This window comes from Cryptomeria japonica, chromosome 3 (genome assembly GCF_030272615.1).
Source record: "Cryptomeria japonica chromosome 3, Sugi_1.0, whole genome shotgun sequence".
Classification (NCBI taxonomy): domain Eukaryota; kingdom Viridiplantae; phylum Streptophyta; class Pinopsida; order Cupressales; family Cupressaceae; genus Cryptomeria; species Cryptomeria japonica.
Genome location: NC_081407.1, coordinates 901,872,179 through 902,016,357, shown reverse-complemented (window position 1 = coordinate 902,016,357; position 144,179 = coordinate 901,872,179). Strand labels below are relative to the sequence as shown.

The window sequence follows — 144,179 nt, the reverse complement described above, 5'->3', positions numbered from 1 at the left end:
GTCCTAGCAATATGTTATAAGTGAGATTTAAATCCAGGACTTGACAGAACACATCCTTTGTAACTGGTCCCACTCTGAGAGGTAAGATGACTATACCCTTGGATGAACGCTCTTCATCATCATATGCCTTAATGGTGATACTGTTTGTAGAATTTACAGCTTTATCAGAATATCCCAATTGTGTGATAGTGCTTAATGTGAAAATGTTTAGACCTGCTCCTCCATCTATCAAGACTCGTTTTATTCGATGTTTGTGTATGAAGGCTTCAATGTGTAAGGGTGCATTATGCGGCTGACTTACAGAGGCGTCATCAGCTTCCGTGAATGTAAGTGAATGTGGAATGGAAAGGTATCCCACCATGGCTTGAAACTGGTCCACGTTTAGATTAGTAGGAACAGCAGTATCTCTCAAGATTTTGTCAAGAATGGCTTTATGTGCGGGAGATATGCGTAATAGTTCAAGGATTGAAATGAGCGCGGGTGTCTTCCCTAGCTGTTCTACAAGGTCATACTCAGGTTTGGTTGATGAAGAAGCGGTGTTCTTAGTTGGAGCACCTTGCAAAGTGAATTTACTTCGGCGAGTTGTAACATGACATTCAGAGGTAGGTTCGGAAGAATATCCAATACCTTTTAAGACAATCTTGGGTCTCTGGGTAGAATTCTCAGACGTTTTGTCCTTGGTGATAATGGTAGAGACATAATTGTCCATCGAGATGTGATTGATAGTTGAATCATAGTTGTAGGATGCTCTGGTATAGTTGGTTTGATCCTCTGTGGCTTTAGCTTTTCCTTTGTCATGTTTTGGGAATGGTTCCTTAAACATCTCATGTTCTTGATTAGACGAATGTCCCTCAATCTCAATGTCACCTCTATCAATGAGATCTTGTATGATGTTCTTCAGTCGATGACAATTTCCTGTCTTATGACCCTTGCTCTTATGAAATTCACAATATTCATCATCATTCCACCAATTTGGTTTGACCTTTGGTTCATATGGCGGGAAATCTGGAATTGTGATCACCTTGTTTACCACTAACTTCTTGAAAACTAACTCAAGTGGTTCTCCCAATGGGGTGTACTTCCTTCATGATCTGGAAGTTGTTTGAGTATTCACCTGATTGTTTGTAGAACTTGATCCAGAAAAAATGAATTTGGGTCGCACTGTGTTGGCATCAACAACACCATCATTGACTGTGTTCTTGTTTTTATTCCAAAATCTTGGCTTGTCTTTTCCTTTATAGTCATCTTTGTTTTCCTTAAATATCTTAATGACTCCTTGTTCAATTAGGACCTTTTTTGTTGCTAAGCCTTTTTCGATAACGTCCTTGAAGGTAGACAAACAAGCTTTCCTTAGATCATAGCCAATGTCTTTGTTAACATTTTGTGTGAACATCTCTACCATTTGTTTTTGTGGAATTTCACAAGAACATCTGCTAGCTAGATTTCTCCATCTTTGTAAGAACGATGCAAAAGATTCTCCCTCTTTTTGCTTGGTGTTGCACAAAGTAGTGACTGATATGTCTGTATCTATGTTGTAGGAGAAATTTTGAATAAATGCCTCTGCTAAGTCACCCCATGACTTAATTCCAGGTGGAAGTTGGGAGAACCATTCCATAGCTTGATCACCTAAGCTTTGTGGGAATAATCTCATCAAATATGTCTCTTCTGCTGCTACCTCAATGCAAGCTGTGAAAAATTGTCTTATGTGTGCCTTAGGATCCCCTTTTCCTCTATACTTATCAAATTTAGGCGTCACAAAGTGTGTAGGAAAAGGAGGCATTGGAATGCTCTTTTCAAATGGATAAGGACATATGTCTCTCATTGTGTATGTTGGCTTTGGTGTATTTATGTCCTCCATTTTCTTTTGTAAGTCCCTGATTTGTTGCTCCAAATTGCTTTTAGGTGGAGATTGACTTCTTGGACCATATCCTATGTTTGAGGTACCCATTGGAGGAGGTGCATGTTGCATATATGGATGATATTGATCATACACATGTTCATATGGAGGAGGTCTATAATGATGCCGCGTATGTGGACCACTTGGTATGGATTCATGTTGAGGAACACCATATCTATTTTGTGCATGTATACCATACTCTACAGGCATGTCATGTTCTATTGTATTGCCCCCAAATTTGACATGAGATTTCCTTGTGTCCAAATTTTGAGCATGCCTTGGAATATCCCATTGCTTTGGTGGTTGATCCTTAGCATTGATATGTGATTGAGCATATTTTTCTCCATAAGACTTCCATAATGGTCTGCGAAGGTGAGTATCATATGTTTGACCATGTGTATGTGGGACTCTGGTTTTTGAAGCAAAGTTGATGGTGATTCAAGTACCATATGTGGTCCTCTACTTCCTCCACTATTAGCTCTCCTTTGATCCATGTTGGAGTGAGGTTGTTGCAAAGGTCTATGTTCCATTATTTGAGACATGTCAAAATCATGAGGTATCTTGGCTCCACTTTGTGCCATCATTAGTAAGAAGTATTGTCTATCCCTCTTCATTATTTCCTCAACCAATCGATTGAAATGGGGATTCATGATGGATTCTTCCACATCTGTTGAATGTACTGAAAAGTTGTCCACATTGTCATTGTGTATAGCATTGTTGTTTATAGTGTCCATGTTCTCAACATTTGGATTGTTTCTATAGACATCCATGTCAGGTAATGTAGTATGATCAGAATTGAAAAAGATCTCATTGTCATACTCATAAGAACTCATGTTTGCGGACTCTTGAGCCTCTTTAGTTTCTCTCCTAGATTTTTGAAGACAGGTTTCAACCATGAACTAGGTATTGACCAAGATGTGAGAGACTAGATGAAAAGTGGAAAGAGTATGGAAGACCAAGAGTTGGATGAAATGTAAATGAATCTGAAGTGTACTTGCAATGTCCAAAGTGTAAGACCAAGTATGTATGTAGTAGAGTAGGTGTGACTTCCAAAGAGAGGATAGTTTCTCTTGATGAGGTAAGTTGACCTTGACTCTAAGTAAAACCAAATGAGACCCAAAGGTAAGAAACCTTGATGAGGGACCACTTAGCAAAGTGTTGTTGTATGTAATGTGTTGACAAAGTATGATGAGGACAAGCAAGTGACCATTTGACTCAAGTTTAGGCAAGTGTGAATGCAATGAGAGATGTAAAGCAATGATGGACTTTGTGAGACCCAAGGATAGGTTGAATGCTAAATGAAACCTTAGAGAGATGACCTAGCAAGCTCAAGATTTCTGAAACTGACTGTATTTGCTTGCTGGACTATAACAGTTTTTCAATTCTGGACATAGACGCGACTGTATACTTCACAGACGCGTTTTCCTTACACAGACGCTACTCTTTTTAACATAGACGCGCTTCTGAGATTTTCTTGTTTATGTTTGTTGGACTGTAACAGTTTTTTCAATTTTGGACACAGACGCGACTGTATACTTCACAGACGCGTTTTCCTTACACAGACATGTTTATATTCAACACAGACATTGTTATAAACATAGACGTTATTCTGCCCTTCACAGACGCGCCTAGACAACACAGACGCGGTTAAAACAGACACAGACGCGTTTCTGTAAAATTTGTGCAATTTTTTCCAATCTGTGAAGTCGTTTTGTTGTGACTCAATCTGACTGTTTGACTGATTTTCGTGACAAGAGGACACAGTGTTGATAAAGACCCAATGTTTGCAAGTGTCTAGACTCAAAATGACTCCAAGAAAAGTGTGTTGTTTGATGTAAAATTGTTTTGCATACACTTGAAGACACAAAAGACACAATGTTTTGCTGTTTGGTTTTGAAAGTTTAACATAAGTCAAGCACAATTCTTATGGCTGGCCAAGACAATAGTTGTTGATCCCACATGGGGTTTTACCCCCGAGGCTATGCTATTCAGAGCGGATACTTAGATGCTTGACCTCACTGGCTCCACCCTCAGCACTCACTTCTCGGGTCAGCCAAGCATCAGTCCCCATGAAAACTCCCCATGGTGAACTTTGTATCTCTACTAAGAACCGTATGTGTGTGGGCCGCTACCAAAGGTCCGACCTCCTGCCCCAACAACTAGAAGGATTTGGGCTTCTAAAACAAAAAGGTGCTAGTAAGGGCATCCGCTCGTGTGGCCATACATGCGACACTTTCAGCTCTGTAAATACAGAAGGCTCCCAGCTGGTAGGGGTTACGCCCTACAAATGATCAAATAAATTTGATCAAACGGGTTTATGGGGAGACAGTGTCGGTATGAACTAATCAGCACACGTTATCCATAGTTTTCACCATGAATAAAGTTGTTTATAGTGGTTCGGAAGAGGTGGGTTTTCCTCGCTACCACTTGGGTCGTTCTCTTCTCACTAGTAGTCCTAATGACCACACGGGAAGATAGGCCCTCTAAAGAATTAAACAAAAAGAGTCTATTGCTCAAGACACAAAAGACAATGATTCAATTTTAGTGCACCAATGGAAGTGTTTGCTAGTCTATGAAAACAAGGCACACAATAAAAATCAAAAAAAACTTGCCAAGGACCTGCAACAAAGAGTTGTTAGTAGTTTGGGTTGTTTGAAATAATCACCCCTTCCTGCAAACACACAAGTTAGGTAAATTTTAAAACCCAAAAGACTTTGTGAAAATAGGGGCCTTCAACCAAACGATTTTGCTTTTAAGACAAGCTGCACCAATTTTGTTAGCTAGATCTAAAAATGTTAGCTCAAAATAAACCAGATCTGAAACCCTAAATGCAAAATCCGAAAACTGAATCACTAAAATTTCAAAATTTTGGAACAGGCAATACACAGACGCATTACCCCCTACGCAGACGCGACTCTGAGACACAAACGCGGTTCTATGAGACACAGACGCGAGTGAAAATCATAGATGCTCTTTCCCAACACAAACGCGGGTAAAAAATGACACAGATGCACTTCTGTAACACAGACGCGCCTCCCTAGAACCTGCAAAATGAAATATTGACAAAACACAGACGCGGATCCAGTTGTCGCAGACGCGCCTGAAAATCAAAAACGCGATCCGAAAGTGCGCAGACGCGAAAATACTGAAAATGCTGCCGAAAATGTCCGATCTGCAACTTCAAAAACACAAGATCTGCAACAAGGAGGTTAAATGCAAAGGGACAAGAGTCCCACCGGGCGTGCCAAAATGTATATGGTGAAAATGGATAACAATAATAACAATATTGAAAGACTAAATGAATTCAACCACAAAACCCTAGCCTAACATTCAACAAAGATCCACCATAACATATGAAGATTACCTAAGACAATGTAAATCACATGAAATCACAAAGATTATACCATCACATGTCCAATAGGGTTTTGATCTTCATTCTTCCTATCTCCATTGATCTTGCTTGATATATTTGCTCTCAAATTTTATATGCACAAGAGCTCAACAAAGAACGGAATGTGGTTGCAAGTAGGATCGTAGTGTAGTCAGTTGCATAAAAGATGATTAGCATGAATGATTAGGATGAATGATTAGGGTTTGATAATGAAGGAAGCATCTCCTTATATAGAAGACACTATATGAAATGGAGGGATAAGATTGAGAGGTGTAAAAGGAGGTCGGCTATGATTAGAGGGTAGGTAAAAGAAATAATAAAATAATGAAAGGGGTAGGTAGTGTATGAATTAAGAGATGAATGACATGTGTCATAGGTAGAAAAGGTTAATGAATTAATTAAATAAATAAAGATATATTTAATTAATAGAAGAAGTGGGATAATTAAATAAATAAGATATTTATTTAATTTAGGAAAATGATAATTTAAATAAATAAATGTATTTATTTAAATGAGAAATAAGGCTAGAAGAGGATAAATGAATTAATTAAATAAATAAGGATTTATTTAATTAATAGAAGAATTAGGCTTAGATAATTAAATAAATAAAATATTTATTTAATTAGACTGGACAATTTTAGGTGTCTACACCTATAATAACAATATTTGAGATGAAAATGAGATGGGATCCTTTGTGCTCCAAAATGGGGGATATTTCTAAGATTTCCAAGGCCAGGGGTAAGGTGGCAGGAATCAAAGGTCAAGATTGAGTCTAAAGATATAAAGGGTCAAATTGGAGGAGGTTGGAGAAGAGGTTGGAGGGAGGGACACTTGTCATCTCTGTGGTGACAAGTGTCAAGGAGCCTTGCTCATAAGAGGGCAAGTGTCCAAGGGGGGAGACATGTGGCCTAAGTGTCATGTGTCTCAAGGGGAGAATATCCAACCCATTGGAGGTTAGGATAAGGAGGTTAGGATGTACAAGGTAGGATAGGGTTAGTTAAACTCAGGATTAGGTGGAATGGGTTAGGTGGTTAGAAGTTAGGAGGCATGTGGGTAATTTGAATTTAAAAATTCAAATAATAGGAAAAGGTTAATTAACTTTCAACAACTCATAAATTGATTTGTTTTAATTAATTAGGGGATTAGAAGAAATGAATTAAATGGGGGAAAATAAATTAATTCAAATTAATCAATCAAAGGGGACTATTGAAATGAACCTATTAAATAATTCCTTAGATTTATTAATAAGCTGATGAATGAGGGAACTTAATCAAATTGCTAATGAATTCAATTAACTTGGGGAGGGGGATTAATTAAATAATTATTTATTTAATTAATTATTTTCAGACCATTTTTTAGGTGTATACAAGAAGTACATTCAAGACACATGAATTAAATGCATTCTTGATTATTCTTTTGAAAGTATACAAGTTCAAAAGCTTTGAGTACAAAATGTAAAATCCAAAAGTTCTCCAGCATCTCCCCTTCTGTAAGAGTCTTCCCCCATTTACAAATGAATTGGCCTTGTATTTATAGGCATTTTGCAATAACTACCTTGATAACCAACTCATAACCACTTTTGGTAACCACTTAATCTAACCACTTTGTGTAACTACTTAGAATAACTTCCTAAATAGCCACTTAGGAAAACCACCTAGTGCAATTACTTAGGATAACTACCTAAGAGAATCAGTTAAAATAACTACCTAACTTAATCACTTAGGATAACTTCCTAAGCCAATGTTTAGAATAACTACCTTTTTGAAGATAAGTTAGGATTTACCTAACTTTTACAAAGCTAAATTCAAAAGGCTAACTTTGATTACAATAAGTGACATAAGTCACTTTTTCAAAAGTGTAACTAACAACTTTTGACTTTGAAGAAGGACCAAATCATTGACATTGTCGAGGAAGTTTTTGATCTCCATCTGCTCCATTTGTCTCTTTAACCATCTCACCATCAGCTCTATGACCAAATAATCTTGAAATTATAGTGTTGTTGGGAATAATAGAAGATTATGCCCACACAACTGCTACAAGTCCAAACAACCTTTTGATAGTATCTTCAATAACTTGGCACTCACATGAAGAATGATGGCAAACAAAAGATTTCCAAACCTATCTCACCAAATCTATCATGTGTAAGTTGCAATCGTATATTTGTGAGATCATAATTATTGACACTTTTTGTGCAGACCACAAGCTTTGTCTATGCTTCAACAATTTAGTATGCATGTTTACCGCGGCCATTCCAGACATAATATCTGACACAAATCTCAACTTTTATCATGTTTTAGTGGACGTCCATACTACATTTCAAACCTTCTACATTAGAACCACATCCCTTGTAGGCATTTTGACAAACAATTCGCTTGTCTTCTCTTTCACTCCATAGTTTAATTGCAACTCGGACACTTGAGGAAAGTATTTTATCCTTTGTGCTTTGGACTTTCTAATTGCAGAGAAAGGTGGCACAATTTGGCTTCGGCCTGCAGATTGCATTTGATTTCTAGTTTCAAGTCTTCATTTTGGGCATATCTTGCAGTCATCATATTCTTTGAGGTGCCATCTTCCTGAGGTACGTTTTCAAGACTTTCACATACCCTGCATTTTACTTTGGATGCACATCCATACCGAGTTCCAAAACTCCTAGTTTTGCACAGGCAAGTAGGATGTGGGCAACAGTTGTGGACTTTGGCTTTATTCTTGCCACTTCTATCCACCTCAAGCTTCTAAACCTTTTCACCAAATTTATTTTGCCTGTGATTATGACATTTCTTTTGTAGAATAGGTAGATAGGTAGTTATAATAACTACTTTCTTGATCAATTGGTTAGTTATAGTAAGTTCCTTCCTCTAGTGATCGGCGACTTTTTCTTCTTTTCAAAAACCTTTGACGTAGACAACACAAACCTACCGACTCCCAACAACTCCTCCTCATTTGGTGGATTGATGATCACCTGCAACTCCTCTGATATTTTGTCCAACTTTCACAACTTGTCGATGTACTAGTTGGAATAACTAATTCTTTACTGAATGAGAATGCATCAACATCTTTCAAAACAATAATGCCTCGAGATTGAATACCTTTGCATCTTTGAAAGCTTGGCCAGCTTGCTAATAAATGAGTGCATTTGGTCTTTTTCCAAAGGAACTAACTCGCCCAAAATTTAAGAGTTCAGTGCATCGACCATTTTGGATATATCGGCATCTTTGTAAATTAAAGCAACTTATAGTTAACAAACAAAATTATTGAAGAGCTTAATGATTCTTTGCGTCATTTTTTTTACTCTTCATCGACATTTGAAAGCACTTGAATCATGCTTTGATGAACGGTTGTATCTTGTCATTCTTGAATTGATAGAAAAAATGATCATTAGAAAAATTGGAACTATAACATAGAACATTATTATGGTTATGAATTCCTTCTTCTAAATGCCTTTACTTGAAATGTCTAGCCGACAACTCTCCGTAGAAAGTCTCTATATATCTTTACAATAAATACATTTTGTATATGTTTATGATAATTATCTTCTATGAGATGACATATCTCCAAGATATTTTGTCAATCAATTTCATTATTTTATTTATGATTTTGGCAAACTATATCACCACTTTGCAAGGTCTTTGTGGTGCAGGAGCACCTAATTTTTAACTAGTTTTGTTGATGCATTTCCAAATTTTGGAGTGATTGATCATATTTAGGATCAATTATTGAATAATGGACTATTGATAGATCCACAATTGTGTTTGGGAGTAATTTGAATGGTGATTGTCACCAAGGTGTTCTTGTTTTCTCAGTTTTGGCCAAGGTACCCTTGTAAGACAAAAATGGCATTATTTTGCATTATAGTGTAAAATGTTTTGTAAGGCCTCATTAGGAATTTGGTCATGTTAATTTTATGTTAGGTAACCATCCTAGGAGGTTTAGAGTGAAGATAAATTCCTAAGTTGCAAAAATGCAAAATGGAGCAAAAGTTGTCATTGTTGCTTGACAACTTTTTGCAACTTTTTGAGCAACTTTTTAAAATTGATCAAATTGGTGGTTAGAAAACCAATGGGAGGTTTCTTATGAGAAAGGAGGCATATAAAATGCTTTTTCCATTATTGTAAATGGGTTGGCAACTTCATGATCATATTTTGAATAAAATTAAAGACAATTTCCAGGTTTTTGCTTAAGTTTTGTAAAGTTGGCTATAGAAGTCTGTACTAGATGATCTAATCCTGGTATTGTCCTTTCATGGTTGTTCACTAGATGTTATTGTGTTTCTTAGGAAGTGATTGTATTCTTTCTTAGTTCAGGTTTAGTGTGTGTTTACAAATTCTTTCCTACTACACTACTCTCGATTGAGCAAGCGTTTAAGACCCTAGACATGGTTCCAACTTGAAATCCCATTGAGTTTGTTCAATGGCCCTTGGGATTCAAGTCATGGAACCTATAAATAATGTACATAATCTTTGGAGTGTCCTGGAGTTTGCTTGGAAACTATATGCCACCATATCCTAGGCGAGCTCTACCATAGCCCGGCTATGGATATGACTGTCATTTTTGTCATTGCTTGCAGGGGAGATAAGAAGTGGATGTGCCAAGTGTTTGGAATGAAATAATTAAGCCTAATGGAGTATCAGTAGGATCAGGAAGGTGTGATAGGGTGTAGAAGACAATAAACGCTAGTGGAGAAGACTAGCAAACCTTAAACCCTCAAAAAGAGCCATTTTGGGGGTTTGTACTTGTATGGTCGTACTAGAAAGCCTAACCCACTAAATTTGAAAGTTTTTCCAAAAGGGTATTCGGATAAATAAAGATCTTAGGTGGTCTTTTGGGAATGTTTTGAGTAATTGCACAAAAATCATGAAGATAGGGCTAATAGGGGCTCTAGGGCTACTAGGCCTAGAAAATAGGAATAAGAGCAAGCGATAGGAAGATGAAGAAGAACCAAGCAAAGAGCCACATGATTGGAATTGAAAAACCTTCTCTACACCCCCTAAAACCCCTGCAAGTGTAAGTTTGAGACTTGGCAACTTGAAGGTTGGATTTGCTCAAGTGAATCCCAGTTATGCTTGTGAGTAACAAGAGCAAACAAACTGATAGGGAATACTCCAAAGGAGTCTAATTAATTGACTTGATATTGGAAAAGAGTAGGGTGTGAATAAGGATGGAAGCCCACTAAACATCTTTTATTTATCTATTTAACAAGGTGCAACTCTTTTGAGAGAGACTCCCCATCAAAGTGGTATAAGAGCGAGTTAAGATTTGGGAAGAAACTGATGAATACTAAGAGGGGGGGTGAATTAGTATACCAAAAAATGTTGAATACAAACTCTTAAATAATTTAACAGATAACCGGTACAACAGATTTACTAATAAACTAGTTAAGATAAATGCAAACCAAATAGCAAATAAAGCATTCACCCACAAGAGTACAATCACCATAACACAAGATGTTTTGACATGGAAACCCAAATGGGAAAAACAACGGTGAGCAGAAACTCACAAGTAACTATCTGCAGAATAGAAACCAGACCGGTTAAGGTCATACAATGTTCTTCACTAGAACAAATCCTGTTAGGAATCTAGATCTTTGTTAGGAGATCAGTCTTGTTAAAGACTACCTTGTGAGAGGATTTCAGATTCACAGTTGTGAACCACCTTATTAGAGGATTTACAAAGGCTTTGTTGGGCCTACCCGGTTAAGGGTTTTAGACTTGTCGAATATATGAGTAATCAACAAGTAAGTGATCTAGATACTATCACAGTATGCTTGGTTAGATCCTTGATAGCTCATTGTTAATGCACATTTCACATTACTTCATTCTTCAATATCTCCACACTCTTTTTCTTCACACAGACTTAATCTTCTCTTCTATGATCGCACATACAAAACCCTCATCAACTACTAAAACCCTAGACATGATGTCCTTATAAAGGAGTCTGATTTCATGTCGGTCCAATAGGATTACATTACAAGTTCCTAGGTTCAGTGCATCTAGACACATTTGGTAACACGGCACAAAATCACCACCAAAGTGTCGGTGGAAGATAACTCATCACAGAAATATCGGTTGGTAACTCATCACAGAGTAATAGCGGTTCATTTTACCCATTACCGATTGTCAAAAATGAAGACTGGAAAAATGTTAACTATCGCTTTGTTCCTTCGTACCGCTTTGGATCTTCAATCAGTTTGTGACTGGTAAACATCTTTTGCAAAACACCAATAGTCTAAAGACTATAATACATAAAACCAGTTGGAACAATTACCGATTGAGCATATCTCATACATAAAGAAAGTGATCACAAATCAAGTGTGTGTCCAGCAATGACAATCACAACATCATCAAAATGCAAACAATCTCCCCCTTTGACATTGATGGCAACACTTAGGAAATTTTTGACATCTAAGTGTTTTAACAACAGAAATATGCCATAATCAAAATTACTCCCCCTAAGCATATACACTATCCCTTTTGCAGAAATTACAATGTATACTACTCCCTTAAAGAAATAACATGAAAGTATACATAACATTCACCAAAATTTTAAATACTACTCCCCCTTTGCCAACAATGACAAAGTACTGCAAAATAACCCTTGTTTCTCATTATCATTAAAATTGAGTAAATGTTTATGATAATAAAGAATGAAACTTGTCAAAAACCGATTTAAAATCTTGCATAAAAGTCTTCATGACTAATGACCATGACTCAAGTAATGAGGTAGCAACCTCACTTTCAGTCTGCATCTGAGATACATGTTCTTCCATGGCATCAATGGTACTCATCTCTTGAGTTATCGTTAAGGCTTCCAGATTGAGAAAGCACTTTTGAAGTATTTGTAGTCTGGGTAATAAGACCAATTGAAGTTCTTGCAAATCTCTGTCTGGTTGCTAATCTCCAATTCTATCCTAGCAGACTGAAGATGATATTGGTGAATTGTTTGCCCATATGTAGTGAAAGAACCATATGGCGTCTTGAATTTTCTTATGTATGCCTGCAAATCTGATTGGAGTTTCTCTTTTTGAGTGAGCACATCATCACAAAATAGATGGGGTTGGCTGATTTCGCTCAACAGGAGTTTTCCCTCATCCATCGTGTCTCTTATACCCTTCTATTGTTTTTGAAGTTGAGACTGGAGCTCATTCAGTTTCTTGACTAAGGCAGTGTTTAGTGCCTTTTGATGCTTCTTATGTGCTTTTGCTTCAGCAACTTCTGCCAGGCATTATACCTGGTCCTCTACAACAGTACATAGATGTTTCAGTTTGGCCAGAGAGGAATCGGTACCAGGGAGGTTAGTACCTGGAATCAAACTGGTGAGGGTGTCAACCGCAGTTTGAATGACATCTTGTTCCTTTTTTCTCCTCAATGTTTCCAATATTTCTTGTGCAAGCTTTATGCTTTGCAACAGCTCTGATCCATCCGCAAATTGGAGGTCGATAGGGCTAGTGATGTCAATCGGTTTGTCTTGACCACCAGTTGCCTTTGGAGTCTCTACTTGTTTGGCTTTCTTTGTTTCCTCCTTCTTTGCGGCTCTTTTCTTTTCTGCTTCTTCTTTCCTTAGTTCTTCCTTCTTCTTATCTTCTTCCTGCTTCTTCTTTTCTTCCTCCTTTTTCTTCTTCTCCTCTTCTTTCCTCTTCTCCTCTTCTTTTCTCTTCTCCTCTTCTTGTTTCTTCTTGTCTTCTACTTTCTTTTTTTCCTCCTCCTTTTTCTCTTCCTCTTTCTTTTTCTCTCCCTCTTTCTTCGCTTTCTCCTTATCAACCTTTGCCTTGTCCAGTTTTTCCTTTTCTGCTTTTTCCTTATCCTGTTTCTCTTTCTCTATTTTTTCCTTATCAACCTTTTCCTTTTCTGCATCTGGAGTGACATCTTCATCATCCAATGCATCAACATCAATAGTGTCCACATGTTCCGTAACTCTTTCTCCTTCACCATCAAATACCTCATTCGATTTGGCTGAGGATAGGTTAGGGTCTTGTTCGGCCTTCTTGTTGGCCTCAGACACTTGATGTAACTAGATAGAAGCTTTCGAATGTAGATGAGTGTCCTTCTCTACATCAGAGGTTTTGCCTTCTAGCAGGCTGACTCTTCTTCTTCTCATGAAGAAGAGACCTTTATGTGTGTCCATTATCTCAAATAATTCAGAATTGGAGGCTTCAGGAAAGTACTGAGCAAATACTTTCTCCCTTATTTCTTGTTCTTTCTTAATGGCAATGCACCATTTATTGTCCAAATAATTATACAAAGAATCGGGTGTCACCGATCTAATTTCAGATGGTGACTGGTCATTATCACATAAATATTTTATCATTTCCTGTTCTACTTCTTCCTTCTCATTATCAGAAAAATCATTAAAATATTCTTGTAAATCATCAAGGACCTTTCTCTTAATATTCCTTAAAGTCCTTTGACAATGTGTCAGAGGCTTGTAAGAAGAGATGTCTATATTTACCGGTGTTGATGATGCAGGTGCAGTTCTGGTAGACTTAGCCTTCTTTCTTGATTGTCAAGTTCTCTTAGGCTGCACTTCCGGTTCGGTATCCTCAGACTCCGATGAGTTGTTTTTGGTCTTCCGCTTTCTCTCAAATACTTTAGCGAGTGCAACTTCCGGTTTCTTCTTGGCAGGTGACCGCTTGGTCACTTTTGGGCTTGCTGAAGTAATCGGTGTCGATACCGATGGCACTGCCTTACCCTTTTTCACTATAGGATTTTCAACCGGTGTCATCCTTTCCAAGTAGGTGTCGGTTCGCTTTTTCTTTGCATCTAGAGGCGAGGCAAGCAAGGTGGAGGCATACCCATCTACCATGTCATACATCACCTCATATCCCATAGGTTCTACTTCTTCCTTTCTGGGCTCTACCGCTTCCATTATACATTCATCTACTTTTATGGTAAAGCAAATGTCCTCTTCATATTTCTTAACAATATCTCCAGAAATCCTCATCCTTTGGCTCATTTTTCGCTTGAATTCATCAAAATATTTATTCAGAACCTCAGGATATCTGGTTCCTACCGCTTGGAGACTTTCCCTAACTTGCTTAGTAACCAGTTGGTCAGAAGACCATTGAATATCACCAACTCCTAGAAAATAGCCTTGGAAGTAGAAAAATAGGCCGGCCAAAAGTTATCTGAACCCGAACCTCAAAGCACTGTCTTGTTTGAAGGACTTTAGGTTCAGTAAAAGTTGCTTCTACAAATAGGTACACAAATCAAATGAGGCATCTTCTTGAATCATTCTATAGGCGGCATTCACTGCAGCAACAGGGACAGAATTTATTCGGCTAGCATAAAATACTCGGTAGCCAATTACCATGCAGGCATACTTGACCAAATCATCTTTGATGGGATTGACAATCATTCCCCGTTGATCGCTCAGAGAACCTGTGAGCTTGGTCATTTCAGTCTTGATGACCTTCCTCAAAGCTGGCACCTCACCAATGTTATAGAAACTGGTGATGGCATGAATTGCTTTTGGTGTTATGTCATGCATCCTCTCGAGATACATTTTGTCGCCATGTACTCTGCTCAGGATGATGCGGATGTGTTCTTCAGTGAACTCTTCAAGAAAATAAACAACATTATGTAGCTTCCTCCTCTCTAGGATGTTGTATTCCAGTTTGATTTTCTTGTCATCCCCACAAAATAGACCTAGTTGGGAATGGATCACTAGGGATCTTAGGTCTTCCAATTTACAGTCAATGTACCTTGAAATATCTTCTTCAACAATGACTCCAACAAGTATTTGGGATAGGGTATTGTATTTCATTTTCCTTTGAATAAATTCAGCTGAGTCCATAGGTACACTAGAACTGGAGTGTGATGCAAAAGCCATGATTAACAAGAATTTCAAGAAATACCTTCAAAATTTCAAAATTTAGGGTTTGCCAATGCAGCTCACACCACACCACTTCGGTTGCTCGATTACCACTTAGTGTTGTTCATCGATAGGTTGAAAATATCTCTGGATTCTTCTGCAAGATTTGAATTCTCTCTGAATCGCAAGTCGAATTTCCTTTTGTCGTTCTACTCTTGAAAATTTCTTCGCTCATAAACTGATAAGTGAAAATGACATTAAGAATCCCTTTTAAATAGATCCTTCACCTACCATAATAAATGCTCCACCGCTAGGGTACAAACCATAATTTTGCCTTTTACCGCTTCAAAAACTTCTACCGATTGATAGGCAACATATACCGGTTTGGGTCTTTACTGATATAAACCGGAGGTTCGAAAAATTTCACCGATTTGTTCCCCCTAAGCTTTTCTAAAGCTTAGTTTGTCGGTTCAGAGACTTCCACACTAGGTGCAAAAACTAGTTCATCTTGTGACACTTCTTCAGGTTTCTTTTTCCATGTTTTATTCCAACATCAATCTTCCCTTCTGGAGTGATCGGTATATCATCCGATAGGTCCTTTCTCATTTTGCAGGTTCTGGCAGTGTGTCCCAATTTGTTGCAATGATAGCATACCATTCCAGGTGTTCTCCATGGTCCATAATTCATACTACCATTCTTCCTTCTGCATGTTGTAGTAGTGTGACCGCTACCATGGCAGACTAAACAAGTTGCTCTCCAACCATTTTCCGCTTGATAGCTACCTGACCTATAGTCATAGGTATTATACCGGTTGGGATTCCGGTTCACGGAGGGTTCCAGAACAGCTCCTTGAGTCTTTGGAGGATATCTCCCAGTGTTGTGCAAAAAAGACTTGCATTTAAATGCTTTATACCTAAACTTGTTGCATGCATAACAGTTTCCATTGAATCTATTGGATCTAGGCTTATTGTTTAGAAAATAAGGAAAGTTATTGTAGGCCTTATTTCTACACACATTAGCAGTATGTCCTTCTTTGAGATAATTAAAGCAAAAAGGTTTAAACTTTTTCTTACCTTTATCATTTAATAATGGTTGCTTCTTTGATGCTACAACTTTTGTTCCAGAGGTCTCACCTTCCTCATAACCGGAGAAACCAAGTCCAGTGGTATTCTTTACTGGTTTTGCTGATTCAAGCTTTTGCTCTAGCTTAACAGTACTCTGATTGAATTTGGCAAGTATTTCCTTTGACTCAGTGAGTTCCTTGGAAATAGCAGCATTGGATTCCTTCAAGGTTGCATTCTCAAAAATAGCCATGTTTAGTTCACCTTGCATTTCTTCTTTTTCCACTTTACTCTCTTGGAGATGAGTGGTAAGGGCACTGATTTGTTGCTTTAGCTTGGAGATCTCATGATCTTTGTCTTTTACCAGATCTTCAGCTTTCCTTCGGTTCTCAAGCTCTTGACACATTTTGATAGTCAGTCCTTCCAATTCCCTTCTTAGGTTGGCATTGGATTCATTCAGTTTTTCAACTTCTTCAACTAGGGCATCCATGTTTGCTTCATCAAAAGAACTATTTTCAGTAAGCTCCATCAGTTTTTCAGCATACTCTCTTCTTTTTGCCAGAGAGGCTTTATACTTGACTTTGAGTTCATCATAGGCTTTCTCAGTCTAAGTGAGATGATGAGTAAGTTCCTTCACAGTGTATTCCCCCATATCTCCTTCCAAGTGGTTAGACTTATAGAAAGGTTGGCTCTGATACCAATTGATGAATACTAAGAGGGGGGGGTGAATTAGTATACCAAAAAATGTTGAATACAAACTCTTAAACAGTTTAACAGATAACCGGTACAATAGATTTACTAATAAACCGGTTAAGATAAATGCAAACCAAATAGAAAATGAAGCATTCACCCACAAGAGAACAATCACCATAACACAAGATGTTTTGACATGGAAACCCAAATGGGAAAAACCACGGTGAGCAGAAACTCACAAGTAACTATCTGCAAAATAGAAACCAGACCGGTTAAGGTCATACAATGTTCTTCACCATAACGGATCCTATTAGGAATATAGGTCTCTATTAGGAGATAAGTCATGTTAAAGACTACCTTGTGAGAGGATTTCAGATTCACAGTTGTGAACCACCTTGTTAGAGGACTTACAAAGGCTTTGCTAGGCCTACCTGGTTAAGGGTTTCAGACTTGTCAAAGATATGAGTAATCAACAAGTAAGTGATCTAGATACTAGCACAGTATGCTTGGTTAGATCCTTGATAGCTCATTGTTAATGCACATTTTGCATTACTTCAGTCATCAATATCTCCACACTCTTTTTCTTCATATAGACTTAATCTTCTCTTCTATGATCGCACATACAAAACCCTCATCAACTACTAAAACCCTAGACATGATGTCCTTATAAAGGAGTCTGATTTCATGTCGGTCAGTTAGGATTACATTACAAGTTCCTAGGTTCACTGCATCTAGACACATTTGGTAACATGACACAAAATCACCGCCAAAGTGTTGGTGGAAGATAACTCATCACAAAAATACCGGTTGGTAACTCATCACAGAGTAATATCTGTTCATTTTACCGATTACCGATTGTCAAAAATGAAGACTGGAAAAATGTTAACTATCGCTTTGTTCCTTCGTACCGCTTGAGATCCTCGAACCACTTGAGGTCTTCATACCGCTTTGGGTCTTCAGTCAGTTTGTGACCAGTAAAAATCTTCTACAAAACACTGATAGTTTAAAGACTATAATACATAAAATTGGTTGGAATAATTACCAGTTGAGCATAACTCATACATAAAGAAAGTGATCACAAAACAAGTATGTGTCCATCAATGACAATTACAACATCATCAAAATGCCAACAAAAACTAGTTGATGTCAAAGACTGAGTCAGTAGGTGAAAATAGCCTCAGAATGGTGACCAATGCAGAGTTAGAAAAAAAGGTAGAAGATCAAGAGGAAGAGAATAGACTCCTGAGGGTAAGATTGCAACAATTGGAGAACAAACTAGGTGAAGTAGAAGACAAGACTAAGAAGGTAACTATCAAGATCAATGAAGAAAAGGGTAAAGAGGTGGTAAAAGAGGATGCCACACCTAAACCAGATCCTAATTTCCCTGAAGAACCTTTCCTTAGAGCCATCAAAGCCTTAGGAGGGAAGTCCCTAGAAGGACTACCACTTTTTGTGGAAAAATGGAACCAGAAGTGGTCATGGAGTGGATTGAAGGGTTGGAGAATCACTTTGAATGTGATGGGATTAGTGAAGCACAAAAGGTGAAGGTAGCCAAATCTAGATTGAGAGGAGTAGTCTTGACTTGGTGTAAGTTCATCCAAGAGGAGAGGCAAAAGGAGGGTACTAACCCAATTTCCACTTGGAAAGGAATGCTAGCCAAGGTGAGAGAAGCCTATATCCCTGAAGACTATGAAATTAAATTACACAAGAGGAGACAAAATTTGAGACAAAGAGAACTAGATGTGAGCAGCTACACTGAAGAATTTCAGAAGTTGTGTATGAGATCTAACATGGTGGAAGATGAAAGCATCAAGGTAGCCAAGTTCTTGAATGGTTTGCGGTGGAATATCCAAGAAGAGTTAAGTTTGTTGTGTCCTAGTACTGTCCTTAAGTGCTATCAATTGGAACTCAAGGTGGAAGAGAAGACTAAAAAGAAGCAAGAGCAAAGCAATAGAGGTAGAGGGGATGAGATGGTAGAGGTCATAAAGGTAGCTATGGTGGAAGAAGTGTAGACCAAATATCCCAAGGGGAATCCAAGATGGTAGAGCATAGTGGGGATTCCAATAGAAAGAGCAGCTATAGAGGAAGAGGATCTAGAAACTCTAGTAGAGGAAGGTCTACTGGATCAGGAAGAGGGTCCTATTTCACCACAATGAAGTGCTACAGTTGCCATCAACTTGGACACTCGGCCTATAGATGTCCTTATAAGTCTTCTTCATCCCAAGGAGGTGAGAGGAGAGTAAATTATATTCAAAAAGATGCAGCAAATGTGAAGACATCAGATGTGAGTTTAGATTCTGAGGTTGGAGAGAATCTCATGATAAGAAGAGTTTTGATCAAAGAACCAGTTAAGGAGGAACCTAGCCAAAGAAGATCCTTTTTTAGGATAAAGTGCAAGATCATGGATAAAGTGTGTAGAGTGGTGGTGGATTCAAGTTCCACTGATAACATAGTGTCTGAAGAAGCAGTAAGCAAACTCAACCTGCAAAGAATCCCACATAGTGATCCTTATAGGGTTACTTGGCTCAACAAGGGGAAGCATGTTTTAGTGAATGAACAAACTTGGGTGGAGCTCACTATAGGAGGCTACAAGAAAAAAATCATGTGTGACATCTTGCCAATGGATGCATGCCACCTACTCCTAGGTAGGCCTTGGTAATTTGATAGGAAAGCAATACACCATGGGGAAAAGAATTCCTATACTTTTCAAAAAGATGGGATTACCTATAAAATTCACTCCATAGGAGATCAAGAAGAGGCCAAATCTAAAGGTTCCAATGTGCTACTAGTTGGTGAGAAGGAGTTCATTAAAACTCTCGAGGAAGGAGAAGGAGTGGGGTTTGCACTTGTAGTGAAACCAAAGGAAGAAAGCAAGGATAAGAAAGTATGCATTCCCAATGAAGTGCATCATATACTAAATCAGTTCAAAGACGTCATAAGTGATGGAACACCTGCAACCTTACCTCATCAATGTGCCATAAGTCACCAAATTGACTGCATACCCGAAGCCTCATTGCCTAATAAGGTGGCTTACAAAATGACATCGGAGCATAATAAAGAGGTAGCTAAATAAATCCAAGAACTTTTGGACAATGGTCTGATAAGGAAGAGCATCAGCCCATGTGCAGTTCCCACCATTTTGGCACCAAAGAAGGGAGGTACTTGGAGACTTTGTACTGATTCAAGAGCCATCAACCGGATTACAATCAGGTATAGGTTTCCCATTCCAAGAATTAAAGATTCGATGGATTATTTAGGAGGTGCTAAGTATTTTACCAAGATAGACCTCAAGAGTGGCTACTACAAAATCAGAATCAAGGAGGGAGATGAATGGAAGACAACATTCAAGACCACAAAAGGACTTTATGAATGGCTTGTTATGCCATTTGGATTCACGGATGCCCCTAGCACATTCATGAGACTCATGAATCAAGTACTCAAAGATTACATTGGTAAATTTGTTGTTTATTTACATGACATCTTGATTTTTAGTAAGTTTAAAGATGAACATCTTAAATATATAGAGATTGTATTGAATAAATTAAGTGATGAGCAACTAACTATCAATTTGGAGAAATGTGAGTTCATGAAACAAGATTTGGTATATCTTGGGTTTGTAATCTCAAGTGGTGATTTGAAGATGGATACTTCAAAGGTGGAAGAAATAAGAAAATAATGAGAGGGTACGTAGTGTAGGAATTAAGAGATGAATGACATGTGTCATGGGTAGAAAAGGTTAATGAATTAATTAAATAAATAAAGATTTATCTAATTTTTTATTTATTTATTTATTTATTATCAAGTGCTTTTGACTGGAGCTATGAACCAATGAGATCACAAGGAGGACCTCATCTCTGAATCGAGGGTCAAGGCATCCTTTTTGAAGCACCCTACACAGCTTGAGAGCACAGCTGTCAATTTCCTAGCCAACGAACGGAGAGTAATCGACCAACCATCATCAGGGGGACCAAGAGCACACTCCAAATTTATCATTCACTCACTCCTCAATGTGCATCAATAGCGAATAACCTCTCCGACCAAGTCAACAGACCGGTGCAGCGAGAGACGAATGGACGGCGGGGGCGGATAACCTCTCCGACCAAGTCAACAGACCGGTGCAGCGAGACAAATGGATGGAGGGGGCAGAGAGGGGCCAAGCCCCATGCTTTGAACTCACGACCTCCACTGGGGGAGGCTCACAACACTACCGTTGCGCTATGGGGTGAACCCCAAAGATTTATCTAATTAATAGAGGAAGTGGGATCAATTAAATAAATAAGATATTTATTTAATTTAGGAAAGGATAATTTAAATAAATAAATATATTTATTTAAATGAGAAATAAGGCTAGAAGAGGATAAATGAATTAATTAAATAAATAAAGATTTATTTAATTAATAGAAGAATTAGGCTAAAATAATTAAATAAATAAAGTATTTATTTAATTAGACTAGATAATTTTAGGTGTCTATATTTTGCCCCTCTTTGAGATAATGCAGCGTGTCGCGTTGTTTCAAAGAAGATAAGATGAACTGATACAAAGTTGCCCCAAGATGGGAATGATATGCCCCCTCGAGAGATTGGATGAAAATAACTGGAAAAGATCGCAGACAATCTCTCGATATGAAAGAAAGGGTAGAATGGACTGACCGGATAGGATAGAGTGACAGAGTCACGGGGTAAAGAAGACTGACACAGGTGACTAGGGGTAGGGTAGTCTATAAGATAGACTACAAGGAAAAACATCCTCATTGTCATCCACACATCCAAGAGATCAAAGTGTAGACAGAGCATAGAGCAGCAATAGTCAGCAGCGATGGCATTGGTGCATAGATAAGATCATGTTCGCCGATTTCAGAGGCCAGCAGATGTAGGAGAGCCGGTGAGTACCACAAAACCTCCTTGTACTTTGGTGCATTAAATGTTGTCATAAATGCATGTTAGGTAGCGAATTTAATGCATTTTAGATATGTCAAGCAGGGGCAAAAAATGTTAAGGCACGTCTATGCTGGTGCCAAGCACGTCTGCGTTGGCTAGGCGCGTTTGTGTTTGTGTCAGGTGCGTCTATGAATGCAAAGGTGTTTGTGTCAGATGTGAGCGTGTCTATGTTGTGCAGGCGCATCTATGCTATATGGGCACGTCTGTGTAGAGAAGAGGCACGTCTAGGTATGTCAGGTGCATATGTGCAGAGCAGACATGTATGTGCAGTATGTAAGCGTGTTTATGTCATAAAGGTGCATTTATGTCTTCTAGGCCAAATCAGCAGTTATGTGATGAACATACGTTGTCGATTGGATAAGTTGCTGAAAGGATACACTCAAGCAGGTCCTTTAGGGAAGACTGGGATAGCAGATAGGGCTAGGATTTACAATTATGTGATAGAACATACGTTGCCTATTAGGAAACTAATCAAGAGGATACACTCAAGCAGAGTCCCTAGGATAGGATAGATCAAGGCACTTTGTGATGAACAGGGAATGCCAAAACATAGTACTTTGTGATGAACAGGGAGTACTAAAAAGAGCAGCACTTTGTGATGAACAAAGAGTGCAAAACACGTAGTACTTTGTGATGAACAGGGAGTACCATTAGGATAAACAACAACACTTTGTGATGAACAGGGAGTACCACTGGGATAAACAGCAACACTTTGTGATGAACAGGGAGTGCCACTATGATTGACATAGTTGATTTGCTTGACTGCAGGAGGACTTACCTAGGCTGGAGTCATGGGAGAGATTCCCATCGACTCGGAGTTTGTGAGTAGAGCTAACAGTTGAGGAGAGAGCAACGGTTCAGGCTATGGGCCTGCGACATATTTTGTATGTGCCTGAGTTTTGGGCGAACATGGGGTTGTTGACTCCGTTGGCTAAGAGATGGCACTCAGAGACTTTTACTTTTCATTTAGCTATGGGTGAGATGACAGTCACCTTGGAGGATGTATATAGGATATTGAGGATACCAATCGATGGGGAGTTAGTACCATACGATCGAGACGGAGACAGGAATGCACTGAGACGAATGTTTCAGGATCCGGGACTGGAGATGAGGGCTAAAAACGTGGCTTGGGATACCATGACATGGACAAGATTAGCACTACCATCAGTACTGGCCAAAGTGATCAGTGTTTTCCTCTATTCGGATAAGGTGACACGAGGATTGGTTGTGGGATGGGAGAGTACCCTGAAGACATTGGTGACAGAGCACACCAAGTTTGCATGGGGATCGTGTATGTTGGCACACTCGTACTATGAGTTACATCAGTTTGTATACCATGGATCAGCGGGATTGGGCTGCAAAGTTACATTGTTGCAAGTGTGGGCATTTGAGCATCTGTCAGTGACATGACCGATTCATTTCAGAGGCAAGCGCCATGGGCGCAGTTTTGTACATCTAGATGATATGATTACATCTCAGCCACAGATTGGGAGATTAGAGTACTAGCGTAGGGTCATTGATGAGCTGGATAGTGTAGTATGGAGGTCGTACCGAGAGTGCAAGGAGTGGGAGGATGATGCAGTGGAGATACCATATGTGTTTAGGAGCAGATATCTGATTGGGCGGATGCCATATGTTCTTGAGAGGCAATTGGTGGATAGGGTGGTAGGCAGTTTGGCAGGATACAACGGATGCCACGGGGTTCCGGGATGTATGCTCGGATAGTGAGAGATCAGGCGCACTTTGGGCCATTGTTATCTTATGATCAGGTAGTGACACAGTTGGTAGAGATGATTCTCTCGCTTTGGGACATGTGGCCAGAGATAGAGAATGCAGGGATGGATGTAGAGTATACTGCATATTGGGCAGAGCATCTGTTTCCATGGCTAATGGATCCAGGGGAGTTGATAGATGGAGATGATATTGGAGATGGTAGAGGTAGAGGCCGACAGAGGAGGCGGGATGTAGTAAGAGAGAGGAGAGTGGCTCCGCAAAGAGAGGGTGGAGAGGAGAGGCAAGATCGGCAAGCTCACATGGTGAGGGGCAGAGGTGGATTGTCTTTACAGGTGCCAGCAGCACAGGTTCCTGGATAGAGACAAGGACAGGGACAGGGACAAGGATAGCCATAGGAGCAGCCACAGGTATAGGGACAGGGTGAGGGGGGAGAGGAGAAGGATGAGCTACTAGATTTGAGGTAGATCTATCAGGGATAGGCATATGAGATCCAGGATCTAGACTTAGAGACAGCGAGGCTCAAGAGACAGCTGAGGGATACTAAGTGGGAGAGGGATCAGACTATCTAGCATTATACCGAGGTAGAGATAGCACTGAGGGCAGGGAGACAAACAGTAGAGGACACAGGAGCAGGCTACGCCTATGTTCTGCGGGCAGGGGAGGAGATAGGCTACTAGAGAGACCTATACTATGGAGTAGTGCCACCAGAGCAATGGGCTAGGATCTTCCATAGACCATCGCGGACAACGACAACCACTAGAGGGAGGGACAGGAGACAGGCATTGAGCGGTGCGGTCATGGGTCCTCCACCACCACCAAAGAGAGGGGACAGGAGAGATGATCCTGGGGCGGGTCCTTCCAAGGCTCAGACTCCATCGAAGCCAGCCGGCTCCAAGGGAGGGAGTTCATCATAGCCTTAGAGGGCTCCCTATGTATCAGTTTTGTACCATTTTGTATGATGACACCTTCGGGTGATTGTAGCCATATGATTTTGACATCATTGTATTATGACACTTATGATTATATATATATGAGATTCATCCTTGTGGCAGCTATATGCATGTGTACCTATGTGATGTTTTTATATGTTTCATGATGTATGTGTCTATGTACTTGATGAAATGCAATATTTTTGTTCTTTTATGTTTTATATGTTATGCAAATGCAAATGTATAATGCAGATGAATATGATAATGTAAATGACTATTTACATGATGAGAATGTAAAATGTGCTAACATGTGGTAATGCAGGTGCAACTACATGAAATGCAAATGTTTTTGGTGTGTCATTATACTCAGTCGTGTGATAGCAGGCTACACAAACTCAGGAAGGACGATGAAATTCAATCAAGAAAGGGGGATGAAAGATAGAAGATATGGAAATGAAAGAGCTTCTTGTGTGTTATTAGCATTGAGCTTTATTATGGCAAAATAGGTTATGACAATCGAGGCATATGTTTGACCCAGAAAGTCATTGTACCTATTTGCATGGAGATCAGACAGTGCAAACAAGAAATTCCCCAGTTCATACTAGACCCACAATGTCCTCATATCCTTGGACAACTCATAGCATTACTAAGAGACAATCCACAGACAACAAAGGAAAATAGGTGACGATACCCCATCCTCACCTTTCTAGTCAAAGGCATCCTGGAGATAGAATCTCTAGTCAGAGACATCCCGGAAAAGCTAAAACACATGTCACCAAAAGATAAAATCAAAAGAAAACTTAGACTTGACACCAACATCCACTGTAGTCCTCAAATTTAGTGTCTCTTGTCACTTGTCTAAGTCTTATTTGATTGTGGTTACAATGTTTACTTTCACAAAAGGATAGATAGCACTGAACTATAAAATTGTCTGAGTTTGTTGAAAGATTTGATTTGTTGAAGCTCGTTGTTGCTGTTGTGTCTCATCTGAAACTGACTGAATCCATGAGACTGAAATTTTATTGCGGAGAAGGCAGAACTTTATTGTGGATCAGCGATGCAAGTGTTTCTTTATTGTGGATTATGTGTGGATAGACTGAAGAAAACTGGAAGAAATTATACTCCTCAGAACGTGTGATGCTCTCAATTCCACACCCATCACTAGACGTAGGATTTGCCCTAGCCACAGATAGGAGCTGATTTATTATGGATGGAAAGGGGTGAAAAGGAATGTTATTATAAATGGCTAACCAATCTTGGCTAGATCAATAACAAGCCATGATGGGAATGGGTTAGTTTATTATGGATGGAGAGGTTGTGAGTGTGTGCAAAAGTGAAAGTGAATACTGAAGGAGGGAGGAGCAATGTCTCTACACATGGCGTCGATGATCCAGTTTTCACCATGGTACTTGCCCAGGGCGCCACCGAAGTGGTTTTCACCGTTGGACGGATTATTTTTCTTTACTTTTTTTTTTTTTTCAATTTTTTTTGTGTCACAAGGTACCTGTTTGCCATGTTTTCACCAAGTAACGATTTTTTATGTTTATGATTTTTTTTGTATTTTAAACTTTTTTTATTTTTGTATTTTTAAATTAGGATACTCTAAAGAGCTATGTGTGAAACCTGTGAAGGTGCATGTTGTTGATAGGATCCTCCAAAGGTTTGCCATCTGGAGTTGAGAGCTGATAGGCACCAGATCCATAGGTTGTTGTGATGATGTAAGGACCAAGCCAATTTGGTTCAAACTTGCCCTTTTTCTCTCTGTCTTGTTGATTTTTAGGATTTTCTCTGAGAACTAAGTCACCTACCTCAAATGTGCGAGGTTTGACTTTATGATTGTAACTGTGACTCATTCATTGTTAATAAGCCTTGAGATGATTAAAAGCAGCTTGTCTTTGTTCATCCAATAGTCAAAGTTCCTGTAAGCGAGAGACCCTATAGTCTTCATCATGACAATGTTTTGCAAAGAAACTTATAAAGAGGGTAACTCGACCTCAATAGGAAAGATAGCTTCAACATCGTAGATAAGTGAATAAGGTGTGGCTCCTGTAGGTGTGCGGACACTTGTGCGGTAAGCCCAAAGTGCGGGATTAAGTTGGATATGCCAATTGCAGCCAGCATCATCAACTGACTTTTTTAGGATTTTACGAATGGTTTCATTTGACGCCTCAACTTGGCCATTACCTTGGGGGTAATAAGGTGTGGAGAAATGATGGGTAATATGGAAGCAATCACAACGTTTACGAACATCTTGATTTTTGTAGGGACGCTTGTTATCGGTGATGATGGAAATAGGAATACCGTATCGACAAATGATGTAGTTGAGAATGAATGTAGCAATCTGTTTTCCAGTGACTTGTGTAAGAGGCACGGCTTCAATCCATTTTGTGAAGTACTTTGTGGTGGTGATGATGAATTTGTGGCCATTGGAGGAAGGAGGATGAATCTTGCCTATGAGATCGAGTCCCCATTGGCAAAAGGGCCAAGGAGTCGCAATCGGTTGAAGTTCTTGCACTAGCACATGAATGAGGTCTCCATGAAGTTGACATTGCTTACATTTTTTGACAAACTGATGAGTCTTTTTCCATATTGGGCCAGTAATATCCAGTCCTAATGAGTTTCTTAGCTAAGGTAGGACCACTAGAATGTGGACCACATATCCCTTCATGAACTTCACGTAACGCCATATGAGCTTCATCCCTTTCTAAACATCTAAGAAGAGTGCCATCTAGACCTCGACGGTATAGGATATCAGCTAAAATGACATATCAAGAAGATTGGCGAATGAAAGTGTGTCGTTGATTGTTGGATAAGTCAGGAGGAAGTGTATTATTATGAAGGTACGTGAAAATGGGACCATATAACTAGGAATCAGGACCAACGACACATATCATCTCAATAGGAGTGATCTAATACGAGGGAACCAAAAGGTTATCCAGCAAGAACTCATAGCGGGTTTCATTCTGTGGTAGATCGATCAGTGAAGCAATGGTAGCCATGGCATCTGCGGCTCGATTCTGCTCTCTTGGTATCTGCTCAAAGTCTAACTTCACAAAATGTTGTTTCAAATCATCCACCATTCATTTGTAAGGCATTAATTTTTCATCTTTTGTTTGGTAATCATCAGTTGCTTGATGAATTACAAGTTGAGAGTCCCCAAAAACATGAAGTTCCTGGATCTTCCACTGAACTGCAATCAGTAATCCTATTGTTAATGCCTCGTATTCTGCTATGTTATTAGTGCAAGGAAATGATAATTGATATGATTTTGGTATGGAATCCCCTTAAGGTGTGATGAAGAGGATGCCAGCTCTTGCACCATGCTATTTGTATGAGTCGTCAAAGTATAGTTGCCAAGGCTTTGTGTGTGATACTGTCAAGATGGATTCATCTGAAAATTCTGAAGTTAGAGGAGCATCATCTATCATGGGAGCATCTGCTAATTGATTTGTGATAGCTTGTCCTTTCATTGCTTTTCTATCTACATCTTCAATGTCGAATTCACTCAGGAGCATCACCCATTTGGCTAGTCGAGCAGTAAGTGTTGCTTTATTTAGAAGGTATTTCAATGGATCGATCCTTGCAACCAACTTAGTTTTATGAGTTAGCATGTAATGTCATAATTTCTGCGAAGCAAAGACCACAGTGAGAGATGCACGCTCAATTGGTGTGTAGTTTAGCTCATATCCCACCAAAGTATGACTGATGTAGTAGACTATCTTTTCTTTGCCCTCAACATCTTGTTGTGCTAAGAGTGCCCCCAGTGCTGTTGAAGTAGTAGATATGTATAGTAATAGGGGTTCTTCTAAAACTGGTGGCATCAAGACTGGTGGATTCAGAAGATAATATTTGAGTATCTGGAAAGCTTGTTGGCAGTTTTCATCCCATTTGAATTTGATTTTTTTGTGTAGCAAGCATTGAAAAGGATGACATTTGTCTGCAAGTTGTGCTATGAATCTTCATATGGACTGGAGTCTCCCTTGCAAAGATCGAAGTTGACTGATATTTCTTGGTGGTTGCATCTCTAGGATGGCCTTGACTTTTGCTGGATCGGCTTCAATTCCTCTTTTCAAGATAATGAATCCCAGGAGCTTCCCAGAGGTTACTCCAAAGACATTTCTTGGGGTTTAATCTTACTTTGTATTTTTCCAACTGATCAAAAATGACTGAAAGTATGTCCAAATGTGTATCTCTATCTATTGATTTGCCCAAGAGGTCATCAACATAATCCTCCATAGTAGCGTACATGAGATCATGAAAGATAGTAGTCATGGCTCTTTGATATGTAGCGTCTACATTCTTTAACCCAAAGGGTATGACATTCCAGCAGAAAGTTCCCCAGGGACAAGTAAATGTTGTTTTGTGTTGATCCTCGGATGCGACTTTTATTTGATTATAGCCAAAGAATCCATCCATCAAAGATAACATCGTATGACCTATTGTGAGATCTACGATCAGGTCAATATTTGGCAATGGAAAATCATCCTTAGGATAGGCTTTGTTGATGTCTCTGAAATTTGTGCATATTCTGATGCTACAGTCTGGTTTACTGACAGGTACTAAGTTGGAGATCCATTCAGGATAATCAATTGGGCGTATGAATCCGACATCCAATAATTTTTCAAGGTCCTCTTTGACTAATAATGCCACTTGTGGATACATCTTTCTTAATTTTTGTTTGACTAGTTTTGCCCCCGGTTTAACTGTCAAATGATGCATTACTAAATCCGGATCCAGTCCAGGCATATCAGCATATGACCATGCAAAATTGATTTGTCGCTTCGTGAAGAAACTTATGAACTTTGGTTTTTTTGTCTTTGTCAGAGATTGAGCTAGGAATATGTTATGTGGAATTTCTTATGTACCAATGTTTGTTTTGATGGTCTCCTCTACTAACATAGATGATTTTTCTTCATATGATGTAGGCAGAATGTCGAGCCTTCCATCCTCGGGTGCCTCAGAGAGGTTTTTGCCCTCAAATACGTCATTTCTTTTTACTTTTTTGGGGTCAGACAGTGCCACAATATGGTTTTCATCATAAGTCCCTTGATTTGTTTTTATGTTTATATTGTTATGACTGGAAGGCCCAACACCCTCGCCAAAATATGCCAAGTTGTTGAGCTCTATAGTGTATCCTGCCTTATGGTCCCCAAGCAGAAGATCATCTCGTATGAGTCAATAAAGGCTTCATCATTTTGGAATGTGTCGAACTGTACAGGTCCTCCATGGTCTCAATCAATTAGTTGGTGGTGGACAAGGAGAAGACCTTCAATGTTTTCCAAGTCAACAAGACTAAGGGTGAAGATGCAGTTATATTTAGGTATGTTGAGGTAATTGTCGAGGTCATCATTGGCACTCTCCTCATCTGTCTCAATTGTGAATGAATCCAAATTGTCATCACTAGTAGCGCATTCCAGGAGGGGTGTCCTCATTCTTCGTGATTTCGATCTAGAACCTAGAGACAAAGAATGTGTGGGATCCTCAGGGGTCATTTCCTGACCAACTTTGAATTTTCTATAAAATTCCTCCTCTTCTGTGGGTTCACCTGGTTCTCTGAATGTCTCAGTGAGTTCATAGTCACTAGAGGATTTGTCTGAATCCCATTCCCATTCATTGGAATCTGTGGAATAGTGATTCTCTTGTTGATTTTTCGCAGCTTTGATTTGTAATGTTTTTTTTCTGTGTTTCGCGTATTTACCCTAGAAGACATGAAACCAAGTCCATTCGAGCGCTCCTTTTTAAATGTTAATTCTAGTTGCAAAGGTTGAATGATACCTTCCTTTCTTAAGCCAAGAGGACTTTTACCATCATACCCAAACTTTTGTAGGATCTTGAATCCTTTACCATATTTTTCACATGGTATGCTGATTTGATCTTGTGTACCATTTTCAGGGTTTTTGTAAAGCATTTTGTATAAATCTTCTTCTTCCATTTCAACCCACTTTTGGAAGATAGTGGGATCCCAATTGAGTGTAATGATAAATACCCATTTAGAAGGATGTGGTCATCCATATTCTTTTGGTGAACTAATAACTTGTTGTAAGCACATGGTTTGATTCAAAGTGTATTCACCCATGCCTTTGTCCTGATATTTCCCTTTAAGCTCACCTTGTTTTGATGTGGAAGGTTTTAATGATTCAAGATCAATGTATGCAGAAGAAGGGATAGCTTCCCTATTACTTGGAATGATTGTCTTAGTTTTTGGTCTCAAGTTATTGCAGTATATAAATGGATTAGGATCACCATTAACTATTATTTCAACTCCATTGTGAGGAAACTTAATGCATTGGTGGTATGTAGATGGGACTACCCTCATCTCATGAATCCAAGGACGTCCTAGCAATATATTGTATGTGAGATCCAGGTCTAGGACTTGACAAACCACATCCTTTGTAACTAGCCCAACTATGAGGGGTAAGGTGACTGGGCCCTTGGATGAACGCTCTTCATCATCATATGCTTTGATGGTAATTTTGTTTGTAGCATTCATAGCTTTGTCTAAATATCCCAATTGTATTATTGTGTTCAAAGTAGATATGTTAAGACCAGCTCCTCCATCTATCAGGACTCGTTTTATTCAATGTTTGTGTAGGAAGGCTTCAATGTGTAAAGGTGCATTATGTGGTTGGCTCACAGAGGCATCGTCAGCTTCTGTGAATGTAAGCGAGTGTGGAACGGAAAGATATCCCATCATGGCTTGAAACTAGTCCACGTTCAAATCAGTAGGGACGGAAGTGTCTCTCAAAGTTTTGTCAAGAATGGCTTTATTTGCAGGGGATATGCGCAAGAGCTCGAGGATGGAGATAAGTGCGGGTGTCTTCCCTAACTGTTCTACAAGGTCATACTCAGGTTTGCTTGTTGAGGAAGCAATGTTTTTAGCTGGAGCACCTTGCAAGGTGAATTTACCTCGACGAGTTGCGACATTACATTCAGAGGTTGGTTCGGAAGAAGATCCAATGTCTTTTAGGACAATCTTGAATCTTTGGGTATAATTCTCAGGTGTTTTGCCCTTGATGATAATGGTAGAGACATAATTGTCCATTGAAATGTGATTAACAGTTGAATCATAGTTATAGGATGCTCTGGTATAATTGGTCTGCTCATCTATGGTGTTAGCTTTTCCCTTGTCATGTTTTGGGAATGGTTCTTTAAACATTTCATGTTCTTGATTGGATGAGTGTCCTTCAATCTCAATGTCGCCTCTATCAATAAGATCTTGTATGATGTTCTTCAATCGATTACAATTTCCTATTTTATGTCCCTTGCTTTTATGAAATTCACAATATTCATCATCATTCCACCAATTTGGTTTGACCTTTGGCTCATATGGAGGCAAATATGGAATTGTTATTATTTTGTTTGCCACTAGCTTCTTGAAAGCTGACTCAAGTGGTTCTCCCAATGGGGTGTACTTCCTTTGTGATTTGGAAATTGTTTTAGTATTCACCTGATTGTTTCTAGAGCTTGATCCCAAAAAAACGATTTTGGGTCGTACTATATTGGCATCAACAACACCATCATTACTGTGTTCTTGTTTTTATTCCAAAATCTTGGCTTGTCTTTTCCTTTAAAGTCCTCTTTGTTTTCTTTGAATATTTTAATTACTCCTTGTTCAATTAGGACCTTCTTTGTTGCTAAGCCTTTTTGAATGATGTCTGTGAAGGTGGACAAACAAGCTTTTCTCAAGTCATAACTGATGTCTTTGTTAACATTCTGGGTGAACATCTCTACCATTTTTTATTGTGGAATTTCACAAGAGCATCTGCTGGCTAAATTCCTCCATCTTTGTAAAAATGATGAAAAAGACTCTTCATCCCTTTGTTTGTTGTTGCACAAGGTAGTGACTGATATATCTGTCTCTATGTTGTATGAGAAATGTTGGATAAATGCCTCTGCTAAGTCACCCCATGACTTAATTCCAGGTGGAAGTTGGGAGAACCATTCCATAGCTTGATAACCTAAGCTTTGTGGAAATAATCTCATCAAATATGTCTCTTCTGTTGGTACCTCAATGCAAGCTATGAAAAATTGTCTCATATGTGCCTTAGGGTCCCCTTTTCCTCTGTACTTATCAAACTTAGGTGTCACAAAGTGTGTAGGAAATGGAGGCATTGGAATGCTTTTGTCAAATGGATAGGGACATATGTCTCTCATTGTGTAAGTTGGCTTTGATGTATTTATGTCCTCCATTTTCTTTTGTAAGTCCTTAATTTGTTGTTCCAAATTGTTCTTAGGTGGAGATTGACTTTTTGGACCATACCCCATGCCTGAACCACCGGGTGGAGGAGGAGCATGTTGCATATATGGATGGTATCGATCATACACATGTTCATATGGATGAGGTCTATACTGATGTTGCATATAAGGACCACTTGGTATAGAGTCATGATGAGGAATAGAATATATGTTTTGTCCATGTATACCATACTCTACAGGCATGTCATGAGTTTGTTCTAATGTGTTACCCCAAAATTTGACGCAGGGTTTCCTTGTGTCCAAATTTTGAACATGCCTTTGGATATCCAATTGCTTTGGTGGTTGGTCCTTAGCATTGGCATGTGATTGAGTATAATTTTCTACATAAGACTTCCATAATGGTCTGTGAAAGTGAGTATCATAAGCTTGACCATATGTATGTGGGACCTCGGGTTTTTGAAACAAAAATGATGATGATTCAAGCACAAGATGTGGTCCTCTATTGCCTCCACTATTAGGCCTCCTTTGATCCATGTTGAGGTGAGGTTCTTGCAAAGGTCGATGTTCCATTATTTGAGACATGTCAAAATCATGAGGGATCTTGGCTCCACTTTGTGCCATCACTTGTAAGAAGCATTGTCTATCTCTCCTGATTATTTCCTCAACCAATCGATTGAAACGGGGATCCATAATAGAGTCTTCCACTTCTGATGAATGTACTGAAATGTTGTCCATATTGTCATTGTGTGTATCATTGTTGTGTGTAGTGTCCGTGCTCTCAACATTTGGAATGTTTCTATAGGAATCCATGTCAGGTAATGTAGTATGATCAGAATTGAAAAAGACATCATTGTCATACTCATAGGCACTCATGTTTGTGGACTCTTGAGCCTCTTTAGCTTCTCTCCTAGATTTTTGGGAACGGGTTTCAACCATGAACTAGGTCTTTACCAAGATGTGGGAGACTAGATGAAAATAGAAAAGTATGGAAGACTAAGAGTTGGATGGAATGTAAATGAATCTGAGGTTTACTTGCAATGTCCAAAGTGTAAGACCAAGTATGTATGTAGTAGAGTAGGTGTGACTTCCAAAGAGATGATAGTTTCTCTTGATGAGGTAAGTTGACCTTGACTCTAAGTAAGACCAAATGAGACCCAAAGGTGATAGACATTGATGAGGGACCACTTAGCAAAATGTAGTTGTATGTAGTGTGTTGACAAAGCAAGATGAGGACAAGCAAGTGACCTTTTGACTCAAGTTTAGACAAATGTGAATGTAATGCAAGATGTAAAGCAATGATGGACTTTGTGAGACCCAAAAATAGGTTGAATTCTACATGAAAACCCAAAGAAATAACTTAGGAAGCTCAATAAGTCTGAAACTGACTGTTCTTGTTGGCTGGACTGTAAAGTTTTCCAATTCTGAACACAGATGTGCCTGTATACTTCACAGACGTGCTTAAATGACACAGACGTGGTTCTGTTAGACACAGACGCGTTTCTGAGATTTTGTAAATGCAATGTTGCTCAAGAGAACACAGACGTGTTTCTGCCCTTCACAGACGTGGCTAGATGACACAAACGTGATTCTATCAGGCACAGACATGTTTCTAGAAATTAAGTGCATTTTTCCAATGTGTGAAGTTGCTTGTTGTGACCAAATCTAAATTTTTGACTATATTTCCATGACAAGAGGACACAATGTTGATGAAGACTCAATGTTTCCAAGTGTTTAGACTCAAAATGACTCCAAAGAAAGTGTGTTGTTTATGTAAAATGTTTTGCATACACTTAAAGACACAAAAGACACAATGTTTTGATGTTTGGTCTTGAATGTTTGAATGTTCAAAAGAAGACAAGCACAATTCCTATAGTTAGCCAGGCCAATAGTTGTTGATCCCACATAGGGTTTTCCCCGAGGCTACGCTATTCAGAGCGGATACTTAGATGCTTGACCCCACTAGCTCCACCCTCGGCACTCACTTCTCCGGGGCAGCCAAGCATCAGTCCCCACAAAACCTCCCTATGGCAAACTTTGTATCTCTACTAAGAATAGTATGTGTGTGGGTCACTCCAGAGGTCCGACCTCCTGACCCAAGAACTAGAATTCTAAAACAAAAAGTTGCTAGTAAGGGCATCCGCTCGTGTGGCCATACATGCGGTGTTAGGATTCTCACAGATACTTAGAGGGGGCATGAATCAATATCTAACCGATTGAAAGATTTTCTTAACTTAAAACATGTAGAGCATATTAATACTGTATACCGGTAAACAGAAAGTAATGCAATAAACAGAGATAACAGTAACCACATGAAAAACACACCATAACACAGTAGTTTAACGAGGAAACCCGATGTGGGAAAAACCTCGGTGGGATTTGTGACCCACAATATTCACTTACTGGCCGATAAGAGAATATTACTACTACAAGAGGGGCCTACACATGCAGGAAGGCCAAGTGCCTAGAGCTCACTACTCAATTAAAAAATGGGAAGTCTCACTGACTCACAAAATGGATTATATAAATCCAATGTCTTGTACTGCTTCAAAATAGCATCTATTATGCCAGATCCAGTCCCGGTTTATAGCTCTGTTTCATACATAAACCCTTAACCTATAATTCGCATAATAGGTCTGCCTTGTTTTTCCTCATTACATTATTTTCTTCCTCTATAATGAACTCTTATATATATGAGTCATTTTACAACTTGCCAAGTCGGCTTATAATGATTTTACAATAATTTACAAAGAAAATTCATGTCGGCCTCTGTGTCGGTATGCTTCCTTTTACTACTGGTGTCGGTGGTCTATGTGTTGGTGTAGAGTCTGACCTTGCTAGTGTCGATAAATTGTCTTGTTGATGTCATAGGATTGTAAGGTTGCCATCAATGACAAAACCTTCAATCACCTACAATGTCTCATTGGAGTGTGCATTTGCCAACAATCTCCCCCTTTGGCATTGATGGCAACACTCATGAGAAAAATCCAAAAACTGTCATCCAAAAGGAATTTGCTAGTATTGTCTTACCAAAAATGTGTACCAAAAGAATGTGTACTTCCCCTGAGTTGATGAGTCATTTTACTGATTATTTTTCTCATTCCACTACTCCCCCTTTGGCATCAATGACAAAGGTTGCCAAAGTGTCAATGAGTGTGGTTTCCTACTTCATCCTTGTAACCGGTTGGTTACAATCTGAAAAAGATCTGCCAAAACCAGATTCAAGCTCTCAATGAGCTTTTTGTTGTCTTTTATTATGGCCTCTGTCCTCTGAACTATAGCGGTGAGGTGTTGCATTTGCTCTGCTGGTGTTTTCTGTCCTTGAATTAAGGCATCAGATATTTCTTTCCTTAAGGAGGTGAGGTAGTCCAATTTTGGACTAAGTCTCCATTTTAGATCTTTAGCCTTTCCTTTTATTCTTTCTTTGTCTCTTTCCAACTTTAATAGTTCTTCCTCAAAACCTGTTATCTTCTGCTCAAAAACTGATAATGAATCAGATGAATTAATGAAATTGTCAGCTAGTTGATTTATTTCTTCCTGTATCTTACTAATTTTCTTGTCTATATCAACTGTCAAAAAGTTAGTTTTACATGTATCTCTGTACAAAGTTTTGAATTCCTTCAATGTGCTACATAGTTCCGGTAGAAGTGTGTCAAATTGCCTTGTACACTTCTTTATTTCTTCCTCAAAGAATTTGTATTTTTCCTTCTCTAATCTCTCCTTGAATGCTTCCTCTTTTATTTGTTCAACTTTCACAGTGTTTTCAGTAATATACTTGGACAAAGTGTCAAGTTGACTCAAAGAATCTTTATTATCTACATTACATTTTGGTGCTATCATCTTCAAAATTGGAATGGTGTCATCTATTGCCTTGTAAGCCTGTGAGCTACACTCTATTATCTTCTTTATGAAATCCAAAAGAACTTCTGTTACATTATTTGATGAGCCAATAATCTATATTCCGCCAGTGGGAGCAATATCCTTGCTTGTGGTGACCTCTAGTAGGTCAGTTTGTGTTTCCATTTCTTTAAGCAAAGGTTTGTCTTTCTCAGTTGTTGCATGTGGCACTGACTCAGTGTGAACCTGTTGTGGTGATGGAGCCTTTTGCTCTGTGTGAGCCTATTGCTTAGTGTTATCATCTGTCGGTTTACCTTTTGTACCATCAGTTACCAGTTGCTCATTAGCCATATATGTCTTCACAGTTGTATCCTTATCTACCACAATATTGACCTTTTGAGTATCAATGTCCACTATGTATAATACCTCAAAGTTAGGATTGGTGTCCTCTTGTGGTATGTCCATACTCTTACTATCTGGTTGATTGTTAGTGGTAACTACCGGTGGAGTATTCAGAGGTAGTGGGGATAAGTTATCTTTTATTTTTATGCTAGGTGGTCCACCAACCTTGCCTTTTCCCTTATCCTTATCCTTCTGATATACTTTGATGTGTTTGGGTTTTCTGTATTCTTCCTATTTTTCCTTCTCTACAAGGAATATGTCCCATGCATTGGTCGTTTCCTCTGCAACCTCATTTACTCTACCAACCATAAGTGCTACATGCCAGTATGCAGTTGAAAATATTGACCGGTTAGCCTCTGAGATCAGATCATCTATCTCTTTTGGTGAGTTGACTGGATAAACAACAAGTAGTTTTTCAATTTTTATTTTCTTATCAAGCTCTACAACAGCTTGCCTTCTTGCTTCAAGTCTTTTAAACAGTTCTATCGGCAATTCATCTACAACTTGCATTAGAAATTTCTTGTAAATGTCCAAGTGTAGAATTACACTGTTTTCAACTTCTCCTTGTCATCAACTGATAATGAATCATATAATTTATTGATGTTTTTCAGCTGTCCATCCTCTATTATTTCGTCTAGTAGTTTGTCAATTGGAGCAATGTTTCGTTGAGTCTTCTTCTTGGGTGTTAACTTCTTCTTCTTTGGAGTTATATTCTTAGTCGGGGGCCTTACTGCCTATTGTTTCTGTATGGTTCTTCTAGGAGAAGGTGTAGATACCGGTGAAGGTTCTCTTTTTCTCACAACTCTCTTAAATGCAGCTGGCATGTCACTTTCCAAGGAAGTTGCTACCGGTGAAAGGTGAGTTTCTGGCTGTAGTGTTTCTAGCTCGTCTTCAGTGATACTGGTTTGTTTAAGTACATCTTCTTTGATAGCCTTTGCTTGCCTAGATCCTCTTCTTACTATTGCTTCTACCTTCTTTACCCTTTTCTTAGATTGAATTTGATTCTCAATAGTCTCAGCACTGCCAAATACCTCTTCTTTTGGTTCCTTAGATGCTTCCAGAAGGGCTTTTGCATATGTTTCAATTATGTGGTCATCAGTTTCATAACCCATTTCAGTAACCCAAATGGTTCTTAGGACAACTGCCTCCATCCAAATCTCATCTTTCTTAATAACAAAGCATATTTCATTCTTATACTTATTTACAATTGCTTGTGAAAGTCTGACTCTAGTATTCATTCGAGCCTTCAATGCCTGAAAGTACTCATTTATATTCTTTTCTCTGTTTTCACCCATGTTATTTAGTAAATCAGACAATCGTTTGCCTACCAGTATGTCAAAACCAAGATTCTTGTTACCAATACCAGGTACCTATTTTGTTATATGCAGCATTAAACAGACAAGTAGGTTTCCAAATCTAAATGTCTCTTTTTTGTCTTTCTTAATTTTTCCAAGATTATCAATAAGCTCATCTTTCAACCATTCACACACATCTATTTTTGCATTATCCTTGATCATATCATGAGCACTCTTTATACATAGGCTAGAGATTGAGTTTAACTTATTTGCATGTGTGGTTTTGTAGCCTAAAATCGTGCTAATGAATCTGACATTGATGTTGGTTACATCATTCACTCTTAAAGATCTTTTGTCAGATGTTGCACCTATTAGGTTGATCACTAGGTCATTCGAGACCTTATTTGTCTTATCAGGCCTGTTATCGATGGAAGGTAACCCTGTCATAGCCTTTACTACCTCTTTAGTTATTTTGTGAACTGAGTCTAACCAGAAAAATTCACCATGTACCCTGCTTAGAACTATCCTTATAACATTCTTAGGGAATTCTGGAATACTGAGGATTTCAGTGAATCCTAGGGTTTCAACTATTTTGTGTTCAGGTTTCACATTATCGGAATCATCACAAATTACAGTCTTATACATGCTCTTGATTTCCTCATCACCTAATTTTTCTATGTGACAATGAATGTACATTCTAGGGTCTTTTGCAAAAACTACTCCTTTGGGGATTTGAGAAAATGCACCAACATTATCATCCTTCTTTGCAATTTTGGGAACTAATTGAAATACGGCTCTAGGGCGTTTAATCACTTCGACTACAGTAGGGTTTGCTATGAATTCAAGAACAGATGAAGAAGCCATGGATATAAATACCTTTATCTGCCTTAGGAAAAGGTTGCTTGCTGAATTGCTTTGCTTCTTTGCTTGAAATGTCTTTGCTCTGGAATTTTTGTGCTCTTTGAATATTTGAATGCTCGGTGAAATGAAATTGGAGCCAAAACATTGATTTATAATTTTAATTTTGCCAACCACCACATTTAATGTTTGTCGGTTAAGTAATGACTTCACTTATCTGTCGGTATAGAAGTAATTTCAACTTCTTACCATCAACCGAGGGAATAATAGCATGTTTCACATTTGATTGCTAAACCCTCAAGGAAATTTTTTGTAGTTAGATGAAAACTCTCCTGCTGGTGGAATGTTACTCTGTTATGCCGATGGAGTGTTACTTTGTTTTGCCAGTGGAGGAGTATTCTTATCAACATTTAGTTCTGTTTTCCTAATCCATTATTTTGAGAATTCTTGCTTAACTTCTTCAACCTTTTCTTTACCTTTCAAACTAGGACCTTTGTTATTTACCGGTGAGGACTTGCTTCTACAAAATTTTGCAATATGTCCAATCTTGTTACAAGCATAACAAGTCACATTATTTTTCTGAATAGCTTTTCCATATCCTATGCTGATTTGTGTTCTGCATTGATTAGATAAGTGTCCAAATCTTCCACAAACATAATATCTCACATTCATTCTACAATTCTCTGAATTGTGACCAACTTTGTTGCATTTTGAACATTGACCGGTGGGTGTATTAGTATTCTAAAAATTTCTAGATCTACATTGATTTGCTCTATGACCATACTTGTTACAGTTAAAGCATTTGTCATTGAATTTATAAGCAGTAGGTTGTCTTACCAGTTTGCCATGACCCTGTGTGTTTGCAGTACCAGAGCTTTCACCAGCTTCAAAGCCAAGACCATTAGTATCACCATTAGGTTTCTGATTTTTTAACAAGTCACCAAGTTCTTCTGAGCTTTTCTTGAATTTTTCTTTATGTTGATTTGCAACAGCGAGTTCTCCTTCCAAGATACCTTTTTGTCTCATGGGTTCATTTGAGTCATTTTGTGCATACATCAGATCTGTTTTCAACATATCATTTTCATAACTAAGTCTTGTGTTTTCATTTGCAGCATCATTCAGTCTTCTAGTCAAGTCTTCTTCATTCTTCTTTCTATCTTCAATTTCTTTACAAAATCTCATAGTCATATCCTGCATCTCATTCTTTGTTGTCATGCTTTCTTGTTTCAGCTTATTCATCAGATCACTAAGAGTTTCATTTTCATCATACTCATTTTGCATCTTTTCACAAAGTTCTCTTCTCTTGTTTCTTGAAATGGTAAGATTTTCTTGAAGTGCTTGAATAATATTCTGTGCAACTTTTAGATCATCTTCAAGTTTGATATTTTTTAATTTTTTTGCATCATAGTCTGAGAGAGCTCCTTCTAATTGTTTCATCAAGTTTTCCATCTCTACCGGTGTCAAGATCTTCCTCAAGCTATTAGGCTTCTGAAAATAGAGGACCAAGCTCTAATACCAATTGTTAGGATTCCCACAGATATTGAGAGGGGAGGGGGGTGAATCAGTATCTAACCGGATGAAAGATTTTCTTAACTTGAAACATGTAGAGCATATTAATATTGTATACCGGTAAATAGAAAGTAATGCAATAAACAGAGATAACAGCAACCACATGAAAAACACACCATAACACAGTAGTTTAATGAGGACACCCGATGTGGGAAAAACCTTGGTGGGATTTTTGACCCACAATATTCACTTACTGGCCAATAAGAGAATATTACTGCTACAAGAGGGGCTGCACATGCAGGAAGACCAAGTGCCTAGAGCTCACTGCTCAATTACAAAATGGGAAGTCTCACTAACTTACAAAATGGATTATATAAATCCAATGTCTTGTACTGCTTCAAAATAGCATCTATTATGCCAGATCCAGTACCGTTTTATATCTCTACTTCATACATAAACCCTTAACCTATAATTCGCATAATAGGTCTGCTTGTTTTTCCTCATTACATTATTTTCTTCCTCTATAATGAACTCTTATATATATGAGTCATTTTACAACTTGCCAAGTCGGCTTACAATGATTTTACAATAATTAACAAAATAATTTACAAACAAAATTCATGTCGGCCTCTGTGCCGGTATGCTTCCTTTTATTGCCGGTGTAGAGTCTAACCTTGCTAGTGTCGGTAAATTGTCTTGCCGGTGTCATAGGATTGTAAGGTTGCCATCAATGACAAAACCTTCAATCACCTACAATGTCTCATTGGAGTGTGCATTTACCAACATGCGGCACTTTCAGCTCTGTAAATACAGAAGGCTCTCAGCCAGTAGGGGTTACGCCCTACAAAGGATCAAATAAATTTGATCAAACGAGTTTATGGAAAGACAGTGTCGATATGAACTAATCAGCACACATTACCCATGGCTTTCACCATGGATACAGTTGTTTATAGTGGTTCGGAAGAGGATGGCTTCTCCTCGCTACCACTTGGGTTGTTCTCTCCTCACTAGTATTCCTAATGACCACACGGGGAGATGGGCCCTCTAAAGATGAAACAAAAAGAGCCTATTGCCCAAGACACAAAAGACACTGGTTCAATTTTAGTGCACCAATTCAAGTGTTTGATAATCTATGAAAACAAGGCACACAATAAAGATCAAAAGAAAAAATCCTTGTCAAGGTCTTGTAACAAAGATTTGTTAGTAGTTTGGATTGTTTCAAATGATCACCCCTTCATGCAAGCACACAAGTTAGATAAATTTTAGATCCAAAAGACTTTGTGAAATACGAGCCTTCGACAAAACGATTTTTCTTTTAAGACAAGCTGCATCGATTTTGTTAGCTAGATCACAAGATGTTAGCTCAATATAAACCAGATCTGAAATCCGAATGATGAAATAAAACCCCAAAACTTGATAAGAAACCGAAATGCAAAAGTTGAAACACAAACTCGATTAAACCTAACACAAATGCTACAGAAAAACACAGACGAGCCTAGATCTGACACAGACGCGTCTTCTAAACACAGATGCGACCACTGAACACAGACGTGTCTGAAGGCTTCACAGACGCAATTTTGGAACAGAAAAGCGACCCAGGAATCTGCAAAAAAAAAAGATAAAACTAGTGTCGAAGATGCAAACGTGAGTCCAGATATCACAGACGTGACAGAAAATCAAAAACGTGATCTCAAAATGCGCAAACGCGAAAACATCAAAATGTTGTCAGAAATGTCATATCTGCAACTTCAAAAACACAAAATCTGCAACAAATATGTTAAATGCAAAAGGGACAAGCGCCCCACCAGGAGTGCCAAAATGTATATGGTGAAAGTGGATAACAACAATAATGAAAGACTAAATGAATTCAACCATAAAACCCTAGCCTAACAACAACAGAGATCCACCATAACATATAAAGATTACCTAAGACAATGCAAATCAAATAAAATCACAAAGGTTATACCATCACATGTCCAATAGGGTTTTGATCTTCATTCTTCCTATCTCCATTGACCTTGCTTGATATATTTGCTCTCAGATTTTATGTGTGCACAAGAGTTCAACAAAGAACGGAAATGTGGTTGCAAGTAGATTTGATCGCATATGAAAGTTCAAAAGCGTAGTCGGGGGCGTTTGATAATGAAGGAAGCATCTCCTTATATAGAAGACACTATAAGAAATGGAGGGATAAGATTGAGAGGTGTAAAAGATAAATGGTCGGCTATGATTAGAGGGTAGGTAAAAGAAATAAGAAAATAATGAGAGGGTAGGTAGTGTAGGAATTAAGAGATGAATGACATGTATCATGGGTAGAAAAGGTAAACGAATTAATTAAATAAATAAAGATTTATTTAATTAATAGAGGAAAGGATAATTTAAATAAATAAATGTATTTATTTAAATGAGAAATAAGGCTAGAAGAGGATAAATGAATTAATTAAATAAATAAAGATTTATTTAATTTATAGAAGAATTAAGCTAAAATAAATAAATAAATAAAATTTATTTAGACTGGACAATTTTAGGTGTCTATATTTTGCCCCTCTTTGAGACAATGCAGCTTGTCGCGTTGTTTCAAAGAAGATAAGATGAACTGATACAAAGTTGCCCCAAGATGGGAATGATATGCCCCCTCGAGAGATTGGATGAAAATGTCTGGAAAAGATCGCAGACAATCTCTTGATATGAAAGAAAGGGTAGAATGGACTGACCAGAGAGGATAGAGTGACAGAGTCACGGGGTAAAGAAGACTGACACGGGGGACTAGGGCTAGGGTAGTCTATAAGATAGACTATGAGGAAAAACATCTTCATTGTCATCCACACATCCAAGAGATCAGAGTGCAGACAGAGCATAGAGCAACAACAGTCAGCAACGATGGCATTGGTGCACAGATTCGATCGCGTTCGCCGATTTCAGAGGCTAGCAGATGCAGGAGAGCCGGTGAGTACCGCAAAACCTCCGTGTACTTTGATGCATTAAATGTTGTCATAAATGCATGTTAGGTAGCGCATTTAATGCATTTTAGATATGTCAAGCAGGGGCAAAAAATGCTAAGGCGCGTCTGTGATGGTGCCAAGCACGTCTGGGTTGGCTAGGCGTGTCTGTGTTTGTGTCAGGCATGTCTATGAATGCAAAGGCGTTTGTGTCAGATGCGAGCACGTCTGTGTTGTGCAGGTGTGTTTATGCTATATGGGCGCGTCTGTGCAGAGCAGAGGCACGTCTATGTATGTCAGGTGCGTCTGTGCAGAGCAGACGCATATATGCAGTATGTAAGTGTGTTTATGTCATAAAGGTGTGTTTATATCTTCTAGGCCAAATCGACAGTTCTGTGATAAACATACTATGTCGATTGGACAAGTTGCTCAGAGGATACACTCAAGCAGGTCCTCTAGGGAAGACTAGGATAGCAAATAGGGCTAGGATTGACAATTTTGTGATAGAACATACGTTGCCAATTAGGAAACTACTCAAGAGGATACACTCAAGCAAAGTCCCTAGGATAGGATAGATCGAGGCACTTTGTGATGAACAGGGAATGCCAAAACATAGTACTTTGTGATGAACAGGGAGTACTAAAAAGAGCAGCACTTTGTGATGAACAGGGAGTGCAAAACACATAGTACTTTGTGATGAACAGGGAGTACCACTGGGATAAACGGCAACACTTTGTGATGAACAGGGAGTGCCACTATTATTGACACAGTTGATTTGCTTGACTGCAGAAGGACTTAACTCGCTTACCTCCAGATCCATGTCTGCGTGGGGTCCACCTAGTCGCCTCAGGAAACGCACCCGCGTGCGTGCGGTCCACCTGGGCACCCAACCAGCACCTTGTGTCAAAATCCCTTGAGGCTTTGACACTATGAATGGGTGTCTTTGTGCATTTAAATACCAAAAAAAATTCTCGCTAAGCCAATGTGGGATTAATGCATTTTCCTAGGACTATGCATTTTGAAGATTTTCCAAACCTCTGTGAAATTGCATTTGGTTGGAAGTTTCTAGTCTTTCATTTGCCACTGCCACGCACAGCAGGGAGCTAAGAAAAGTCATTGGATTTGGCTTCAAACCTAGTAACTGCGCTGAAAACACTGCCATGGCCCTTTCTCTGCCACGCCACACACAGGGAATTTGCTAAGTTTCAATGCCTTTCCTCATCCACCACACACACTCGCAGTCAAAGACCATGCATGAAGACCCACGCAGAGGGAGATTTGATTATGATTTTCACCTCAGAGACCCACACAGAGGGACATTTGATTATGATTTTCACCTCAGAGACCCACGTAGAGGGAGATTTGATTATTAGCTACCCAAGAATGATTAATAGTTGCTGCTCCAACAACAACAGAGCCAAAAATAGTAAGAGCCTTCAGTAAAGCAGTCTTTGGCTTGTAATTATCTTCATAATCAAGTGAATCCATTTCCCTGTAACCAGACAAACTTCTGGTTGAAACTTCTTTGCGTGTTCTCTAGATGGAGGACTTTATTAGAGCCAGATGCATGGATTGCTGATTCCATCAACTGCCAGAGTTTTTACACCTCGAGTTCTTCTTGGAACTCCACTTTCAAGAGAAGACACATCAAGGACATGCATTGTTTTTTGCTTTTCTTCCATCTGCTGCAATACCACCATAAACTATTACCTTTTGATTCACTAATGATGCAGAATGACCATAAGGGAATTCAACATCTACCACTGATAGATCCGAAAGACCATTGGCTGCTCCCAATGGAAAGGACACATTACTGAGGCAAAGAATTTCCTTGAGATTGTCATAGCATGTATCCAAGTCATCATTAACCAATATATGGTCAAATAGATTTGAGTTTCTCCCCTGTTCGAGTTCTGACTCTGCAGTTCTTAAACACTTTTGGGCATCTTCCTCCTTTATTCTTAAATCATATAACATATGATTTAAAATAACAATTTTAATTTTCCCTGAAAAGATGCATGAAGTGGCAAACCAGGTCGGGCCCCAAAGTGGGTCTGGCTAAAAAAAAATGTGTTTTCATGTAACTGACCTTCGAAATGCCTCATGAACCTTAAACATACCTCTGGAATCGATCGGCGCCATTTTCAGATCATCAAACTGAGTTTTGCAACTTTCAGGCGCCTGCACCACATTTTTGCATTTAATCGCAAAGACGTAATTTTCAAACTAGTCAAAACATCTTTCTGGACTTCGCCAACTGACAGGTGTGTACTCTGATATACAAACATGAACTCTACCAAACAGTTTCTCAAGACGAATCTCAAGTGAAGAAATATTAATGGTGAAAGATGACCAACTGGCTTTGTCGGCACTGCGGACCTGATGAAGTCAATGCGCAGGCAACTCATGATGCCTTTCTTAAAAATATCAAACGATCTCCGTAGACCCTCAAATCTGAGGCATAGGTACCTTTAAGTACATATCAAATCTTAGAATGCTCAGTTCGACCAGGAAGCTAACTAAGTGCAAATGGTGCGCTCATGAAAATAGCTACTTTAACTGATGCGACAATGAAAGTACGGAACACTGAAAAAGATGGCTCAAGAAACCCTTTTGAAAACCGATCAAACGGATTGGTAGGAGCTTGAAATTTGAAACATAGCTTGTCTTTTATATCAGAAATATCCCAGAAGAAATACTCTGACATGACATTCAATGAGGCAACTTTTACACTTATATAAAACAGGGCTCTGACTAGCTGCTGAAACAGGGACTTGTCAAACAACGCAAACTACAAACGGATTGAGCCTGCTAAACTAAGCAAATGGATTCATAAAGACTTGAAATTTTTCATGTTGACTCACATTTATGCATAGAATTCAATCCACTTTGAATTTCATCATGACAACCAACTGGGAAAAAGATATAGGAGCTCAAAGTAGGCTACTTAATAAAATTTGCATTTGCACCTAACATGCACTTTCAGCGCACCCCTTGAAATGGGTACTTGATAAATTGATCCAAACTGAATTCTAAAAGTTGCCCAACACTTCATTAGCTAAATGAAAGGTGTAGGACACACTTCCCAAGCCTTACCCTTTGAAAATCAACTAGCTCCATTTTACCCTCTCTCTAACTAGGCCACCCAAACTGACTCATTTTATGATCATTCGGAAACGCAAAGAAAAATTTTGAAATGAGCCTCTCAAATTCACTCAAATTTAATGAGTCCCAACATGTTCTACTTGTGTAATTGTTGCATCTTATGTAATTGATTTTGTGCAATTGATATGCTTATGATATCAAGTTTAGAAAGTAAAGAATTGCATCATACTGATTCATCCCCCCTTTCAATATAATCGTGTACTCATCACTTGCAAGTTGTTTAAGTGGGGCCACATGATGTTGATGCATGTATTAATTAAATAAGGCTAAACTACATGTTAATCAAATAAGGCTAAACTCTTATTGAGAAGGTGTGTCATTTCATGAATTTGATGACTAAAACAATCTTATGTTGCGTCTTTTCTTTCCAAATTATCCAAACTTAAGTTTCTATTTATTATGAGGATTCTGAGCAATTCTCAAATGGAATGGATTTAATGTGAGAGACATGATCGCCGAATAGAAGAATCAAAACAAAAAATCAAGTGTGAAAGGAAATACAAAAGTGCACAAACAAACAACACAAGACAACCCCCATAATTCATAACACATATTTTTATAATTTCTTATAAAATGGACTATACAAATCATCAAATTACATGCATAGATGGACTCCTTGCAAAAATTTGATGTGTAAGAATTTTTTTTGTAAAAAATCAATAATCAGAATTGAAGTTATGGCCCATCAAAAATTGCATGCAAATAATGATTTTGCAGGCTACTATAGTTTTAAAAATTAACTTTACTACAACATTCTTGACAAAATCAGTTTTTCATCAATTATTTGAATGCAAAAATCCAACTCATCATTTCCAAGTTATAGCCCCCTTACAAACACTTTGGTAGTCATCTAATGGTTAGATTACTACTACAATTTATATCAACTACTAGTAGTAAAAAAATTATGTTAGGGACAACACAAATGTTGATTACAATAATAAAAAGGTTATGTCTAGCCAGTTCAAACAAAGCTTGAGTCAAATGATGAGTTGAAAAAACAAAAATAAACCAAGTCAAAAGAAAACCATAGGAGGGAACATATTTAAGGTTGTTATAAGAGGTCGTTATGGAGATACCAACTCTACATTTAGATGTAACAATAGGTGATGAGGGAAATGAGATCTCAATGCAAGTCATGGGGCTACATTGTTCATCCTCAAATGATAATACTGTCTCACAAGATGTCTAAGTGAGACCATATGATGTTTCTAAATGTTTTGATTAGATAAGGCTACACATAATTGAGAAGTTGAATCATTTCTTCAATTTAATGACTACGATAATCTTTTGTTGTGTCTTTTCTTTTCAAAATATCCACACTTGATTTTTCATGTATTATGAGAATAAAACTCAAATGGAATGGATTTAGTGTGAGACATGATCACTTGAATAGAAAAATCGAAAGTAAAAATGAAGTGTGAGAGGAAATACAAAAGTGCACAGAGACACGACACAAGACACCCCCCATTGATTCAATATTCAAAGCCCCCCCAACCTTCCTAGAAAAAAAATAATTAGTGTTGAAATGATAACATCCCCCCACCCCCACCCTACGCCCCAAGCCCCCTATGCCTTAAAATGATCACTGATTACGAGTTTGTTAAGATCATATATTAAAATCTTTCATTTAAAACAGAGATTTTTATAATTTCTAATAAAATGGGCTATCCCAATCTTAAAAATACATGCATAGATGAATTTCTTGCAAAATTTTAATGTGTAAGAAAGGAGTTTGTAAAATTTCAATAATTAGAGTGAAAGTTATGTCCCATCAAGATTTGCATACAAATAATGATTTTGAAGCCCAAAATAGTTTAAAAACAACACAATTTTTAAAAAATAACTTCACCATAACATTCTGAACAAAATTAGCTCTTCTTCAACTATTTGAATGCAAAAATCCAATTTCTCATTTGCAAATTATAGCGTAAGGAAAATCTACCCCACTCCTCCCACCCCTCCCCTCCCCCACAAAACTTTGGTGGACATCTAACAATTAGTTGACTGTTATAGTTTATATCAACTACTAGCAATTAAATTTTTATGTTAGGGACAACACAAATGTTGATTACAATAACAAAAAGTTACATCTGGCCAATTCAAACAAAGCAATTATATCTAGCTAGTTCAAACAAAGCTTGAGTCAAAAGGTCAAGTTGAAAAAACAAAAAAAAACCAAGTCAAAAGAGAACCATTGGAGGGTGCAGACCTAAGGCTCCTATAAGAGGTGGTTGTGGATGAAGTTTGATTGAAGTTTGATTCCTACTGTGGGCCATGTGCTAATATCGATTAGATAGAGACATTGGTGTGATGATTGGTATGTTAGTGAGGATTTCATGTCACCCACTGAGATAGTAAATCTCTCCAAGGGTGTAGATGGCACAAACAATGACCATTAGAGGAGCTCAAGACAAAGGAGACAGAGGCAATAAATTGGATAGATGTGGACGAGGTGTATAATTGTCATAATTTTGGTAGTATCCATGCCAAATATCACAATAACATGGTTTCCTTTCTTGTAGGTGTGGCATGAGTGCATCGGAGCACATGCCCACAGCAAACTTCAAAATTTTCCCATAAATGTTGTCAATTGGCACGACCAATTCTATAGTAACAATGAGTTGAAATCCTACAAATCGAATATCTTCATATAGGTAGAGGAAACCAAAAGAGCTTGAACAATATTATTGTGACAAATTTTAAACCAAAATATGCCTAGTAAAACCCTTGGTGACCATGAAGTGGTAGAGATGGCCCTAGTGAGGCAACCCCAAATTGTGGGTTGGTCAATAGTAGAGCTAAGCAAAACCAAGCGTTAAGTCTACCACAATCAAAAAATGTCACACAAAATGATATCAAATCTAATCTACAAAATAGTTAACCCAAAATAAGTCATGAACCCTACGAAAAACCTCCAACAAACCAAATTTCAACCAAAATGATGAAATGGACACAGGGATATTTTGACCATCAACTGAAAAAATTGATGTTTTCCATTTTTTCATACAATGCATATTTCTATGACGTCTATACAGATTTGTATGGAGTTCATCGGTACATTAGGATACAAAGACCCAAAAACCAAAATTTTCAATTTTTGCCATACAAAAGGCTATTTTTGTTTCTCATGCCTTTCAAACTCAATGGTGATGTTCATTTGGATCCATGATGTTTCGATGATACAGATAAGTGTTGAATTTATCTTGATGCGAGAAAGGGACTTGCAATCACGGCTCTAATACCATGTTGGAGAAGCCAAAATCTCTACATAGAATATATGTATTAGTCAAGCCACAAATATCAAGTAGTAGCAAGCTCTAATACCATGCTGGAAAAATCATGATATGAATGCAACAAAATAACCTTAAACTAGTGAAACAAAATAAAAACAATACAATGTCTATCATATAAAAATGACAATGTGAAAATATACAATGAGATTCTTGCATATATAGAGAAGGAAGGGGAGGTAGGAAGGTAGGACTAAATAAACAACTACCCCTCCAAAGGTGCAACACATTTTCTCAAATGACAAGTGTGTGAGCATGTGTAAAGTGTCCATAGAATAAATTTCTTAGGGGGTGAGTAGATATGTCTCATCCACATTAAGTGAAAAATGTTGAGTCCAAAAGTGGAGATTTAACTGGTGTGCATAGGTCAACCTAGAAAGGGTGATATGCTAACTAGACATATAATAACCCTATTTACACTAACAAGCTATTTTTTTTGGACAAAATTTGCTTGTGGTTGAAAAAGAGTACAATATATTGGTCTCTATGGGATCCTTCCTAGAACTTGAGGCCCATTTGCATGCACTAGTTAAGGTGGATAAGATGTAGAGCCATCTTGTGAAAAAAAAACTATTAAAAAAAAACAAAAGAATCTTGGATGTCAAGAAGTTAAAATGCCAATTATGACAACTAGGCAATTGGTTTATCACAAAGATGAACTACTCAAAAAGGCCATCAAGCTATTAAGTTGGCAAAGCTTCCAAGGAATATGGACAGTCAATAGTTCATCATCTATACGATCAAATGTAATAGATATCAAAGAATATCAACTTCCTACTTACTTCAATTAGTATATAAAGCAACTTCACATTACATTGTTTTTCAATTAGCATATATAACAACCTCAACTTCTACAGTTATTTTTTTCTCAAATTTTCCAATTAAAAAAATATATTGTAATCCCTATTAATAAATTATTGTGGTAACTTTTAACTTTGTTTTAAATTTTCATATCTAAAAAGAGAGAACCTTATATCCCTTCACTTTTTAAATGAAGTACTAATTTATAATACGTGTGTTCTTTGCGTAGGAATTGGAGGCTTTACTATTGAGCATTGTCATACAATCAAGACCTACATTAAATGATCATATGGTTGTATTTAATTATTTAAGTTCTAATATATAATTAGAATTTTGACACTTGAAAAGATACAGTTTTAATAAACAAATTAATTTTTATTTGATTAATTCATATATACAATTTTTTTCTAAAATAAAGTAGGCCTTGTAAATTTTTGGTTGCACTATTTATGGACAGTTTTCTTATGTCTTTCTAAGGTGGTCTGTCTGTCTGCGTGTTTATGTTTATATATATATATTCTACATTTTATGACACGATACAAAAACCAAACTTGTCAACAGCATTGTTCATGAACAGTTAAACAATGGGCTATGCAGATGGAGAACTAGTACAAGAGGAAAATATATAATATGAATACAACATATAAATTACCTTCTTGTTTACTTCATTTCACAGATTGAGTTAAAGTTGCTTCCGTTCACTTGATTTACTCTTTTGCTGAATATTTTTGAGTGAAATGTGATTGCTCAAACCAGCAGCATGGTGATGTTGAAATTTAAAATAGATTAGATAGAAAATGAACAACACGTAAATAAGATGATGGAAGATTGGATAAAAAATAAGACACGCATAATTAAGATATGAAGAGATATAGAAAATGAGAGCAAAGGCTTCAATTTACAGATTTTTTATCAATGGCTAAGATTCAATGTTTAATGAATGGCTAAGATTGAATGAGATTAAAAGCTTGGATTAAGGAATTAGCATTGTGACAAACATCACAAGAGGAATGGAGGTATACGAGATAGGTGTGTTCACACATGTAATCACACATGGGAAAGATGATTAAAAAACAAATGAAGAAAGTAAGATGGCTACCTTACGACATGTTTAAAAGGCAAGGTGGCCTTTGCATGTGTGAGCTTGAAGATAAGAACATTTGTCACATGATGGCAAGATCCTCCTGATCCATTAATGGATTCAATGGCTTGGATTGAATGGACAAGATTGAAGTTGAGGTAAGATTAAATATTAAAGAAAATGGCAAAAAGGTTAATTAACTTAAATCAATTAATTAAATAGATATTAATTAATTCATTAAATTGGAAGATTTGTGGATAAAGTTTATTTAATTAAATAAATACATTATTTAATTAAAGGTGAGATAAAGGTGGAAAATAAATTAATTTTATTCGGCCCAAGGAATAAAGGTAAAGGGTGAACTTAAATAAATAATAAATACTTATTTAACTCACTACAAAGGAATAAGATCAGGTGTAATCAAGTATACAGAGTCTATAGACTATTTGTTGAAGCCTTTTTTTAATCGGAAGGAATCAAGAGTTTAGCCCAGTGACCTGTGTTGATGTTTGTAGCTAGGTCAGATTCCTTCTAAGACCAACCTAGCAAATAAATGCCTAATTGGCCTGTCGGCCTTAATCATTTAAATGAGCTAAGATGAAATATAAAATACAAAGTTTGTAAGGGCCAACTCATTAAGTCCGCCACCCTATGAAAAGTCGCATTGCTTTGAGGGCAGACCCTTTTGTCAAAGGGTGTCTCTCCCTCACATATATATATATATATATAAGGAGAGCAATTTCATTCTTTGCATTGTCAATTAGCGAATTAAAGGAACATATCAAATATTAGCAAGGCAGATCGAATACATATGTGAAGGAGCAGATCGCATAATACTTGAAGAGCATATCAAACTCATATCATTGTGAGTAGATTGAACATATATTGAAGAGCAATTATATTGCAGAGCTAATTGAGGAGAAGACCGAATCATTTGCCTTCTACATTCGGCTTCTTACAATTGTCTGAGATCTTGCTTATTTTTGGCAGATTGATATTATAATTGGCTTCCTCATTGGGCCACATTGTAACTGAATTAATCCAATATATAAGAGACATTACTGTTGGATTTTTTCTCACTCGAGTAGGAGGGTTTTCCCAGGGTATCTTGGTGTGATTCTTTGTTCACTGTGTCAAATTTTTTAATAGCTATTAATCTAATCTAAAAACAACATGGTATCAGAGCAGGTTTAGGAAATCCGATCAGATTTGTCTAAGCAACATTGCAAACCTAAAGAGGCGAATTGTAGACCTAAAGAGGCGAATTATTGCAAACCTAAGGGTAGATCTTGAAGGCGAACTGAGGCAGCTTCTCAGTCATGCAAGGTCAGCACCCCCTAATGAACATCGGTCACAATAAATTGATGTGTGGCATCACATATTTAATATGGGAAGCGATTTTGATAAATGAAGGTGGCGTAATAGCAGGTGATGATGTATCACCCTTGTACAACGATTATGAGCTCAAATTCGATCATTGCAATTGATCAAATTTGAGATCAATTTGCCTTCCTTATTGCGATTGGATCCTTTGGCAGGATATTAGCAAATTATTTATTAGAGGCGAAGTACTTGTTGAGGGGATTCATACCTCATTGGCAGCAATAATATTGTGACCTTCAAAGAACAATCTTTGTTTTGGATTTTCAGTCCTTACGATACGAAGAGCAGAGGCAGCGCGTTGTGATCTTTGAGAGTGAGCAATGCAGATTTTATTTGTGTTGTCCTCCACTTCAAATTTGCAATTGCACCACAGCAAACTACACCATTTCCTTGGCAGCGATTTTGAACGTTGATCTTCACTTTGAAAGCGAAAGAATTCAGGAAGGTGGCGGTCTTTGATCATTGCTCGAGCACAGTGAACCTTTGATCTGAGAGTTCTTCCCAAATGCATGCATGCAAGCAATGTGTTTCGGAGGCAACTTGAAAGAAAACAGAGAAATATCGAGTGTTGTTAGAGAGTATCACAGGGAGCAGATTTCGCAGTTAGATGAGGATCATGATAAAGGGAGGTGTTTGGAAAACCACCGAAGATGAGATTCAGACGAGGGCTAAGGCTTTGCTTATACAGATGCTTGTCATAGTTTTTCGTAGAATGTAGGCCGATTCGTCGACTGTGCCGGTTCAGCCCATTGTGGTTGCCGATCTCATGATACCTACTGAGAAGTTCGATACTGATGTAAATATGACTCAAACTGAGCAGACCTTTATCACCAAGATTATGCAGGACATCAATGTGGTTTTGAAGCCTTCATCGTTTAAATCCATTGAGGAACAAGTGGCTCCTATTTTGGCAAGAGTGACTATATATGAGAGTCATAGCCATATTAGCAATTTGGCGATCAGCAAATAAGAGCAAATCGCATGATCCTTCATGCCAAGGGAAATCATATTGAGGGCGGCGATTTAAGTTTAATTCGATGTCAGCAATTTCATCTCTATACACCAACGTCTTCAAATGTGAGATTAGAGTATAAAGAAAATGGAGACCCGCTGGGGCACAGAGAGTTGGGTAAAAATATAGTGAAATGTATCAGTCAGGGCATGTTAGCAATGGCGGCCGATTTATGCGTTGTCGAAGAGCTAGGTGAAGTTGCAGAGTTGGCACAGACGATGTCCCACGACATAGCTTTTGTCATGCAAGCTCAGCATTTCTTGACTACCAATCCCATGCCTAAAGGTCTAGAGGCCCTTTGCTTGAAAGCCAGTACACATTATCCTATGCTATTCGATCATTTCCAACAGGAGCTGAGAGATGGGCTTCAAGCTTTGGAGAAGAAATTCATCGTTCAAGACTAGAGGGAGACTGAATCTTGGAAGTTGTTTAAGTAGCTTCCTAAATCAGTATTGCAGGTCATCATCGAGCTCTTGCAAGATCCTTCCATTCAATTCAAGTGCATAGTGACATAGGCATACCTACCAAAAAGATATCAGAAATTCAGAAATAGATTGATGATTTTGTGGCACACATGTCAAAACTTCTTCTAATTGTACGTGATGCAGAATTAGAAGCTACCCCAGAAGAGCTGAATGCAGCTCCTACCCCAGATATGACCTCTAGTTCTGCAAGATCAATAGAGTATTTTGTCAATCATGAACAATCTCAACAAGAACAGTGTGATACAATTTGCAATCTGAATACAGTTAGCTCTTCAACAGGATTGGGAGGGATGCACTTGCTGACATTTAGAGTAGACACAGCTTGCTGCCATGAGACTGAGACGTTTCTTCGAAGAGGAGGAATTAACATTCAAAGGGAGTCTAAGAAACCAACAGAGGCAACCTTGGATGAGGAGGTCAGGAGGTTGATGCAAGAACTTGGAGCTTCCAAGGGAGCCACATCATCATGAAGATCTATTTGGGGTCTGCATTGATTTCTTGGCGTAGCAGGAAGCAATCTTCAGTGGCACTGAGCACCGTAGAGGCGGAATACATTGCAACATGTTTGGCAACTCGCAAAGCAATGTTTCTTCGGAAGCTCCTTACAAGATTGTTTGGACAATCGTTGGAGCCTACAGTTATTCATTCTGATAGCCAAAGTTGTGTGAAGCTATCTGTCAATCCAATGTTCCATTCCAAAACAAAACATGTTGAGATCCAATATCATTTCATCAGAGATATGTTACAAAGGAAAGCTCTCCAATTGAAATATATTTGTACTAACGAGCAGACGACTGACATTCTCACCAAGCCACTTGCCAAAGTAAAGCTTGTGCATTTTTTGAGACAAGTTTGGAGTTGTGGAGAATAAAGCACTTGTTGAGAGGGAGTCTTGACATCAGTGATTCCTTGAAATGTACTATAAAGCATTCCTCTCTGTGAGATAAGTTTGAGGTGCAAACCCTTCTTAATGAATTCTTCTCTGTGACAGAAGTTTGAGGTGCAAGCCCTTGTTAATGCATCCTTCTTTGAGAGAGAAGTTTGAGGTGAAAGCCCTTGTTCCATCCTCTTGGAGTAGCCATGGTGGATGTCATGTGGGAGACTCCATGACTTAGCACTTGTGTTTATTCACCCTCTGGGAGTAGCCATGGTGAACGTCATGATAAGATGACCACATCACATCACATTGAGTGACTCCATGATAGGCACTTGTGTTCTTTTGCATTTCGATTCACGAGAGTAGCCATGATGGACCCACCCTCTTGGAGTAGCCATGGTGGTTGTGTTCTTTTGCATTTCCATCCATGGTAGTAGGTATGATGGACCCACCCTCCGGGATAGCCATGGTGGTTGTGTTCATTTGCATTTCTATTCATGGGAGTATCCATGATGGACCCACACTTTGGGAGTAGCCATGGTGGACGTCACGATGTGACTCAAATATTGAGGACTCCTCCCTAGTTAAGAGGGAGTGTTGATGTTTGTAGCTAGGTTGGATTCCTTCTAAGGCCGACCTAGCAAATAAATGCCTAATTAGCCTATCGGCCTTAGTCATTTAAATTTTAAATGAGCTAAGATGAAATATAAAATACAAAGTTTGTAAGGGCCGACTCATTAAGTCTGCCACCCTATGAAAAGTCACATTGCTTTGAGGGCCGACCCTTTGTGAAAGGTTGCCTCTTGCTCATCTATATATGGAGTGCAATTTCATTCTTTGCATTATCAATTAGCGAATTAAAGGAACAGATCAAATATTAGCAAGGCAGATCGAATACATATGTGAAGGAGCAGATTGCATAATACTTGAAGAGCAGATCAAACTCATATCATTGTGAGCAGATTGAACATATATTGAAGAGCAATTATATTGCAGAGCTATTTGAGGAGAAGACCGAATCATTTGCCTTCTACATTCGGCTTCTTACAGCCGTCTGAGATCTTGCTTATTTTTGGCAGATTGATATTATAATTGGCTTCCTCATTGGGCCACATTGTAACTGAACTAATTGAATATATAAGAGACATTATTGCTAGGTTTTTTCTCCCTCGACTAGGAGGGTTTTCCCAAGGTATCTTGGTGTGATTCTTTGTTCACTGTGTCAAATTGTTTAATAGCTATTAATCTGATCTAAAAACAACCTGGAGATTAGCTCTTTACAAGATGAACCTCCTATCTTACCAATTGTTGAGGTCCTATATTTGATGGGTTAATTCTAGATTATAACATTGCAGAGAGGGAAAGGGTAAGCACATATATAGATTCATTATCCCACAGATTTGTCTGGCATTTCCCTAACAGGTTCTCCTTGGACTGCTTTTATACAAACTGGGTAAGTTCCTTAGTTTTCTAAGGAATAACATAAAATGTTTTCAATTATAAAAATTATGTGCTCTAGTTTTAATATAGTAGTTAGAATTTCAGACTCTAAGCATAATACTAGAATGCATATCTAACATTCAAGCGAAAGACAGATGCCAATAGTAGAGGACAAATCTGACAGAATGCGAAGAAATCACGAGTCTATTAATTTGAATAAGAATAATTTAACGGAATATGAAAAGAATTTGTAAAATGAAAAACAAGTACAAAACTTTTTAATGTTAACTAATGTCACATAGTGGCTTTTTAATCAAAAACAAATGTCACAGTGATTTATTGTATATGTATTAAGGTAGGATAATAATAAAAACTAGTAATAACACAAATAAATTTTGATTTATATATGGATATAATGTGTTTGCAATTGAATTTTTATACTCTTAAAGCTTTCTCAGCAGGGAAGGACGTAGAGAATGAGAAGTTTAAAACCCTGAAATATATTTTATATTCCTTCTATTCACAAATTGTTGAAGTGTTTCAGTGCTAAATGCCCTTGAAAATACCATTACTATAATGTATACTCGCTGAAAACATCTTAAAATGGTCATGAATTACATGAATCGAATCCCACCAAATTTAAATTATCTAATTAAAAAATGTTATACAATATAATAAGTATTTCCAATAAAGGTATTTGAAGACATCTTAAAATGAGCTCCAAATACTTGTACCTATTGGCTATTCAATAGCACACTGAAGTGCTGTTACTCGCTTATTTCCCACTTGATTTTGATGTGATTATAAACAATCTCTCTTTAATTCTAAGTTGATGATATAGGAATTCCATCCTATAAAATACCCAACATTGTATAAACAAGGCCTGATCAAAAAGATTTGTTTTATCAAAGCCATGTACACACAAGAATACACAGAAATTTTAATCCAATGACATGATGAATCAAGTTATCTACCCAAAAAAATATATATATATACAGATGTGCCGTTTCCATCATATAAGGGCACAGGAGAACCCATAACCCAGGGCTCCTTAAATTCAGACTGAATACTCTCAAAAATACCAAAAAATATGGGTGTTCTCAAAAGAGCAATACAATAGAGTACATTGTTCTGAAATTCTGCCTACTCAGCTTCAAAATTATATGATACAAACATCAAATCGGTCCATCTCCAGTGCCCCAACCACCAGTAGTGAAATAGACCATACTGCCAACCTGTCTCAAGGTTCATTGGCTAATGTTACATAATAGATGGCCTTTATTGATGGTAAAGAAACAAATAAATTCATCAAAGAGATCTCATATATTTCAAAAATATAAACTAACATAGAGCGGTTGCAGCAAATTTCACTGTAAGTTTGCTTTGGTATCAATGGAGATTTTTGAATGCATATTATATCATTAAAGAAACATTTAAAACTAGCATGGTCTGCACATGTGGTTGGTTTACAGAAATAGACTGGCACCCGAGCATGAAAGCTCTGTGCTCAAGATGCTAGTTGTGACAAAAAAGCATCATCCGTAGAAGAAAGCTATTACACAAATGTAACGTCTCATTTCATACTGTGGGATGTCCTGATTTAAAATAGCATGATCTGCTCATGTAATTAGATTACAGTGTCATATTGTCACATATGAGACATGAAAGCTATAATAAAGACACTAGTTATGTAAATAGTGGCCTCATCCGTAGAAGAAATTGCACAAGAAGCAATGTCTTATTTGATGCTGTGGGATGTCCTAACTGCTAACCTAACAAAACTGAAGTTTAACATCCCATCAACAAACTCTGTTTAAAGTTTGAAAAACATAACCATGCAATTGAATGGCAATAGTAAAAGCCCCAAAACAAACAACTTACATTATTGCAAGAATCAAAATGATGAAGGTTCACAATTAAATAATATACAAAATGTTTCTAAAAACTGTTATTTGGAGAGCAAGTGAAGAAAGCTGAAGATAAAAGAATTTATTGCCGTTGTAATGTTATAGCCAGATATGAAAACAAATTAAATGAAATAAAGCATCACAAATTATACCAAGTAGTTATCTCCAGAAAATAATATATAAACATTCCTAGCTTTTCCTATCCTCTACGACAGACATGAAGAAACTTGAATAATGTGGAATGGAAATGATTGATTTACCCAAATTAGAGATAATATTCCCTTAAGGTGTTCACAGCAGATGCATGCCATACTCCAATCAGTCAAACCTCCACAAACTACAGCAAGAAATCAGCATACAAAAAAAATTAGTACCAATAAATTATAATATAAAATCATTTACATAATCCTGGAGATAACTCCAGCTTGAACTACACACATCTCAGACAAACCTTGAATCACAAGAGACTTGAGCTCAGAAGCAGAAACAACAGAATCGGCATCGTCTCTTCTTCTTGAAGTATCTGGAGTCTGCTTGCTTCATCTTTACTGGGCTGCTATTCCATTCATTTGGCAATCTGTAGGGCAGTTTGAAAGGCTATGAACAAGATTTAAGTTTGATTTCTCTTATTCTGTTCATTTTTGTCAATGAAAACAATACTTTAAAACAAATAAGGAGTTTGGACAAGCACATACATGGGGAAAGCAAATGAGTGGGTGCTAGCTGTGCTACTGTCAGAACGGGTGGAGAGGCTCCCCGAGTATGGAATCGGACCAGAAGAATATGATACACGTCCAGATAGAGGAATTTGTCCAGAATGTGATATTGGCCCAGATATAGAAATTGGTCCCGAGTGAGTGTAAGCAGACATTTCAGATGCATTATCATTTACATTAACTTTGTCAGATACATCATATCTCACTTCACTTATACTTTGTCTCGGAACATTATATCCCATTTCTAAGGAGCAAACTTGCCCAGCCGGGCTTCCTGTAAATGCAGAACATCCGACAATTTTTTGTCCCAGGTTCTCCATATTCCTCGTTGCTTCATTATCCACCATGGCAGCTGTGGACGTATGAATCTGGACAAAATTCTCTGCAGTATATGGATCAGTTGAATTACCACATTTTTCTAAATGTGGTTCTTCAACTGACTTTTGAGGATCTACCTCACTCCCTAACTTCTCGGAGATAACTTTCTGAACAATGGCAGGGTCAATTTGAAAATTGTCAGAGGCCTTCAGAACCGATCCTTCACTTTTTGAAGAACTAACATCTGATAAATGCTCAGAGACCACATGACCTGTCAACAGACTTGCACTTGATACTGAATGACTTTCCAATGATTCAAATGATGCTGGCATAAACTGAGCCTCCTCTTCTGAAATTGCAAAAGGGTTTGTCCTCAGTTGAAACTTTTCTGATAAACAAACTTCTGAATTTACTTGAGATGAATGATCTGTATCCTTACTATTTTTTCCTTCTGATTCAGAGCTTTTATCTGCACTTGGTGCTGTATGACTTTCCAGAGATGTAGAATAAAGCCCGGGTATAAACTGAGCAGTTGATACTGAATGATTTTCCACTGATGCAAATGACTCTGGCATAAACTGGGCCTCCTCTTCTGAGAGTGCAAAAGGGTTTGTCCTCATATGAAAATTATTTGATAGAAAAAGCTCTGCATCTTCATGAGATAAATAGCCCCTGTCCGTTATTTTTCCTTCTGCTTCAAAAATTCCACTTAAAGCTGAATGCCTTCCCACTGATGCAGAAGCTGATTCTGACATAAACTGTGAATTCTCTTCTGAGTCTGCAAATGGGTTTGTCCTTGTTCGGAAATTATTCGATAAATATTGCTCTGCATTTCCTTGAGATGAATAACTCATATCCTTGTTCTCTTTTCCTTCTGCTTTAAAGCTATCATCTATGCAATTGGCATTGGAAGTGATACCCTTATCATGAATTCCATCTGAATAATCAACCAAATTGTACCATTGCTCATCATACCTATCACCATATTTTGCTAGACATCCTAAGATGTTTTCTTTCTTCTCTAAAGTAGTATTTCCACTCCTGCATTCATCAAAGGAATGGGTACCTTCATTTTGATTGCCCTCATGAATTTCTTTAAAGGAAGTTGGAAAAATCTCATCTACTTTTAGGGAGTTTAATATACCTGCTTCATCTAACATGCCATTTTCATCTTCATTTCTTTTATTTAGTTGAGAGCATTGCAGTTCACCCTGGTTAAGCCTATCCCAATCATCACCTGATGAACTTTGATCTTCTGGCTTACACTGTTTATTTCTAAGACCAATACCGCAACAAGAACTTTCAATTGTTGCAGAAGACATGGCACGTGATGGTTTCTCAAAATAAATGTTACGATCCAAAGATATCAGAACTTTATCCTCTGAAGGGACTCCCTCATCAATACTAATATCCCGTAATCCAAACTCACCATCCTCTGCAAGACACGCAAAAATGCCTGATCTAGATGCTGTAGGAGTGCTACCATTTGGAGTTCTCATTTCTTCTATAGATAACTGATGGCTAATTCTTGGAGAACATTCCTGGGTTGGATAAATGAGAGATGGAACCTTCTGACCATTTTCAGGGTTAAAAGAGAGTGCCGATTGGTCATTAGTACTAGCTTTGTTGCAAGTAGGTGAATCCACTTCACAAATCGACATATTTGTTATGTTGGGTGCCAACTCTGAAGTAGCATCAAAATCAACTTTGTCATTTATGACATCAGTCGCTAAAGCTATTTTATCTATTGCAGTAGGTTTCCCAACAGAATCCATCTCTTCCTTAGTTTCATGGTCAATTCCTGGGATACCAACAGGTGCTGCATTCTCATCATACTCTACTCTTCTTGAGGGATAATGTTCTGCTCTTGGACTGTGTGGTTTTGCTTGCATATCTGCAACAGAAACACCATGGTAAAAAGGTGGTACAGATGGGAATGCCATTGTCATTTATAATATAATAAATTAGACAGTGCATATCTAGCAAAAAAAATATCAGCCATTTTATTTCATCATCCAATCGGCAGGGCAGACCATCCCACACAACTCTCCATTTGTATTCAGTTTGTAAAATCCTAAAGGCAGCCATTCACAGGTAGGAGCAGTGCACTTGTCAGCTCTTTTGGTTTCCTACCCTCTTCAATGGAGGCATCTTTAAATTTATTATCTACCATTATTTGAATCAATATTATATTTAATAAGGGATTGCTATAACCTCAAGTCTATGAGGTTAAGTTATCAACAAAATACCCTTTAAACGACTTACTGAAACATGCTTCAACAGCAAGCAAAAGACTCTCCACACAAGAACTCGTTATCTTTCACCACATGCATTCCTCAGACCTTTGCACATTTTGAAATGTTGAAATATGATTATTAATTTATTAACTTGAAATTTCATTCCAGCTAAGTCAATGATTTCTAGTGTCAAGACACAATAGATTTCGCATGGTCCAAACAATCATGTGTTCATTTTGTTTGACATGTCCTTAACCAAAACGTGACACTGCCACTCTTTCTATAGAGATTGAGCACACATATTTGAAAAGAAAAGTACCAACAAACCTGCACCAAAAAACGCAATACCAACAGAATTTTAAATGCACTAGAAAGAAATAATGGCACACTCACAATATAACAAGGGCTTTTACTCTGCAAACACTTTCAGGAAAAAACCTAGCAAATATAGCACACTGTATTAACTCAACCATTTACAATACAATCAGATACTTCACACGTGTGCTAACTTTAATCCATGTAAGAATATATTGGAACATTAATAGAATGGATCTAAAACCACAGCCTGAAACAAACCACCCATAAGAACTAAAGAACTTCCCTTTGTGGTAAGGTGTACAATTTTTGAGAGGTGACATTCAAAAAATATCCCATTATAAGTAGGAATTCTTTCGAAACATATTGCACTTTGATTGTGGCAAATTGTCCATATAACTTTACATAAGAAACCAAAATCTGAAAATAATCTTCATAACCATAAAGTTCCCCTACATAAATGAGTTGCTTCCATTAATTCAGCTTCTTTAACTGAGAGTGCAACAAATGCCTACCTCTTGCTCATACACCTGACTGCTCCATCAAACAAATTGAACACATCACCACTCACAGATCTTTAAAAATCATGATCTCAACCCAGTCAACTTGAAAAAGAAATAAAATGTCAGCTACTTATCTGTTTGTCCTGGGTCTTCCTTCATAGTGAATTCAGAATTGCTACTAATGCCATTCAATAATTATTCTGTATTTTAGTAAAGTAGTTACTACTTTATATGATTAAATAATAAATAGTTAAATATTCATATCGATCTATGCCACCTTATAGATAGAATATATATCAATATCAATACATTTTTATTATCAGATAATTTACATTAATTGATCTAATAGATGTAAGATCCAACATTTTTTCTCTTTTAATTCAATAGAACCCGGTACCCAAATCAGAATATCTTAAAAAAAGAATTTTCTATGTAGTCCTATTGTATCATATAGAAATATAGTTTAATTCTATTTATTTAACTTATAATAAAGGTGGATATAGGCATTTGTATTTTATTTGTAAATGATAGTAAAGGAGAAATATTTATGTATGAAGTTCAATATCCAGATTTAGTACTTACAGAGAAAAGTGTTTGTCTATTTGAAAAAAATCAATATATTTTAAATGTCGATTCAGGATCGAATAAAACAAAGATCAAAAATTGGATTGAACTTTTCTTCAATGTTAAAGCAATAGGAGTCAATAGTTATCGGCCTCCGCAAAAGAAAGAAAAAAGAGGAAATATAAAACAAATAATGAAACATAGAATGCATTATAAACGCATGATTATTACACTAAAACCAGGTTATTCTATTCCACTTTTTCCTTCAAAAAAATTTATTTAATTTGAAACATGAACACTCATTCGTACAGCACTTTACTCCGGGCACCCGTGATAAATCTCTATCAAGTTTTGATGGAAAAGTCCAATCTCATCCACAAAAGAGATCGACTTCCGGCCAGCATCGTTGTGGGAAAAGTCGTGATAATAGTAGAATTATTACCATACAACATAGAGGAGGAGGTCACAAGCGTCTATATCGTCAAATTGATTTTCGACGGAGTGAAAAAAAACAACATATTGGGAAAAATTGTAACAATAGAAAGTGATCCTAATAGAAGTGCATATATCTGTCTTGTGCACTACAGAGATGGTCAAAAGACATATTTTGCATCCGAGGGGGATTATGATTGGAGATACTATTATGTCCGGTCCAAGAGCTCCCATATCAATGCGAAATGCCCTACCTTTGAGTGCGGTTTGAATTATTAATTTACATAATCGGAAATAACCAATTGGATTTACAGCAAAACCTTAAAATCTATCACTGATCCAACTAGGATAGTTTGATGGGATCAACCCCAAAGGGAAACTGAGGATAAAGAGCAGCGGGTGATTGAGTTCAATAGCTTCCGGAAGTATTGACTCCAGAGATATGATAATATGGAGAAGATTTAATTGTCTGAAGCAGAAACAACTAAGGTAAAGGAACCCTTGTTATGAAGAGAAAGACAAGTAACTCACATTTGATTTGATGGTCAAAGGCAGATTCGAAGCTGAACAGTGAAAATATTTTTATTTTTAATAAATAAAATTTCTATTTCAGATTCGAAGCTGAACAGTGAAATTCCTACGTTATCTGAGAGATGCGAAAGCATTAACGTAGTTTGATAAAGTCATTCATTCTGAATGCTACATGTAAAAAGAACATAAGCCAGATGGAGTTTTAGGTTCATGTAATATGAACTAGAACCTTCAATTGCCGGAATAGCTGCGAAAGAGTTTACCATATTCTATCATATTTTGGGTTGCTTGGCCGGATCAGTAGCTCAAGATTGTTGGTTTCTATCGGAATCAAATAATGAGAATTGGAGTCCTTTTGATCCTTTCATTAAAAATGATTTCATTCTAGCTTCGAGTCTTTTACAGGTTCTTCTGGAAGAGTTTCCATCGTTGGCAATATATCAGAGTAATTCTGATTACATCACAATCGCTCCTCAGTTCAAAAGAGATACGATGCAAAAAGGATTATCTTCTATACTAGATAAAATCGTTTTATCTAAAAAATTAAGAAATTCCTACGAAGAAGAAGAGGAAACTCCTATAGTTTGTGATTCTAGGACCTAGTGTTTTAGTTTTATACGCAGCAATTGATTCGAGCATATCAAAGATATAACAATAGACAATCCTTTATTGGAATATCTTCATCTGTTTGGAAGGTTTCAAGAAAGACCGACCCGTCTTTCTAGTTTGTATTGGAAGAAATTTCTGATGCCTCGTCCCGACTTCCAGCCTCTTTATGCTGCGAAGGACGATATTCTAGAAAGAAAGACAGCTGCTTTCTGGGAAGCAAAATTCTTATACAATAAGTTTCAAAGGATGGGAATATATCAATTTGACATAGAAGAGTATGCAACAGAGTATAAACCTTTAAATACACCAGTAATCTATCTAGCTCGTCGATTTCTTTGGGATCCCGTGAGTATTCGCTTTCTAAATAAGCACTCTGCTTTTGAACGAAGAGAACTTTTTGATCCTAAAGAACTCGTGAAGAGTATTTATCTTACTTATTCTTCAACAATGGACCTAAAATTCAGTATTAAAAAAACGTTGAAGGCTATTCTAAAGCATAAAAAGGTGAGAAAAATAGCCCTAGGAATGAAAATTCAGACTAATGATGATGATTTACCTCTTAACATTAAAATGGAAGAAAAAGAACATTTTGAAAATTTCAATCGCTTTCAAGAAATTGGTATCTGATTGAGACGTGAATTACCATATTCCCAATCGGTGATAAGTGAACGTTGGTTCCGTGAAAAAACACGGGATGATAAGTTTAAACAACGTTTGCTCAAGTGAGAAAGGGAAAATAGAGATTTATTACCTAATGAATCTCTTATTTATAAAACTCTATCCGAAAGTTATGAATATTTATCAAATTTATTCTTCTCTAATAGAATGTTATTTATACAAATGATCTATACATTGTTAAAAACAATATGGCTTTCTCCGAATGCCATTGATTGCTTAATAGCGGAAGGATTGAATAAGAATAAAAAAGCCTAGATCTTTCATTTCAAAATAAATTGATATTACGATTATGTAAGAGTAAGCATAGTAATAAATATGAACCAAGCCAGTTTGCTTGAATTTGATGAAATATTCTCTACTATGTTTACTCTTTCTTTTTCTTTTTTTTGTTGTAGTAGTATTCTATAGATTGTTATTATTTGTTCAAATTCGATTGGTCCGGATTTTGCAAGACTTTGAAAACAATTATTTTTGTATTTTAGCCCGTATCAAAAAAGAAAATCAAATTTATATTATTTCAATTCGATTTGTTGATATTATAATTGCAATTGAATTGCTCATTCAACAGACATTATAATATGTCTTCGGACATGTAGTGTCGCGGTTAAAACACTTCGTTGGTGAAGCGACCACCAAGGTTCAAATCCCTGTTGGGCCACTATGCTCGCAAGGCCTTGTGCCTTCGCTAGGTCGTTGTGCTCGTGGATTTGAACAAGTGAAGTGTGGGGATGAGGTCCCCCATTTGTGGCCTCACTGGTTCATAGCTCCAGGTCAAAAGCGTTCACGTGGAGCCGGAGAGCGTGTCGTGCCAGCGCCACCGGTCACGTTAAAAAGTTTACCAGGCATAGTTTTAAAAAAAAAAAAATAGACATTATAATATGTATGCCTTGAAGAGGACTCGAACCTCCACGTTGTTTAGCACGACGTTTTGAATGTCGCATGTCTACCATTTCACCATCAAGGCATCCAAGAAGCTAATTCTATTTCATGGATCAAATATTTCACAATACAATATTATAATCGCATATCGTTATGTAGTTCAGAGAAGGTGGATCAAAAGGATATAATATGAATATATATTTCATCCTATAAATAATATCTAGTTCATGCTATAACTAACTAGCATGAGATGGAAGTCAGTGGAGGATATAGTATGAATATATAATCCATTCTATAAATAATATCTAGTGCATACCATATAATATGAACTAGTGCATGCTATATAATATGAACTAGTGCATGCTATATAAAGAATATCTAGTGCATGCTATATAATATGAACTAGTGCACGCTATATAAAGAATATCTAGTGCATGCTAAAGAGAACAGCTGCGAAAGAGTTCTAATCCCTTCTTCATCTTCTTCTTCTAATCCCTTCTGGATTTGGAGAATTCTAATCCCTTCTTCTTTCTATATTTTTCTAAATTTGAAATTTTGAATTTTTGAATTCATAGTTTCCCGCCCTTTTTGTAATCTTAGTTTCCTCTTTCTTTTTCTTGATGGCAAAATATCTAATGATGTATTTCTTGATCTAATCACTAGTCTTTTTCTTATCTCAAAGATTTATATCATGTCTTGTATATTTATTGCATACCTTTGGGAAAAGACTCACAAGCTGCTCTCTGTCACTTGGTATTAAATAAGTCTGCAGGATTATCATATCTTCCAACTTGATAAGGGAGCCTGTACGTAGAGAATAAGGATTCTAGATCATCTCCAGCAGCACCTACTACCTGCAAAAGAAGATAAAGGAATTTTTGTTCCTGTCAGAGGAGTAAAAGGTTTTTGTCTTTTTCTTGTCAGTTGGTTACCTACATTTTGAAGTTGTAAAAGGCCCGAAGCTTGTTGCATCCTTGTTATATAAAAGGATACTCAAGGCCTTGTTTTTGGTCTCTCTCTCTTCGAGTAAATTAAAAATATAGAACACTAATTCTGTGAGAAGCATGTATGCTTATTCTTCACCAAGGGTGAATAGTATGAAATAGATTTTAAAGAGTTTTTTGCAGTACAGTATTGTGACCATATGTGTCCTATTTGCAGTGAATTTTGCAAAGGATCATATGTATAAGCTCTGCACATATATAACACCTTGAAATCTATTAATGTTGTTCAATTTACAATTCAATATGCAAGATGTATTCTAATTTTATTCTTTATATCTATGTATTATCTATCTCTATTATAATTCTAACTATCTTCTTTGTTTGGCAGGCAAGAGGAGTATTTATCGATTTCAATATCCTCTTCACAAATACCAAATGATATATATATATGAGAGGGGAGGATCAAGCAGTGCCTTGAACGGTCATGTCTTATGGACATGACCAATCAAGACACTACTTGATCGCACCCCTTTGCATATGTTAACAACCGATGTTTTAATTATTTACCAGCCCGATATTAATCGAGGTTCACGTAACATAATATATATGCCAATCGGTATTAACGGTGTTGTTTGGCGTGGCATATTAACCGATAGTAATCGGTGTCTATGTTAACCGACACCAATCACTAACTAAAGGTTGTATATATTAAACGGTGCATACCATGCCACCCGATAGCAACTCAATAATCTTATTTCATTTGCTGGGAACACATCCAATATAGATCGGGATAGATGGTTAACCTGATAACTATCGTTTATCACCAATGTGCCATTCCATAATATGATTATCGATATTGATATAAATGAAGAATGATTATCAAATAAAATAGCTTGAAGTTTTCTTAATAGTATAATCGATAGGATAAATGATTGAATGAGAGACTTCATTTATCTCTCATTCAATCATTTATCTTACCGTAGCTACCATGCATTAACACTCCCTCTTAGCTAGGTAAGATAAATGAGAGCAGTGTATCAAGCATCACAATTTAAATGATAGTTAGAATTCTTTACACAATCTAACTTTCCAGGAAATCTTATCACCTAATCAGATGATATGAAGTATCACCTAGACACATGATACAAAAGTCCATCACATCAATCTTGTGATGATAGGATATCACCTAAGCACGTGATATCAGTATTGCCTAAGCACGCAATACTAGGATAATCATATGAGAAAATATTCAATTCTCATCTTTATCCAAGTTGTGGTAGGTGCACTAACATTTCATATAAATGTTTTACCACAACACAATCATGGCTCATCCATGATACACCACAGATCCAACATGATAACTGGTTTGGACATTATAAGATCATCACCTTATAATCTCTCCATACAAGTGTTCATTATCTTGAGAGATCGTCACCTCTTAGATATGAACTCAGGGGATAAAAATCCAAAATGTCCTATCATGACAAAGAAGTTTACACATTAAACATCTTATTGATATGTAAATACAGATTACAAAGCAAATTACCTTTCTATCATACCTAAACCTTTTCTGAAGTGATCAACCTTCACCCTGGAAAGAGGTTTGGTCAGAATATCTGCCGTTTGATCTCCTGTACAAACATATTCTAATTGAATTACATTTTTGTCTACCATATCTCGCACATAGTGGTATGGGATCTCAATATGCTTGGATCTGTCATGGAACACTGGGTTAACTGAAAGTTTTATGCAGCTTTGATTGTCACAGTGTATAATAGTGGGTTTCATAGGTTCTCCGAACAACCCCACAAGCAACTTTCTAAGCCATACTGCATCTCAAGCAGCCATAGAAGCTGCAATGTATTTTGCCTCGGTGGAGCTTTGTGCTACAGAGGACTGCTTCCGGCTGATCCAAGATATCATGGTTGAAACCAGATTGAAGCAACACCCTGAGGTGCTTTTTCTGTCAGTTACACTTTCAGCCCAATCTGAATCTGTAAATCCATGTAGGTTTATGTCAACTTTCTCATATTTGAGACCAAGGTTTAGAGTACCTTGTAGGTATCTCATGATGTGCTTTACTGCAACCAGGTGTATCTCCTTAGGTTCACACATGAACTGACTTAAGGCATTAACTGCATACAGATATCTGGCCTTGTATTCACCAGGTACATCAGGGACCCAACCATTTGTCTGTATTGAGTAGAGTCAGTGGGTTGTGACTCTGCTGCTGCTTCTTTAAGTTTATGAAAATTGGTTTCCATAGGAGAGGTCATGGGCCTACAGTTTAGCATTCTGAATCTCTTCAATATATCCAAGGTATACTTTCCTTGGTTTAGTATAATGTTGTCAGAATTATGCCATCCTTTCAATCCTAGGAAGTAATGAAAGAGTCCTAAGTCCTTCATATCAAAGTCTTTGGATAGATCTTTCTTGCATTGATCTATAAGACGATCATTTCCTGTGATTAATAATTCATCAACATATAAAATCAACATTATCATATCAACTTTATTTCTTTTGTAGTAGAGATTAGGATCTACATCATTTTTAGAAAAGCCTAGTCTTGAGAGCTAGGTGTCAATTCTTTCATACCAGGCCCTGGGAGCCTGTTTAAGCCAATAGAGAGCTTTCTTGAGTCTGCACACATGAGACTCTGCATCATAAATTTCAAACCCTTCAGGTTGCTCTAGATAGACTTCTTTTGTGATCTCACCATTTAGAAATGATGTCTTAACATCCATCCGGTGTACCTTCCACCCCTTAACTACTGCAATGGCTAATACAGCTCTTACTGATGTATATCTAGCAACAGGTGCAAAAGTTTCTTCATAATCTATTCCTTCTCTTTAAGAGAACCCTCTAGCTACAAATCTAGCCTTGTGTTTTTCAATACTACCGTCTGCAGCATGTTTGATCTTAAAAAGCCATTTAGATGAAACAACAGATTTCTTAGTTGGCCTAGGAACAATCTCCCAAACATCATTTTTCATAATGTATCAGACATGGCATCCTTCCATACTTGATGTTCAAGAGCCTCTGATACATTGTTTGGTTCGGCTTTAGAGAGATCATTCATAAGGACAACATAGCTAGTGAATTTGTTAAGCCTTTTGCTTTCCCTGAAGGTTCTTGGAGGAGCAACAAACTTCTGAGCTTCTGCTACAGTTTTGGTGGCCCATAGTGGTCTTTTCTTGAGGATTTCTCTAGGTGGACTTTGAGTTTCACTTATAGTTTCCTCAGGATTCTCCCTCTGAAGCTCAGGAGTAGGATCTCTATCTATGCTAGGGGGTGGGGATATAGACTTCAAGGTCTAGAGAGCTTTGGGCTCTTTTGAAGGCTAAGTCTTCTTCAAAGATCACATCCCTACTTAGTTCAATATTCTTTTGACCAGGTATATAGATCTTGTAAGCCTTGGAGGTTTCACTATATCCTACAAAGATTCCCCTTTTCCCAAAAGGCTCTAGTTTTAATCTTTTCTCCTTAGGTACAGTAATATAGACAGGGCATCCAAATATCCTAAGGTAGCTAATATCAGGTTTTGATTTAGTAAAGACTTCCTCAAGGGTCTTATCTTCAAGATGAGAGTGGGGACATCTGTTTTGAATATATACAGCAGTGCTAGTTGCTTTTGCCCAAAGATTGATATTTAGATTCTGATCAAGAATCATAGCTTTGGCTTTTCAACTATTGCCCTGTTTTTCCTTTCAGCTATCCCATTTTGTTGGGGGTTATAAGGTATTGTTAACTCCCTCTTAATCCCTGAATTTTTACAAAACTCTTTAAATATTTCTGATGTGTATTCCCCCCCATTGTCAGTTCTTAGCATTAGTGATTTGAATTCTTTAAAACTATTAAGGATCTCTTCTGATTCTTTACATTTTAGAAAGTAGATCCAAGTTTTCCTAGAGTAGTCATCAACAAATATTAAATAATACAAAAATCCCCCCAATGAAGGCATGGATAGAGGTCCACATACATCAGAATGAATTAACTCTAAAATTTTACTTGTTTTCCTAGTACTATTATGAAAAGCACCCTTAGTATTTTACCTAGGGCACATCCTGTGCATACCCCTGAATGATATTGCTTTAACTTAGGTAGACCTGTGACAAGGTCTCCCATTGATGATAAAGCTCTAAGATTTAGGTGGCCTAGTCTTCTATGCCAGATTTCATTGACATCTGTGGTCTCATGAATTAGGGCTATGTTGGGCTCTGTACATAGCTCATACAAATAGCCTTGTCTTTGACCAATTGTTTTAGCTTTCTTGATGGATGAGTTCTTTGGCCAAGCCAATACTTTGTTGTCCATGAAGGTTACTCTGTATCCATTGTCCTCCAGTGCTGATATTGAGACTAGATTTCTCTTGATGCCTGGAACATATAGCACTCCTCTAAGTTGTAATGATACACCCGACTTTAGTTTGATGGTGCAGGTTCCAACTCCTTTGATAGGGTGTGTAGAGTCATCTCCGATAGTTACTTCCTCATCATTTTCCTCTTTCATTGAGTCTAGTACTTCTCTGAATCTTGTGATGTGTCTGGATGAGCCACTGTCGATCACCCAAGAGTTCACTTTATTTGATGCTTGATTTGTGAGTGCTGAATAGAGTACATACTTCTCGGAGTCCTCTTCTCTTTTGGATTTTCCTGTTTTGGCAAATGTGGCATGTTTAGCTCTTTCTGGACATTTGGCAACATAGTGCCCAAATTTGTCACATATGTAACACTGAATCTGAGAGAGGTCCTTTTTGAAGGAGTTCTTGTCGTGACAACCTTTTCTCTTCATGAATTGCTTCTGCTTGTCTTTCTTATTTGAGTTCGTCTTAAGAACTTGAAGATCTTCATCTATATTCTTCTGTTTGATCCCTTTCTTATTTTGCCTTGATTCCTCTTGGAGACAGTCAGCCTTTAGCCTATCGAATTTTGGGAAGTTATCCCTTGCACTGATGCCTTGGACGAATGTTTCCCATATGCTAGGCAACCCATCTAGAGCAATGAGGGTTAATTCTTTGCTTTGGATCTCATATCCAAGGGTTGCCAGTTCATCCCTTAGGGCAAATATTGCCAGTTCATCCCTTAGGGCAGATATTCGCATGAAGTAGGCATTGACTGATTCTCCTTTTATCATGGCTATGTGATTTATTTCTCTTTTTAGAGCCAAGGTTCTACTGGCATTAGATATCTCAAAAGCGTCTTCAAGTGCTTTGAACATGTTGAAGGTTGTTTCATTTTCCTTATAATGGGCATAATGTTGTTCTTTACCCTATCAACTGTGATTTTGATAGCCTTATCATTTCCTTCTCTCCAAATTGCTTTGTCAGGTTCAGTCTCAGGTTCTTCAGTTTCAGTCTTTACAAATGATTCGACTTTATTTTCTTTTAGAATCATTTAAATTCTGAATTTCCATGCGGAGAAGTCATCACCTCCTCCGAGTCTATCTTCAAATCTAGCGCTAGCCATTGATAGGATTGAGATGTTAAATATATGCTTGATTTGAATTTTACGTAAAATTGAACAGCCTTAGGTTCGATTTAACTATAGCTCTGATACCATGTTAATGTTGTTCAATTTACAATTCAATATGCAAGATGTATTCTAATTTTATTCTTTATATCTATGTATTATATATCTCTATTATAATTTTGACTATCTTCTTTGTTTGGCAGGTAAGAGGAGTATTTATCAATTTCAATATCCTCTTCACAAATACCAAATGATATATATATATATATATATGAGAGGGGAGGATCAAGTAGTGCCTTGACCGGTCATGTCTTATGGACATGACCGATCAAGACACTACTTGATCGCACCCCTTTGCATATGTTAACAACCGGTGTTTTATTTATTTACCAGGCCGATATTAATTGGGGTTCACGTAACATAATATATATGCCAATCGGTATTAACGGTGTTGTTTGGCGTGGCATATTAACCGATAGTAATCGGTGTCTATGTTAACCGACACCGATCACTAACTAAAGGTTGTATATATTAAACGGTGCATACTATGCCACTCGATAGCAACTCAATAATCTTATTTCATTTGCTGGAAACACATCCAATATAGATCGAGATAGATGGTTAACCTGATAACTATCGTTTATCACCAATGTGCCATTCCATAATATGATTATCAATATTGATATAAATAAGGAATGATTATCAAATAAAATAGCTTGAAGTTTTCTTAATAGTATAATCGATAGGATAAATAATTGAATGAGAAACTTCATTTATCTCTCATTCAATCATTTATCTTACCGTAGCTACCATGCATTTAACAAAATCCAGTTTAATGATTTCAAAGTTGTTACTCTCGACTTTTGATCCAGAATCTTATATGAATTAATAGAATCAAGGATTTTCAAATTCATGTCTCTTCATTGTGTTGAATGAGTTGAGATTAAAATTTACTAATTTCCATTCAAAAGGATTCTATGTAGAGAGCAAGTATTGAGTTGCAATTGAGAAATTCATCTTGTGCAATTCGATTATTGGTTTACGATTCGTATTATGACATAAATATGGAATTAGTGAGCAATCTCCTCCCTTTTGAATGATACATTTCTTTGTGAAAGACCTTCAATTCATTGGAAATTCATATGGGATTTACTTGTCTGTATCTAGTTATAATCGATCCTGTAGGTTTCTGTTTTACTTCGAAGTTACAATACTATTTGAAGCATATGTGGGATGAATAGACTCCTATAGCCATATCTTCTTTTTGGTCTAGAATAAAGCAAGGATAATAAAAATGAAACAAATTTTTCATTCCATTTTTTGTTATAATAAAAGAAGTATTTTTACTAAGTCCGATTAGCAATTTAATAATATACAAGATATTAACCCTAAATTGATTCCTCTTTATCAACATCTTTTTAAGATGGTTCTAATTCTGAGCTTCATACTACTCTTCCCGAGGGGCATGTCAAACCTAAGGGCATCCCAATTAGATTGAATAGGATGACAATACCTACAGATCTGTATAATCAGAGCTTGTGATCAAGTCACACATTGCAGTATACTAGGTCTTCTAATTCTTTACGAGTTTTATCTAATAGATCCACAATATAACTGGGGCGTCCTTTGAAATGCCAAATACGAACAATTGGACATGCCAATTTAATGTATCCCATTCGATATCTTTGAATTCGTGGATCAATAACAAGTTCAACTCCGCATCGAGTAAAAAAATTGGAGGTTCGAATCCCTCTCTTTCCGTATATTCGCCTTAGTCTTTTTTGCATCGTGTTCTCATGAATCTAAACCCAATAAGATGCTTTCATCCTCCCGCAACATCCTTCTATTTCGGGATAGAGAAAATAAAAAGAGTAAAGGTATGGCAAAGGAAAATAATAAATATTAAAAAAAAAAATCGTCAATCAATGTATTATTGACAATGACATTGTCATGTAACATACAGAGGGACAGATGTGCAGAAATCCTTTCTTTTCATTCCCAATTTAAACTCGACGGGAATAGTATTCTACGACCAATAATTCATTAATCTTCAAACCGATATGGTTATTATCTTTTTTTTTTTTAACTAATCCACTATATTGTGACTTTTTTAATACAATTTAAATGGGGTGGCACCCTCATCTTATCCTTCTGAAAAATATCTATATTGTTATTAATTCTATCTTTCAACCTTTGTTTGCAACGATAACTTGGTATATCTACTATACGATCATTGACTAGAATTGCATAATCTACAAAGCCATGCCAATATCTCCCAACAAACAATTTGACCAAATCCCATATCATATCTTTGCCCAAGGCCTCCCTTTCTTCATCCATCGCCTCCTTAAAGGACTCACCTTCCTCTGAATCAAATGCCTCCCCAACGGTTCTAGGGACATTATTAATAGCATATAACACAAAAGCAGCACAAAAATCTAATGGACTATACCTTTCAGTTGAATTCTTTCTACTCCTTAAGACTCAAGTCTAAGATTTGTCCTCTTCTAGTTCACCTTTTTCTATTGAACCATATTCAAATACAAATTATCCATCTTTCAATTCAAACTACACTTTTTCTGGTTCTTCTTTTCTTGGTTGTTCTTCCTTCTTTAGAGACATTTTAACCTCTCTAAACATTATATTATAACCACTAACAGCCTTCTTCATTTCTAGGTTTCAAAGCTTATAGCCTTTTATACCATCACTATACGCAATAAAATGAACACTACTTTATAATCCAACTTAATTCTCCTTTGATTTTTTGTCAACAAGGGCTGATGTAGGTGATTGACTGATCATGTAAGATGCATAATTACTGCATTTACCCAAAAAAACTGTTCTAAGCTAGCAGCACTAAGAATTTATCAGTTGAAGCTAAATGGCTAACAACAATATTAAAAGCACTCAAATACAAAAAATATAGCTTCTTCCAAACAAAAATTTTGTTTACTAGGGACTTTGTCCAATACAAAGAACCTAACTTTTAACAAAATTCCTTAGAATTGTGTTGATTTTCCCAGGTTTTATTGGATGTATTTTAATGTATATATCTGATTCAATCTGATACTTGCATTCTTGGAATTTTATATGTTCTCAAATTGAATAACATTATACTATATATATTCCTTTGAAGAGGCATGTCCTTGAACAGACATGTCTCTCCTTTAACTATAATAATTTAATCAATATTATAATGTTTCATCAATCAATTATTAATTTAGAATAATATAATAGATTAATATTGAATATTAAATTTTATATGATTAATAATAATATAATAATATAACATAATAATATATTATTATTAATCAACATATATTATATGTATTCTAAATGATCATTCGACTGAAGCTACAAACATTAACACTCTCTCTTAGCTAGGGAGGATGATCAGACAGAATGTGTAGTGATCTCCCATGTCAACACTTATGGCCCTCACCATAGCTACACAAAACATAATTAACACTCCCTCTTAGCTAGGGAAGATAAAATCAATGCAAATGCATTAAGTCTAGATATATTATGGAATAGAGAAAATATTATCTCACTATGATATCAGGAAGTATGGTATAAACAAGAATATCAAGGCACATGATATTCACCATAACTCAAAAATATCATCTCATGATATTGGGAGTATTTGCATCAACCATATGATGCTCATCACAGGGAACCATAGTCTCAAGGTGTGAATTTGCCTCCGTCGGCAATTCTATTCACAAGCTCTTGTGTGGATTGCCTCAGTCGGCAATTCTATCCATGAGCTCGTGTGGATTGCCTCAGTCGGCGATTCTATCCATGAGCTCTCACGTGGATTGCCTCAGTCGACGATTCTATCCACAAGCTCTTACGTGGATTGCCTCAGTCGGCGATTCTATCCATGAGCTCTCACGTGGATTGCCTCAGTCGACGATTCTATCCACAAGCTCTTAAGTGGATTGCCTCAGTCGGCGATTCTATCCAAGAGCTCTCACGTGGATTGCCTCAGTCGGTGATTCTATCCACAAGCTCTTATGTGGATTGCCTCAATCGGCGATTCTATCCACGAGCTCTCATGTGGATTGCCTCTGTCGGCAATTCTATCCACAAGCTCAAGTTATTGTAAGATCGTCACCTTCCAATAACATCAAAAATACAAGTGGAAATCATTTGGAAGTCGTCACTTCCTTATGATTTACACAGGGCCCATAAGGCATTAAATGATTTCATTAGTATAATAATCAATTGAATCAAGTTTTACCTCATAAGTGGTTTCACCTTCAATAGTGAAAATCCCTCTCAATCACTATGATCAAAATTGTCACAATTTGACTAAATCATCTACTCCCTCTGAAGCTCAAGTTCTTGTATCAACCTCTTGTTCTCTTTTGAAATGTCAGACTCCCTCTGCATCTGGTCTCAATCATCAATTCGTTTATAAGCATCAATTTATTTCTCCCTTTAATTCAATTTTATTGTGCTTTCATCTTGAAGGTATGTCAGAGAGAGATTACAAATAGCTCATAAATTATCTCGAACAGAAATACCAATGATTGAAGCATACAAGATTTTACTAGCCGATATTATAGCATTAAATTACAAACTCAATAATTCATGTGCCTTAATAAAACATGGAATACTTATCTTAAGTTTAAAACATTTTCTTTCATAAGGTGAGCCCATAGAAGAAATATCAGGCATGAATCATCTCTCATCATAATTCCCTTTAGAACATTTTCATAATTTTGATCAACACTTTCATTATGATCTGCCACACACAGTCGTTAATAACTTTTGCAATTTACCAAATTTATCCAATCTCTTCGGTGAGATGTTAGAAAATCTAATTACAAACATTTCCTCCAAGTTATAGCCAGATCCAATGGTTAAAACAAAAGTTATGACATTTTTCCCAAAACTGCTAACCCTAGGTAAGGTTTCAAGTGACCTGCACCAAAGTCATCATATCTTGCACAAAACTGAATCAAATTTGATGAGATAAACATATTTGAAAACTAGAAACACAGATCTTTCCATCCATATATTATAGTCTCCATTTTGAGGCCAACCAAGGGCCGTACAAATATTTCAGACTGAAAATTCTAGAAAAAGCTGAATTCTCCAACCCTCTCCAACCTCCAAATTAAACTTCACAGGCCTGAGCTCTGATACCATGTTGATTTTCCCAGGTTTTATTGGATGTATTTTAATGTACATATCTGATTCAATCTGATACTTGCATTCTTGGAATTCTATATGTTCTCAAATTGAATAACATTATACTATATATATTCCTTTGAAGAGGCATGTCCTTGAACGGACATGTCTCTCCTTTAACTATAATAATTTAATTAATATTATAATGTTTCATCAATCAATTATTAATTTAGAATAATATAATAAATTAATATTGAATATTAAATTTTATATGATTAATAATAATATAATAATATAACATAAAAATATATTATTATTAATCAACATATATTATATGTATTCTAAATGATCATTCGGCTGAAGCTACAAACATTAACAAATTGGATTTTCCAAAGAAATTTAAGCCTAAGTTTGAAGGGTACAACTTAATTGAACTCTTTGCCTTACTCTCTCCATCTTTGTCCAAACTTCTAAGATCATACTTAAGCGCTTCCTTCCCAACACAACAACCCACTAATCTTCTGCCCACAAGATCTTCCATCTTAAGCTTCCAAACTCAAATTTTTTGCTATTAAATTTTACTCCATCCTTGAAGTGATAAGATTCACCTACACAAAACTCCCACTCAAGATAAGGTCTATCCTAGGGACGAGATGGCACTATTCTCAAAGAACTAGCAAGAAACTACCTTTAAATACCAGATGAAGTGAAAAATACTAATATGTAGGGAAGCAATGCCACCAAATAATTAAATGCAACAAAAAAAAATGATGGCAGACTCAAAATGACAAGAGATTTTACCTTGTGAAACCCTTTCAATAAAAAAGCCAACAAAACAAAACTCACTATATTAACCAAGATTTGTTCAACAATTACTCCTCCACCAACAGCCACCCTAACTCATAGACCAAGCGGCAATTATCTCAAGTGTGGCAAATACTCATTAGCATATGAGTACATCAACAATGACTTCGATCCACTCGACATTGTGCATGGACCACTCACAAAGTGCCATGTGTATTTTGATAATATCACATGGTGGGACCTATGTATTTTATACACACACTTACTCTTCTTTGTGGCAATCCATGTGTTCTTTAAGATCAATTGTAGCCCACCACACATCACCTTTTTTGGTAGTGAGCCCAATCATATCTCAAAGGCATATCTACTCACATCCAACAGCAAATACTTTCATGCCACATGTCATCTATATGGATGTGTGGTGAGCTCTTCATGCTTCTCTCTTGACCTTGGTGCTTTTCAATGCAGCCCATGTTCCAAACAACTGCTATCGCATGGTGCTCTCCTATTGCTAGTGCACCAAAATGACCAAACATCTCAACCTCGAGGCATACAGCTTTTTTCATGCATTGTGTGCTTGCTACCAAATCTCCTAGAGTGCTACATGGACAATTGATCTCTCACCAAGATTTACATTGGTTAAGCTTGCACCAACAACAATTCTATACACCTATGAACCAATGTATTAGGATTTTTGGCCTACTATGCAATGCAATGGTTTTTGCAACTGTGCATATAAGTGGTTGGGCTTGATTTTAACATTGTGTAATGTCCCCTATTCCAATGCCCTAGTATTTGCCCTAAAATTACAATTTCAAGTAAAACAAGAAATGGAATAGAGTTAGTGATATCATTTACCAATTGTGGAACAAGATAGAACATGGTTGAGAGCCTACAATAATGCAAGGTGATCATTGAAGCATAATCCATAAAATACATCTTTCCTACTAGAAACATTATCTCAATCAAAAGTATAGATCTTTCATGCTAGGGTTAGGAACATTAATCATATGATATAACTAATTTCATTAAGGGAGTTCCTTGGAAAACTACAGTGTGCCATGGAGACACGTCCCCCAAAAAAAACCTGCACCCCTAAAGGGAGACATTTCCAAGACTTGGGAACTTTAGGGAAACGTCCCCCCACAGCACCACCACTTCTACCACCTCTGCCACCTCTGTCGAGGATGCCACCAAGTCACTTGCTATATGGCACATGCCATTACATACTTATTACAACCTTTAACTTTGTAAAAACTAGTTGGCCTTTCATGAGGCACTCACAAAAATGTCATTTTGCAGATTTTAATTCACCTCTATTTGTATATTAGCACTACCCCCCCCCCATCATCCCCTCACCGTCCCCAAATTTAGGCCCTTGGTCCCCCAGTCCCCAAAACCCATCTCCCATTCAAGAAACTCCATATAACTATGGTCAAAATCATATAAGGTGCCTTGAGCTTATTCCTTTTCATCAAGCCCAAGAGCATGGAACAACACCCACCACTCAGCTTCCTGGCCCCACTCAAGGTGGCTCTACTTGAATGGGACTTAGGTGCTACTTGCATCCCTTATTATGTATTCCAATAATACTTCCCCTAACAACCTATCCTCATTATTTAGTCCCTTGGAACATCATATAAGGCCCACATCCCAGGTCAAATTGGTATACAATTCAATGAAGGTCCAAAAGTGCAACCAAGGTAAGTGATAAAGGTTTTTGTCAAGGCATTAAGAAATTTAATGCTCCCCTTCCCATGGCAAGATGGTATGGCCAACCTTGATGGCCCAACACTCCACCAACAGTTACTCCAAATAATGCAACTTCTCCCACATACCACTCTATAATGCCATCAATGCTTACAACTACCATATTTTGATCCAAGGATGCTCCAAAAAGGCTTTTAATGAGTTTTGGCACGAACCCAACAGAGAAAAATGACACCATACCTCAAATTGCTTATAGCCTACTTTTGTCATAACATCCCCAAATTGCAACTTTCAATGGATTTCTTGGCATTTTCTTTGATTCTTGCACACAAACCCACAAATCATTAATGTTCAAGTATGGTAGAGGGTCTAAATAATGTTCTATCATGCCTGCATATAATTCAAATTGGATTTGCAGAAGGCACCTGTCACTGACACATTGGTGGGGTTTGCAACTAGGGTTTCCTACGACCTAACAATTTTCGAGCCTTCCTTCAAGAAGATATAATGCGGGGTCATTTTCAATTGTAAAGGAGTTCCTTCTTAGTTTAGACCAAAGGCTTGTAATTTATTTAGTTTTCTATAACTATTATTGCCTTTACACCTTTGAATTAATGAAAATTGCATTTCACCTCTTCTCACTTCTATCATACAATGTAATTTCTTTGCCTCTATGATGGAATTAATGTTTTTATTCTTTTTGTACATGTATGTTGTAGACTATCTGTTGCAAGAGTCATTTGTGATCTTTCCTTCCCTCTTAGAGCATGTTTAACCCTGGCCTTCATACATACTTCAAGAGTTGTGGAGCAAAGATGTGTGTGAGTCCTTCTAGCAACCTTTTGTCGATTCCTTGTGTTGTTGCGAGCAAAGGAACTCATCTTAATCTTGGTGCATCACCTTTTCCTTTCTTGCATTCCTCTTCCCTTTTCACCATGCAAGATCAATGGAATAGGATTAGGGTTTCACTTTTATCAATGTTGAGTTGCATCAACCCTCCGCATCTAGGTTTAGAAAGGAGTTGATCTTCTCTAGAGGTATGATCTCAATCATAAGGTCCCACACCTTGAGATCATCCCATCGTATCATTATAATGTTGAACCAATTTCAGCAAAGGGTGCAATCTCAAGTGACAACAATTACACTTGCTAAAATGGTGAGATGTTGATTAGTTGATCCACATAAGGAATGTGAAAATACTTATGTTGCTTTTAAGTTTCTCTTTTCAAAATATCATGTAAATTTGCCTTGTTTGGCTATGGATTATTCAATAATTTTTCACACACAAATATCCCTAGTTACTAATAGATCTACACTTGATGGTTAAAAGCCTAGCTTAGGGTTGTCAAATGTTAGTTTCAAATCAATAAATCATAGCACAATACTCAAAAATACAAAATTAAATTTTCACCAAATCATGAATTCTCTGAAAATATTTACAAATATGTTGAATTGGAGGCTTTTGTCCCTAACTCAACAACAACAATACCAAGGGTTTTTATCCTTCCAACTTGTAGCCCACCCCAGAGGGTTTTCATCCTCCTCGACCAAGATTTGGGTTTTTGTCCAAACTCGGTAAGAGCAAGAAAGGGTTTTCATCCTTCCAATTCTCGTGGACTTGAAAAGGATTTCATCCTTCCTATTTGCAAGATACTACCTTGAATTCAAAACCGATAACTTGATGTATTTGCTAGATTATTGCTGATTGAATGAATGAATGAATGTTTTTAATAACGTCCACGAGGCCAAACAGCCTATGGGACCCACAGATAGCTAGCAAAGGAAGCATGCAAAGCCCAAACAAAATATTGTGACTGCTAAACCTTCTTTTCTTTCTACATCTTGGATCTTTGTAGCTTGATTAGGAAATCTGCAACTCTTGTTATCTTTTCTTCGTCAAATAGGTTACTCAAGGTGTTTACATTTAGTGTCTCAACATAGTTGTTCCAATATCATTATAGGCTAAACACTCCATGATATAATGTCATTATGTCTCCACCACCCCTTGAGTGCAAAATCTGCATCTTCTATCTTCTCATTCCTCTTTGGGTATCATCCATCTTCATATTTTGCATCTAGGTTTATGTGAGCTGGTCCTTATCTGAGCAATTAACATTTTTGCCTTCCATTTTATCTCCATTCCTATGTAGTTATTTTGTGTATGGTCATGTGTAGGATCGAAATGTTTGATGTAGTATTCCTTTTTCCTCCCTATTTGACTTGCCCACATGTTTTCTTTGAATTTTTCTTGCACATTTTTTATTTCTGCATTGTTATTTGAGCAATCTTTTATGTTAATATCACACCTATTCATCCATTTAATGTTTTGTTTCTTCCATGTGCTCTTCCTTCTATCTATATCTAGTTTCTCTCCCGCTACCATTTTTGGCCAGTGATGAATCTCCATGTTTTCTAACCTTCTTAAATAACTTAGCAGTTGGAACATAGTTGATGCCTCAATAGTGAGGATAGATGATTTAATCTTGAGGCAAATCGTAATTAAATGTTTTTGTAACCTCTCTATTTAATGTCATTAGATTTCCACAATCCATTAGTTCATATGAATATGCTTCTGGATTTGATTGTGTGAATTTTTTTGCATCAACGTTTCGGATCACACTCTGTGATCCATCATCAGGATGATAGTAGAGAGCACAAGGAGAAAATTTAATGATGCAAAAAAACTCACGCAATCAAATCCAGAAGCATATTCAAATAAACCTCTCTATTTGTCTCCATTTCCTTGTTGAAGTGCTACTGCCCCATACCTCACATCTGTATAATACCACCAGAACCACAAGAAGCCTAAAAAGAGTTTTCTTAGTTTTCCAATCCCATAATTCAGCTCTTCTACATCTATTTTGGAGTATAAGGCTTTCCATCTCCCCCTGATCCTTTTTGCTCTACATGTTTCCCAGTTGAGTTTATTGTGGAAGTCTAGGCCAAGGTATTTATATTCATTGACCATTGTACGAGGTTGCCCTCAAAAACAAATTCTCTATGGACCTTCTTTCTCTTCAAGGTAAAGATCGTGACCTTGGTTTTGCTAGTGTTCACCTGCATCCCCACCTCATGGCAAAAATGTTCTAGAGCCTTCAAGTGTTATTTCTAATCTTGTGTTGTTTTTGCCATTATATTAAGATCATCAACATATACAAGCAACTTTACTACATAATTGGTCAAATGAACTCCCCCACCACCAAACTTGTCTATCCATTCCTCTAACTTGTCAATGTATATCCCAAATAGGGTAGGAAATAATGGGCAGCTCTAATTGACCCCAATGTCACTTCTGAAGCATTCCAATAACCCCTGTTTGGTTTGTATCTTAGCCCATACTTGGTCATACAATATATGAACGGAAGCTCTATATTGTTCTGGAATTTCCAACTCTTCCATTCTACTCCACAATTTGCTTTTGGGTACCGTGCCAAAAGTTTTTGTGAAATCAACAAAGAAGAAAAGATTTCCCCTCCTTGTTCGTCCCATACCTTCTCAATCAAATGTCTGACTGTAATGCAATGATCAATGGTAGAGTGATTTGGTCTAAAGCCCGCTTGCCCTTTTGATGTGAGACATGAGGATTTCCAATCCCCATCTTAAGTGTTCAGCTTGTATACTATCAATGTCTCGAGCTTTATCCACCACAAGCTTTCTAATTCCTTCTTTAATATTGTCTGAAGAGAAGAGTATAGTTCTTGAACTAATTACCAGAGGGTTATCTCTGTCTTGATATCTCTCATATAGTTGCTTTGCATATTCTAGCCATTGAAGATCTGTGACATTATTTTCTTTACCTGTGTCTCTTTGTTGCAACTCTTTCCAAAAGCCTCTTGGGTTTTGCCTCCCAAGTGTAATCAGCTCGTTTCTTCTTGTTTGCATGTAGTCCTTCTTTTTCATTCTCACTAGTTTTGTATATTCCTTGTTATTACCCCATATTTTGGTCATTTTCTTTGCTGCCTTACAGTCTTCATCATACCATGAGTTTGCGAGGAAGCTATTCTTGCTGCCCTTTTTAGGTTTGGATCTTGTGCATGAGTTGAGAGCCCTGGGGATTATGGAGGCTAGCTTGGCGTTGCCTATCATTTCCTTATTTGAATTGACCGGCCCATTGGCTCCCTCATCATGCAACTGTTTTTGAGCATTGTTCAAAAGATTTATTGGTTTTCATGTGTTAAGAGGATTGTCCCTTGAGTGACCTCTTTCTTTTCTATTTGTTGCATCTTTTGTTGGTGTTGATTGTCTTTTTGCATGCTAATCTTTCATATATTGGGCTGTGATCTGATTTCATTTCTATGGGATAGTCTTTCACCTCTATATCTAATTACACTTGCCACAAGTTTCTTTGAGCTTATAACATAATCCACCACACTTTGACCATTGTAAGTGTGGCACGTAATATTCCCTGAGCTCGGCCAGGCCTTTAAACCGTTGCATATAATCAGATCATACAAGCTACAAACTCCTAGCAATTCTGCCCCATAATGTGTAATAGCTCCCTTTTTCATCTTGAGACACTCCCATTTTTGGCACCCTTCTTCCTCTAACCATAAAGGATTGTCCCCTATACCCTTCTTATTATTAAATCAAAGAGACTAATTATTGGCTGTTCTAGCATTAAAGTCTCCAATTAAGATGATTTCACCTTTATGGTTATATGCTGATATATCCTTCTTCAAGGCTGCATAAAGGTCCTCTTTGTCTAATTTCCTCTTCTTATAGAATTTTGAGCCATGAGGAGCAAAGTAGCATGCTCCAAGATAGATTGTGAAATTTTTATCCTCTATTCTTATCCATATGTACTGTTTATTTGGGTCTTCATTTTCCACATGTATAATTCTTTCCCCAGAGTCTCTTACTAAGATTGTTACTCCTCCATAGCCCTTTCCACTTTTAGTCAGCTCATTCCATACTGATATCTTCATATATCCCTCAAAGTTTGGAACCTTGCATCCTTCATGCTCGTGTGTTTCAAGGAGGACAATCACATCCATCTCCTCCACTATGGGCCATCTCCTCCACTATGGGCCCTAATTGAACCCTCTCCTCCAAGGGTAACCTCTACAATTCCAACTTACCATTGAGAGGTGTGCCCCGGGGGGCCCGCCTTTCTATTTACTATGTATTGTTTTGTTGTTGAACTTGGCTTTCCCTCTATACATCCATGCATCATTCCCTATACTTCTTGCGGCTACTACTTTTTCCCATTCTTTCCTTCTCTCTTCTGATTGTAAAGGGGTTAAATCTTCATCTATGAAGAATCGTGTACCTTCGAGAAAGCTTTTGTTCCTCAAAATTTTGTTGTTGTCTTTAATACTTTTCAATGTTACTCTTACATTTCTATTTCTGCCATCTAGTGACATTCTACCAATTCTGCTTGCTTGATGAATATTCCCTATCCACTTCAACTTGTCTACTAGAAAGCCTTTTATTAACCTATCGGTATGCTCACCTTCTCTATAATGCTTCAAACCTTTTATTATTATATTTGCTGCCCTATCTTTTCGTTGCCTTTCTTTCCCTATTTGCACTCTAATTTGCTTCTCTACGAGTTCCTTTTGAGCCCTTCATTACTTGTGCCCACGGGTTTGCCTCTTCTAGTTGCTCCTTTAGTTTAGCTTCATTTATCTCAAAGTTTGCTATTGCTGATTGGAGCTCTTGTAGATGTGAAGTGTCTCTTTCCTCCGCTGTTGTAGGAGAATTTCCATTTTTAATCTGCTTTAGTTCCTCCTTCACGGACATGATTTCTTGCTGCCCTGTTTTCAAACTGACTTGCAATTTGACAATTTCCCCTTTAAGAAACTTGTTTTCTCGAGTTATCTTATGATTGGTGTCCATGACCTCTTGCCATTTGTTATACTTAAGCCGTTCCAACGCTTCTAGGCCTTCAAGTCTCCTCTTTAATCCCATCAATTCGACTATATTGGTCCATCTTGTTGTCATCCTCCATCTCCTCTCCAATTTTTGCCCTTTTTTTTTGTTCCATCAATGCACTTGAGCTGATGCCCTTGTTGGCATGCTCTTTCAGCCTGATTTTCATGATCCACTTGCATTTCCAACCTTGTATTTACTTGTTCTTGCTGCACCTTATGAATAACTGTTGTTTGGTTGAAATTTACTATCCTTGGTAGGATAGTGATAAACTTAGTGTACTGTAGCCACCTTAACATCTTCGCTATTTTGGCTTGCCTCCGCTGTAAAATCCTCTTATATTGCTTGGCATTAACAAATGTAAGTCCTTTTACATTTGGAACTTTGTCTTGTCCATTTGATACTTTTATGAATTGATACTTGAATGAATTTCTGATTTTTATTTATTGCTGAATGAATTTCCAAGATTGATACTTGAAAGAAATGAATTACTGAGTTGCTTGAGTTTCTTGGATGATTAAGGCTCGAATTGATTTGCTGATTCCAAGATGAATTGATGGTTGATCATGATTTGATTGCATCTTTGTCTACTTCATTAATTTGATATTTTCTGATTGATAGATTACACGATTTATTTATACATTGATGAGGGATGATGTATTGATGTTAGCTTGGAATATATATATTATGTATAGAAAGTCACACCATCACTACTCTTGAAAACATGGTTTGATTCACTTGCAAAGTCACATGATGTTATATTCCCAAATGATTGATTGAATCCTTGTTTCCTTTGTGAAAGGATGAATTTTTCCATGATTCTCCCAATAAAATGATTTGCCCTTTATATCCATTTCTGAAAGGAGTTACCACCCTTCACAAGCATTGAGTCATCTCCCTTCATTGCTATCTCTGAGATTAAAAAATTAATTTCCGAATTGATTGATTGCTTCCTTCCATCCCAATTGATGATTAATTCAATGATGATGATCCATGTATATCCTCAAATGAAATGATCTCCCTTTTATATCTCATGTTTGAGGAAGTCACAACTCTTCATTTCATGCCTTCTGACCATTCATTATTCTTAATTAAATTTTAATTATATTATATTCTATTATTATTTTTTATATTTTAACATTATTATTATTTATTGTTAAATCCTATTTCAAAAGGGGGACATTACATTCCACCCTGCCCAAGATTGCTTGTCCTTAAGCAATCACAAACTAGGATACTTTCTTAGAGATACCTGTTGTGACGTTTTCACACATCACCCCATTGCAAATGGGGAACCCCCACTTTTAGTTTTTTTTGCTTTCTAGAATAGTCATGGTGTCTTTAGCTATTAACCTTTTAGTGAAGGTCAGTTAACTCTCAGGGCTTAGGAGATGAATGATTGCGATGATCATTCCATTTGATCATCATCATTGGCCTGCAAAATTAGAGATCAAGTGTGTTGATGTAATAGCGTCGATCAGTATCCTTTTGAGCCAACTTAGACAACTAAATTGCCTAATTGGCCTAATCGACCTTAGACAATTTAGTTATACCAATTTGTTTATATTCATGTTGAACCTACTTTGTAATGAAATAATAATTAAGACGTGTTTGTAATAAACCAATTAAAACGTAAATCGGTACTAATATGGGACGTGTTGACATAACCGATTCATAATTATACTCAATAGACGTGTTGATTCGATTATAATTGCTCCCTATGAAGAGGTGTGTTGGTCAAATGAAAAGCCAACTTCCTAAGGAGACGTGTTGGTTGGCGCCACCTTGTGAAGGGTATATAGAACCATTCTCCCTCTCCTTCAAAGCATCGAATTACACTCACACCAAGCAGATCGGAGCATATACATCTTACAGCAGTTGTTGATATTCATCCTACAGCAGTTCGTGACATTCATCTACAGCAGATAGAATACTATATACTGCAGCTTGAAAATCACTTAAGGAAGATCGATTGTATAGCAGATTATATATTCTCTATAAGCAAATTGTTGTCAGCCATATATAGCTTCAAGTGTGAAGCAAATTCCTTGTAAAATCTCTTAATATAATTGAGATAATAAAGACATATTTCTTGCTAGGTTTTTCACCTTCAAGGGGAAGGTTTTCCCAGGGTAATCTCTGTGCAATTGTGTGAATTTCTATCCATCTAATCTGATCACCAAAATTTAACATGGTATCAGAGCCAGGTTAAAGAAAGATCGTGATCAGATTTCCCTAAAACTGCGAAGTTTTCTCTCCTCTTTCATCTTTAAGAAGAAACCTCAAGCCTCGAAAATGGTGAACAGACTTAAAGTCGAGGATAGGCTTGAAGGTGCATCCAACTTCACCTCATGGAAGTTTAGAGTGCTCATTGCACTTGAAGGAAATGATCTTCTTCAGTTCGTGGAGGAAAAGAATTTAACCGAACCTGAAGATCATGAGGAGAAGCTCCAATTCCAGAAGAATGTCATCAAAGCAAAAATGATATTAATCAACTCCATGAGGGATCACTTAGTACCTCTCATCTCCAAGATGACAACTGCGAGAGACATGTTCGAGACCTTGGAAAGTCTGTATGAGATTAACAACACAAGTAAGGCTCTCGCCTTGAGGCAACAACTTCATCAAGTGAAAAAGGCAAAAGGAAAATCAGTTATGTCATTCTTCGTGAAGATTTCAGAATTGAGAGATCAACTAAACGCAATTGGAGACCTAGTGATTGATAAAGACCTTGTCATGTTGGCATTGAATGGTCTTCCTCATTCATGGGAGCCATTTACTCACAGTATAAGTGGGAGATCCAAATTACCTAAGTTCGATCGACTTCATGCGGATTGCATTCAAGAAGAATCAAGATTGGTGGCTAGGGGAATTGTCAAAGGTTCTCAGAATGAAGACACTCATGTTCTTGCCACCCAATCCACCAAGAAAGGAAAGAATTGGAAGAAGGGAAATTTCAAAAGGAATAGAGACAAGAGATCAAATTACGCACCTGATTCAAAGAATCAAAGAAGAAGAAGAAAGATTTATCTCACATCCAATGCTTTAGATGTGACAGTTTTGTCACTATGCAAGGGATTGTTTGACAAGACCTAAGCAACGAGGGGAGAACATAAATGAAGTCTCAACTCAGAAGGAAACAAAAGATAACTCCAATGGATTCCTTTTCATATCAGCATTATCAAGCAATGTTCCTACAGATAGTGATACCTGGCTGATTGATAGTGGAGCCTCTAGACACATCACCGGCTATCAGGAGCAACTTTCAGATTTGGTGGAGTCGTCCAATCTCCAAGTAATCATTGGAGATGATGCACGCTATTCAGGAAGAGGGTTCAGTGCTACATCTCTCAACCTAAAATCTGGAGTCTCACTTCAGCTAAGTGATGTTTTGTTCGTGTCGGGAATCAAGAGAAACCTTGTGTCTATTTCAGCCTTGGAGGATAAGGGCTATCAAATTGCATTTTCATGGCCAAAGAACTCCAGCATCAAGATTGCTCATGTGTTCGGGAATCGACATGAGAGTTTGTATAAGCTCTCCACTCTTCCAGTCCAAGCTCCTCTTCATGATTCTTCCAGTTCCAGCGAACTTTGGCATAGAAGACATGGGCATCTTCATTCCAAGGCTCTTCCATCACTCGAGAAGATGGTGAAAGGTATTCCTAAACTTAATCATGTACATGACGGTACTTGTAAAGGTTGTGCTATGGGTAAAAATATTAAGAGTCCTTTTCATAGCAGTGAAAGTAGGTCTAAAGAAATTCTAGATCTTGTACATTCAGATTTATGTGGTCCAATGTCAATTCCATCCCTAAGTGGATTTTTGTATTATGTAACTTTCATAGATGACCACTCTAGGAAGACTTGGATTTACTTCTTAAGGTCTAAAGAGTCTGATGAAGTCCTAGGTAGATTTAAAGAGTTTAAAGCTCTAGTAGAAAATTTATCTGGAAAGAGAATTAAAGTTTTAAGGTTTGATAATGGAGGTAAGTACACCTCGGGTAGCTTTCATGATTTCTGTATTGAGGCAGGGATCAAAGAGTTATGTGTCCCTTCCAACCCTCAACAAAATGCGGTTGCAGAAAGAAAGAAAAGATCCATTGTTAAAGCTACAAAAGCTATGATTCATGATCAAGACCTTCAGACTTTTCTATGGCAGAAGCTTCTAGAAAAGCAGTGTATGTTCAGAACAGATGTCCTCACCGGATATTACAGAATATGACTCCTGAAGAAGCCTTTTCAAGGATTAAGCCTAATATCAGTCACCTGAGAATCTTTGGTTGTCCTGTGTATGTTCATATTCCCAAGGACAAGAGGACCAAGTTGGAACCTTCTGGCAAGAGAGGGATATTTGTGGGCTACAGTGAAACCTCCAAAGCCTACCGTATTTACATTCCTGGTCAGAAGCAAATAGAAGTAAGCAAGGATGTCACATTTGAGGAAGATGTTGCATTCAGAAAATCAAAGGGTTCATGCATGGAGATAGATGATGAAAATCATGAGACTCCTCAAGACATGGATGTTAATCATGCCCCTGAGATTCAGAGGGAGTCTACAGAACCTGAAGTGAATGATGATACAGTTGAACCTTTGGATCCTACTGATGGGCCTAGAGATATTGTTGGAAATCGAAAGAGACCTCTTTGGGCAAGGAACACTATGCATGAGGCAGAACAGTTCGCAGCTCCTAGAGGCACATTCAGAGAAAGCAAAAGATCATAGAAATTTTCTAGCTATGTTGCATTGATGTGTAATCTTATTGAGGCTGAACCTTCCAATGTTGAGGAAGCCTCACAACAGCAAGTATGGAAAGATGCAATAGATGAAGAGTATAAATCCATTATCAAGAACAATGTGTGGGATGTTCTCCCTAGACCTGAGGGGAAATCCGTTGTATCTTCCAAGTGGTTGTACAAGATTAAGCATGCAGCTGATGGAAGCGTTGAAAAGTACAAGGCTAGATTTGTGGCTTGTGGTTTCTCTTAGAAAGAGGGAATGGACTATGAAGAAACATTTGCTCCAGTTGCACGCTATACTTCCATCAGGACCATCATTGCCATTGCAACAGCTAAGGGATGGAAGTTACATTAGATGGATGTGAAGACGTTTATTCTCAATGGTGTGATTGAGGAAGAAGTCTACATCAAGCAACCTAAGGGGTTCGTGATTCATGGGAAAGAGTCTATGTATGTAAATTGAAGAAAGCTTTATATGGTCTTAAGCAGGCACCTCGTGCTTGGTACGACAGAATTGACAAATACTTAGTGGGTTTGGGTTTCTGCAAGAATGATGCTGATCTGAATCTTTACTTCAAGGTATTCAATGGTGAAATGTTGATCTTGGTACTATATGTTGATGACATATTTGTTACTGAGGAAGATCATCTCATCCATAGATGCAAGGAGTTGACTTCGGAATTCGAGATGAAAGACTTAGGACTCATGCACTTCTTTCTAGGTTTGGAAGTATGGCAGAGGCCCAATTAGATTATCCTAAGTCAAGAAAAATACACCCCATTGACATCTTGAAAAGATTTGGAATGTTAGATTGCAACTCTATGACCACACCAATGGAAACAAACTTGAAGAAATTGAGGAAAGTTGCAGCTAGTTCAGATATTGTGGATCCTACTATGTACAGGCAGTTGATTGGGTCCTTAGTGTATCTAGTTAACACTAGACCAGATATTTGCTATGCAGTGAGTGCACTTAGTCAGTTCAGGTGTGAACCGAAACAAATACATTTAGTTGCGGCCAAGCATATCTTGAGATACTGGCGTGGCACAGTTGGATATGGCTTGAAATATTCTTCCAGTCTGGACCTGATTCTTGAAGGCTATTCTGATTCTGATTGGGCAGGGAGTGTTACTGATCGGAAGAGCACCTTTGGTTGTTGTTTCAGTTTGGGATTTGCTACTATTCCTAATGTGGCAGGAAGCAGTCTTCAGTAGCACTAAGCACCGCAGAGGTAGAATACATTGCAGCATGTGTGGCAACTCGCGAAGTAGTGTGGCTTCGGAAGCTCTTTGCAGGATTGTTTGGACAAATCATTGAAGCCTACCACCATTCATTGTGATAACCAAAGCTGTGTGAAGCTTTCGGTCAATCCAATGTTCCATGACAGAACAAAGTGTTATGCCTTGCATATCTACCCCATCATTTTTCTTTGGAATGAAGCTTGGGGTCCCCCTTTGCCTGTCTTTTGTTTTCTTTCTTTTTGCCTTCTCTCATGTTTTTTGCTTTGGGAACCTCGAAACCCCGAAACTCCAAAGATGCGAGGTGCCCTTTTTGTTTGTTTTGTCTTTGCTTCAGAACCCCGGAGTTCCAAAGCGTTCTTTGTGCCTTTATTTTTATGTCAAGACCCCGAAACTCCGGAACCCCAAAGTCTTGTTTGCGTTGTTTTGTTGAAGGCCCTAGAACCTTGGAGTTCCTAAGCTTTCTTTTCTTTGTTGTGCGGAAGCCTCGAAATTCCGGAATCTCGAGTTCTTCGTGTCTTTGTTTGAGTTTCGAGATTTTGGAACCCCGAACTCCCAGACTTGTCTTGTGTTTCGACTCGCAACCCCGCAGTCCCGAAGCGTCTTTTGTGTGGGCCTAGGAACCTCGAAACCCAGGAGTTCCAAGCTTCCCTTTGTTGTGTCTCGGGATCCCGAAATCCCGAGGTCGTGTTTAGTGAGGCTGTACGGACACCAAAAGGAGGGGTATAAATAAGGTCGGATGGGTAATTTTCATTCATTTGTGCACTCCTCTACTATGAAATTCGAGCTCTCCCTCCGCACGTTCTGCTTCCTCGCTCGTTCGTGTTTACCGCGTTGCCACCTTTCCGAGTTGGTCCATTCGTTTCATTTTCTTGTCTTTTCGTGTCTTTTGGGTTAGGTCAGATTAAATTTTGCATGCTTTTCAATAAATTAGCCGATCTGATCTTCTTTTTGCGAAACCCTAAGTTTTGGCCTTTTGGGATTTCGGAAATTCCGAAATGCCTAAGTTCTACCCCATTCAGCACCCCGGAACCACGGAGTTCCAAAGTGCTCTTTTGACAGAGTTATACCCACCTCGGGATCTCAGAACCCTGGAATTCTGAAACCGTTGCACCTTGTGAAAAAAATCTTGCCCAACCCGTAACCCCGGAGTTCCGAAGTGCTCTTACGAGTCTTACCCTACCTCGAAACCCCGGAGTTCCAATCTAATTTTTGGAGAGCTTTACCTACCTCGGGATCCCAAAACTCCGAAATTAGCTTTTTTTGAGTTTTATGCCTCAGAACCCCAGAAACCCGAAGTTTCGAAGTATGTAATGATTTGATAATATGAAGTAATAGCTAATTATTGATCTTTTCTTGCAAGATAAAGCAAATTGATGGACCCATCCACAAGCAAGAAAAGGACAAAGGAAGAAGCTAAGCTTGACAAGAAGCCAATAACAATGAAGTATCAGTATCAAGGGCAGACTCTCACCTCGAAGCTGGAAGATGAAGTTGAGTGGGTGACCGATACTGAGATCGGCCATATAGAGATTGAAGACATCAAAACCCAACTGACACGTGCACCTCATACACTAGAAGCCCCATACAGAAGGATCAAGAGATCGGGCTTGGTAGAGGCAACTATCTTTCCTCAAGCCATGCAGTCACCTGAACTTATACTGACTATTGCTAAATACTACCAGCCCGACACAAGGCAGTCTGTTGATGCAGACGGGAATGTAGATGAAGAATTGTCCCCTGACATGATAGGGAAGAATTTTGGGAAGGGAAGAGGTTCTCGTGACAACTGAAGAGCAGTCTACCTCTGTATTTATGAAGAATGCTTCTAATTCCAAAAGACACATTAATGAAGCATGGCTAGAAGAGCCAAGGAAAACCGGTCTAAAGGCTACAGATATTCTAAGAGTCGATTTCCAGGAGCCTCAAAGAGACCTCGTCATCATACTGAGCAGAGTCTTTGGAAAGCCAGATTGCAAACATTTTCATACATGGATGTTCCATTACATGACCACAGTTTTGATAGGCAAAGAATACTTTGATAGGCCGCAAATTATTTCAGACAACATCCATAGTCAGATGATCACAATCCTTCAAACGAAGAACTTCTTCATGACTTCTTACGTTATATGGGTGGTCGCTCATGTTGGTAAATTCCCAGGACTGAAAATTGAAGGAAAATTAGGAGAACCTGGATAGAAAAGAGAGTGGGAATATTACACCCAACTACATATCTCCCAGGCTAAGTTACATTTCAAAAGATTAAATGATGCATTTATTTATGCTGTAATAATAAAACTAACAGGAGATATAGGATACAGACCAACCCCAGAAGCAATGCAAATGATCAAGGAATGGGGGTGTTGGTTCTTACAAAACCAACGATCAACATATCTACGGGTTAGCGGATTCACAGGAAATCCTTTTCTTTTACCAAGATTTTGCAGCAATAGAATAATCATTTTGGAATATGCTACGCAATTGGTGGGCCTACATGCATTGTTGACTTTGAAGCATAAGATGGGGATTACTCTAACAGTATCTCTAGAACAGTATACATGTCGTAATATACAGGCAGCCAAGGCGGCAAAACAAGAGCTCCAAGATTTGAGCTTAAAAGAATTTAATTACTCAAGGGACCTATATGACCCATATGGTAAGCTAAAACAAATGATGCCTATTTCTTACAAGGGTCACAGGCCGACTTCAGAGGATTTTTGGGCTAACTTGCAAGACAGCTTTGAGGTAAGAGAGAAGGGATATTATTGGTTGTCAGTGCCACAGATTAGGAATTTTGAAATTGATATCCCTAACGAGTTAAGGGACGATGATGAGCTTCTTGATCCTACATTTAAGGAGAAGGGAATTGATCAAAGACCTTTTACTTCTATCAGATGGTCCAACCAAGGGAAGTTGGATATTGAAACTGTTACAACAAAAAATTTGGAAAGGACGAGACAATGGCTAAGCTTGAGGATCCAACCAAGTGCCACCAAGGAGAAGAAAAAGGGGAAAGTTGTTGATAACCCTCAGACCAAAGTCTGCAAAGAATATGTAAGGAGAACAAGGTCTGGTTCAAGGAAAAATACTTCCACTGACCCAGAAGAGGCAGCAGTACCAATTGACAACTAGGAACTCAAGAGGCAATTGGATGCCAAAATGAAAGAGTCCCAATTCTTGAAAACTGTCGCGGAACATGGGATCACTACAGGGTTACAAGCAATCCCACAGGCTTCCGTCACCCCCATTGTTACACCTCCTTCAGTGCCAACTTGAGAACGGGTTATCATCCATAACATTGAGACAGATTCCGATGAAGATGATGAACCCATTGCAGTCGTGACAAAGAGGAGGAAAATTGAAAAGAAATCAAAAGAGCCACAGGAAGAGCCTGCTGCAACCCAACCAAAGAATCAAACGGAAGCTATAGGAGAGCCAACGATACAAGTACAACCAATGGAAATTCATGTACAGGTTATGGGAGAAGAGGCACATGATGTTGAAAGTGATGAACAAGATGAAAGAATGGTCCTTACTCCTCAAGACCAAGAAATATTGCTTCAACAACTAGGAGGAAATGAGCAAAGGCACAAGGTTGAAATAGAAAGACCATTTGAAGAAGAGGTTTCCAAGAAGTTGGAAGAGATAGCAAGACAACAGCAACCCGATCTGGATAAGATCCTACAAGCTAGTCTCGCTCAACAAGTTGCTCAAATCCAACAAAGGCCACCCACTCCTCCAGATCAACAAGAGCACCAAGAAGAAGAGCGGGAACAGAATGTAGAAGCCCATAGGATCACTGCGGACGTAACGGTGCAGGGAGGGGAACAAGATGACTCTATGCCGCAATGGTTAAATTTTACTTTCAAGAAGAAATCAAAGGTCATCCTCCTCGATATAATTTTGCAAGAGGCAATTATTGAATCTCCAAGGAGGGTAAAAAGAGCGAGGACAATTCATCATCTCTCAAGAACGGATTCGGGGGGATGTAATTGCTGATATAGCGGCACCAATTCAGGATGCTGAAGGATCAGCTCAAGTTACCCCTAGGTACCAAGTGTCAAAGGTTAACCTGGGTAAATAGACTAAGTGGGGTGAGATTGATACTTTAGTTGCTGCCACTTCCACTGTCAAAACAAGGATGGAGAAAGAGTACAAAACTAAGGCAATATAAGCAGCTAATCATGGAGATAGCCAAGCCTCTGGATTCTAGAACAAATGATGCTTTACCATCCACTTCATCACTCCCGCAGGGTGATATCAAAGCGTTGTATGAAATGAGAAAAGTAGCCACAACAGTTAAGACTTGGGCGAAAGATCAATTAAATAAAGTAAAACCATTCTTGCAAAGTACAAATGGAAATTGTTGAAGAAGCCCATTTTAATTAAAATGCTCTTATTTACTGTTCCACAATATGGGAACAACAGCTTTTTCAATTGTCCAAACAACATAAGATTCTGAAGAAAATCAAAAGGTTAGGAGAAGAAGTGATTACAAAAGAGGATTTATTGGGAGGAGAGACTATTGATAAATTGCAATCATTTACAGATATTTTAGATCTAAAGATAGAAGTAATGGAGCAAAGTCGTATTAAGGTTCTCAAGGAACATCCTCCGCTCCTGAATACACTTAAGCAGTATGAGCAGTTTTTGGTCAAACTATTAGGAAGACATGGTCACAATCTCAAACAAAACGGAGTGTTACACCAAGAAGCTATACTCAGCAGTTGGGATTCTTATGTTGTAGACCATTTTGCAGAGACTGCGGAGGTTACTATGGACACAATGAATAGATATATGTATGTAGTATTCTAGTGTCAAGGAGCTAAGACACTAATGGATGAGATGGTAAATAAGGTGGAAAGTGTAAAAGAGATACTTAAGAGTATCAAAATTCAGGATAAGTTACATCGCTGACCCACCTACCGCTTCCTTGGACTGCTTTATCAACAACTACCAGAACTATAAGAAGTGAATGATGAACAGGTAGTTGTAGAGGCCCTAATGCATGATGGAGCACCATCACCGCCACCACTACTGAGCTAACAACTGAAGTTTTATTTAATACTTGCTTTTTGAGCATTATTTTTGCATCATTCGAACTTCTTGTTACTGGAGCACCGTTTTGGAAGTGAACCTTGAGTACCAATTTAGTAGTACTTAATTGGAGTTCACAGGTAGCAGATTGCATGTTGACTGTAGCTCCCTCCTTTTTGTAGTCCTAGTTTGCAGGCATGATGCCTTCCTAGAGTGTAGCGTAAAACTCTATAAATTGTAGAATTTGGGCCATTTTGAGGGTTCGCGAATTGATGATTCAAGCAAATTTAGCTAGATAATTTAGTTCTATGCAATTTCTTTCTCATGAACTTCTGAAGTACTGTTATTCATTCTTCAAAAAGATTAATACAAAAGCATCTTGTGGATTGCCTGATCTACAATACGTGTTCTATGGGTTTCTGTTCCTCGTTGTCTGATATCTTCTTTCATTTGAATCAGCAACTTGTTATTCCAAGCTTTATTGTTTTATGAATCATATTGCGCATGTTAATGGTGTATGAGGATTAAGTAGTAGAGTGATTATCTGATCTTGTGATTGCTATTTCTGCTTATGTGTGGGTTGTATGACTTCGCATGTTTGCTGGAACGTCCCTTTTGAATGTTGATTAAATGTTATTGATAATACCTTGCTATGATCCATTGCCTTTGTAGTTCATTAAGTTGTTCATTATTGGTTTGGTTGTTATCTCTGGTTACCCTGACCGATCATTTGAAGTTTCTTTATCAAGTGGAAATCAGAAAATACAAAAAAAAAAGGATTTTGTTTGTTTTGTTTCAACCAGCAGGCCCCTTGACAGGTTCAATCGCATCAGCCACCGAGAGACCCAACACCGTTGTGACCCGACTATAGAGACCTTGGAGTAATTAGTCTTTCAAGATTGTTTGCTTTTCAGGAGAGGTGGTTTACATTTCATATTCTACTTGACTATTGGTGAGTGTGTCCAAACACCCGTCAACACAAAGCATGTTGAGATTCAGTACCACTCCATCAGAGATATGGTACAGAGGAATGTTGTTCAGTTGAGATACATTTCAACTGAGGAGCAGACAACTGACATTCTCACCAAGCCTCTTGCCAAAGTGAAGTTTGTGCATTTTCGAGACAAGCTTGGAGTTGTGGAGAATGAAGCCCTTGCTGAGAGGGAGTCTCAGCATCAGCGATTACTTGAGATGTATTATAATGCATTCTTCTCTATGAGAGAAGTTTGAGGTGCAAGCCCTTGTTAATACATTCTTCTTTGTGAAAGAGAAGTTTGAGGTGTAAGCCCTTGTTCCACCCTCTGCGACTAGGTATGGTGGATCCACCCTCTGGGAGTAGCCATGGTGGATGTCATGGGAGAAATTCCATGACTTAGCACTTGTGTTTATTCACCCTCTGGGAGTAGCTATGGTGAACGTCATGTTGAGATGACAACATCACATTTCAGTGATGGGCACTTGTGTTTATTTGATTTCCATTCATGGGAGTAGCCATGATGGACCCAACCTCTGGGAGTAGCCATGTTGGTTTTGTTCATTTGTATTTCCATTCATGGGTGTAGCCATAATGAATCCACCCTCTGGGAGTAGTCAAAGTGGATGTCACTATGTGACTCAGATATCAAGAAGGATTCCTCCCTAGCTAAGAGGGAGTGTTGATGTAATAGCGTCGGTCAGTATCCTTTTGGGCCGACTTAGACAACTAAATTGCCTAATTGGCCTAATCGGCCTTAGACAATTTAGTTATACCAATTTGTTTATATTCATGTTGAACCGACTTTGTTATGAAATAATAATTAAGACGTGTTTGTAATAAACCAATTAAGATGTGAATCGGTACTAATATGGGACATGTTGACATAACCGATTCATAATTATACTCAATAGACATGTTGATTGGATTATAATCGCTCCCTATGAAGAGGTGTGTTGGTCAAATGAAAAGCCGACTTCCTAAGGAGACGTGTTGGTTGGCGCCACCTTGTGAAGGGTATATAGAACCATTCTCCCTCTCCTTCAAAGCATTGAATTACACTCACATCAAGCAGATTGAAGCATATACATCTTACAGCAGTTGTTGATATTCATCCTACAGCAGTTCGTGACATTCATCTCCAGCATATAGAATACTATATACTGCAGCTTGAAAATCACTTAAGGAAGATCAATTGTATAGCAGATTATATATTCTCTATAAGCGAATTGTTGTCAGCCATATATAGCTTCAAGTGTGAAGCAAATTCCTTGTAAAATCTCTTGATATAATTGAGATAATAAAGACATATTTCTTGTTGGGTTTTTCACCTTCAAGAGGAAGGTTTTTCCAAGGCAATCTTTGTGCAATTGTGTGAATTTATGTCTATCTAATCTGATCACCAAAATTTAACAAAGTGCTGAGTTAGAATATGGAGAATCGTCAAAGGAGAATGGAATGCTTGAAAGGAAGATTGGTTAAGGCCTAAACAATAATGATTTGGCTTAAATCATGGCAATCGAAGGAGTGAAATTGAAATTTGATGTCACTTCCCTTGACCCCTTGAAAGCCTGATCAGTCTTAGGGTCATTGTCATTGCCCCCTTGAAAGTCCGACGAGCTCTCACTCATTTCCTTTGCCCCCCTAAATCCCCGACCTACCTCATGAGCATTTCCTTTGCCCTCTTAAATCCCTGACCTACCTCATGAGCACTTCCTTTGACTAATGAAAACCCCGAACTTCTTTGGAGACTCCCAATGAACACTTAAATGCTCTTTCATGCTGTTAGGAAATGAACGATTTTGAAGATCAAGCACATCATGCAAGTGATCAAATATTGAAGGGAATGCAAAGGAGAAAGGGAGGAACAGATCATTATCATTGCCCAGCCAAAACCACGAACTTCCTTTGCCTAGTCAAAAGCCCGAACTTCCTTTGCCTACCAAAAGCCGAAACTTCCTTTGACCCCCTAAAAGCCCAACCCTGAAAAGAATCAGAAACAGTGAGAAATCAGACATGAAAACAGCAAAATCAGAAGTGGATCAGAACTAAGAATATCATTTCCCCAGTAAAATCAGACATTTCTTGATCTAAGTAATGGTTTGAAGGCTAGATTTAGGACAGTCAGAAGTATTTTATCTGTATTGTTCTTGACTTGTATCCATGCTCTTTTCAGGTTGAAGCTGGCAGAGCATATGAAAAGGAAAGATGAATCACCTACAACATAAAGATCACGTTATTCGAGACTTCAGCATATGAAGGAGGGTCCAAGACATTGCAACAATATAAGTCTCAATGCTGTGCAAGGCAGCGGATAGGATGACTTCCATCACAAAGAAAGACATTGTAAAGCAAGTATGGGGTGTAGCATCAAAGGAAGTCAACACATATACCTCATTCTTTAAACATTACACTTCAAGCTAAGGAGTTATATGCAACGTGAAGATGTCAACTTGCTTCATGGACAGAGAGATTTCATCACATAAAAGTGTTTCAAGTTCAAGGAAGCACAAGATTCACAAGAGCAAGCATGAGAGTGCACGTGCTAAAGGAAGAAAATTTTCAACTATCTTGAATTTCCTCCGAAAATCCAAGAATTATTGCCAGCACATCAAGGATATAGTTCCAGGGCGAAGGTGATCAAGTCAGGAAGATGATGCAATTTGGGAGTATCTCCCACCATCATCCCATTCTTCACTGCAGGTGTTTGGATAATGTTGAGTATCAAGAGATATGCCTCATTCATTTACAACTTGTGATGAGTTACAATGAGCTAGCAAAGTGGAGCCCAGTCATCACTTATCCAATCACATCATTCTAAGTTGAGGCGTCCAAGTTCAATGCACCTAGCTCTTCAAATTATGCGGATAACTACTACATGTGGGCACAAAGTCCAATGCACCTACCCTCATCATCTATTTGTCAAATATTCAAGGAAGGACACGTCTCCTATAAATTGTAATTTTGTCATTGGCTTAGTTTCCTCATTTTGAAGGTTAATAGTTTGGTAGCAGACAATAGTTCAATAGCAGTTAGCAGTAGAGTAGGAGGAGAAGGCAAAAATTGTTGCCAAGTTTGTAAATAAACATCCTTTTCATTGAAGATAAGGTGGAATGTGTTGTTTCTTCTACATAATTGCATGGTTTCTTGTTGGATCCTCATGTTAGATGGTGATAATTAGATGGATGGAAGATCTTATGAATGGTTAATGGTGGAATTCCTATTTTCATACTACTAGTATTTCAGTGATTGTGAAACATTTGCGTGGTGGCCTAAACTCTTTATAAGCTTAACTTCAATTACTAGTTGCTCATTGGGATGCACCGTCTTGATGGTGTTTATGTCGTTGCTAGTGATTTGAACATCATACACTTACGTTAGGAGATTGCACTAAATTTTGTGGAGTTGTTGCTTTGCATAGCAAAGCAAAGTCTAGTTGAATTTCATTATACCATTCATAGTGCCTTGCATTCTTAGGTTTGGATTAACTTTCTCAACCCTTCACTCCTTTTGCTATTTTTTCAAATCAGGTTAATTTTCACGTTCCAGCGATATTCAAGCATTCAAGATTCAACATAAGTCCATCTTGTGATTCCAGCAATATCATATCAAATAAATTGAGTCTATCCAAGAGCACGTCAAGACCTGACATTCGGAACCTTGGAGTCATCCCATTTGATCACGCAATTTAGCACTTGGGAGGATTTTGTTAAAGAGAGGATAGAATACTTAGTATTTTATTATGTGTTGCATAGTGCATAAAAAACGCATCAACAATACCAAGATCCCTGAATATGCATTTGTACACATGAAGATTAAAGGAATGATTCTATACTCCATGAAGAGTTTGCTAATATGAATGACAGTACAATGACTGATTTTCGGTTGGAAGAACTTGTCCTTGATGAATGTGACGATGGTGATCGTGTCGACACATATGAGAGCCGATTTCTTTGGTGCAAGACATGCAATCACTCTCATGCTGATTGTAAGACAAAGAAGATGCATATAGAGAATGTTCAAGTGAATTAGGAAGAAGAGGTGAAGTGTTACCAGTCTGATTTCAGCAGTGAATACAGCTCAATATTTGCCAAAATAAGCTTGAAACAGAGGGGCAAGTTGAAGAACTTGGTTCTTCACTTGAAGTGTCTTATAGCGTTAACTGAATTGAGTTGTGGTTTGAATGCTTATAATTCAGGTGTTGAACAGTATGTCTTATAGCGTTAACTTGTCCTTGATGAATGTGACGATGGTGATCATGTCGACACATATGAGAGCCGATTTCTTTGGTGCAAGACATGCAATCACTCTCATGCTCATTGTAAGACAAAGAAGATGCATATAGAGAATGTTCAAGTGAATTAGGAAGAAGAGGTGAAGTGTTACCAGTCTGCTTTCAGCAGTGAATACAGCTCAAAATTTGCCAAAATAAGCTTGAAACAGAGGGGCAAGTTGAAGAACTTGGTTCTTCACTTGAAGTGTCTTATAGCGTTAACTGAATTGAGTTGTGGTTTGAATGCTTATAATTCAGGTGTTGAACAGTATATCTACAAATGTAACAATAATGTATGCTGGCTGCCTATTGTCCAAGAGCTTGATGTGAGCACTTGCGATTATGAAGCTCTTATTTTTATGAAGGTCAAGCTTTTAATGCTATGGGAAGGTGGTGATGTGCCTGAACTACTGTGAACATGATGTTGGTATGGTTCTTAATGACTCACCCTGCACTACTGTGAACGTGCCTGAAGTGTTAGATGATATGTCATGGTTAGAGTTAGGCACCTACTACTTGTGGTTGACTTGCAATGGTGACTTTGATGGTGGGTTTGGTTGTGATATAAATCTGCTAAAGTATCTGATGTAATCAATTTTTTAAGAATGAAAAAAATTGTAGTGTCGTAAATTGTATACCTTAACAATTTCACACTAGGACCCACTTTGGCAGATGTGCCTAATTGTCCTCAAGTTTAGGACCATTTCCGTAAACTTGGTGCATTCCCCTATTCACAACATTTTATGCTGTTCGCTTTGCCAGGACTAGGGCATTGGGCACCCCTATCCAAGCAATTTGAACTCAAATTTCAAAAATGAATGTCCGCTATGCAAATAGCAGGAATTTGCTTTGTTCAATCAGCCTTCCCCAGAAAATAAATTTGAAAAGGTGTAAGTTGCATATTAATACAACTCCCTCTCTCATTGCAAACTCTAACCTACACTTTCAAGGACATTCATAAGCAATTCAGGTCATTCAAGTTCAGATCTACATTCAAGGAGGAAAGCATTCAAGCATATAAGTTTGGTACAGCAATCATGATTGACTGCATTGTGTTTCTTCATGATGAAAGCATGCACTAATCTATTGCAGGACTTCACTCCATCAACTCAAACCTTGTGTGAAATTCCATGCCAAGGGTTTCATACTTGAGGTAACATTTGTCAATTCAGCATTTCCGTTACTGTTTAACCTCTGTCCTCCATAGGACACACTCTTTTTTATCATCATAACTATCGTGGAGGTGGGAACATTAACATGATTTGACTTAGGCAAGCCCCTATACAGCACAACCCTTCTTCCCCATTTTTTCTGTGCAAGTTCAAATTTAACAATGAAAGTGGTACAAGAGCGCAGAGCGGAATGTTGCAACAAACTTTGAACAAACGAAAAACCCTAGACTAATTCACCAGCCACCCATGTCCTACCACTTTGACCTTAATTTCTAGGAGACAATGTTTCAGAGCCTCTTGACTGCATTTCAAATGATCTTTATCAATTTCAAACACCTTCAAACTAGGGCGCCAAGGACCTGTGTCCGACACTTTTTGTTCCAATTTTCAGATCCAAGCTCCTCTCTATATCTCTATTCTAAATCTGGCTTATTGTGTCTGTTATCTTTTTTGTAATCTGTTGTTTATGTTGAAATCACTCATTTTGCCATAATTAACCTATATCACATACACTTCACAATCTCAATTCCATTACAACAAAGGGAAAAAATTCAAGTGCTTAGCTCTCCTTTCAGGATTGTAGATAAGCCTATTCATGTTCCAATGTTACAAATGAACCATTGAGATCCTTAGGTTACATTAATTTAGGAGATCTCAAGCCCATATGTTTCAAAAGCATGTCATCATTTCCATCATAAACATGTGTGTTTTGGTTCCACTTTAAACTCTGATTGGATTAGTGGTTGATGGTTGTTCCATTGGACCATTGACTTGTACAATAACTCTTGAATAGGATCCATGTCCACTTCCTTTCACAGAACTTAAAATCTCTTTTATTAATATGCATCCATCTTTTTCATCTTTACCTCACACGCTGGCAGGAACAATCTCTAATACCAATTGTAATGTCCCCTTTTGGGATATTCCTCATTTTTTGCCTTAAAACAATAACATTTACTCAAATTGATAATAGTTTTATCGAACATTCCAAATTTATGATAATATTCAAATTAATAAATCATAGCACAATACTCAAAATCAATTAAATTGTAAATTCTCCATTAAATACTTACAAATCTGCTGAACTAGAGGCTTTCATCCCTAACTTGACAGTGACAATACCAAGGGTTTTGTCCACAGCTTGCCAAAGAGCATGGAAGGGTCTTCATCCATCCAACTCTTAGCCCACCTTGGAGGGTTTTCATCCTCCTCAACCATGATTTGATGCTTTTTATGAATTGATACTTGAGTGAATTTCTGATTTTTATTATTGCTGAATGAATTTCTCAGATTGATACTTGAAAGAAATGAATTTCTGAGTTGATTCAGTTTCTTGGATGATTGATGCTTGGATTGATTTTCTGATCCCAAGATGACTCTATGATTGATCATGATTTGATTGCTCAATTGCCTACTTTTCTGATTTAATATTTGTTGATTGATAGATTGCTTGATTTGATCTTTGCTGATTGATAGATTGCTTGATTTCTTGATGCATTGATGAGTGATGATGTAATGATGTTTGCTTGGAATGATCTCCATGTATCTATATGTATATCTTCTTAATGAAAGAGTCTCACCCTTTCTCACATCAACACTACTCTTGAAAACATAATTCAATTTACTTGAAAAGTCCCATAATGTTCTATTCCCAATGGATTGATTGAATGCTTGCTTCCTTTATAAATTCATGATTTACTCCATGATTCTCTGATCCATAGTTTGAGGACTCCAGAACTCTCCAAACTCCCAAGTCCTATCTCTGGCTGAGTCCACTTGCCATTGACTCCCTAGACGAGTCCGGAAGAGTTTTAGGGATTACTCGTCCGAGTCTCCCCCTAGGACTCTTCAAGTCCCAAACTCAAACTCCCGCGTTTTGGGCACGGACTCTCGGATCCACCTGGGTGCTGCTAGGGAGGTAAAAAACCATTAAAAAGTTGACTTTTCCTTCACTTCTTTTTGTTTAATCTTGACCAAAACATGGCTGAACACCAAAATAGGAAAGGAGAGGATAAGAGGAGCATTTGAGATCCAAAAAGACAATGTTGAAGAAACAATTCATCATCATTTTTATACTGTGACTTTTCCTTCACTTCTTTTAGTTCGACACCTGACAAATTGAGTTACATTAGAAGGGGAAAGAGGAAGATGTAGATTGTATTTGGCTGTTTTTCTCATTTTGACATATCATTATATGCAAACATTAATAAATTTATGATGCTTTTATACATTTGAAAGTTTAAAACTATGAGTATGAATTATGAAATTCCAAATATTGAGTGTCTAACAATCATATGACGTGTAATGTTTGAATTATGACAAATTGATGTCAAATTAGGCTTTCATGTTCTCTAAATGAATTAATTTCTTTTATTTAATGGTAAAACTACTGTTTTCTTTTTTGCAGAATCCTAGCTGACTTTTTTGCTGAGTTTGTGCCGAATCCCAAGTCTAAGTCCTATTTTGGGCTGCCAAGTCTGAGTTTTCAAACTTTGATTCTCTCAATGAAATGGTTTCCGCTTTATATCCATTCCTTGAAAGAGTCACCACCCGTCACAAGAATTGAGTCGGCTCCCTTCATTGCTGCCTTTGAGAATAATAATTTATTTCCACGCTGACTGATTACTTCCATCATTCCCAATTGATAAGTGATTCAATTATGATGATCCATGGATGTCCTCCTCAATGAAATGATCTCCCTTTTATGTCTCATGTTTGAGGGGGTCACAACTCTTCATTTCATGCCTTTTGACCATTCATTAAACTTAATTAAATTTTAATTATATTATATTCTATTTTTATTTTTATATTTTAACTTACTATTATTTATTATTTCAAAAAGGGGACATTACAGGTATGTTAAGGGTTAATCTATAGTGATTGTCACTTGTTTCCATCATTAGTTGCACATGCATGGTTGTGTTTATATTTGATTATAGTGAACTCTAGAAGGTCTTCTCATGGCTGATAATCAAGGCCTACCTGTTATCTTTTTGTCTCTATTTGATTGTCCTGTCAAAGAAGGCTTCAAGGATCACCATCCTAGATTCTGCAAAGCCTGAAGAAGAAGAGGAAAAGCCTTACTCCTATACATTGGCCTCAAGCTGGTCTTTCCTTGTTGATGGTCTATCTCTTTGTCCAATATATTTTGTTACCCTTGTCTTGGTTGTGATTAGTAGTCTTAGGGGAAAAGAGCCTGCAGTTTTGGAAGCCAACTGGTGGTATTCGCTAGTATTTTAGCATTTGAGGCATGAAATATAACCTGGCACCGTAGAACTCATTGTAAATTTCCTTTTCAATTAATCAAAAGCGCAAGGGACCCACTTCCCTCTTTTACAAATCCATACAAATCTAAAAAATTATATAATAATTTATTGATTATTTATATAAATTAATTGAATTAGTAGATTAATCAAACTTGATGTTATTGATTCTTATATCTAATTGAAATTCTAGGTTTAAAAAATAAAGTATAAAAAGTAAATCAGCTGAGCTTAAGTTGAAATTTTTTTATTTTTTTATATTTATTTTTTTTTGAAGTAAAGCTTACGGAGGAGTGGTTGTATAATATACAGCATGGGGATTGAAGGTGAGGATTGTACAATTGAAGAAGTGGAACATCATCATCCTTTTTATTTATTTTCTTCTACGTTCTCATTTCATCTGCTTTCTAGGAAATAGTAATGAGGATTCTTAAACTTGCAAATATTTATGAAAAGAAAATTTACAGAACTTACCTGCAATTTAAAGGAGTTTTTTGTTTGTAATGGCATAAGGAACATCCCCTGCACTACAAGGCCACCCTAGGATCGATCTTCCAACAGTTGTGGGGGCAAAAGGATGGCAAGGGATGCTTCATCTTCATCTTGCCATACCCAAGATGTCCCTGCTCTAAGTTCAGCAGTTTTTACCCTGGGGTGCACCCCAAAAAAATACTAGGAAAGACAATGATAAATGACCTTTTATTAGGAAAAAGTATTAAGGGAATTATATGAGAAGGAAAGGCCATACTTTTGAGGCATCGTGTTACTTAAAAATGAGCATGGAATGTAATGTCCCCACTTTGAAATAGAATTTAATAATAAATAATAATAATAAAATTTAAATATTAAAAATTAAATTAAAATATAAAAGAATATAATTAAATATAATTAATTAAAAGCTAATTAAGTTAATGAATGATCAAAAGACATGGAAGGAAAAGTTGCGACTCCCTCAACAATGAGATATAAAAGGGAGAAGAGAACCTCATTTGAGAGGGGAATAATTTGGAAATGAGAAGTGCACATCTGATTTAAATAAGAAGTGCAGATCTGATTATGAAAGGTTATGTCCCTTTCAAAGGGCAGAAATAATGAAGAGTTGCACTCTTTCAAAAGGTGCTAATGGTGAAAGGGTGTGTCTCTTGCCAAAGGGCATGCATGATGAAGAGGTGTGACCTCTCCCTCACATTGAGAGATATAATGGAAAGTGTTGATTTTATGGTGGTGCTCGTTAATCACAGGCAAAAATCAGATCCGTTGCCTTCCCAACCATAGACGATAAGCTCTTATCGTCACCCCCGAGCACACTACCTGTCCTTCATGTTATTGAATTCATTGCTATTGATGCAATCATGACCTTGCATATATATGAATCAATACCTCCTAATAGATCTCAAGTCGGCCATATACTTTTGGTGCCAAGGATAGGGTCAAACCTATATATTACAAGTTACATATGAGTCTCCCTTAGTTGCAAGTTACATTTAACTTAATCACAAGTTACCCATAATTGGTTCGCCCAAATAGGGCCTGCCCCAAATTAGACTCATACAACTGAGATATCCAAATGCCAAGGCCGACATGCCACTTGGCATTTTGTGCACTAGGTCAGCCCTAGAGGGGATCCGACCTAGCTACACAACAACACTCCCTCTTAGCTAGGGAGGATTCCTTTTGAATAACCAAGTCACATAGTGACTACCACCATGGCTACTCCCATGAATAATACATTCACCATAGCTACTCCTAGAGGGTGAATAAGCACATCATGGAATTTCTACCATGATACCCACCTTACCTACTCGCAGAGGGTGGGCTCACCATGCCTACTCGCAGAGGGTGGAAGAGAGATTTCACCTCAACCTTCTCCCAGAGAAGGGTGCATTTTACCACCATGCCTACTCGCAGAGGGTGGAATGAGGGCTTTAACCTCAAACTTCTCCCAGAGAAGAAAGCATCTCCACCATGCCTACTCGCAAAGGGTGGAACAAGGGCTTTAACCTCAGATTTCTCCCAAAGAAGAATGCATCTCCACCATGCCTACTCGCAAAGGGTGGATCCACCATACCTACTCGCAGAGGGTGGAACGAGGGCTTTAACCTCAGACTTCTCCCGAAGAAGAATGCATCAACAAGGGATTGCACCTCGAACTTCTCCCTCGCAGAGAAGAACTCATTAACAAGGGATTGCACCTCAATCTTCTCCCTCACAGAGAAGAACTCATTAAAAAGGGCTTTCACCTCAAATTTCTCCATCATAGAGAAAAATGCATTAACCAAATCTTCATGATGACGTGGCTCCCTCTGAAGCTGAAATGTCAAGCTCCCTCTGAAGCTGAAATGTCATGCTTCCTCTAAAGCACATATCAACCTTCTGATCTCTTCGTCCAAGGTTACTTCTGACCATATGTCAGACTCCCTCTAAATGTTGATTCTTCCTCTGCGAAGAAATGCAAGCAATCTTCCTTCCTTGAATGCAATCTTTGATTCGTCCTGGAAGCATTTCAGAGAGAGATAATGATAGTCAAGGGAAATGTCAATACATGATTCACTATTCAATGATGTAGCATTATTCAAACATAAAGAGTACTTATCTTTTATAATTTTGCTCAACAATGGAATTTCCATTCACTTGGATTGATCACACCAAAGCACCTAGTGATGATCTGATGGTTGCATGGCCTTTGGCCCTCGTCATCACTCATCATTTGTCCACAATATCTGGTTCGAGCATAGCTTAAGCATCATCTGAAGAACTGCCTTTAATACCATCCACAGCAAAGTGATGGACCAACCACATAAATGCGACAGAAATCCACTTGCAGCAGGGTGTGCCAGAATGCTAAGCTGCAGTGCCCATCCTAGGACAAACTTTAGATGATCTTCAAGAGCGACATAAGTAAGAACTCGAATAACTGGACCTTCAGTTGCAATATCATCCGATGCCTATGCAGGCTTCAGCGAAACGAATGCTTCATGTGACTCTCAAAGCTTCTAGGATGATGTGAAAGTTGTTGCAAGGCGTTATTGCACGAAGGCCTTCTCCACCATTCCTAATCGTTAGGTGCCTCCATTCGCTTTTGTCCCCATATGCACACATTTCACATTTGTGTACGGCTTAATGTGATCATTAGAAAACTCGCCACTATGTTGTTGCTCGATCTCAACCTTCCATTACACTGAACAGTCAATAGCACGCGTATTGACTCGCGTCACTTCGTTGAATCCTCATAATGCTTGCTGCCACCTTGTCGATGTCTCTAGCCACGAGCGTCGTGAAGCGAGCGATCTCCACAACATGTTCTCCTCCCCGAATGAAGAATTTGAATATAGAATGTTAAAACAGACAGATGTCCATAGCGACTCCACTTACCATCAGCATTTCAATACTAGGCTTGGCGATTCTCAACGCCAAGGCATCGGACTGAATCTGTCATTGAGCACTAACGACAAATCTATGGCGATCATCGGCACCTCAACGGTCATTACTCGCCGCAGAGCATATGCGGTGCTCACGACTGAGTTGAGAGGCTCGATAATCAACTTTTGCTTGCACTTAGATTTCTCAGTCTGCAAATTACTTTGATTGAACTCCCTCAAAAGCAGAGGATCTACCTTCAAGCGGTTAGGCTCTATAGAAGGAACCCGCTCTGATACCATGTTGATTTTATGGTAGTGCTCGTTAACCACAGGCAAACATCAGATACGTTGCCTTCCCAACCATAGACGATAAGCTCTTATCGTCACCCCCAAGCACACTACATGTCCTTCATGTTATTGAATTCATTGCTATTGATGCAATCATGACCTTGCATATATATGAATCAATACCTCCTAATAGATCTCAAGTCAGCCATATACTTTTGGCGCCAAGGATAGGGTCAAACCTATATATTACAAGTTACATATGGGTCTCCCTTAGTTGCAAGTTACATTTAACTTAATCACAAGTTACCCATAATTTGTTCGCCCAAATAGGGCCTACCCCAAATTAGACTCATACAACTGAGATATCCAAATGCCAAGGCCGACGGGCCACTTGCCATTTTGTACACTAGGTCGGCCCTAGAAGGGATCCAACCTAGCTACACAACAACAGAAAAGGAATCAAAGCATTTAGCAACATCACCATCGATCAGATCAGATCAGAACTGTTATGAAGTTATAGACCGTCTCCATACTCAAACAAAGGCATATATAAGGCTGATGCATAGGATGGTCTAAAAACAACAAGCACTATACAAAAAGGCACATTTAATTATTGCAGAGCAGTGATACCAATCCAGGTAGAGATCTTATTATACATCAATGCAGCATTAGTATGTCAGCAAATGGATTAATGGAACAATAAGAATTGTGTTTACATTAACTAGTATTATTAATAATCCTTGATCAGGTGCGATAATCAGCAGTAGATTAATTCGTTAAGGCAAAAGACATGATATGAGCAGTCACCCCCTTTGCAAGGATAGTGACTGTTTGGAAAGACATAACTTTCCATGCAAATCAAGAGTTTATATACAGCATAACAACCACTCAAAGGAAAGGCATCGAACAATGCTGGAAGAGGTGAGCATAATAAAGAGATCAAATCTGCAACTATTGTTAAGATAAGACTATATTCCGGTATGAAGTTCTGTGCATATTTCTGATAATATTCTCTGCATACTATTATTGATAGCAGATCATTGTTATGATCATCCACTGCATGTATTCTCCAATCTGTTCATTTCCGACTCATACTGTGTGATCTATTATGATCAATATGATGGTATAATAATGTTAAACTTAGGGAACTTGTAACCCCTACAAGACTCATAAATTGCAAACTCATTGCTTAATGTACGTGGGACCCTTTCTTAGGTACACCACTCCATAGTGGATGCCTAACCCCTGTCACATGGAGCCAAGAGGGATGAAGCATCTGCTCTTGGGCTTAAGAGAGGAGGTGGTTGTGATGAGGGGAAATGGCGATAGGACACCTCACTGGGTACGCCACTCCATGATGGATACTTAACACCTACCACATGGAGCCAAGAGGGATGTAGCATCTGCTCTTGGGCCAAGGGTGGAGGGTCTCTTGGACACCCTATCCAGCTAGCCTACCCTAGTGCACTAAGAATTGGATAATAAAGAATGGCAACTAGCCTACAATCTGGTTTTATCTAAAAAATATAATACTAATGGAAAACAATATACAAAGGTACTCCCATAAACTTAATTACCTATTTTAGATTTGGGAAAATTTAGGTTAATTTAAAGTATAACTAATTAGGGGACATTACATGGAAACAAATTCTTGGGGAGTTCTTATGAAAGATGAATCACCAATAATATTGAGGAATTGTTGAAAAAGCATCGTTTAGGCCAGAATAATGATAAGAGTTCACCCAATCACTACAAGTGCAGAAGAAGCAGCCAGCTTAAAAAACTACCTAAAATTAACAACCTTTAGTAAGCCATAACAAGCCCATCTAAGCTAGACATTAATATCCAATGGTGTGATCAGGAAGAAGATGCAGTAGTAAATCATTTTTATATAGTTTTTACCACAACATTATGACTAAACCCATCAAAAAGAGCTAACAATGCTCCAAAATACTTGGGCATAATAAGCTAAGAGCCATCTTGCTTATCAAAAAAAAAGTTATGACTAGAAGGACAGCATAACTGGATAAATATGCTAACTTGAGCTACGCATTATGATTGACGGCATTGTCATACCCCAACTAAAGACATGAATCACAGCCCAAAATAATAAAATAATCCATTGAATTTATACCAACCCAGATTAGAATTTATTAAGTTTAGGTTACAATTTAGAAATGGCCGATTAGAAAATGGAATGGTTGAGGTGCCAACACGGTTACGAACACTTAAAAGCAACATTTATAATAATCTCTTTAAGAAGCCAACCCGTGGAGTTTTAGCGCCCCTCCTTGAGATTTAAATTTCAAAATAAATATATATAATTGTTTTTGCAAGGGCCGACCTCTCTTGAATGGATCACCCATCTTGGGAAGAGTCGCATTCCTTGGTGAAGGGGTATGTTAGATCGGGTATAAAGCAAGGTTAAGAGGAGATGTGAATAGGAGGCTTTTTTAAGAATATCTCTCCATTCATTAGCAGACTTATAAGCAGATCTGAAATTATTGAAATTAGATTTTATGAGCTGATTTTAGTAAAGTGTATAAGCAGATCTTATGAAGATATGTGAGCAGATCTTGGGAAGGACATAAGCAGTCTTCAATATGGAAATCAGACCAGAATCCTTAATATCGCAGGCAGTGGCATTGCTATTCTTTGTGATATGCATGGATATGTACTTAATATGTATGCTTAATATATGAAGCCTGATAATGTTTTATGCAGAATCTTCACATATTAATATAGGCTGCAAAATGTATGAGCATGTATAAGGACGTATTTGATCTCTAATATATTGACATAGGCAGTAATGCAAAATTTCTAATCTATTTGTCAATCTGCTGCAAACAACCATGATAGAGATAGTGAGGTAATACAAGGAGGTGAAACAATTATGAGGTCCTCTTCTAAGCACACCACCTCATGGTGATGACTGATAGTCCCACGAGGCCAGGGAGGTCCAAGGAATGCCCTGCTCTTGGGCTTAGAAGGGAGGATGTTCCAGACACCCTATTGTAGTTTCACCTCAAACCTCTACCATGGCTGACTATTGGATTAAGGAACCCCAATCTTTGGGAGGAGAATAAGGGTGGTAAGATGAGGGAGAATGGCTATAGGATTCCTCACACAAGGTACACCACCTCATATGAGATGGCGAAAGGCATCGTGACGCCAAGAGGGATGGGATATCCGTTCTTGGGCCTAGAGTAGAGGATCGCTTCAAGCACCCTATCATGCCACCTTATCCTAACCCTTTATGGTTGAACTCAATTAACGAAATTTGATATATCATATGATTGAGTTAATGTTCCCAACCCTGGTAGGAAAAATCTATGCTTTAATTAAGATAATGTTTCTAGTAGGAAAGATCTATTTTATGGATTATGCTTTCAATGATTATCTAACATGATTGCAAGGTCTCAAACAGGATCTAATTGGTAAATGATATCTCTGACTCTATTTCATTTCTTGCTTTACTTGGAATTGTGATTTTAGGGCAAAACCTAGGGCATTTACAAAAGGGGATATTGCAGGCATCTCCGATACAATCCACCATCTCTTATCAAAACTATTTGTGACCTCTAAAAGGGCCTCAAATGCTAAAAAGACAACAAGTTCCTCAAACACATTGGTGCCATTGCCGATGGTGATTCCTCGACTCTCTTCAAGAACTAAATAATTTATTGTAAGCCAACATACATATTTCTTGTAAGCCAACAATATGTTTGTTGTTTTGCTAGGTTGATGGTGCACAACAATTATTGGCATTTTTAAAGCCCAAGATGCATGCATCGAATAATGCACTAACAGACATGGAGAAGCTGGAGAGGATTGTTGAACAAATCACAAGATCCAAGTTTCAGCAGATTTCTATTCACAATTGGCATAGATAGCTTGCCATGTACAAGTCAAGCGAATTATTATAGTTGTCGAAATTGACAAAGAAGAGGTATTTTACTGAAAATGTAATTGTGAAAAACAAAGCAAATAGGTACTGCCATTATTAGTAATGATTAGGTTAAGCAAGATCTAAATTATAAGATGGGAAAAAAATCCAATAACACATACCCTGACCCAAATGGATTGAGAAAGTTAAGTTTAGCTAACTAAGTCACTAATCTCAATTCACATTTCAAATTAAATAAGTATGCAACTAAAAGATTTTGGTTAAGAATTTTGGGAGTTGTAACATGTGACTGGACTGGTAGCAGACTGTTTTTTGAAATAAATTGCATAGGACAGCAAGCTGTATTAACACCGTTGATATGTTGTTGATGATCTTGGAAATCCTGATAAGGTAACTTGGCTTGTAAAGGTACAAGCAAAAGTGCCAAGAGATGGCATCCCACATTAGGTTTCTCCAGCACAATCCCTCTTCTTATAAGCTCTTCTTTTCTCTGTGTTTCAGTTCCCTGTTAAATTTTTCTCAAGCATAAAACCACCTACAACAATTTGCGGCATTTAAGCAACTAATTGCTAAGCACAATTTATTGTTTTCTTAAGCAAATCATTAAGAGGATAACATACATGATCAATCAAGTTGTTTTTGCATAAGATAAGATTTGTGTTGGTAAATTAGATAGATTATATATGTTAATTATTAATCAGATTGGTACCGAAGCAATTGTGATCCTTAGTTTGTGTGTTTGTGCCATGATTGTTTGGTAAAATGAAGCATGTGACTAAATTAGCTAGGCAAGAAGAGAAAATGAATTAGTTCCTTCACAGCAAGAGAAATCTGCAAGGAAGTGGGATAAGAAAATTAAAAGCCTAGCTCGTGAAAAAGAAAGAGCACTTCATGATGATAAAAAAGGATTCAACAAGTTAGAAGAGGATGTTGCAAGCATCTCCCACTCTATATGGAAGCTTGACAGGTTGGAGATGATCATGAAGCCTCTCATGGGGAAGCTAGGGATTCCATAGAGATTCCAAAACTAGTGAAGAATTTAGAAAGGAGCAACCACAAGGCCATAAGGAGCAGCCTGCAACAATCAAACACCGCCCAAATCAACTGTCTTTCAAAGCACAGTCAAGGTAGAAATTTAATTGTTTTAAACTTGAACGTAGGGTACTCCAACTTGAGCCACACTTCAATTAATGATATTAGAGAGAAACAGCAAATTTCCTTTGCCCATTTGTGATTGGTTAGTCATGCACTCTCTTGGTTTAAGAGTTATGATCATTCAATGTCTTAAGAAAATTACCACCAATGTCTACTTGGGACAAATTTAAAGGAGTTGATTAAGACGCAATTCTATCTTGTTTGTCATGAACTTTAGGCAAAGAATTGCAAGATTATGACATCAAGATAAAATATATTGGAGGACTGCATAGTCATCGGGAGGCCAATGTTGCTAACAAAGCCTAAAGATGTGGATGAGACGTGTGATTAACCCCAACATCTAAAGATGGACAAGAAAAAGAGTTCATCATCCTCATATACGTATGAAAACAGCAAGGTGGCTACAAGTGATAAGATAAAGGTAACTAGATATGTAAGCTTAAAGCTACTACTATATTGAAAACAAAATATCTGAGAATATTTATGAGCATTGAGATGTCGATGGTCATATAGTGAGAAAGGTAGGAAACTACTTGAGAAATTGCATTCTTTAAAAAAAAATAAGAATGATATGACTTCCTTAGAAAGGGACGTAAATATGGAGCAACTCTGATATAGATGAGAGGGTAGCGTGCAGTTTCATCCTTAAAAATAGGTATGCCTGAATAGCAATAAGACTCATGATAAAGGTGAACCTAGAAAACTCATCAAGGGCAAGCAATTTCTTACGAGTTAAAACTTAATATCAATCAGGTTTATAGACAAATGAAGATGGAAGTTTATGTATCTATTGCTTATAATTGCTGTAGAACTTGTTTAAAACTTCAAATCATTTCTTCATCTAGAAATGAACTTGTGTTTCACACAGACATTCCATTTCCACTATTGCCTACAGTTGATGTAGAACTTGTCTAAAACTTCAAATCATTACTTTATATAGGAATGAGCTCATGTTTCACACAGAAATTCCATATCCACCTTCCTATTATTTCCTATAGATATCTTCCCCAGTTTCAAGATGATACTGGATCCTATCCATCCCCTTTCTGGATATTACTTTCTGGCTTCTGTTCATATTCTTGGTACAACCACATATTGAATTTCCATGATGTTTATTGATCACCATGGATGGTGTACAGGAAAACTTTACCTTTTAGCTCTTTTTACATCCTGATACTCTGAATATTGAGCTTGTATGTTCTACTAGCATATACTTGCTGTGATATATCAGTCCATATAAATTGAGTGTAGATTACTTCCATAAGACTGTGGAAAAATTAGGCATGGTGCATAATCTCTTTATATCAAATAAAAATTCTTGATAATTTGCTGAAAAGATAAATATCAAACAAAACACAAAAATAAATTGATGAAATTAATGTAATGCTAAAAAAGGTAGAAGCCTCACTAATTCTCATGTCTGCAGTTGTACAAAATTTGCAACATTATAATTCCGTGTCCTGTCACTCCAATACCTGCAGCGTACACTGACTCAAGCACAGGAATTGGGTTTATATGAATCCATAGCACTCTAGAAATGAATTAATAATATCAGCTTGTAAACAGATAAAAAATAACAAGTGTAACCAAAAACAACATACCGTTTCAAGAATTCCAACATTACACTCAATTTATAATCATATCTGCAAAACGGACAAGTCATTTACACCAGATAAGAGAATGTACACATGCCATCACAATATAATCCATTTAAACATTATTTTTGACCATACAGATAACCTCCTAATGGTTAAAAGCTTTGGTGCACAACTATGATGCACATCCCAGCAGCTACAATTAGCAAAATAGAATTTATTCTAGAGTTATTTCTTAAGAGAAAATCTGACACTACATGGATAGAGATAATACATTAGTAATGCTTCCACTCGACTAAAAACTAATTGCTGCAATCCCTTTCAACCCCTATAAACATAATATCAATATTCCCCAATATAAGATACATAAAGAGAAAAATGAAACCAAGAGAGGAAGATTAGCATTAGGGCTGAGTCGCCTGGCACATTTTCAAAGCTGTATGATAAAACTTCTCATTGGTCCCATGCAGAGGACTATTTCAAACTTCTCAACATGTGGTTGATAAAACTTGTGAGCCTTTTCACAGTAGACTGTTCCCATGGCGTTCCTAAATTTTACTGTACAGAAAGTTTAGCACTCAGGAAATTATATAGTGAGAAACTTTGAAAATTTTGAAGAAGATACACGTGTCTCCATGGCAGGAAAATTGTTGATGCAGGTGTGAAAACTCCCAGTCCACTTCTCCAGTGGCTGCTCAAAGTCTCCTATGAGATAAAAGCTGATACAGTTTTGAAGTCCAAGATTCCATTTATTCCTATTTTTCAGTTTTAAACATTTCATGGGGCATTCCACACACGAAAGGCAGGAGCAGCAATCCTCTTCTAGGAACGCCATCCTAAGAAAAATAACAAGTTATGACGTAAGGAATAATTGGATGAATTCAAGCACGCTGGATAAGACAGCTCAATAATAACTGCCAGATGCAACTACTGATGAAAATGAGTGCACAAACTAATTTCATCTCATTGTTCTCTGAAAGGAAAAGAAATTACTACCAAGCAATAACAACTTTTGGGCTAAGGGTGCATTAAATTAGAATTTCACCTTAAAGATAAAAAAGAAGTTATAAGTACATTTCAATTAAACTTTCTCTAAAAATTGCCATGATATAGCACCTTGGAAGGATTTGGTTGCAATTTTTTGGCAATGTTTCCATGCTCCCTGAATGAGATATCCAGAATTGCGGGATATTAGAAGGTTAAGCCGTTTGGGTAATTAATCCAGTATAATATTTTTCATATCCATTTTTAAATATTTTAGGAAAACATTTTTGAGGCTCAGCCAGTATTAACTTAATCCAGCAAGAGCAAAACATACAGAATTGTCACAAATCAAAAGAAAACCTATTCCCACATCACTTGCTGAAATTTATTGCCAAGTTCTTAGTGAACCTCGAAATGGAGTCTCACAGGGTATGAAAACATTAAAATCCAGAACGAGAAAAAAAATAAACCGCTATTGTAATAGTAGCAGCATCCAGCGTCTTAAAGATAAAAACCTCAGATCATCACTTACACCACTTGGCTTTATATTCATCTATACCGACTTGGAATTTGTTATAACAAAATTGAATAGATTGGGTAATCAGCGTAGCTTCCACTACATACCTTCTTAACATAACGCATCAAAATTTCCATATGTTTTGAATTTCTGCCACAAGATTTTCAGACTGGAATATTTTTGTTTCCTTTGGCCGTCTAACCATGATCAAAGAATTTTCCTTTCTCCAACCCCATTTTAATAAGAGTAAGAAATGTTCAAATCTGAGTAACATCGCATAAACTGTTGTTCAAAAAACTTGGCACACGAATTTAAATCCATCCTTAGGAGCAGCAGAATGTATTGAGCTACACAATAGTCTAAGTGCACTCCTTAGGTCGAGTGCAAACACACATTACACATTTTTAGGTGTTAAAAAGTTAACCCTCAGCCATTAATCTGGTCTACTGAATAGTGTACACTACAGTCTACACCAATCGTGATCACAGTGATGAAACAGTAATAACAAAAAACTATAAGTGGAGCAATAACATACCCTGCATGCCACCCACTTACACACAATTGAAACGACTGCTTGAAAATAAAGTACAGAAACACAACCCTGTACATATAATACGACAAATGATAGATTCTAGAAATAAGAAAAAATTACAATGGATTCTGAGGCACAGTACAGAAATTAGATGTCGCCAAGACTGGAATGGAATAGACAAGAGAAGATGGCAGACAAAACAAGGGCATAATATGTTTCCCTTACCTCTCCTATAAAGTCTTCCACTGTCTTCAACTGAATAGAAACAGCCAAAACTACATTTTCTACCATTTGACAAAACCCAGAACCAAATGTTCTGCATAGTTTTCGCAAAACCCACTTGGAATAGTATGAAATGAAATGGTGATTACTGATATCAGAGGAAATTATTACCATTACAAAAGTAACTACTATTATTAGTTCATGGTCCAAAATAAGAGGTGGGTAATACGGGTTTAACTTTTCAGACACATCGGAAATAAAAATTGCCCACGTCCGATTTTTTTCACATCCCCATGAGTTAGGTCAAACCCAACTGATTAGGAGGAAAATGAATTGCACCCAAATGAGAAAACAGTGTAATTTAGGATGAAAAAAACAGTTTACCCAAAATAAGGTGATGGTGATGATGATGATGATGAGCGATTCAACATACTCCGGGGATTACAAATAGTAGGTATGGAACATTTAAGTCAACCAACTGTAAATTTGCAGAGTAGCACCAAATTCTGTGATATACAACGTGAACACCGACATTCATTTATGTGATAGGCTGAGGGAGGGGCAGGTTGGTAAAGCGTCTTGCATTGACTACAGGTGACCGTTCTTTTCTTTTGTTTTTTCTATAAATAGATGGGTGACAGAGAGTTATATCTCCAGTTGGGTAATTAATACTCCAAACCCACACTTTGGAATTGCACTTTTGAATCCAATGAAGAATCCAAGATCCATTTCGTCCAAAATAAATTCGTAATTTATAAAAATAAATGCAGAAGAACAATCAAGGTAATATAATCTATTCTAAAATATATTTGATGCTTCTGTTTGAGATTGCTTACAGTTCTTTGGTTTGAACAGTGGAATCTGTTTTTTTGGCTCCTTTTCAATACAGTTGTCTTTATTTTTCTTCTATTTTCAAAACACTTGGTTTAAGAATATTTTTTAAATTAATTATGTTTGATTGAGTAGTTATAAATTAAAATATAAAATATAAAGAAAGAAAATGAAAAAGGAGAGATGATGTGATGGAAGGTGATGAATCTGTGTTTGAGCCTTACATCGTTTAATGTAAATATATATTTAATATTATTCTTTATGAAATTTTGCCTTAATAGTGGAGTTTATTGTTTGTTTTTTAATTTAAGTGACTTAAATGTATTATTTTATTTTTATTTGATGGAAAGTGATGAATCTGTGTTTGAGTCTTACATCGTTTAATGTAAAAATATATTTAATATTATTCTTTATGAAATTTTGCCTTAATAGTGGAGTTTATTGTTTGTTTTTTAATTTAAGTGACTTAAATGTATTATTTTATTTTTATTTTAAATTTATATAATTTTAAATTCATTATTTTAATTTATTGATAGAAAAAATCTTAAAAAATAGTGGACTAAAAATATTTCTTAGTTTGGTTAATTAAAAATTAAAACATAAAAAATAAATGAATATTAGAAATATGACTTTAGTTGATGGATATATGTTATAATGTAATATAAGTTTAATTTAAGAATATATGGGATGCTTTTGTAATATAAGTTTAATTTAAGAATATATGGGATGCTTTTGTAATATAAGTTTAATTTAAGAATATATGGGATGCTTTCATATATAAGATTTCTTATAATTCTTTGACTTTAATGGTGGTTTTTTTAAAGCTTTTTTAAATTGATCTTTATTAGGTTTATTATTTCAAAAGAATAAAACATTTTTATTTATAAGTTTAAGACAATTAAACAAATGTAAACAATAATCACTCACTCCACTTAGATTGATTTATTTTATTTTTTTATTTTTATTTTTTTTAAGAGGAGTGGAGAACTGATTTAGAGGAGTTGGGAAGTGATAGTTGAAATATTATTTTTAGAATTTAAATGTTAAGATAGGTATGTTTTGCTTTCAAATTGATGATGGGATGTGGATATTGTGGATGTACAAAATCGGTACAAAAAATTAAGGTCATTGATATTGTCTTGACCTCATACGCAAATCAAGAACTCTTTACAAGTTTATCCTAAGTTGCTCAAGATTGATTTCAAGTAGCAAAGGAATCACCCTTGCAAAGCAATTTTGATTTGCTCATCTACAAACTTTTGCAACCTTATACTTGGTGATCTTTATTGTCTAATAACCTGTAAGAGTTTGCGATATTTAAAAATACCTTAGGGGAGTTCTTCGATTGTGACATAATCAAGTTCGCCCTAATCAACCCCCTTAAAAGACATGATCTTGGTTAATAATGGAAGACAACAAACTTAAGCATGTAATGGCCTATATGCAAATATTGATGTAGGCATGCTCGTTTTAGTGCTACAAATTAAAGTGATCATATAACATATGGTCTTGTAATGTGGGTATTCCTTTGTGTTTATTGGATTAGTTTAAATGCATAAAATAACATCTTTAAATGTCAATCTTGACATGATAAATAGTTGCACAAACTTGTGCCAAGTTGACTTGCAACAACCAATGAAAAAGAGTATAATTGATAATTTTGAATTTAAAAAGTTTAATTTAGGGTCAATCTGGCAGGAGTAAGATCAAACTTGCCATAATGGGATTAATCGAAAATCGTCAGAAATAAATCTCAAGTTGGGGAATGAATATATGGATAAGAGTTAAATGGTAGGTGTAATAAATAGCTACTAATGGACAATATGTGGGAATGTATGTAATCAAGGGGGGTAAAGGTCAAATGAATAGAAATATATGTAAATGGAGATGGATAAAGGATAGGGGAAGGAGACAAGCTTAGTATAAGAGTATGTGACTTTTCACTATGTAATCATATTGAGACATAATTATTGGGGAAGAAGACAACCTTAGTATAAGAGTTTGTGAATTTGTCATTATATAATCGTATTAAGACATGTGTCAAATATATGCAAAACTGAATGGGAATTGGCATGGGTGTGTGAATTTCACCACTACATTTTGGCCCCACTTTGATGTGCACATGAATCCAAAAATGAGTGCGCACTTCTAAATGTGAACATTCTTAAGCATGTGATTAGTAAATATTCAAAAAATTATAGGTTCGCAATCCTAGAACATGCTTGACACACCTTCATGGCTAGGGATGTCTTCAAGAGCATGAGATAAATGTTCATTAATAGATTGAGGGTGGTTGAAGGCCTACAACAAGAGTGTGTAATCTCTCTTGATATTTGGGCTCAACTTAAAAATCTAAGGGGATGAATATAATAACAATACCCATGTCTGACTATACATTCAACCCTAACTTATGTCACTTGTTCAATTGTAAGTGGCTATAAAAAAATTCAATATAGTTTATCACAAAACTTGTACATGCACCTATGTATGGAAATGGCATTTATGTCCCTTAAGATGGTTTTGTTTATCATTTTTACTCAATGGAAAGGTGTTGGAGATTGTTGGATATGATTGATCATTGTTGCTTCTAGGATATGTTGTTGTCATTGATGTCAACATATTCCTATGATTTATTTCGGTGTGATTGGGAAGATTTTATGATCCAGTTTTGTAGTTTGGTGTTGTTGATCATTGTTTTGCAGAGGTTGATATTTCCTCTGGTATATTGCAGTGTGATCAAATCTAGTGTTGAGAGTATGGAATATTGTTTTGGTTGGCATTATGTATCTTCATTTTAGATGGTTCATGATTTGGTGCTCTGCAAGCTATCTTTCTTCGTAACAGTTGTTGATTGATTGTGTTCTTGAGTTTCTAGATGTTGACAGATGAAGATTTGAAAAATGGTGTTGGTGCAACTGTTTCGGATGATTCTAACATGCTTGTTGGTGTTTCCTAGTCGTGTCCTATTTGTTTTGGTGATCTGCATTGATCGTTGTGCGATTATTTGGTGGTTTTCATCAACCGGTATTATTTTTCGTGTTATGTGATATTTCTGGTGGTGTAGCATGTTGTGGTTGATCTTGGCGTGATTTCCGGTGGAGTTGATCGTTTGGGAATTTGAATTAGGACCATGATATGCTATGTAAATCATTATATTGGTCAGGTGGTCGATCTTTGTATCATGTGATGTAATTTTGTAATTGAGGGTTGAGGGTTTAGTCGACCTTGTTATCAAGGTTGGTGATTTGTATATATAGGTGAGTTATTCATGTAGTTTGGGTGTCGATGTTGTGTCTGCATTATTAGAGAGAGATTTGTGTGCGAACAAGTGATTTATCATTCGGTGTTGAGTTTGAGGTGAGATTGGTGTTGCAGGGCAGACATATATGCTTAACCGGAACTATAATCAAGCATTTGGAGATGCTATTCTTTCAGTTCACTTCTTCCGAATTGTAGTCCAAATCATATTGTAAGTCAGTGAGACTTCCCTGAGGGTTGTAGCCTTCCGGGCATATATCTTTTGAGCAGTGAGCTCTAGGCAGTATACCTGAATGCATGTGCATCCCCATTGTAATATTTTCACATACTACTACAGAGTATCATCTTACTGTGGGTAGGTTTCCACCATGGTTTTTCCCTTAACCAGGTTTTCCACATCAAAAATCTTGGTGTTGTGTGTCGTTCTGTTAATTTTCTTATTTATTTATTGCTGCATTTTGTTAGATCTGTTGTCGTGCTTAAATTTTTATCTTCCAGTGAAAACTGATTCACCCCCCCCCCCTCTCATTCTTCCTTCTTGGATGTTGCTAACAATTGGTATAAGAGCTAGATCCTCCGATAGAAGCTTAATTGCTTAAGGAGATTCGGGATGGCAGCTCAAGGTATTCTCTTTAAGAAGGACAGTTTGAGGTTTGATGGAAGCAACTATACTATGTGGAAGAACCAGATGGAGGTGCATTTGAAATGTTGGAGAAGATTACTAGAAGATTACAAAGAATGTCTATGTTGTTCCTCATAATGGACCATCCACTCCTTATGAGGTCAAGGAAGCAGAATATAACATCAGAGCAAAGGAAGCATTGCTTAGTGCCCTGACTGATTCAAAAATGACAAATGTTATGGGACTTCAGACTGCATGTGAGATCTGGGAGAAGCTTGAGATCCCATATGAAGGTGATAAACAGGTGAAAGTTGCTAAGTTGCAGAGTTTGAAAGGCAAATATGAGACATTGAAGATAGGAGATGATGAGAACATACATTCTTTTATGGCTAAAGTGAATGACCTTGTCCTAGGTATCAAATGTGTCGGTGGAAGCATTGAGGAAGATGAAATTGTTTCCAAGGTGTTGAGATCTTTGCCTCCTGCTTATAAACACAAGGTTGTTGCTATTGATGAGATTCAGAGTACAATGACAAGAGATGTGTTGGTTGGAAATCTTGTTGCATTTGAGCTGAGTGAGTTTGGAGAATCACATGGAAAGCCTAAGATAACATTTAGAGCATCTACATTTGTATCTGGTAAGCAGAAGTATGATCCCGATGAGTGCAGAATATCCAGATATGAGAGAGAGAGAGAGAGAGAGAGAAGAAAGAAAGATTGATGAGCTTGAAGCACTGATTGCCCAAAGATTGCCTAAAGGTGTCGGTAGGTATGATGGAAAGTTACCTTTGAAATGTTTCTCTTGTAATAAGATAGGACATTTTGCTTCTAGATGCTCAGAGAGAATGGCTAAGTATGATAGGCAGGATAAGTTTGATAAGCATGATAGGAATGATAGATATGAGAAGCATGAGAAGTATGATAAGTCTTATAAGTCTAACCGGAAGTTTAGGAACCAGAAGAATTGTTATTAAGATGCAGATGAAGATGTTACAGATGACGAATCAAAAGGAGATGAAGTTGTGTTTATTGCCATTAAAGAAGATAGACTTGTACCTATAAATTCCACTAGCTGTTTTGTTGAGGAGAAATCTTTGGCTACTAAGGTAGAAGAAAAGGATGAATGGGTGATTGACAACGGTTGTTCATATCATATGACCGGTGATAAAAGCAAATTTGTGAGCATGGAAAGGTGTGATAATGGAATAGTTAGATTTGGAGATGACAAAGCCTGTGTAATCCGTGGGAGAGGTTATATTTCTTTTGATGTTAAGAATAACACTAATGATGTATTGTATGTTGAAGGTTTAAATCATAATCTTTTGAGTGTTGGACGGATGGTTGATAAGGGTTATGATCTACAATTCAAGGATGGTAAATGCAAGATCTTGAATGCCTCTGGTATAGAGATTGCATCTGGGACGAAGACTGAAGGTAACATTTTTTATTTGAATGCTGGTGAGAAAAGTTGTTTGATTGCTAAGATAGATGAGAGTTGGTTGTGGCATATAGGAGAATGTGTCATGTAAACTTTGATTCAATGATTAAGATATGTTCTACACAAGTTGTTAGAGATTTGCTTAAGATTGTTAAGCCTGCTAATCCGGTATGTAAAGAATGTTAGTTGGGTAAGCAAACAAGAATTTCTTTCAAGAACAAACAACATACATCTATGGATTGCTAGATCTCGTGCATACTGGCCTATGTGGACCTACAAATGTTAGAAGTGTGTAGGGTGATAGATATTTTATGTTGCTAATTGATGATTATTCCAGGATGATGCGGGTTGTCTTTTTTAAGGAGAAATTAGAAGTATTGGACAAATTCAAGATATTCAAAGCAAAAGTGGAAACTGAGTCTGGATTGAAGGTGAAATGTTTGAGATCTGATAGAGGTGGAGAATTATGATCCAGTGAGTTCAATTCATTCTGTGAGATGCATGGAATTAGAAGACAATTATCTGCTCCTAGAACCCCTCGACAAAATGGAGTTGTTGAGAGGAAGAACAAAATTGTTTTGGATGTTGCAAGGACTATGTTGATTGAAGGAAATGTTATGAAGATCTACTGGAGAGAAGCCATTAGCACTATTGTTTACACATTCAACAAAGTTCATATTAAAGGTGATACTGGTAAGACTCCTTATGAGCTTTGGTTTGGTCATGTTCATATTGTAAGATATTTCAGAGTATTTGGTAGCAAATGTTATATCAAGAGAGAAGAGGATATAGGAAAGTTTGATGCTAGAAGTGATGAAGGTATCTTCTTGGGATATTCAACTAAGAGAAAAGCCTACCGGTGCTATAATAAGAGATTGGGAAAGATAGTTGAAAGTGCAAATGTGAAAGTGGATGAGAACCTTGGGAAGGAGCTCAGAGCATACGGTTATGATGATGGTCACCATGTTGTTTTGGCTCCTGTTCGGCCTGAAGAGTCTAAGCAGAATGATTTGGTAGAGACTGTTGATCTGGATGTTGTTGCTATCAGAGAAGATGTTCAGGAACCTGAGAATTAGAACAGACAAAAGACTCTGAGGTATGTAAGATTGAATCAATCTAAAAATCAGATTATTGATGATAAGAATAAAGGTGTGATGGCTAGAAGAAGGTTATTGGTCGAAGAAGCATGTTTGATTTCTAAATTTGAAACTAAAGATGTTGTGAAGCTTGTAAAGATGAAAGTTAGATGAGAGTTATGGAAGAAGAACTAGGTCATATTGAAAAGAATAATACTTGGGAACTTGTGCCTAGACCTAAGGATAAGAATGTTGTTGGTACTAAATGGGTATTCAAAAATAAGCTAAATGAAGCCGGTGAAGTTGCTAGAAATAAAGCTAGACTGGTTGCAAAGGATATTCACAGCAAGAAGGAATTGATAATGAGGAGACTTTTGCTCCAATTGCTAGACTTGAAGCTATTAGACTATTGCTTGCTTATGCTGCTTATAAAGATTTCAAGGTATATCAGACGGATGTCAAATCAACCTTTTTGAATGGTGATCTAGAGGAAGAAGTTTACATTGAAAAACCTGATGGATTTTCACTGTTAGATGATGGAGACATGGTGTGTAAGTTGAAGAAAGCTCTTTATGGATTAAAACAAGCTCCTAGAACCTGGTGTGCTAGATTAGATAAATACTTATTGAAATTGGGATTTACTAAAGGTGTTGTTGAAAGTAATATGTATTTCAAGATTGAAAATGATAACATCCTGATTGTTGAAGTCTTTGTTGATGATATTATCTTTAATGGTGATGATAACTCGAGCATGAAGTTTGTCGGTGATATGCAGAAATAATTTGAGATGTCTATGATTGGTGAGATGGAATTCTTCTTAGGTTTGCAGATTGCACAGACAGGAAAAGGTGTATTTATATCTCAAACTAAGTATGAAGGAATTGTTGAAGAAGTTTGGGTTAGATGACTCCAAACCGATTGGAACTCTTATGGTGACTAGTTGTAAATTGTCTAAAAATGATGAATCTTTGAAAGCTAATCCGAGTCGGTACAGATCTATGGTTGGTGGACCGTTATATCTTACTCAGACTAGGCCTGACATTATGCATGTTGTGTGTATGGCTGATAGATATCAAGTTGATCCGAAGGAGAGTCACGTCACTATTGTTAAGAGAATATTCAGATATCTAAAGGGAACTGTGGATTATGGTTCATGGTACCTGAGGAATGATGATTTCATGTTGTATGCCTACACTGATGTTATTTGGGCTGGTGATGTAGATAACTGGAAGAGCACTACCCATGGAGCATTATTTTTGGGTAAGAAGTTGGTTTCACGGGCTAGCAAGAAACAAGATTCAGTGTCCTTGTCTACTGCTGAAGTTGAGTACATTGTTGCTACTAGTAATTGCACTCAGGTGGTTTGGATGAAGCAAATGTTGAAAGATATCATATTTATTCATGATGAGCCTATTGTTATATATTGTGATAATTTTAGTGCTATCAACATGTCAAAGAAGTTGGTGCAACATTCAAAAACTAAGCATATATCAATGAAATTATATTACTTGAGAGAGCAAGTCAATGAGGAAAAGGTGAAGCTGGAATATGTATCTACAAAGGAACAAATAGCTGATATTTTCACTAAGCCTTTGCCTATAGATACATTTGTCTATTTGAGAGACAAGTTAGGGGTATCCACCCCTCCTAATAAGAACTAGATGCATTGAGTTGCATCAATCCGGTGGATTTCAAAGCTTTATCTTTTATCTGAATTGATGAGTTGGTGCTGCTCCTATGCTAGAGTAGTCTGTGTTTTGGGAGAGAGATTTATGTTTCTATTTTTTAGAGAGATTGAGATCTTTTTCATTATTGTCAAAGGGGGAGAGATCATGTGAAAAACTGCTTTATCTATCTTGACCTTAGGGGGAGTTTGTTGGTGCTATCTTCTTTCTTTGTATTGACTGTTTTTCACATTCATATGTTGTCATCAATGCCAAAGGGGGAGATTGTTGGAGATTGTTGGATATGGTTGATCATTGCTGCTACTAGGATATGTTGTTGTCATTGATGTCAACATATTCCAGTTATTTATTTTGGTGTGATTGGGAAGGTTTTCTGATTCGGTTTTGAAGTTTGGTCTTGTTGATCACTGTTTTGTAGAGGTTGATATTTCCTTTGGTATATTCTGGCATGATCAGATCTCGTGCTGAGACTTTGGGATATTGTTTTGGTTGGTCTTGTGTATCTTAATTTCAGATGGTTTGTGATTTGGTGCTTTGCAAGTTATCTTTCTTCGTAACAGTTGATTGATTGATTGTGTTCTTGAGTTTTTAGACGTTAACAGATGAAGATTTGAAAAATGGTGTTGGTGCAACTATTTCAGATGATTCTAATGTGCTTACTAGTGTTTCCTATTCGTTTCCTTTTTTTTTTGGTGATCCGCATTGATTGTTGTGCAATTTTTTGGTGGTTTTCATCAACCGATATTGATTTTCGTGTTATGCGGTATTTTTGGTGGTGTAGCGTGTTGCGGTTGATCTTGGCATGATTTCTAGTGGAGTTGATCGTTTGGGAATTTGAATTAGGACAATGCTATGCTATGTAAATCATTATATTGGTTTAGTGGTGGATCTTTGTATCGTGTGATGTAATTTTATAATTGAGGGTTAAGGGTTTAGCCGACCTTATTATCAAGGTTGGTGATTTGTATATATAGGTGAGTTATTCATGTAGTTTGGGTGTTGATGTTGTGTTTGCATTATCAGAGAGAGATTTGTGTGCGAACAAGTGATTTATCATTTGGTGTTGAGTTTGAGGTGAGATTGGTGTTGCAGGGCAGACATCCATGCTTAATCAGAACTATAATCAAGCATTTGGAGATGTTATTCTTCCAGTTCACTTCTTCCGGATTGTAGTTTGAATCATATTGTAAGTCAGTGAGACTTCCCTGAGAGTTGTAGCCTTCTGGGAATATATCTTTTGAGCAGCGAGCTCTAGGCAGTGTGCCTAAATGCATGTGCATTCCCCATTGTAATATTTTCACATACTACTGCAGAGTATCATCTTACTGTGGGTAGGTTCCCATCATGGTTTTTCCCTTAACCAAGTTTTCCACATCAAAAATCTTGGTGTTGTGTGTCGTGTTGTTAATTTGCTTATCTATTTATTGTTGCAGTTTGTTAGATCTGTTGTTGTGCTTAAAGTTTTATCTTCCGGTGAAGACTGATTCACCCCCCCTCTCAGTCTTCCTTCTTGGTTGCTGCTAACAAAAGGTGCAAAAATACTCTTTTAACTCTCTAATGGTTAAAATTTATATTAAACTTAAGATTTGTCCCTAGTTTTTTAAATTGATTGTTTTTTATTAAGGATCAAACAAGTTCTGAGGGGACCCAAAACCCCAAAAAGTAGGTTTTGAAGGGACCTAAAACCCAAAACAAGAAAGAAACATTGTAAAAAAGATGTTCATCAAACAACTGGCAGCCCACACAAAGCAAATTAGAATAATCAACAATAATAAACCATTTGCATCGGAAGGAAAACCAAAACCTCCCAACAACTCACCTAAATAAGGTTAATGGGTTTTGCACTGGCTTCCAAAACCAACAATAAAATAGGCCTCAACAACTCACCATCAATATTGCGGCCAAGACCCATAAACAGGGTAGCGACAACCCCCTTGTAGCAACATTGAACCTCTCCCACCCAATCACTCTCCACCTTGATAGGACAAGTAAGAGGGAAAACAGACCGAAGAATAACCAAGCCCTCAGCCCCACCAACAATAAATATCTCCACCTCCATATGAGAATACTTCACCTTAATAAGAGACACATGAGATCGAGCATGAGAGTGAACAAAAAAAACCCTCAACTTAGAATAATCCATATCATGATAGAGGGCCCTTTCAACATCATAGGAAATGGCAACAACAATGCAGACACCCACCAAAAGTTGGGGTTTGAAAGCCTCCAAGAAAATCAAAACCATAACATCCACAAAGCCACTCTCCACCAAAGAAGACAAGCCATCCACCTCAATAAGATCGGCCAGGAGGATGTAATATAAGAATGGAAGACAAACCAAATTCCACCCCACCAATTGGGTCTACAACTCAAAAACAAAGATAGGGGACGCACACCCAAAAAAAAATCTAAAGGGAAGAAATATATCCAATGAACCACCATATCCCCAAACTAGAGAAAAAGTAACCCCAAGTAGGGCCCAGAGAGGCTTCAAAGCTACCAAAAGGGGTTCCCATCACAACAAGGCTTCCACCAAGCGAATGATCCAAAGGGATACAGGCAACCCTCACCAAGATCATCAACCCCCACAAAGTAGAAATCCCAAACAAAGCCCAGACCAAAGAAAGGTCATCGCCAAAAATGATCCCCTTAGAGGATCGACGGGAACAAAGAGAGAAACACCCCCCAAGGTTCTAGAGAAAGTACCAAGCAAAGGCCTCAAAATATACCATATCAGCCAATCATCAGGGCATCCAAAAGGAAAAGGGCACAAAATGATCTGCATACTCCTCTAGTCACTCCCAAGGAGAAGATCATAAATAGCAGGGAAGAACAAGAGACCATGAGGGGCCACCAAAAACGTAGACCCCTCCCCTGCAACAAAATGGCCATTTGAAGCAAAAGCACCCCTTCAACACACCACAAGAATGGCTAAAAAGGCCTTTCCAAATGGGAGGAAACCAAACTCAGCTGCTGCATCCAAAGGAGAGTCCTCCAAAATCAGCAACAAAAAGAGGAGGGAAAGCATGGACAATAGTCGGGCCACACCCATCGCCCCACAAACACCAAACACCACACGATCCTCAAGCAAGATCCCCGGAAAAACCACCATTGCTCCAAAAGAAGTCTACAATGCAATGAATAGGGCATCATCATCTCCATCCTCATCTCATAAAGAAACCCTAATGCCACCTCTCCCACCTTTCCCGCTTCTCTGCTCCATTCACTTTTAGTATTGTTTTTATTGTAAAATTGAATGTTGAATAATATGTAATAAATATAATAGAATATGGTTGTTGTTTTAATAATATTATTTAATATTTTGAATCAACAAAGGTCAGTGCCCACTCCATTGAGCAATAGATTTGTAACAATAAATAGAAAAAATAAATTAGCATAGTATCAATGGAACTAGATTTTCATTCATTTGGAAATCAAATATTATATTTTAGCAATAAGCATACTTAATCATCCATAACCAGAACTACAACAACCCATATTCATTGAAAAAAATGGTTAGGAAAAAACATTTACAATATATTAGGTGTTATTAATGCACTAAGAAATACATTCATTCTAGTAAATGTGGCCAAAGAAAATACCTAATAGTGAGTACAATACTCTCCTAAATCACTACAAACAACACGAAGACATTCATTGTCAAAGATGTACAAAAACGAACCCTTCATATAATATTACAACTATATCCCTTCATTTATAATTGCAAAATTCAATATTTGAAACCAAATAATGATCTTTACTCTTAACCAAGCCATAAATTAGTTTGAGAACCAAACCTAAGTATGAACAACTAACTAGTTTCTATAGATCTATGATTGCATTTTTTCTAGCCATCATGGGTGTTTGAGATGAGGGAAGACATCAGTGACATGAAAAAGCCACCTACACCCTATTCATAGTCATTATTATTTTAACATTCTTATCCCAAAATGCATGAAAATTGCTAGGAAAATATTGAAATATGCATGGAAATTAATGATGTACCTCTACCTAGACCTACAAAATATCTTTTTGTTCATTGCACTTATGAATTTGACATGAAATAGTGTGGAAGAGCCAAAAAATATCATTACAATCATGTCGTCGAGGGATGGGATAAGAAAAATACCACAACATATGCTAAAATTGTCATTTCTCTATTTGAATCCACACTTACTAAAAAAAATGAGTTTTTTGGTGCCATCGTATTTAGTTTAGAGATTGTAAATATTTATCAAGATGATTTTTAGGGTTTTCATGTTATTTCTTCCCTACCACTATAAACAACGTGCAAATTCATGCACTTTTGGTAAAAGCAATTTTTGGGTAGGAAAAAAACCTAAATAGGAAAATGATGGCATTCCACCTGCTCTTAAGACGATACCTAAAACTTTATTATATGTATATGTATATGTATATGTATATGTATATGTATATGTATATGTATATGTATATGTATATGTATATGTATATGTATATGTACATGTATATGTATACGTATATGTATATGTATATGTATATTGTAATGCTCGCCAAAATACCCTAGAGAATTTATAACTAATCTAACTGTCCAACGAAGATAAAAAAATTTAAACATCTACTAATGTAACATATTATTCTATCATTACTCGTATGCATAAATCATAACATATCATGAATGCATAAACAACTTAAACATAATCATATTCTCAACATCATAATACGCAAGCGAAATAACAATACATCTCACTATATTCATTTCCTAGGGTATCTCAATGCCATTACTTAACTAACATTAAAAAATAAACACATCCCTATACATAATACCATTAATCATTCATTACACTAATTTCGTTCATTTCCAATTAATCGTTACCTATCTTATCACAAGAGTCGTCAACTATCTATGCAAATCCTATCATATACTCGTTAACTCTTGAATTCATTTTAAAACACCAATCAAGTGTTGGCAATATGTTGGATTTGGTTAAGTGTTGTCATTGATGTCAACATTGTATCCCAATTGGAGACTATCCTGGTTGGACCTATCCCCATCAGTCTTGGTGATCATCTTGGTTTTGGCTATGATTCTGATCTGGTATGATCAGATCTCTGGAATCGGTTTTGGATCCTTACTCTGGATGGTTATATGCTTGCTATATTATGTTGGTTCATGATTTGGTGCTTTGGTTGTTATCACTTTTGGTATTTATCAATATCGGCTAGCTTCTAGATTTTTCAATTAGCTTTACCAGTAAGTGATATTTGGTGTTTTGGTCAGACGATCTTGGTTCGGCTTATGCAATCGGTTTCTATCATGCTTAAGGTGCTTCTTGATCATATTTCGAGTGTTTGGTGACTTTGCATTGGCTGGCATGTTGTTATGGTGGTCCTATTTGGATCCGGTTAGACTTTACGTGTTACTTCACTAAGGGTTTCTACCAGCTGGTGAAGCGTGTTGGATTTTGGTCTTAGCAGAATTTTTAGTGGATGGAATTGTTTGGTTACTTGTTTTAGGTCCATTCTATGTAATGTAAATCATAATATTGGTCCAATGATACCGTGTAATGTATTTTTTGTTATTATGGGTTTATGGGTTTAGGGTTTAGCCAACCTTGTCTATAAGGTTGATGATTTGTATTTATAGGTGACTTATTCATGTAATTTGGATATTGATGGAATGGATGGTTATGTTTGCATTATCAAAGGAAGGTTTATGTGGGAACAAGTGATATATCATTCGGTGAAGGTTTTTGTATTGTAGGGCAGACATCTGTGCTTAACCGGAACTGTATCAAGCATTAGGAGATGCTACTTTCTCAGTTCATTCTTTCTGGATTGTAGTCCGATGATTTTGTCAGTCAGTGAGACTTCCTTTTGTGATGAGCAGTGCGCTCTAGGTTGTTGGCCTTTCTGCAAGTGCAGACTCCATTGTAATTGTTCACAATACTACTACAGAGTATTCATTTGATTGTGGGTAGGGTTTCCCACCATGGTTTTTCCCTTTACCGGGTTTTCCACGTCAAAATATTGGTGTTGTGTGTACTGAGCTTTCATGTTCTATTCTTCATTGTGTTGGTTCCTTTGTGCTCCGGTTTAATGGTTTTGATATGCATTTAGTTCTTATTTATGATGGTAAATTGATTCACCGCCCCCCATCTCAATTTACTCCTGGTATCAAATTTGTCTAACATCAAGTGTTCCTAGTCCCTTTAAACCATCTATCACAATAGAATCTTATTTCCACATAGAATATCACCTAATTCAAGTTAATCTATTACATTAAGATTAACAATACAACCCATAAGCTACTCATTCATTTTTATATTCTAGCGATAACCAACACTAGAGAATAAAATCATACAACGTAGTACACCCACTCATAAACATACATGAATCACTTATCATTTACACTACTAACCATAGATATTCATAAGATATTCCAACCGTATTACTTAATTATTAAATTCTATTCAAATCTAGAATTACATTCTTAAACAATATCACATTACAACAATCATAATCCTATTACAAAACATCATGATCTCATCCTACTACAAGGCCAGTTACATAGGTTCATAAGGTACAAATTACATATTCCTCCTTTACAATTACATCTATCTCATGATACAAAATACATGATCCCAAAATCAATTACATAGATTAAGCTCCATAGTTCTATCCACATGAAGAGAAGATATAAATCCACATCCACACACGCTAACATCCAATGAAGAATATCCCAATGGAAGAAGGCATCAAACCACTTGATCATGTGGAACCAATAAGGAACCACCCCCCATGCTAGGAGATGACACAAGGTTCCAACTCACACTCTTGACCTAGGCTGATGCCTAACAACCAAGGAACTCAACATGACATCCACAAAAGATAACAACCAAATAACCGTAAATCAAGTCCCACACAAGGCTATTCATAAATCAATAAACTCCTAGAGGTGTGCCAACAATCAAGGAATAGGGATCATGGACACATGTAGGGAAAGAGTGTCATTGCATGCTATCCTCGCAAAGAAGGGGCCAAGCCACACCCCGATAGACATGTGGAGCTATCTCAACCATGAGCCAATCAAGGGAGTTTGGCCTACCATTGCAACGATCTTCCCAAGGTTATCCCGAGTCTCTCCTCAAGGGATATGAGTGGGGCACAAAAACTATTCATTGTCTTGATTATGTGAATCCTAATTACCTAACCCATTAATCAAGTTATTGTGGTTATCACTTGCAAATTAAACATAAACTCTTCATGTGGTTCCATGACAAGTCTAGACCCTAAGCATCCTCTCTAGGAACCTCTTAGAACCTATTGCTCACAACCCTGGTCCTACACATGCAAGAGAACACTCTCCCTACCTGTGGACAAAGACCTTAGGGTGAAACATAAACCACAATGACTTCACAATAACATCACGAAGGCTCAAAATGAAATGATACACAATCACAATATTGTTGATACCAAATTGAAGCACACTATGAAACTTTGAGCCATCAAATAAAGCAAGAGCCTTCACCATCAAACAATAACAATGAACCAAGGTAATACATGAATCCAAGAACTAATCCATATATAATTCAAATCCTCAATAGTGAGGCTCAACCATCTCATTGGAGCTCTTATAATCATTCCTCGACAACAAGGCAGTCTCCTTGTTAGAGCTATACAACATATATGCATAACCTCAACGGTAAGGCTTAAACCATCTTATCGGATCCAAAATCAATAATGAAATGATCAATGCAACATCAAAAGATCTCTCTGAGAATTCAAATCAATCACATAAAGCCTTTGACACAAGCACGAAAACCAGAAAAGTGATCAAAGTGAGCAAACACTGACAAATTGGCAATCCTGGGCAGTTTAGCGCATCCAAAGGACAAATTATCGCATCAAAGGACTAGATTAGTGCATCCAAGGACTATATTAGTACATAAAAAGTGCATAATGGTGCATCCATTCCATTTTGTGGTGCATCTAAGGCAACAAGCAAAAATGACAAAAAAATAGAGGAGCAACTTGACGAACTTGCACAATCTTGCACATAGGCTCACAAAATGAACTCAAGACACTCCCAGGAAGTGTGGGAGACCAAAATAACACCAAGGAAACATAAAAACAAAACAATAAGATCATAGCAAGGGAATTTAACACTGTTTCCCAACATCCCTTTCAAAAAAAACATACACAAACTTTTCCAAATCTTAAAGAGCAACACCAAATAATACAACAAGGGAAAGAGGAGACTCATACACCAAAAGACCAAGAAAAATTGGACACAACAAGTCTAGAATGAAGGGAAATAACAAGAGTATAAATCATAATGAAGATAATCACTTGCTTTTCCAACAATACACAACCACATTCTCTATCAATAAGTATGTAAGTATATTAAACACCATGAATATTTTTCCCTAATCTATACAAACTAAGATATTATCATGTAGCCATTCCAATAACCCCAAAGACAATATTTGAGAAGACACGGAGAAGACAAATCCTTGCAAATCAAAAATTCAAGAAAGAAGGCAAAGCTCCAACCTGAGAAATTGAAGTGGAGGAACAATCCAATCCCAAAACTTCCAGCAATCCAAATCCCAACCCAATCAACCAAGAACCAAAATCTTCAACCACAAATTCTTAAGAATGCCAACCCCAGCAACGAACAACAAAATCCCATAAATAGAAAATTAATCCAAACTATAGAAAAATATCGACCAATCAGAAAATTCCAATAAACCATATAATATACCTACCATGCATAAAATCAAGGTAAGTAATATTTAATAATATTATTTACTTACCCCCACAAAATCAACCAATAGGGTAAAGGGGTAGGTAAACTATATAATTATAATATATTTAATATTTTAATCACCCAAACTAGAAAAAGAGGATTAATAAATCAAAAGCATAAAATAAGCTTTATGGCAAATAAAATATAAAAGCCCAATAATTTAATTAAACCAAAGATAATAAATAATTGTCATAATTAAATATCAAAGCCTCGACTATACAAAATAATCAATAAATCCAAAAGGCCCAAAATGAATAAATAATAAACAATAAATGGTCGATTAAACAATAAATCATAAAATCGATTAAATAAAATAAATAAATATAAAGCATCAATAAAATAGAAACAAATAAATCCATAGACATTAATCAAATAATTAAATATCTAACTATACATTTAGATTAATTTAGTTTAACATCACTAAACTATACAAATCCAATAATAATTAATCTCATAATCAAATACTCACGACACCTCAAGGCAACCCGACACCAAGGCTGAACATCACGCTGCAGGATGCCACAAGACAACTCTAATTACATCACTCATCGACAAGGATGACAAATTAGACCTAGAGTGAAAGAGGGAAATACATGCCACCTTCGATCAACTTGTCATTGGGATAAGACACGCTCAGTCTTGTGAGACCAAGTGGAGTCGATGTCTAGTACCTGCAATCTTGCAAGCACCACTAGACACAATACAACATATATACAATATATATACACCATAAATGATTAGGCAAGTGAAAAGAGAATTACAACACCATATCATGCTCGTGATGAGTTATATGACATCGTCCCTTTCACGAAGACAGTCACACAATAATAACATCAACTCATCTCATATAATCGTAATCACAAAATGGGGGTTAGTGCCATCATAACATCATAAGTTATACAATCCACCTATGAATATCAAGTACATATAGATCATCAAGTATAAATCTATCCATCAAAGTAGTCCAAAATGTATCATCATCCATATAAATCACCAAGTATCAAATGCAAATATGAAATATCCAAGATGTATCATCATAAAGAATAAACATGAACCTTGTCCTAACTAGTGAAATGACCATGAAGCTAATTCTTCACCTATCTTCAATAATCAAACCAAAACATGGAGTCTACATCATCAAAGTAATCACAATTAATCCACTAATGTCACAAAGATTATCATTATAAATAATGAAACAAGAGCATCAAGAGCATAATTAAATCTAAGAGTATTTATCACATTCTCCCATAAAGGATGAATCAGGGAGGGGCACTACATATATGTATATTTATGAGTATATGTATATGTGTGGTATCTGCATATGTATACGTGTGTGTGTGTGTGTGCGCTTGTGTGTGTGCATGTGCATGTGCATATATGTTTATGTGTGTGTGTGTGTGTGTGTGTGTGTGTGTGTGTGTGTGTGTGTGTGTGTGTGTGTGTGTGCGTGCATATATATATGTGCATGTATATATACACATATATGTGTATGAATATATGTACATATGTGTGTGTGTACACACACACATATATACATTTGTATGTATGTATGTATGTATACATACATACATACATACATATATATAGTATGATGATTAATGAATGTAACTTTATGATATTTTTGGAATATTATGGGTTTTTGATGTTAGTAATGGTAGTTAATGTGAATGAATGATTTTTCAGGAACTAACTTGCAACAACAAATCTTGCAGTTCACAAGGTAGCGATCATGGAAGCATTGGTCATGGTGTAGCTGTTGAGGATGTGGAGTGGTTGTTATTTTCTGTGAATGTTGTTTATGAAGAACAAATGCAGTCATAAAACAAGGAAAGATTTGTGGAACAATGAAGAACATGGTTTATAATGATGATGCCCTATTCTTATACATTTTATATTTCAACTATTTTTGATGTTGTATGAGTTTGAATGGGACTGTGACACCCTCGACTCCATTTAATCGGGTCTTTACTTTTTGTTATGGAAGAATAAGCAATCTCCTCATATTCATGGGAGAATTTATAATTGTTATGATAGTTGTTTATAGTTTGAAAGAAATCTAACTCCTAGGCTTCATGTATAAATCTCGAATCCTATAAAACTTGGAGAGTTACTAAGAATGCATCAATTAGTCAGTTCTTAGATCCTGGACCATACCATCTTTGTCAATCAACACAACTATTTTCAATTTTATGTATTATTTTTTAATCCGAAGTAAATGATGAATGTTGATAATGCAGTTCCAAGTTAAAAGACTGAATAATGATATTTGAGGTTACAACCCTCAAGCAAAGACCACTTAAGGTATTGTAACTCTATTCATACTTTAGATTATTGTTGTTTTGATTAAGGGTAAACAGGTCTTGAGGGGACTAGGAACCCCATACAACAAGTTTTGAAGGGACTTGAAACCCTCTTTTTTTTCACAGATCTGGAACCCACAAAGAAACGCTGCCAAAAGATAGAACATAAACAAATAGTAGCCCAACCATGATTAGACACAACAAAATAAGCAAAATAGAACTGGTGGCATCAAAAGAAGGCTAAAGCCACCCACAAAAGAACTTAGACAAAGCAGAGCAAAATATCCCCTCCAGGATCACCACCTCAATAGGTGAAAAAGGATAGGAACCAAATAAAAGACAAAGCTCTATACCCAAACAACCCAGAAACAGGGTGCCATTAGCCACCCACCAGCACCGCCCAGCCTCCACCGCATCACCCAATTCCACTTCCATAGGAGAAAAGCTAACTCCAACACCATCTATCTCCACCTCAATAGACTCAATAAAGGATAGGGCCACCTCGATAGGACAAGCTAGAGAAAATAGAGACAATAGGGATAGGGCCAATTGAAAGATAAAACAAGCACAAACACAACTGGACCAGAGACAACCCTTCAACAAATCTTCAAAAAAATACCCAAGGGCATAGGAAGCTCCGGTTACATCACATATCATAAAATAAAACAAACAATATGCACCAAAAGATGCAATATCAAAGTATAAAGAAAGTAGAGCCAAAGACAAAGACCTCCAAACACAAGCCCCAGAACAACCCAGAAGAGAAACAGGGCTGCCAGAAGGAGCAAAACCTCCCCCTCCCAAAACATCAGTCCCACAATCATCAAACCCTATGCCAAAATCCACCACAACAATAGTGATAGGGAGGAACCTAGATTGCTTGAGTCAACTTGACTTACACCAAGGCCTTTTTCCTAGCCTAACTTCGGAATGCTCCTCTCTATTCCCCTAATCCACTCTAGGCCCTCACTATCAAGGTTTGTTACTCTGCTCTCAGAGAATTCACTTTCATAAATCCACCAATTCACTATTCCGTTGAATCTAACTAGACACCTTGCAGGGTTTTCTCTATCATTAGCTATACCCATGACTTCTCCTAAGTCGTTTTCCTCTTAAGCTTGGATCTTTTCTCCTATTGATCCCATCTTCTCCTAGTTTGAGGCTAACAACCTAGACTCCGTTCTACCCTGCAAGTGATTCCTCTTGGTCACTGATACCTATTCAAGCTACCATCGAGCTCGCCTAGGGCCAGTCTGCTGAAACAACCGATGTCATTCCCTGATCTGCTACACATAGAACTCTACTATACATGGCTGGCTCTTCTTGACGAGCTCCAATGCTCATGTGGATCCCACGATGGAGAATCAAGACAAATACATGTTATAACTACTTGTCACCAACAGAAATCAAGAAGCAAAAAGATAACTTTATCTACAGAGCCGAGCTTGGCACGACTTCCAAATTGCAACTCACAAAACGCAGAAAAGTAACATCTACTCTATCGCACTGGCATTTAAAGATTTAAGCCATTATTTACAGTTTACAAATACAAATTGAACTTCGAGAAAAGAAACCAGAAAACGGTTTACAGATTGCTATTCAAAAGATGTTATTGTTCTTCGTGGAATCAAATCCATCCAACCTCCTTCTAACCTCTTTACAAAATGCCCATTGGGTCTTTTTATAGCCTCCTAGACATGTCTTGAATCATTCCTAATAGACGAGATTGAACTCGACACAATTCGGTTTCTTGCTGTAACTGTCTTTTTATTTCCATCGGGTCATCGGGATAGCATCAAAACACTCACTCCGATGACTGATGATAGTTTACAAAGTGCGCACCTTCTTATCGGGTTATCAGCGTAGCATCAAAACACTCCTGCCGATATCTAATGGCGCGCTCCTAACAGTATGTTGTTCCATCGGGTTATCGGTGTAGCCCTAAACATGTTAGGTCGATAGCCGATGGTGTGGTCCGAACTCACTCTGCTCACTCCAAACCGTATGCTTCCCCATCGAGTTATCCGGTTAGCCCTAAACATGTTATACTGATAGTTGATGGTGTGCTCCAAACCATATGCTTTCCCATAGGGTCATTGGGTTAGCATCAAACATGTCTTGCCGATACCCGATGGCTCGCTCCACTCCGCTCGCGACCTCATCAGCTCATCGGGGTACGTGGAAAACACTTCCGCTGATAGTCGATGGTTCCACTTTGACTCGCTCCAACCGCTGGCAACTTCATCGGGCTATCAAGGTAGGTAGAAAATAGTACCACCGATAGCCGATGGGTCCACTCCGGTCTTACGCATACTCATCGGGGCATCGGGATAGGGTAAAACCAATTGTTCTGATGGCCGATGGTTGCGGTCCACATGCTGGCGGTGTCATCGGGGTAAGTCTCGCCGAAAGCATGCACTCTAAAAAGAAGACAAAAAAAAAACACTCCAAGCTCCCTATAAACAACCTGATGGACTTGAACCAGTCCTTATGCCAAATTTGAAAAAGGGTATTTTCTCACCCTTAGGTGCTCCTGTACCATACTCCCCACATGAAAAATCAAGTCCCCCTTTGAGGGTGGCAAGGCGACATCAATGCGCAGTCTTTTGAAATTGGATTCTGCAACCCAAGTGGCTTCAACTTCAAGTAAGTTGCGCCACTTGATTAAGTGTTCCATATACATGCCATTCCTCATTTGCATCTTCACCCTGGAATCTAAAATCTTTTCCACTTGTGGTTTAGAAACGGGTGGTACTAGAATATCACTGAGAGTAGTTTCCCCTTCTAGATTCGGTCCACCTGTCACTGCTATGGGACTCTTAAACTGAATGAAGTCGTGGACATTGAACACAGGGGACAATGCAAAATTTGTGGGTAAATCTACCTTATAAGCATTGGAGCCATACTTAGCCAAAATTTTGCAAGGTCCTATTCTCCTCATCTGAAGCTTACTAGGGAATCCCTTCTGCAATTTTTCCTTGTTCAGATGTACCATAACCATGTCTCCCACTGCAAATTGAATGTCTTTTCTCCCCTCATCTGCTTTAGCCTTAATCCTTTGTGTAGCGTCGATCAATGTTTTATGCACTTGTTCATGCACCTCTTTCATAGACTGAGTGAAATCCTCTGCATGCCCACTTCTTCCTTCCAGGCTTCCCAAATCTCGAAGTTCACAAACACCACATGGGTGGAGTCCATAAACAATCTCAAAAGGACTCTTACCTGTAGTTTTGTTGACACTGCCATTATATGCAAATTCTGCCTGTGGTAGCACTTGATCCCACATTTGTCCATACTCCTTCGTCAGACACCTCAGAAGATTACCCAATACTTGGTTAATGACCTTAGTTTGACCATCTGTCTACGGATGGTATGCAGAACCAAAAAAAAGGTTAGTTCCCAGTCTTGTCCACAGAGTTTTCCAAAAATGTCCCATAAACTTCACATCCCTGTTTGAAACTATACTGAGAGGCAGCCCATGAATTCTTACCACCTCTTTGAAAAATAAATGTGCAATGTAACTAGCATCATGCATAGTCTTTCATGGAACAAAATGACTCATTTTACTAAACCGGTCAACAATGACAAAAATACTATCCAGGCCAGTCTTGGTTTTTGGCAAACCCACAATAAAATCCATGCTGATGCACTCCCACGGTCTCTTGGGAATTGGTAAAGGTTGGTATAATCCAGCATTTGAACTAGTACCCTTGGCTTTCTGACACACAATACACTACTCAACATACTTCCTGATATCTTTATGCATTTATAGCCAATAATAAAATCTTTGCACCAACTCAAGTATTTTATTCAGACCAAAATGTCCACTAAGACTTCCATTATGTTTTTCCTATATGAGATTTTCCCTCATAGATCCCCGTGGCACACATAACTGAAATCCCTTAAATAAAAGACTGCTCTGCAATGTGTAATCTGCATACTGGCTATTGAAATGATTATTAAAATCACTGCATACCTTGTATACCTCAAAAAACTCTTCATCTTCTCTGTAAAGCTCCTTGAAACTCTCCACACCTATGCTCTGCAAAGTCACTTCTTGGACAGTGAGAAGTTTTCTACTTAAGGCATCTGCTACCTTGTTCAGCTGTCCCTTTTTGTGCTTGATAGTGAAAGTGTATGCTTGCAGGTATTCTATCTATTTGATGTGTCTATTGCTCAACTTTTCTTGAGAATTGATAAAACTCAAGGCTTGGTTATCTGTAAACGCTACAAATTCTTTGGGCAAAAGATAATGCCTCCACTTCCTAAGAGCTTGCACTAAGGCATA

General features: G+C 37.3%; 1 protein-coding gene across 11 annotated transcripts; it reads right to left on the bottom strand.

Moving 5' to 3' along the window:
- Positions 1-57,980: 57,980 nt before the first annotated feature.
- Positions 57,981-120,754, bottom strand: LOC131066370 (uncharacterized). 11 transcript variants are annotated; one of them, XR_009371793.1, is made up of 8 exons: positions 119,894-120,255; positions 118,261-118,471; positions 117,642-117,683; positions 117,449-117,515; positions 59,617-61,849; positions 59,373-59,498; positions 59,182-59,258; positions 57,981-58,249 (listed from the first exon to the last, which is right to left on the bottom strand). XR_009371793.1 is itself a non-coding variant. In XM_058001121.2 (6 exons), exons 3-5 carry the CDS (start codon positions 117,456-117,458, stop codon positions 59,396-59,398), a joined length of 2,346 nt encoding a protein of 781 aa, XP_057857104.2. In that variant the 5' UTR covers positions 117,459-117,527; positions 117,642-117,683; positions 119,894-120,255; the 3' UTR covers positions 58,984-59,258; positions 59,373-59,395. The 11 variants fall into 11 exon arrangements, 1 of the variants encoding a protein (XP_057857104.2); XR_009111658.2 differs by lacking the exons at positions 118,261-118,471; positions 119,894-120,255 and adding an exon at positions 120,727-120,754 and having other exon boundaries at positions 117,449-117,527; XR_009111655.2 differs by lacking the exon at positions 118,261-118,471 and having other exon boundaries at positions 119,894-120,604.
- Positions 120,755-144,179: the final 23,425 nt, after the last annotated feature.

Coding starts and splice junctions, on each gene's coding strand:
- LOC131066370 (XM_058001121.2), bottom strand. Junction 59,499..59,616: donor CACTCATTTGCTTTCCCCAT/GTATGTGCTTGT, acceptor ACTGCCCTACAG/ATTGCCAAATGAATGGAATA.